Source organism: Kogia breviceps, chromosome 4 (assembly GCF_026419965.1).
Source record: "Kogia breviceps isolate mKogBre1 chromosome 4, mKogBre1 haplotype 1, whole genome shotgun sequence".
Classification (NCBI taxonomy): domain Eukaryota; kingdom Metazoa; phylum Chordata; class Mammalia; order Artiodactyla; family Physeteridae; genus Kogia; species Kogia breviceps.
The window spans coordinates 134,077,536-134,199,431 of record NC_081313.1 but is presented as its reverse complement, the minus strand read 5'-3'; the positions used below and the strand labels follow the sequence as shown (position 1 = coordinate 134,199,431).

General features: G+C 47.6%; 4 protein-coding genes, 1 long non-coding RNA gene and 2 other non-coding genes across 29 annotated transcripts; 2 read left to right on the top strand and 5 right to left on the bottom strand.

Moving 5' to 3' along the window:
* Window positions 1–315: 315 nt before the first annotated feature.
* RMND5B (required for meiotic nuclear division 5 homolog B) lies at window positions 316–16,027 on the bottom strand. 8 transcript variants are annotated; one of them, XM_067031980.1, is made up of 12 exons: window positions 15,621–15,993; window positions 14,533–14,860; window positions 14,264–14,385; window positions 9,970–10,132; window positions 6,829–6,974; window positions 6,560–6,700; window positions 4,001–4,101; window positions 3,652–3,818; window positions 2,515–2,680; window positions 1,214–1,316; window positions 968–1,122; window positions 316–880 (listed from the first exon to the last, which is right to left on the bottom strand). In XM_067031980.1, exons 4-12 carry the CDS (start codon window positions 10,106–10,108, stop codon window positions 817–819), a joined length of 1,182 nt encoding a protein of 393 aa, XP_066888081.1. In that variant the 5' UTR covers window positions 10,109–10,132; window positions 14,264–14,385; window positions 14,533–14,860; window positions 15,621–15,993; the 3' UTR covers window positions 316–816. The 8 variants fall into 8 exon arrangements, with proteins under 8 accessions (XP_066888081.1, XP_066888082.1, XP_066888083.1 ...); XM_067031981.1 differs by having other exon boundaries at window positions 14,533–15,179; window positions 15,621–15,952; XM_067031982.1 differs by lacking the exon at window positions 14,533–14,860 and having other exon boundaries at window positions 15,621–16,027.
* A 1,625-nt stretch (window positions 16,028–17,652) lies between these two features.
* Window positions 17,653–30,076, bottom strand: N4BP3 (NEDD4 binding protein 3). 4 transcript variants are annotated; one of them, XM_059061658.2, is made up of 5 exons: window positions 29,468–30,076; window positions 24,058–24,563; window positions 23,024–23,539; window positions 22,353–22,580; window positions 17,653–22,227 (listed from the first exon to the last, which is right to left on the bottom strand). In XM_059061658.2, the coding sequence occupies exons 2-5, from the start codon at window positions 24,376–24,378 to the stop codon at window positions 21,700–21,702; spliced, it is 1,593 nt and encodes a 530-aa protein (XP_058917641.1). In that variant the 5' UTR covers window positions 24,379–24,563; window positions 29,468–30,076; the 3' UTR covers window positions 17,653–21,699. The 4 variants fall into 4 exon arrangements, with proteins under 4 accessions (XP_058917641.1, XP_058917639.1, XP_058917642.1 ...); XM_059061656.2 differs by having other exon boundaries at window positions 24,058–24,408; window positions 29,468–29,943; XM_059061659.2 differs by having other exon boundaries at window positions 24,058–24,405; window positions 29,468–29,739.
* LOC131755267 (uncharacterized) lies at window positions 29,698–82,406 on the top strand. The gene is made up of 5 exons (XR_010840288.1): window positions 29,698–30,091; window positions 49,729–49,895; window positions 52,942–53,121; window positions 76,789–76,836; window positions 77,215–82,406. It is a non-coding gene; the product is annotated as an uncharacterized lncRNA (long non-coding RNA).
* Window positions 59,589–59,661, top strand: TRNAE-UUC (transfer RNA glutamic acid (anticodon UUC)). The gene has a single exon. It is a non-coding gene; the product is annotated as a tRNA-Glu (tRNA).
* Window positions 71,397–71,461, bottom strand: LOC131756493 (small nucleolar RNA SNORD58). The gene has a single exon (XR_009335667.1). It is a non-coding gene; the product is annotated as a small nucleolar RNA SNORD58 (small nucleolar RNA).
* A 1,645-nt stretch (window positions 82,407–84,051) lies between the features above and the next one.
* On the bottom strand, window positions 84,052–94,181 carry B4GALT7 (beta-1,4-galactosyltransferase 7). 13 transcript variants are annotated; one of them, XM_067031976.1, is made up of 8 exons: window positions 93,813–94,163; window positions 92,444–92,784; window positions 92,185–92,340; window positions 89,975–90,337; window positions 86,873–87,098; window positions 85,700–85,783; window positions 85,347–85,451; window positions 84,052–84,815 (listed from the first exon to the last, which is right to left on the bottom strand). In XM_067031976.1, the coding sequence occupies exons 4-8, from the start codon at window positions 90,217–90,219 to the stop codon at window positions 84,660–84,662; spliced, it is 816 nt and encodes a 271-aa protein (XP_066888077.1). In that variant the 5' UTR covers window positions 90,220–90,337; window positions 92,185–92,340; window positions 92,444–92,784; window positions 93,813–94,163; the 3' UTR covers window positions 84,052–84,659. The 13 variants fall into 13 exon arrangements, with proteins under 13 accessions (XP_066888077.1, XP_066888073.1, XP_058917650.1 ...); XM_067031972.1 differs by lacking the exon at window positions 92,444–92,784 and having other exon boundaries at window positions 86,873–87,116; window positions 93,903–94,175; XM_059061667.2 differs by lacking the exon at window positions 92,444–92,784 and having other exon boundaries at window positions 86,873–87,116; window positions 94,022–94,175.
* A 2,537-nt stretch (window positions 94,182–96,718) lies between these two features.
* LOC131755257 (transmembrane emp24 domain-containing protein 9) lies at window positions 96,719–100,432 on the bottom strand. The gene is made up of 5 exons (XM_059061682.2): window positions 100,173–100,432; window positions 99,905–100,005; window positions 99,015–99,140; window positions 98,508–98,654; window positions 96,719–97,532 (listed from the first exon to the last, which is right to left on the bottom strand). The coding sequence occupies exons 1-5, from the start codon at window positions 100,354–100,356 to the stop codon at window positions 97,383–97,385; spliced, it is 708 nt and encodes a 235-aa protein (XP_058917665.1). The 5' UTR covers window positions 100,357–100,432; the 3' UTR covers window positions 96,719–97,382.
* Window positions 100,433–121,896: the final 21,464 nt, after the last annotated feature.

Here is a 121,896-nt window from a genome sequence, read left to right as displayed (position 1 = left end):
TCTGGTTTAAACTCCAAGCTCTCTTCTTGATAAGCTGTGAGCCTTTTGGGGCAAGTCATTTCATCTTCCTACATCCCTTCACACTCATTTCTAATAAGGAGGTAATAGGATTTTATATGTGTATATGTAAAAGCACCTTGCCCAGGGTCTGTCATCAACTAGCTTTTTCTCCCAATCAGATGCAGGTTGGGTTCTTACAGCTGGGCTCTGTGGCTGCCATGCTCCCAACCAGCAGCAATGGTTAGGCCATGCCCAGTATGTGTGCGCAGTGGACACATGGTAATGCCTTGCTAGTGAAGCTAAAGGTGGGCAAAGTAAGGAGAAAGCCTGTGAATATATTTGCTCAAAGTTATAAAACAACAGCATTCAGTTCTATCCCAGACTATTTACAGTGGGAAATTGATGCATACAGTTGTGAGGCTGTACAGTGGGAGGAGTGGACACAAGCCTTGGTGTGGCAGTAAGAGACCTGGCTGAGGGCAGGATGGAAGACATCTGCTGTGCCCGCCAAGTCCTCTGCTTCTCTGTCAGTTGCTACTAAGTCAACAGCAAATATAATGAAGGGGAGACAGAGCAGGAGTACAGAGGCCAGAGTCTCCCTGCCCTTAGAGCCAAGGAGCCAGCTGCCGGATGTAGGCTGCTTCATCTCCCTCCTTGGCCTCTGCCAGAGGGCCACTCCAGCCCCTGCCTGTGGTGGCACTCCTCAGCCAGTTGCTCTGAAATGAACCACAGTCCACAGAAGCCAACCACCCCCACAGAGACAGACCAAGGCTCACGGGTGAAAAACCTCTCAGCAAAGTTCCTCCCAGGCAGGAATCAGAATATGATGCGTTTCCCATCTGCTGGGTTCTGCTCCATGGGACAGTAGGGACACTTCAGCCTACAAAGGGAGGAGAACCAAGAATGTCTCAGGGGGCCAGCCAGCAGAAGGATCAAGCCAAGGTGGAGCAGAGCACATGGAACTTACTTTCCTCCGTTAATGAGTTTGTTGAGTGCATCGCGGGAGATGACATGGCCACAAATGAGCTTGATGGGAGGGTTGGAATCCGACGTCTGCTGCCGGAGGATGGGGCACGCGAACACTGAGTGGTACCAGCACTTCATACCTAGTTCGATCTCAATCTGGAGAGGCCGGCAGAGGGGTGAGTCCCCCTTCCCATGGCGGCTGTCCTCCCCAGCGCCCCCAGCTCTACCTCCCCCTGCCAGGCCTCACCGGTAACTCATCCTTGTGACTCCAGACCCCAGTGCACTGCCTCTGCTCGATCACAGCTTTAATGTTCATCAGCACTGGCAGCGCCACACAGCCAGAAGCAAAGCTGCAGAACAAAGAGCAGGGGCTGGAGTGACCCTGACCAAGAACCCAGCAGACAGACAGAAGGACCAGCACATTGTTGGAATGTGACTTGGGACAAGGTTTCAAAGTGGCACTTGATCAAACCGGTCCTTAAGAATCTCTCAGGTCACGCATAAAGCCACATATGTAGTTATGCGTCCAACTCTAAAGAGTCATTCTAATGCACCCCCAAATTTGAGAACCTATAATAAACACAAAAGGAACATCCAGGGGACAGATAATGTTCATCCCAAGCACTGATAAGTCCTTGGTGTGACAGGGACAGTGATGTTTGGAAGGGCCCCATCCTGCCTGTCTACCCCATTCCGTTGTCACAGTGCACCTCTGTAACTGCAATCAACCAGGGCACTTAGATATGGGAAAAAGCAGATTCAGTTCTCACGAGGATTGGGTGGGGGGTGGGGAGCCGACTGGCTGGAGAGTTGGGTACCAAATGCCTACAACACGCAGGGCAGTTGTGCGCAATAGAACCGTCCTAAGGCACCGGTGTTCCCACTGGGAAAGACTGTTCTATAACCAGAGTCTGTGGTAACGAATTGGAGGGTGAAGCCTATCACAGTGGGCCAAGCCATGAGATTCCACAGCCAGCCTAAATAAAATACACCACTGTGGTACGGTATGTGGTGGGGTCAGGTCCAGGTGACCTTTATTCCCTGTGAGGCCCTAGAAGCCTGTTTTCTCAAGTAAAATTAGGATAACAGTACCTCTAACTCCTTGGTTTGTTGTGAAGCCATGAGAAGACTATTAACTATAAAAGAGTCTTCCGAGTGAAAGCTCTCAGCACGTGTGACTCAGCCACTCAAGTCTCCCTGAAGGGAAGTCATGTTTGAGAGATGAGGTGGCAAGAAGGCCAGGCTGTCAGAGGGTCCTGTGATAATCCAGGGGTGAGGTGCAGGAGACACAGACCTCACTCAAGAGACCTTACAAAATGGGAACCTTGACCCTGCCATTGACCTTGTGGTGATCCCAGGCCACAACTCTTTCTAAATCTGTTTCTCCAACTGTAGAAAGAAAGGTAATTCCTATCTGGAAGAATGACTAAGACAGCCAGTTTAGGTCTGTGAAGGCACCAAGCACCATCCCTTGACGTGGCAGGGCCTTGGCAAATTGGGTTTCCCTCAACCCTCCCACTTGTGCTGCCCCCACAGGGCTGGCTGTACCTGACACTGAGGGGTGACTCCACAGAAAGGCCCAACAGGGAACAAGCATCACGCGTAAAGGTCTCACAGATCTCGGCCCAATGGCTGTTGTCCAGGAGGTGGCAGTAGGGTGACTTCTCCAAGCCCAGCCGCAGGTATACCAGACTGCCCATCATCACCTGGATCTCTACAAGGCAAGGGGGAATCAGGGTACAAGGAGGCAGCCTTTTCCCAGGACTCTGCGTCCAGCCCTACGGTGGCAGGGCTGCAGAGGCAGTTATGAGGAGCAGACTGAGCCCCATGGCTCCCAGGCCCAAGACTTGACCAAATAGGGGTTAAAATGCCCTTTAGCAAAAGCCAGTTTTCCCTAAAATCCAGTGAGGAAGTGGGGTCTCAGGCCTGCTTCTGTGGCAATCATGACCCCACAGCATGAGGGAGGGAGGAGTTTCAGCTTCCTTCCCATCCTTTCAGCTGCATCAAGGAGCGAGCTCAGGCCAGCGCTCATGTCTCTATTCTCCAACACTAGCTAATCCCCCCTGCCTTTTTTTTTTTTTTGGCCATGACTTGTGGCACGCGGGATCTTAGTTCCCTGACCAGGGATCAAACCCATGCCCCATGCAATGAAAGTGTGAAGTCCTAACCACTGGACTCCAAGGGAATTCCCTAATCTCCCTTTTTAAAAAGCTTTCAGGAGGCAGCAGTATCTAGCTAAGATTTCATAACATTGCTGGGTTTTCATGTTGTGTATCTCTAGATAAAATGTGAAGTAATAAATGTGAGTGGAGCTAAAGAAAAAAGTTACTAGTAATCGAGTGGTTACTAATTGTGAACATCTGGAAGGTGAGGCTCAAACAACTGAGCTTTGGAATTCCTACTGTGAGGCAGAGCAGCGTGAGGGCATGCGTGTCGTGGGCAGGCCTGGTGAGCTCTGGGTGGGGGTGTGGCACGTGGCTGGGGACCAGAGGTGGTGTGAAATGAAGCTAGGAGGGTATGGCAGAGGCAGTGAGGAAGGGCCTTGAGTTTGGAGTTCACCTGGGCGACAGTGGGGGAGGGGTTCAGATAACACGCAGCCCCACGTGGGGCAGGGATGGGCAATCCCAGACGTGCTGATGTCGGCCAGAGCCCAGCAGTGCCCACCCTGGCACTTGGGGCACGTACCCCGCTGGTGAAGCCGAGCAAAGGGCTGGAAGTGCCGGGCGTAGCTGAGGGCCTCCAGCTGCTTCTCAGGGCCACCTGCCAGGAGGCGGATGAAGTGCAGTCGGTGCAGCTTGAACTCCAGGGAGCTGTTGAGCTCGAGCAGGCGCTGCCTGTGTGAGACGGCCCATCTGGGAAGAAAGGGGCCAGCTGAGTGTGGAGCTGGTGGGGCGAGAGAAGGGACCCTGGCAGACCCTCCAAGAGCCTAAGTGAGGCCCGTGAGACAGAGCTGGAGACGTGTCAAGTACGCTGAGTGAGGTGAAGAGCACAGACAAGCCCTGTCCCCCGCAGGCCCACCCAAGGGCCAACGTACTCCAATGCTGGCCCCAGGTCTTGTTCATGCAGAGCTTCCAGGATTCGATTCAACTCCAGGAAAGGCTGCTTGAAATCCAAATCCACATTCAGTGTTGATTCCTAGAAGGAGAGAGAACAATTCACCACTGGAGGACAGTGTTTCCAAAATTCTCTGCTCTACACCTAATAAAACCTCATCCACCAAAGACAAGCTAGAAGAGGGCCGGGTTTTGCATGAGGAGCCATGGTCTCTTGCCAGACACCTGGACCTCTCTTATTCCCAGTTCAGTTCTGGGAGGCTGAGTACTACATGCTGGCCTCCCAGAGAGCAGACTGCAAACCCCACCCTACATGCTGGGGTACTGGAGACCCACACTGAGTAGCATGGAGAGAAAATTATTCCTTTTCAATCCCCCTAATTACATTAAGGGAAAGTATCCTTTACTTTCACTTCTAGTGTGTCTTTAACACCTAACAAGTGCTACTTCGTCATTTTACTAATCTTCCTTTTTAAGAAAGGGATTACCAGGCACTCAGACCTCTGGCTGGCAACCAACTCTAGCTAGAAATTAATAACTTCACTTTTCATTGTATATATATATATTTTTTATATTTTAAAATTTATTTTATTTTATTTGTGGCTGCGTTGGGTCTTTGTTGCTGCGCGCGGGCTCTTCTCTACTTGAGGCAAGCAGGGGCTACTCTTGGTTGTGGTGCACGGGCTTCTCATTGCAGCTTCTCTTGTTGCAGAGCACAGGCTCTAGGTGTGCGGGCTTCAGTAGTTGTGCCTCGCAGACTCTAGAGCACAGGCTCAGTAGTTGTGGCACACGGGCTTAGTTGCTCTGCAGCATGTGGGATCTTCCCGGACCAGGGCTTGAACCCCTGTCCCCTGCATTGGCAGGTGGATTCTTAACCACTGCGCCACCAGGGAAGCTCCCATTGTATATATTTTTATAGCTACTCTCTTTTTATATCAGGGGCACTGATTTCTAAAATTTATTTAAAGAAGCAACAAAAGCAAAAAATAAAAAGCAGGACTACATCAAACTAAATTAAAAGCTTCTGCACAGCAAAGGAAACCATCAACAAAATGAAAAGGCAACCTACCAAACGGGAGAAAATATTTGCAAATCGTGTATCTGATAAGGGGCTAATATCCAAAATATATAAAAACTCATATAACTCAATAGCAAAAAAAAAAAAAAATTTAAAAAAGGAGAGAAGATCTGAATAGACATTTTTCCAAAGGAGACATCAAAATGGCCAACAAGCACATGAAAAGATTCTCTACTTCAATCATCAGGGTAGGGCAATGCAAATCACCACCACAGTGAGCCATCCTCTTGCACTTATTAGAATGGTTATTATCAAAAAGATAAGAAATAACAAGCGTTGGCAAGGATGTGGAGAATAAGGAACCCTCGTGCAACTTTGGTGAGAATGTAGATTGGTGCAGCCACTATGGATAACAGTATGGAAGTTCCTCAAAAGATTAAAAATAGGGCTTCCCTGGTGGCGCAGTGGTTGAGAATCCGCCTGCCGATGCAGGGGTCACGGGTTCGTGCCCTGGTCCGGGAAGATCCCACGTGCCGCGGAGCAACTAAGCCTGTGAGCCATGGCCGCTAGGCCTGCGCGTCCGGAGCCTGTGCTCCGCAACGGGAGAGGCCACAGCAGTGAGAGGCCCGCATACCACAAAAAAAAAAAAAAAAAAAAAAAAAAAAAAAAAAAAAAAGATTAAAAATAGAGCTACCATATGATCCAGCAATTCCACTTCTGGGTACTTATCCAAAGAAAATGAAAAGACTAACTTGAAAAGATATCTGCACCCCCATATTCATCGCAGCATTATTTACACTAGCCAAGATAAGGAAGCAACGTAAGTGTCCATCAATGAATGGATGAAGATGATGGTATGTGTGTGTGTGTGTGTGTGTGTGTGTGTGTGTGTGTGTGTAAAATGAAATATTATTCAGCCATTTAAAAAGCAGGAAAATCCTGTCATTTGTGATAACATGGATGGACCATTATGCTAAATGAAATATGTCTAACAAAGAAAGACAAGTACCATATGAACTCATATGTGGAATCTAAAAAAGTTTTTTTTTAAGAAAACCAAGCTCATAAATACAGAGAACAGATTGGTGGTTACCAGAGGTGCAGGGTAGGGTGTGGGAGAAATGGGTGAACTGTTTTTGTTTTTTTTTTTCATTTTAATAAATTAAATACAATTTTTAAAATAGCTATTAACCCGTTTAAGGAAAGAATGCATCAACAGAAAGGAGCTGGTCTACAATGGAAGCAAAGTTAAGGGGCGATCTTGGAGGAAACGTTGGACTTCCCATGTGCAGTCCAGAGGGGAGGGTGCCCTGCCAGGCCAACTGTCCACTGGAAACAGGTCTCTGGGAACAGGTATCCCTATCAGACAATCAGAGCTGATGACATACATATTTGAGTCATGTAAATAAACTGACCTGTCTGGATACAAGAAAAAAATAATAACGGGGTCCTAATATAAAGAAAACTACCAAGTAGAAAACAGAACAGGCAGGTACCAGTGCCTTCCCAGTGGGCTCGTTACCTGGCACAGCTCCTCAGCAACACTGAGCATGCCCTGCTGGTACAGGTGCTCCAAGATGGCCATCTGCAGGATCTGCTGCTGCTTCTCCCGAGAGTCCCACACTGCGTCGGAGACTACACCGCAAATCTCAGAGTCAAAGTTCTGACGAGGATGAGAGACAGGGCCCTGTGACTCAGGGTCTCACTTCTCACAATGGCTTCAGAAGAAGCCCTGCTACACACTAGCAGCAGGTGTTCCCGCCCCCAGTCCAGGGCCACCCACATGCTCACCCTGTCAATGGCTTTGCCCACTCGGGAGACACTGCTGTGAATGTCCTTGTGGTCTGAAGCCAGTTTCTGCACGGTGTCTTTTATCTTCCGGCAGCACTGAGACATCACCAGGGAGAGGGTGGCTGAGAGAGGGGTCCCCTGGAGGGCTGCAGAGAAACACTGGCAATGAGTCAGGACACAGAGGAGCAGACCTTGTCCCAGCCTCCTTATTCTAAATGCCAGCATGGAGGCCAGGAAGCAGCCCTGAACTCCAAAGTGAATGCTTCTACTACAGGTCCTGCCACTTTTTAACTATATGACTTGGAATTGGTCAAGTGGAACAAGCCGGTTCACCTCTCAGAGTCTTCATTTCCTCATCTGCAAAATGGGGGTGATAGCACTGGCCTTGTAGGTTGCTGTGAAATGAAGATGATTTGGCACTTACTGTGGGCAAGTACTTGGTTTTAGCTCATTTAATCCTCACCACCATTCTATGCAGTGGGCACTGTTAGTATCTTGTACTACAGCTGAGGAAGCTGAGGCAGTAACTTGCCAGATGTCACAGCAGTGATCTGAAGCCCAGGCGCCTCACTACCACACCAGATGGCTCCTTATTATCTTGAGAGAGATACCCTGTAGGAAGGCTTTGAACCATAAAGTATTATCCCCATGTTAATGCCTCTAATTAACCTAGAGGACACCAGGCAGGCCAGGGTCCTCCAGGGAAATACAAGGACATTTCTGGCTCACGATGCCAGGTTTACAGTGGTCTCCACTCCCAATGGCTGGATGAGCCAGATGAACTACCAAGAGCACGTGGGGCTTGGAATAGAGAAGGGCAGACAGGGTACAGGTCCCTTCTTCCAGCCCAGCATCTATGCCCCTTCTTTAAATGGCAACACCTCAGTTCAGGGAAGAAAACACAACCCAGGGAAGGGAACGTGACCCAAGAGGGCCAGGGAGTGTCTCAAGCTCTAAGACCAGAAACCCTGGAAGAGAGAAGCATTCTGCCAGGTTGCTAAACAAACAAAAGTGAACTGGAGTTGCTGGAGCACCATGGCCACCTCAGGGGAGCACTGCTCTGAGAATGAAGCCAGTGTAGATTGAAGGTATCACATGAGCACTTAGATCCAACCGGGCTGGACCTTTCAGTTACCTGAATCTATAAATCCAGCAACCATACCCCTTTTGTTTGTTTAAGCTAGTCTGAACTAGGTTTCTGTCACCTGTAACTGAATGAGTCCTGACAAATACAAACAGGAGGTGGTGGCTGGGCCTACTCCTACTAGGATGGCTATAAACAAAAAGACAAGTGATAACAAGTGTTGGTGAGGATGTGGGGAAATTGGAACCCTCATACATTGCTGGTGGGAATATAAAATGTTGCAGCTACTTTGGAAAACAGTTGTGCCAAACAGTGTGCCAACATTTTCTTCAAAAAGTTTAACAGAGAGTTACCATACGACCCAGCACATAAAAAAAGAATGAAGTACATGGTACAATAGGGATGAACCTTGAAAACACGCTAAGTGAAAGAATATAAAAGGCCAAATATTATATGATTCCATTTATATGAACTGTCCAGAATAGGTAAGTCCATAGAGAGAAAGTAGATTAATGGTTGCCAGGGGCTGGGGGAGAAGGAGAAATGGAGTGATTATTAATGGGTGGGGGATTCTTTTTAGAGAGATGAAAATGTTCTGTAATTAGATAGTGGTAAAGACTGTACAATTCTGGAAATATACTAAAAACCCACTAAACTGTACACTTTAAAAGGGTGACTTTTAATGTGAATTATAGCTCAATCAAAAAAAAAAGGACATAGAACTAGGGGTTACCTCTGGTCAAATCTAAGACAATTTGATCATCAAAATAAATAATAATAGTAATGGATTATAATCCATTGAATAATATAAGAATTTATGAGTATGAACTTGGAAGGAAGGAAGGGAGGAAGGAAGGGAGGAAGGAAGGAAGAAAGAAGGAAGGGAAAGCTCCTTTCTTATAGTTAAATGCCAGCTAATAAGTGTATAGGGAATGACAGACCAGGAAAAATCACCCATGTTGCAACTAACTTTGTAATGATTGGTTCATGCAAGAATCATCAATGAATGCTAAAACCAGTGGGCAGAGTCTGATAAAGCACAGGAAATTTATATAGTCTCAAAGTACCTCCCCACAAATTACTTCTTGATTAACTCTAAAGAAAGAAATATTAACCTTAGGGTGTAGGAACCTGGCAGACACCATCTTAACCAAAGATCTTGATCAAAGTTAACATCACCCATAATGGAACAAGCTGATACCTTGTACCTCCTGATGTGATGCACTGAGAAACACATCAGTTCTGAAGTACTCTTGCCCAAAATGCAAGAAAATAATGAGGAAACAGCAAACAAATCCAAATCGAGAGACGTTCTGCAAAATCACTGGCTTTAATGTCTCCAAAATGTCAATGTCATGAAAGGCAAAGGCAGGTGGAGGAAATGTCCCAGATTTAAAAAACTAAAGATTAGACACAAGAAACTAAGTGCAATGCTTGATCTTGGATCGGATCCTGGATTGGAAAATTAAATTATAATGTTTTACAAAAATTATTGGGTAGTGGCAAATTGAAATATGAGCTATATTCATTAGGTCATAATATTAATGTCTAACTTTTTGATTTTAATAATTATACTGTACTTACGTAAGAGAATGCCCTTGATCTTAGGACATACACACCAAAGGCTTAGGTGTATGATATCTGCAGCTTACTTTCTAATGGTTTTAAAAGTAAGAATATGCAAGAAAACTGATAAAGCAAATATGGCAACATACTAGCAGTTGGTGAATCTTGGTGAAGGGTATATATGACCTCTTTATACTGTTCTTAGGACTTTTCTGTAAACTTGAAATTATCTTAAAGTGTCCTAAACATTCAAAATAGAAAAGCAAATTGAAAACAAAACGTAAATGAAAATAATCTCAGGTAAATTAATAATTTCTGTTGGGCTTTTTGAAATAGCTCAGAGACTTCCATTATTCCCCTTCGAAGAGGCCTAGGGATCCATGTATCAATGCTCTAACCATCATCCTTCCAGAACCCTATTATCAAGCAGCCTTGGGGTCTCCTAGGCCCCAAGGGAGGCAGGTGTGGGGCTCTAGTGGGGGGACACCCACCTGCGCTGGCCAGCTCAGCCCGCAGCTGGCCCACGTAGTGCAGCAGCTCCTCCAGGCTCTGCTCACAGTGCTGCCCATAGGTCAGGAACTTCTGCAGGACCTTGTCCACCTCTCTCTCCACACTCGCACACTGCTCCATGGCAGCCACTGTGTCAGGCCCCACCTGGGCCAGAGGGGCACAGTGAGGAGGGCTCCCAGATCCCACCTCACCATTCCCAGATCATATACCAATGCTTAGAAATTCCCAGCTTAACATATCTGTACACAGCTTCCATCACCCCCAGCCAGGGTGCCCACTGGAGAAGCAAGTAGGCGTGAGGACAGGTTTTCTGAATCATGGTGAGAAAATTACTCTGTTTTCAACTCTTTTCATTAGAATCCTTGTTCATCTCTTTTTAATTTTTTTTTGGCTGCGCCGCAGCACGCGGGGATCTTAGTTCCCCGACCAGGGATCGAACCCGTGACCCCTGCAGTGGAATTGCAGAGTCTTAACCACTGGACCACCAGGAAATTCCCCTCATCTCTTTTTTAACTGGAAAAGAGAGCAGGCCTTGCAGAGCCCTCAGCAGGCCATACTATCTATGCTATCTAAGTAGAAATCCATACATACATCACATATTCTAATGTTTCATGTATTTTCATATGTTCATTATGGCCACCTCTTCACTTAGTGGACTTGGTTTTCCATGTACTATAGCGATAGAAGCCATGAAGGCAGTCCTTGAATGGCTGATGCTTGAAAGTACAGCCTATGGAACAAATGCTGACCACAACGGCCTGAGAGGCCTTGCCCACCACTCCTACCTCAGCCTCCCTGTCGCTTGCCCACAGACAGGCAGCTCATATTCCCTTGTTCCCTCACAGCTCCATGCCTTGGTATGCTCTCCATCACCCCTCACTTCCTCAACTACTTGAGAAGAATGGCCCATCCTTTCCAAGGCAGCTCAGAGGTCATCTCCTTCTGCAGCCATCCCTAGCCTGCTCTCACCTGGCTCCCTCCACTCTCACTTGGCATCCTTCTATTTCAGTTTTGATCACTGGGTAACAATCTGTTTGAGGGCTTGCCTCCCCCACTAGACTAGAACATCTCTGGTAAAACTCTTCCTTCTCATGGTACCATTGAAGAAAGTTGACTCTTCTTGTCCCACCTTTCCTACCACTAAGGTCCCACTCCTAAGTCCCTTCAACAGTGGGCCACTGCTCCCCTCCATTTCAGAGCAGCCTTTGACACTGAACACATGGAACGATCCTTAAAATGTTGGTGATAGAGTTGACTTCGCTCCTCATCTTTCCATCTATGGGATTTGAAGTGAGAGGGCTCTGTCAAATGCACCTCTCAAACGTTCAAATCTAGCCAGTTGTTCATTCTCTCAAAGAAGGGTACAGAGTAACATCACAAAGAGAATTCTGTGTCCAAAGTGACCACTGGGATTCTCCCAGTCTCACCAGACTCTCTTCCCATTCCCACCAGTACTGTTGGTGCTGGCCCCATCATCTTGGCCCAACCTGTAGCCACTATCTCCTTATCAGACAGAGGATGAGTGATGGAGAAATGGTACCCAGGGCCTTGAGATGTATTTATGCCCTCCCTCCTTATGGTTGACACTATCACACTAGAATTTGTTAATCACTGTGTCTAGAAGACATGCCCCCCTCTTCATGCCCCCTGAGGAAATACCCTATAACTGGAATATGAACCATTACAGGCAAAATATAACAGGGATACCTGTTGGAAATAATATAATAATAATTATTGCTATGAATAGTTAATATTTCATAGGGGCTTATGTGACAGGTGCTGTTCTAATGACTTGGCATGCATTAACTAATTCACTTAATTCTTACAAAAGCACTATGAGGTAGGTACAATTATTAGACCTACTTTACATATGAGAAAATGAAACTCAGATTAAATAAATTGCTCAAGGTCACGTAGCTCGGAAGTAGAGGACCTGGAACCAAAGCTGGGCAGTCTGGCTCCAGGCTCCAGAGCCCTTCTCTGAAGCACAGTCCTCTCTGGACCAGCTTAACAGACCACCATCTCACCAGGAAAGGAAAGCAGCCAATATTTGTGGTTGGAATGAGTGTACAGCAATGATTAATGATGACAAGAAACAAGAAAGTAACCACAGAGCCTGTGAGATGATCAACTAGGAAAGATGGCAGTACAGAAGAATGTTTGCCAAGAGTAGGAAGCAGAATCACAATTTACTGAAAATAAACACAGCTCAAGAAAGGTTACAACCTCACCAAGGTCAAACAGTATGGCCTTGTCAGACATCAACTAATACTAGGATTATCAAAGGGAAGCCCAAGTCAGCATCTTGAAATTGTATTAAAAAGCTGAGGGAGGAGATGGGTACAAGAATTTTCATCCCAGTGCTGTGTTGTGGCAGGGAGTTTGAGACAACCCAGCGGCCTACAGAAAGTGATAAGTCAAGTAAAATGTGGTAGATTGCATCTATGGAAACCTGGGTAGCACTGAGAAACCACGTTCCGGATATACCCACGGCAACATCAGTAAGATCCCAAAACATGGTACTGAAGGGGAAAAAAAGAAACAAAATGAAGTCCAGGCACAATACCACTTATGTTTTTTAAAAATATATGCATACAACCAAGGACACACGCAAATAAAAGGATATGTACCAAACACATCAGAGTGGTTTGCTGCAGTTGGGTGGGGTGGGGAGGGAATGGGGAGAATGGGGATAAAAGGGAATATGTAAATAAATGCAAAGGAGAAAAAGGGCCTGTGTGCACCAGTTAAATGTTCACTGAAATGATAAACGTGATTACCTCAATAAAATTTTTTTTAATAAAATAAACGAGATGGGAAAACAGAACTGCTTGCAGGTATTCCATCCGAAAAGCCCAAGAGGCCAATTCGGCCTGTCCAGGGTTAGCCACTCTCCCTTAATCACAGCCAGTCATCTTCACCAGGCACAAGGATGGATGAGTGTGAGTCTGTCTTCAGGATTAATCCAGGGAATTTCATTTCCTTTATCCTAAGCCCTCCTCCCCAAGGTCTCACATGGACAAAAATTATCTACCAGGGTGATCACCCCAATACAACACATCAGATCCTGTCACCCCTTTATGCATCACTGCCATGGTTTGACATACATGCCCTTTGCAATTGTATATTCACTTCCTTTGCACAAGCTATTACTGTGTTTAGAGTGCCCTCCATGCTTCTCTGCACGGAGAACATAAGATGCCGTTTAATGATGAAGCCCATGAAGCTCTCAATGAAATCTCCCTGCCTCCTCCTCTGCTTCACAAACCAAACCTCTGTCAAGGGTGCCTATACCACACACATCTGAGTGCTCAGCACTGCGGCACAGTAAACTGCCTATTCACACGTCTGTCTCCCCGCACTAGAATGAGCTGCTCAGGGCTGGAGTCCAATCTCATCCTCTGTCCCCTCAGTGCCCAGCCCAGGGCCTGGTCCACATGGGGTACATTCATTTCCTAACTAGGGGGCCTTGAGCTCAAACTTGTCACGGTTGGGCAGGAAGAGACATGAGTGAAATACTGAAATCCCCACCAAGGCATGCATAGGGGTTTTGTCCCCAGTCTTCAGCATCCTAACACAAGAGGGCCCCTCCCGGGGCCAGGGGAGAAGAAGGGAAGTTTGCGCAAATCACAGAAAGGTCCCCTTTGCCTGACACAGAACTGGACAGCCTCCACTGACCCAACACTTTTCACCTCCCATCTCTATCCAGTCTTCACCTTACACATCTCTCCTTTGCTTAAAACCCAATAGATTTCCACATACTCAGAATAAGTATGGGAGATGGGTCTACAAGGCTCTATGTGAGTCAACTCCAAACCACCTCTCCAACTTCGTCTCCTACCACTCTCTTCCTCAATGGGTATATTCCAACCACACTAGTTTTCTTTCTATTTCTTGAACATCAGTTTATTTCTACCTCAGGGCTTTTTCCCTCTGCCTGGAACACTCTTTCAGATCTCCCTATGACTGGGTCCTTATTGGGGTTTCAAACGCATTTCTTCAGAGATGCTCTCCTAGACCACAGTATCTAATGCTGCCCCCTCTGCCCCACCCTGTTCCTTTTCTTCATTGCACATCTTTATTTCAAGTTTCAAATCTTTCTTCTGTCATTAATCAAACCTGGAAGGAGGAAAAGGCCCACCAATCTTCTTGGACTACAGCCCCTGCTGGGAGTTTCACCTGCATTAGCATGCAAATTACTGGCAAACTCCTACTCATCCTTAAAAAGACCTCAGTCGAATGCCCTGCCTGGCTCCCACGTCCGCAACGGGTTACCTCCGGCTCCGCAGGGTCGCAATAGGATGGGACGTGTGAGTTCGAGCTACTCCCCAGGTAGGGGCGGCTCCCCGAAGGGCCTCTGAGAATGTGGGGGTCCAACTCCCGGCCCTGGCCGACGTCTGAGGAGAAAACAAACCCAAGGGCGGACGGGTGAGAGGGCTTAGTCCCGAGGCTTTGCAGAAGACCCGGGGCCTGGGAGCCTGCGTAGCCGACCAGCCGCCCCCCGCGCTCCGCACCTCCCAGCAGGGATGCCAGCCGGCTCTCACCTGGTCCCACAGCCCGGGCCCTGGTTTCCGGCGCCGCTGTCAACGGAACCGGAACCTGCGACAGTTGCTCCGAGGCTCCGGATTCGCCCACTCGCGGCTCCGCGGAGGGGTGGCCGAGCCTCCCCCTCCCGCGCACTAGTGGAGTCGCCCGCAGGGTCAGAGGGGCAGCTGGAAACCGCACCTCCGACCGTCGGGGGGCTGCTCCGGGGTTCCCCCGGGAGCCCGAGGCCGCCGGCCCGGCCCCGACTCTGCACGTCTGATGGAAGGTATCGGAGCGACCCACTCGCTGGCCAGCGGGGGTGCGCGCGGCGGTCCGCGTTCAGAAACCCTAGACCAGAAATAACTGTGCCTCCCCCGGTCCGCGCCCTCCCACCCTCATTCAAAGTAAAGTCAGTACCGAACAACACAATGCATGTAAGGTCCAACAGGCTTTCCCGCGATGGCTCCTTGATGCAATTTTTGAAACATCAAATGATGTTTAAAAGAGAAGTCCCCTTTTTCCTGCCCCAGCCCTGCTGCTCTCCTAAGCCCGTACTTAACACACTGGGCAATTAAATTCTGCTGCGAGGGACTCAGCCCTGCCCTGCTTCCCTAAATTGGTCGCTCTCCTTCCAGAATGGAGCGGAGACAGGGGTTGCACAACCGCCCTAAGGAGGAAGGGTAAGAGTTAGGAAGGAGGAGATGGTGACCCCAAGCCCAGGCCAGGGCTGAGTTCACGACCCTGCAAGGCCCCTATGCTCTGCAGGGAAGGGGCGGAGAAGCCTCCCGCCTCCGCCTCGCCTGAGGCGAGGAGCTTCAGGAACCTGGACTAGAAACAGCCCAAGAAAAAAGACGGTCTCTTTTTCCCTGACTTCAGCTTCCTTTTAGGGCCAGTCTCATTCCAGGGCATCTTACCCTCCAACCCTCCATACCTCCTCCCCACCCCCACAAAACACCCTTGCACAATTCAGCCCTGTTTTCCTTATAATATTTGACTTTAAATTATCTTGAGCGTTTATTTGTTTATTCAGTTTTCTTGCCCCTAACCTCCCCCTCTCCCCCCACCTTTTAGTATAAAAGCTCCATTGGGGCCAAGGGTTTGTACTCACCGCTGCTGTATCCCCAACACTATGTGCTTGGAACACAGGAGCTGCGCAGAAATAGTCTGAAGTAACCGATATCCTCCGTTTATGAATGGGGAAACCCCGGTTTCAAACCTGATGAAACACGCAAGGAAGAGGGCGGTCCACAGCCAGTCCAGCAGCCCGCGGGGGCGAAGAGGCCTGTCCGTGCGCCGTGAGCCTGGGTGGTCCTGGCCCAGGCGGGAGTTGTGGGTGTCGGAGAGTTGAGTGAACCGTGCCTGGGGCCACAGTCCGAGCCTGCAGCTGCGTCCAAGCCAGCAGGACCTCACAGGGTTTCGTGAACGCCCCAGGCTTCCCCCACTTCCTCTGGGGAAGCATGCCTCTCAGCTACACTGGGTGTGAGCAAAGCCTAGCTTCTGCCAGAACTTAAGAATGTCCAACTCATAGTCAGGCTCCTTCACCTCTGTCTGTCATTGTTTTCCCCAGTATGTGGCTCTTCTTACATCATAGTTTCGTTACTTTTCAGGTTGCACCATGTTTTCTTACATGGCTGATTTTGTCAATCTTTCCTTGTTGGGATTGTGTGGTTTTGTTTTGTTTTATTTTGTTGCAGGGTGGCTGCTTCAAAGCAGAAAAACTTAGCTGTTCTCCACTAACTCAGTAACAGTCTTTTTACCTTTTGCTAGTTTCCTAGGATTTGATTTTTAAAATTTAATTCCCAATGCATGTCCATTTTATTTTGCAGGGGGTGGTGCAAAATATTACTTATTTTTTTCCCATATTTTTGTCCAGTTATCCCAGAACTGCTTAAAAAATAATCTTCCTTACCCTCTCATTTGGAAGCCCGTTACCATAATATTAAGATTTTTCTACAAAATGAAATCTATTTCTTGCTCTTCATTCTTCCCATTGAAGTATAGTTTTATTTTTATACAAATGTCATATTGTTTTACTCACTACTTTGTAATATGTTCTAATATGTGGTGGGATTAAACACTGCTCACAAAAAAAAGGCAAAAAAGAAAAACACTAGGTTATTGAGAAAGCAGATCACTGGTTGCCTGAGGGTGGGGTAGAATGGCTGACTACAGAGGTACATGGGGATTTGGGGGGGATGATGGAACTATTCTGTATCTTGGCTATTCTGTAGGGCTGGTTGTACAATTCTCTGTACTATCAAAGCAGTGAATTTTCCTGTATGTAAATTATACCTTTAAAATGGCAGGGGGTAGGGAGGCTAGTACACAAAGAGCATACTAGATTACAAAGAAGGAAGGGAGGGAGGGAAGAAAGAAAGAAAGGTTCTTGATAGAGGACAAGCCCTGGAGTGCTCTCCTGAAAAACAGCCTTCCTTGCCTCCCAGAGTGTGTCCTGGAAGGCCAGGCTAGGAAAAGATGAACCTCCCCTGATAGCTGGGGGGATGGGGGGCAACGGCAGGTAGTGCAGCCACCACCTGCCTTCTGCAGAACCTGGGACCATCAGGGCTCGTCAGTTCAAGTTGCCCGCTCAGGCTCTGCTCTTTCTTCCACCCTCCAGGTGGCTCCCAACCAGTCTCCTGTTTCTCCCTACCCCTGCCACTCCTTGCAAAGCTTTGGCTCAGGCCAGGAGCAGCTACGTCATTTGGTCATTTGCAGGCCCCAGAGCAAAATGAAAATGCGAGGCCCCTTGTTCAAACATCATTAACTTCCAGATGATGACAGCAGAGCACTGCACCAAGTCTAAGGCCCTTCTGAGTGTGAGGCCCTTGGTGACTACACAGGTCACAGACACACAAAGCCGGTCCTGGTTCTGGCCCTTCCCCTTGGCTGCCTGAGGGACCCACCCACAGTCACAGGAGGTGAAGTCCTTCTGTGCCAGCTTGCCAGGCTATCCAGCTTGCCTCCTTTCACCCTTTCCAAACAAGACCCTCCCATAGACCCGCCCCACGCTTCCCTGTGACCAAATCCAGGCCCATCCTGGAATGCCTTCATCTCACCCTACTCCAGAGGAAATACCCCCCAACTTCCCCTCCTCTAAGAAGGTTACCCCTGTTAAAGAGAAAAATTACTCATGACACGTGTTAAAGAATGGGAAGGAAGACTTTATTCAAGGGGGGCTACTGGAATGGGGTTTTGTGGTAGGGGCCAGAGAGCGGCCTCAACTCCAAATATAACCAGGAAACGTTGAATTCATAGCCAAGGAGCAGGGTGGAGATCAGCAGATGATAAATTACTAAGAGGAAACCTCAAGGTGCAGGGGGAACTGGCTAAACGACCTCAGAGGATTCTCAATGAAGGCAGGCCAGAGTGACCAGACATAACCTGGGAGATGGTGGAGGCTGAGGAACCAGATTAGATATGGAAGGTGATCAGATATGGAGGATGGGAGAACTCTGTCTAACCTAACTTAGGAGGATTCTCACTAGAACTGGACTGCACAAGGAAGGACACAGGAAGGCACAGTCAAAAAGAAAGCTCGGAAGTGGCCGACCAAAGTTTGGTCAACATCCGTCCCTCCGCCCCCCTATGACCTGGAGTGATGAGTGAGCTAGCTCTCCTCTGAACTCCCATGGCACTCAAACTTCACCTCTCATGACCTATTCCACTTTTGTTTTTGTTTCAAGAAACAGCACATTCTTTTTCTTTCCTGAATCCAATACAGAGGGCTAAAGCCCCCACCTACTAGGGTGGTGGGTTATGCAATCTGAATTGTCACCTGCACCCTCTTTGGAAAAAGTTTCCCTAATACCTGCAGCTCCCCCAGTCTCAAAGAAATTGACTCTCAATCCCCCAGATGGGCCCCCTCTGCCTTCTCCGTGACCTGCTGACTTGCTCACCACCGTGGAGGTGCCTCTGTTGTCCCCACCTCTGTATGTTTGCACTCTTCTGGCCCAGTCACTACTGTGGACCTGTGTGTGTATTGTCTCTCTCCCCCACCCTCCGGGAAGGGCCATGGGGGCAGAGGCTTTGACCACCTTGGCTTCCTCCCCGAGGGAGGCACTCAGTACATCACTGTGCAGTGAATGGCAGTGCTTGGCACAGACCTGGTTCAGACCAGGTGGCACGAAAGGTGAATGAACGCTCTGAGCTGGAACCTTTGCCATCTTCCCCCCGCCCCACCAGCTTGAACCCATATACTAGTCAGAGGAGAGGTGTGGTCTCTCTTGACTCCAAAGCCCCCCAGTGCCTGCTGGGCTGGAACCAGAGCAGGCTCTGGGGATGAAAACAGAAGAGCCGGCCCTGCCCCAACCATGCCCACAGCCCCGAGGAAACAGAGGCAAACTGACAATTCCAACAGCACAGAAAAAGCTGATGGAGAGACGGAGGGGCTGCAGACATAGGGAGTGAGGAATTGCCTAGGCAGGGTGTCAGTGCAGGGAAGGCTTTCCTAAGGAGGCAAGATCTGAGCACCGTGAGGGGACATCTGGAGAATGAGGGCCCAGAGGGCTGCTGGCATCAGGAGAGGCACCACTATCAGTGACCCTGGAGGGAGACTGTCAGAGGCCTCAAGTGACAGGTTAAGGGGCCCAGGGAGCCACTGGAGGGTGTGAAGCTATCTGAGCTGAGAATAAGAGGGACCAAGGGCTGGGAGCCCAGTGTAGGGAGCTAGTCTCAGTCTGGAGAGAATTAGCTCTTGGGCCTAGTCTGCTGGGGGTGGGGGTCTGAGGACAGCTGGGGAGCTAAGGGGTCCACCAGGGGCAGGACAGAGGGGCTGCCCCAAGCAGTAGACACTACAGTGGCACCTGTGATCGGCTGGCCCCAGAGCCGCCCAGCCGGCTTGGGGACAGGGAACTGGTTTTCCCAGCAGGGATGAGCTCACAGGGATCTGGCTCCCTCTGAGCCACCCCAGCTTCGGCTCTCTTGTGCCCTCCCCCTACATCTGGGCCTGGCTTTGGTTTCTGGCACAGATGCCAAGTTTTGGTACCGCCCGCCCACTCCCCGCTGGCTATACTGGCCAGCCCAGCTCCCTAATTGCTGGGTGGGGAGCTGTTCTGCAGAGCTGGGACACCAAAAGGTGGACCCAGCCACTGTGGGGCACGTGGGCACCCAGCCTGACCAGCTCCAGGCCCTGGGGGTGACCCAGGCTTCAGGCTAGCACTGAACTCTGGAGGGCCCTTTGGAGGAACCATTGACCCACAAACCTCAATTAGGGTGTGTGAAATGGGTATCAAGGCCTGTCATGGACAGGCCAGCCTAACCCAAGTGTCCTTGCTTTCCCTCCCCAGGCAGAGGACCTGGGCTCAGGGGTGAACCCAGATGGGTCTCACCTAGGCCCAGGGCTCTGCCCTGGCCACAGGCTCTAGCCAAGCCTGGCCAGTGCTAAAAGAGGCTGAGACTGGTGGGAAAGAATGCAACAGAGGGAGGGACCAGGAAGCAGCCCTCCAGGCCTCCAACCCAGGAATCCCAAACACACCCCCTTAGACACACCCGCCACCCACAGCACTACACACCTGACACTCACACAGACATAAACACACCACCCCCACAGCAGACAACACACACCCTGCTCTCTGCCCTAAAAAGGTGGGGTACACAGGCTCACACTCCACAGCTGCATCCAAACCCCTGCACAGCGACTCCACTCCACCACCAGGACCCACTTGTTGGGGCCTGAGGGGGCCGCCAGGCGTGTCCAGGGAAGGAGCTGATCACAGCCATAGGGAACAAACTGAGGGTCTCTGCAGAGATCTCAGAGGTGGCCACTGCCCCACCATGACAGGGCCTGGAAGGGAGACGTCTGTGTGCTGGCTCCCCTGTGGCAGGAAGCACATCTAATTCAACCCTGACCCCCCATTCCCTGAAAGCCTAACACAGCACCAGGCAGGCAGGAAACGCTCCATGCATGGCAGCAGTTACACGGATGCATCTGTAAGGACACCAAACTTCAGAGCAAGGGCTAGGGAGATGCTTCTTGCACAGCCAGTCTGGTTCTGTGCTCCAGATCACCCACCCAGGAGGGAGCAAGGGGCCAGAGGGGAAGCCAGATGTCTGAGAGGGCAAGGATGGGAGTGGGTTTTAGGGGCCAAGGACCAGCCTTGGCTAAGAGCAAGGGTCAGGGAGCCTAATGCAGGGCCAGGGATGGGGGTGCTTCCTCCCAGGAAAGAATTTTCCAGAATACAAATCAGATCATATCTCACTCCTGCTCAAGAATACCCCAATGGCCCCCCATGCCTACAGGAAAATGTCCACATTCCCTGTAGTTCTGTGGTTCTATGGTAAAGGGCTGTGGTTCTGACCCTTTACCAAGCTTTCTCTGCCTCATCTCCCACACCTTCCTAGGGCCCTCATCCCAATGGAGGGAGGGGTGCACAAGCCAGAGAGAAAGGTGGGAGGTATGTTCTGGGAGGGGCAGGGCCCCTCCTGGAGGCTTAAGGTTCTCCAGCAGAAGCTGTCTTAGGCCGGCCCCACATCCAGCTGGGCCTGGGAACCTGGGGCCCAGACTTTCCAAAAAGAGGATGTCGTTTCATGTTATAGCAATACCTTGGCTGACTTGCCTTCTGAAAATCCCACTGATGCTAAAGAAAGGAATGTCATCCCACATGGCAGCTAAGAAACTCTGTGGTGCCAGGGCAAGGATTCCTCCAGTCCCCAACGGCATGTCCAGCAGCTGCACACAGAGGCACAAGGCATACCCTCCCCACTGACCATAAACATGGTGGAGCTACAGCCTGGGACAACAGCCCTAACCCTGACCATCCACGATCCTCTGGACTCAGGTCAGGGACAGGCCCAACATCATCACCTGGTGCCTCCTCGTAGAAAATGTGATTTTATTCTGGGGAGGCCAATGTTCCCACTCCAGCCTCCCTCCCTCACACTGGCCCTTTTGCATCACAGGGCTCTTCACTCCCAAACCTCCTTTCCTGGGCCATCTACATCAGGGAGCAGGGCTGGGCTCTGCCTGGGTATTCCTCAGCCACTAGGGCCTTGCCCTGGCTCCTGCTGCTGGCACCCCATCCAGCCCACAGCCCCACTGGATCCCTCCTCTCAGCGAGCCTCTCCATCTTTGGCTGGTCACAGCAGATTCTGCCCCAGACCAATATTAAGGAAGGAGCTGGCTGTCTCAGAGTGGGCTTGTCCAAGCCATCTTCTGACAGTGCTTCTGCTGTCAGCTCACTCAGCTGGCCTCAGATCTTGGAGGACTCAAGCCGAGGGCTCCAGGGTGCGAGGGGCTCCTGCAGTGCCCGCAGCTCCTGTTCCAGTGCTTGGTTGCGGCGGTACATGTCCATGTAGCCCCCCTGGATCTCCCGCTGGTAGCGCAGCACCCGTTCCTTCTCCTCCTGCCATATCCGCCGCTCCTGCTCAAAGCGCAATGCCTGCTCCTGGCCCCGGAGCCGCTCCTTCAGCAGCTCAGCCCGCAGCTGCTCGGCACCATCTCCGGCCTCGCTGCCTCCTGCCTCCCCCAGCAGCCCCCTGCTCTTGCAGTCATCAGTCTCACAGCTGCCTGGGGCCTCCTCCCGAGGGGTCTGCTCCTGCAGGCTCCGCACAGCCTCTCGCAGCTGGGCCAGCTCTGCGTCCTGGGCCTGGGCTTGCACCCGGCTGCCCCGAAGTTGCGTCTTCAGGCTGAAGATCTCAGCAAGCTTCTGTGCCAGCTCAGCCTGGGCCTCCCGCAGCTGCTGCTTCAGAAGGCTAATCTCTGCTGTCTTCTGGCACACCTGAAGGGGGACAGGGATGGGCAAGAGCCAAGCAAAGCAGGGTAAGGGGGGAACCAGTTGGAAGGCAGCTAGAGGATGGGACGACAGTAATGAGGGCAGGAGTTTCTGAATGCCTAGTCTCTCACCTCCCATCGGGATTCTTCCTCTGGTCGGGCACTGGGGTCGGCCTCTGGGCCCAGGCCCTGCTGTGCCTGCAGCTCCCTGCGTAGGCGCCGCTGCTCCTGCTGGGCCATGAACAGCTGGAGCTGGAGGTTGCGCTCACTACGCTCGGCCTTCTGGGTCACTTCGTGCAACTGCTCCACGTATAGGCGCTTCAGCTCAGACAGCCACAACCGCTGGCGCTCCTCCAGCACCTGCCAAGAGGAAGAGGCACCTGCCATGCCCCGATATCCACACACGGCCCTGCGCCCCGGATACCGACTGCCTGCACTCCCATGGCTGGTCCACAGATCCAACACTCCAGCTGCTTCTAACATCCTGTGCCTCATCACCCCAGGTCCAGAGTCCAATGCTCTGGCCACACATGTGCCCTAAACCACGATGTCCTCCAGAGGTGAAGTGTCCTCAACACGTGGCCCTCCCAGGGAGTCTCCCTCCCACCCAACTCCCAGCAAGGACCACCAATGCCATGACATCCCCACCATGTGGGGCTTGGGGAGAGGAGCCAAATCACCTCTCTCTTCCTTATTCTCTTGTGCCCAGAGCCATGTGGGAGAGCTGGCTGGTGACCCTCTGTCTGCCCTGTACTCTAATGCCAAGTGACAGAACAGCACACCAAGGCAGGGGCTGCTCTCACCTGTGTGAAGGGGTTGGCACCATCCTCATCACTGAGGTTCCTCTTGAGCTCCTCGCAGGTGTCGGGCAGCATGGCCACCATGTCCTCGGCAGTGGGGCAGGAGAACTCATAGGGGGGCGGTGGTTCGGGCAGGCAGCTCAGCACAGCCTCCTTGGGACCCCGTGAGGCCCGGTCCAGGGAGCCCCCGAGGTGGTTAATGTGGCCCAGGGAGGAGCAAAAGGGGCCGGGGCCGGTGCTGGGACTGCGGCCAAAGCTGCCTCCGCTGGAGGAGTCGGACAGACTGGGCTCAGGATCAGGGCCACCCTCATCCAGGCTGAGGGCGTGCAACAGCTGGGCACGGGCCTGGGCCTGGCTGGCCTGGGGCCCTGGGCTCAGGGGTGGGTGGCAGGCCAGCGTGTGCAGGCTGCCATTGCTGCGCCACAGCTTCTGACCCTTGTGGGCCGCCAGGCTCTGCATGGACAGGAAGCCTTTCCCGGTGCCCACTGCCGGCTTGAATACTGATGGGCGAATGTGGCACTGCCAGGAAGAGAGGGCAGGAATGAGACCCTAGGCCGACTGCTCTGCTCTGCCCTCCGATGCTCCCTCCCACAGCCCCTGGGAATCCTCTTTGAGAACATGGGGGACATGTCACCAGGAGGCTGTGACCAAGTCTCAAGCAAGCCCATAGCAACACTTTCATCGGACTTCCCTGGTGGCGCAGTGGTTAAGACTCCACGCTCCGATGCAAGGGGCCCCAGTTCAATCCCTGGTCAGGGAACTAGATCCCACATGCATGCTGCAACTAAGAGTTCATGTGCTGCAACTAAGGAGGCCACCTGCCATAACTAAGGAGCCCATGTGCCGCAACTAAGGAGCCCGCTTGCCACAATTAAGACCCAGTGCAACCAAATAAATAAATTAAATATTAAAAAAAAATTTCCACGTTATTAAAAAAAAAAAAAAAAGACTTTCACATCACATCCCAGTATCAGGGTCTCCAGGGAAGCCCCCATCCCCACACTACCACAGTAGGGAGGGGCACGGCAGAGGCACACCTTGTCAAAACGACCCCGCTCAGGCAGCGAAGTCTTGCTGAAGTCACTAGCCCGAGGATGTTCCTGGTAGTAGAGGGTGGCATAGTCGGCAGGCTCGTTCCGAGGGGCCCGCTTGGTGGTCTTGCTGTCCTTCTTGGGGAGGTGCAGGTAGCTGAAGAGCTCGCGCTGGCCCAAGCCTTTCCGGAACAGCCCATCAGGCTGGCGGGAGCCCCGAGACCCTGCGAGTGCTGCCCGTAGTTCTTCAGGGGAAAAGTCCTGTCGTTCCAACAGGCTGCCCACGTTGCCCATGGCAATGCCAGCAGGGCCTGGGGCTGTGGCCATGAAGTTTCACCAGGGCACAGGCGGCTGCTTCTGGGGGTCAGGAGGCTCCATCAGAGCAGATAGGTGCTTGCTGCCCAACTCCCCTGATGCCCTAAAACCAGGTGCTTGCTCTCTGTGTCAGCTCCCCACCTGGCCCACCCAGGAGTGGCAGATGTGGGTTCCAGAGAGAATCCAGGACAGGATTCCTAGAGAAAGAAGTAGAGGTCCCAAGGCCACCTGTCTAGTGCTCCAGCTCCGACTAGGGGCCAGTGTGTGACTGGGGTCATGGGGGACCGGGACCTGAAGCAGCAGGATAGGGGCCCCTCCCAGGACTGGGCCAGCTGTGGACTCCATCGCTGTCTGACTCTAACTTTGCTCATTCTCCTGCCAGGCACCAGGGAACCAGGGCTGGTGGCCTCAGAATTTCCATTCCTTCTTCCTTTGGGAGGGGGAAAACCCCATGCAACCCCTCTTCCTGCAAAGGGTCAGAGTTTTCCCAAGGGAAGCACCTGGCATGGGTGGGGTTGGGGACTACCGTAGGAGGGATACAAACAGGAAGGGCCCGAGGGGAAGAAGAATGGTGGGAACAATGGCCACAAGTTCCGGAACAGGTGTCCATGTTGGGGCAGTGGCGTGAGGCAGGGGGAAGGGGCAGCCAGAGCCCCTGCCAGCCCCTGTATATGCTGCCCCTCCGAAGCCCACCACCAGGCAGCGAGGCCCAAATCCTGACCCAATGTGTGGAACCAATCAGTGTGTGGGCCCTGGCTTCCTCATCTGGACAATGGCCATGACAACTCTTATCACTCAGGGATGCTGGGAGGACTGGCTAAGATTAGAGGACAACACGCTCAGTCCAGGGCCTGGCCTACAGCCAGGATCAACAGAGGCTGGCTGAAGCTGAGCTTAGCTGGTAGACACGTGAACGCCGCCAGCAAGTTCCTGAGTGACCAGGTCTCCCACCTGTGCTGGGACCACACTGTGGAGGGCAGGGCCTGTCCCTAGTGCCCTGCTGGATCCCCTGTGTCCAGCCCAGCACCTGGCACACAGTAGGTGCTCAGAAAGGACTTGTCAAATGAACGAATGCCACCTTCTCTGCCTCCCACCCAGCTGTTCCCATTCACAGACAGACACCCCCCCACTGGCACAATGCAGCTGTCAGTCCACCCCCCAACCCCTGCTCTGCAAACCAATATGCGCTTCCGGGACACTGACTCCCACTCCAAACAATGGTTAGGAGGTTCCATCTTCCTCAACCATTTCCAGGTTTTGTGTTTGTAGAACACAAAATTCACAGGGAGTGGGAAGGAGGGAGGGGGGTGGAAGGGCACGGCCCTGCCCCCACACCCTGTGGCCCTCAATCTCACCCAGGGCCAAAGTCAACCTTCCCAACCCTCCGCTACCAGCCCCCAGACAGCTCAACCCCTCTGGGGGTGTCACAAGCCACACAGGGTTAAGGGAGTCATCCAGATAAGGAATGACAGGTGCTGGGCACCTACAGTGACATGGCCCTGTGTAGGGGTCTCACGGAGTCCTGGCACATGGTTAACTATCTGGTTTTTTAGGTAAGGGCACTGGGGGCTCCGAAAGGTGAAGTGGCTTGCCCAAGGTCACAGAGCTGGTCAGAGTAAGGATGCCTGTGATTCTAGTACCACGACTGCCAAATGTCTAGTGGGGACCCAGGATGTCACCCACAGCCCAAGAGTTGGAATTGAAGCATCTTTCCCCCCAATCTGACACCCCTTCACCATGACAAGCCCACCCAGCAACAGACACCGCTGTGTCGGAGAGCCCACTGAACTCCTGTCACTGCTTCTTGGGGAGGTAGACAGCAGAGAATCTGGTCTCCAGCGCACTCTCACACCATCTCTCCACGGGGCACCTCCCTTCGCCATGCCTCAGTTTCCCCACCTTTCCCCAAAGTGGGAAAGACTCTACCTGCCCTGCCATTTCTTATAGGGTTGCTGTGACAGTCACAGAGATGGGGAGGTGAAAGGGCTTGTGAACTGCAAGCCTGGTGAGAGCATGGGGGCTGGGATGGTGGCAGTGGTGACAAATACGCCCACTTTATCGCAACACACAGTGCCTCACGTTCTGCTGGCCAGAGCCTCATTTCCTATCTCAGGGAGCAATAACCGACACTCCATAATCCCCACAAAGAGTATCAGGTCCAGGGGAGAGGCAGCCATGGGCCAAAACAGAACATACACCACACGCATACGGCAGTCCAGTCAGTGCCACCAGCGGCACAGAAGTTCCTCCGTTAGAGGACACAGAGAGGATCCAACAGCAGACACAGTCACGCTCAAGGTCATCCACTGATCACCTTCCAGACCGGCTTTTCCGCACAAGTGAGTTGAGCAATTTGAAATAACTATGGAGCTAGATGGAGGGGCAAAAACAGCCCTTTCCCTTTGTCTTTCCCTAAGGCCCCCACCCTCCACCCTCCACCCCTCCTAGATAACTTCTCTGGCTATATTATTAGCTCCTCCAGTAGGGCCAAGGCCCCTGGCTTATGGTAGGCTCCACCCTGCCCAAGTCTCAGTCTGGGGACAGTCCTTTTTCCTAAAGGAGTCCATCCACCTCCCCTGCCTCCCCCACACCCCCAATACACACATTCCTTCCCACTGCTTGGAAGCCCAGGGACTGGTCCACTCAGGCCAGGGCAGCTGTGCAGGAGAGGATGTGGCGGGGGAGGAGGGAGGGAGAGACAGCAAGTGCCTTGCAGCCTCACTGGGACCACCAGAGAGAAAAACAGGGCCTCCTCCTCCAAGTGCCTGGGCTTCCCTGCTCAGAACCCATTACATGCCTGGGGCCCAGAGCTCTGCACAGAGCTGAACCTCACCACCACCACCCCACTGCCCTGCCAGCAAGGTTTCGGCTGGGCCACATAGGTCCTATTCTGCACAGGTCCCGGTTGGTCCCAACAGGGCCCCTTTACTCCTGCTTCCACCTCCCCCTCCACCCGCTCCAAGATTAGCCAGAAATACGGAGAGCATGGACACTGGGAGCATCTCCTTTGGACCAAACCTTGGTGGAGACAGGAGAACAGCGCTGGGGGACCACCCTGGCCATGAAACAGAAAAAGAGAGGATACTCAGGGAGGCATCCCAGTGTCCCTTGGTGGGTGCCTTGTTGAGTCAGCCTGATGCTGGACCTACCACGTGCTCACAACACACATGGGAAGGGAATATTGTCATCCCCCACTTCAGAAGAGAAAACTGAGGCTCAGGAGGTAAAACATGCCTAAGGTCATGTTCAGCTGAATAGGAAAAAGTACACAGGCTCCCCACGTTTCGAAGTCTGCCCTGACCCCACTGTGCATCTCCTCTGGGGTGCACCCAGAGTACTTGGGTAGGAAGCTCCCAGTCTGGCCTTGGCTGCCTTTAGCCCCTCTTGAGCCCTGGCCCCAGGGGAGGGTCCCACCACCTGCTGCGAGATCAGCTTTGCTGAGGGGCATGACTGCAGCTGCCCCTGAGGAATGGGACTGGAATGTCCCAGCTCCAAAAGAGGGGGCAGTCAGTAAGAGGGGCCCAAGGAGGGAATGGGAGAGGCTGGCATTCCCTAGTCCCACTTCGACCTGTGAAAAGGCAGAGTCCAGTGTCTAAATGCTGCAGGAGTGATTCTTAGTATCACTATATGGTCACTTACAGTTGCACGGCACTCTACAGTTTTTATCAGCCCTTTCATTTCATCATCTCGTCTCCACGACAGCCTCATGGAGGCGGGGAAGACAGTAGTTACCCTTACCCCATCTTACAGCTAGGGAAACTGAGGCCCAGAAAGAGGTGAGCTGCCTAAGATCCCACACGATGAGCAATCCCAACTCCCCAGGCAACGCCCTCTCTTCTGCTCCAGGCTGTCCCAGCCAGGGGTTACCAGCTGCCCTCCATGGGCACACATTGCTGTGTATTATATCTGCTCAGCTCCCCACACTTGCAAGGGCACCTGCAACCAAGTTGGTTTGGATCCCAGTCCCCTCAGCCTGGAATCCCCCCTGCTTGCCCCTGGGTCAGGAAGAAATGGTGGAAGCACGGCTGCATTTGGACTCTGAGCCCTGGAAGCTGCTAGCTCTATAGGCGGTGGCGGGAGCAGGCTGGCTGCATTCATTCAGTCTCGCACATACACACCCACATACAGCCAGCCAGTAGAGAGAGAAGCCCTGCCTAAGAGGGCTCTGGGAGGAGGCTGATCACCGGGCCCAGGATAGCCTCCTGCCTCTCTCCCTCCCTAGGCCGGGCAGGGCACACCGAGGCCGGGGGACAGGCTGAGCTCCTGGTGCAAGCGAGGAGAGCCCCGATCTGCTCGTGGAGGCGGGGAGATTGCCGGGTGGGAGACGACAGGTCCCAGTCCTTTTTCTGGACGCAGTCAGGGCCCCGATTTCCGCCCAGCCCCAGGCGGGCCCTCACTTTGGCCAAAGGTTGTGGCCAGACTGGGATAGTGCTCAAGACCTGGGAGCGTCCCCTATTCATGGGACCCCTGGCAGCAGGCTGGCAGCTGCCGCTCGTACAGGGTAGGGGGTTAGTGGAGGAAAGGGTTATCCCGGAGGGGGCGGGAGAGGGCAGGAGAGGGGTCTCGTGGGTAAGGTGGAGGGGCAGACGAGGTTGGCATCTCCATGGAATTTCCCCGGGGAAGGCTGTGGCCGAGGCGAGGGCTCCCCCAGAACTGCTGGGAGGTCCTCCAGCTACCTGAGGGGCGGAAGGGCATGTCTCTTCTAGGCTCCTCTCTAAGGCTTGCCCCGAGCAGATAAGCTGGGGGCGCGGAAGCCGAGGTCAGACTCCAGCGCCAAGGGCACCTGCTCCACCCCAGCGGTGGTGCAGGGGTCCCAAGAGCTGCCCCAAGGAAAGCGCGTTTGCAGCGTAACCTGCCGCCCGCCCTCCCAGCAGAGCGTCCCTGCTCGCGTACGGTCCCCGATCCCGCACCTTGTGCTTCGGTATCTGGAAGCAAGGGGTACCTGGGCGCACACCGCACCTTGCCACCCTCGCTCACTTCTCAGAGGTGAACCTCGGCCGGCGTAGGGCTCCGGCTTGGCCAAGGTCGCCGGGTAAGCTAGACCTCGGCGGTCGGCCCCACCCCACGAGTCCGGCCGCAGGCCGCTGCGCGCCCCACTCACCATGCCGGCTCCGCTCCGCACCCCTCGCGCGCTGCAGCTCCCTTGCGCGGATTTGAACCCTCCCTCCAAGGCGCCGGTGCGAACCAGGCTGGAGCTGCCAGGAGGCAGGAGCCGGAAAAACGCGGGCGGGCGGGCGCCGAAGCCGGATTGGCGAGGGAGGGACGCCAATTCTTTCGGCAGCGCTCCCTGGCCTGCCCCAGAGGCGGAGGGAAAACCCGGCCTGACTCACTGGCGCGCGGCCGGCCCACAGCCGGGCCCAGGCCCCCGGATGTGGGGGGCGGGGACAGGGGCCACCCCCGCCCACTGCGTGCCAACCTGAGCCCCGCCTGGGCTCTCGGCTCCAGCCTAACCCAGCCCGCCGAGATGTAGCGCGGCGGTGGCGCCTGAGCTCCCTGCAGGTTGCGCTCTGCGCCGCGGCCACCAGGTGTGAGCCAGCGCGGACCCGGGCCAGTCCGCAGCACGAAGCGTGGCGGATGCTCCCAGAGGGCGCCCAGCCCGTCCCGCTCCTCCGCCGCCGTCTCCTCTCCTCCTGCCTCGCCCGCCCGTCTCGGTTTCCAGAACCCGACAGCTTCGGAAGAGGCGCGTTCCGTCCATCACCTCCTGATTCTCGCCGCCTCCTCTTAGGTAAGCAGTATTATTCCCTTTTGAAGGCTGAGCAAAACAGTACTCCCAGAGGTGTGGAGACATTTACCCAAGGTTAATGGGTAACCATAGAGTTGATGTGGTTACAATAATAAATAATAAATGCCAGCAGCCTCAGTGAAACTTAAAACAAAACAAAACAAAAAAAGAAGGTGTGCTGGGCAGGAACCAGGCCTCTGTCCCCCTCTACATGCTTGCCTGGACAGCGTGGGAGAGGCCAGAGTGGGCGGGGATGAGGGTTGTATGCAGTGAACTTTGCTCACCTTCCTGGGCTCACAGGGCAGATACCTCTGCTTGGGCCACCTGCCCTCAGACTGTGGAGTTGGCTCAGGAGCCACACTGCCCAGATGTCAAGGGGCAAGGCACTTAAGGCCTGGGGCCGGGGAAGGGAAAGAAGCTCCCTGGGTGCACCCACTTCCTGAATCGGCTGGGCTTGGACAACTTCATTTCTTTCTCTGCACCTTGGTTTTCTCATCTCAAAAAGGGGATCATAATTTGGCTGGGAGGATTAAATGAAGTATCATCTGTGATGCACATGCGCGCAGCACAGTATCTTGGCAGATAGTAGGCATCTGTAAATGTCAGTTTGTCGTTCTCCTCCTTATGGGGAAGGTTGATCAGAAGTTCAGAATGCTTGCCACAGAGCCTGACTTAAAGTGGCTGGGAAGGCTGTTAACCCCCACCCAGCACGCAGTCACGTTGTGTTGGGTCAGTTTCCCTGGGTTGGGTAGTATGTGCATCCATGCTACTTGTGAGTGGCCAAGACTATAAAACCCTGGAGCCACCCATGGAGGCTTGGAATTGTCCTCTTTTCTCCCCACTCTGCCCTGGAGGGCACTTTCCAGCCTATGCATTATGTCTCCACTCTCCTCTGCTTGAGAGGTGGCGTCCCATCTTCAGGACTGGTCCCACAGCTCCTTCAGGCCCAGGTCTGGCCCCTGCCTCACAGACCTCTGTGCTGGGGACTGCCTCAGTGTCCTCATCTGTAAGTGCTTGTTGTTGGGAAAATCCATTAAGGGCATCCACTGTGCCCAGGGCCCCTCCTCCCACCGCCAAGGCAAAACCACTCCCCCATCCTCTGTCACTGGGACAGTGCTTGATGCAGTGCATCGGCACTTGTGGGTCATCTGGCTGTCACCCCCAGGAGACAATGAGTTCTGAGCCTCCAGTCCACGTCCCCCAGTGCCTCTCCAAACCTGACGGTTGACCATACTCAGCTCCAACCCACCATCTGCAAAAAAGCCACTTCATGACTGCTTTCTAACCAGGAGGAGGAAGATGAAGCAAGGCGGCCCTAGCTGTAATCCTGAGTCTGTAACTTCCTGGTGACCTCTCTGAGCCTCAGTTTCTTCACTTGTAAACAGGCAGAACCAGGTCATAAATGAAATGGCTTAACCCTTGGGAAAGAACTGGCATTTACAGAGGCTTCACAGCTGTGTGTCCCCCCCCAACCCGCTCTTCACTCCTTGCCCTCCTTTGTCCTCTCTTGTCTCCTGGGGCTAGGCCCTAGCCCAAGGGAGGAGGAAGGAGGGAGGAGAGCTGGCTGTTCCTGGAGAGGCAGCAACTGAGGATTTCAGACCACGGCAAGAGCAGGCTAACAGGTAATTCTTGGTGCCCGCTGTAGCTTCTGCCAGGTCCAAGATTGTTCTAAACCTGAGAGCTGTGTCACGACTGGGGCATTGTGGCTGTAGGGGTGGAGGGAGTAGGACCCTGCTCACCTGCCTGCACCCCACGCCCTGGGCTGAAAGTGGACTCCTGGGACCCGGACTCCCCTCCTTGAGTCACTCGTGCTGGGGAGGAGCCTGAGTTCACCTCTCTTGCCCTCCCTGCCCACCCTCCCCTGGTGACCTGGGGCAGCCTCAGGCCAACAGGTGGAGGTGGAAGCTGAGAGCTGCCTGGACTTGCTCAGGTGCCTGCCCTGGGACAGAGAGTTCAGATCTGCAGGAGCCAGCAGGACTGCAGTGTGAAAGCTGCCCAGAAGTCCAGGCTGCCTGGCCAGCCCACTGGGCCCACAGCCAGGCCCAGGCCCAGCTGCCACCCAGGGTGGTAGCAGGGAATCTTGCCCTGGAACTTGTGACACCTGGGCTCCAGTCCCTTGGGTGGCAGGCAGTGGAGAAGTATGGGAGGGAGGGGGAAGGATTGAGAGAAGTCTGGGGAAGTCCATGGCAAGATGAAAGGGTTGTGGAGATCAGTGGCCCAATATAAATGTACCTCATACTGAACTGCACACTTGAAGATAGTTAAGATGGTAAATTGTGTGACATTTATTTTACCACAATTAGAATTTTTTTAAAGAAAAAAACTACACTGAAGTGAACTTAGATTTTCATATTCCAGTGTTCACTGAAAGGTGCTATCAGTAGAGCTTTTTTTTTTTTTTTTTTTTTTTTGGTACGCGGGCCTCTCACCTCTGTGGCCTCTCACGTTGCGGAGCACAGGCTCGGGACCTGCAGGCTCAGCGGCCATGACTCACAGGCTCAACCGCTCCGCGGCATGTGGGATCCTCCGGGACCGGGGCACGAACCCGTGTCCCCTGCATCAGCAAGTGGACTCTCAACCACTGCGCCACCAGGGAAGCCCTAGAGCACTTTTTTTTTAACAAAGACTTTACCTAGATTACTTTTAAAGCTTAATTATGGACATTTCCAAACATGCACAGAGGTAAAGAGAAGAGAATAAAATACCTCCAGGTATCCATCACCCCATCATCTGATTTTATTCATCTCCATATAAACCCTCCCCCATGCCCCCAGCCCCTCCACCACTCCAGGTTACTTTATCTTATTTATTTTTGGGCACACCACTCAGCATGTGGGATCTTAGTTCCCTGACCAGGGATTGAACCTGTGCCCCCCGCATTGGAAGCACGGAGTCTTAACCATTGGACTGCCAGGGAAGTCCACTCCGGGTTATTTTAAAGCAAAAACCAGACATTATGATATTTCATCCATCAATATTTCAGTGTAGACAAGCATTTTAAATTGTAATATGCATTTATTTTAGGCCGGGTGATTTCATAGGTATGAAGGGTTCAGACTCCTCAGGGTCTGCCAGGTAGGGCCACCTGGTGGTCTCTGCTTTGCCCTCCACCAGCAGCAGGGTCACTGTTCTCCTGAGAGGGAACAAGGAAGCTCATTCCTCTCTCTTGCCCTCAAGGGAGGGCCAGGAGGAATGACCTTGGGGTCACCTGTAGGACTCCTGCATGTGTGGAAAAGATTGCTAATGTGCTGAAGTGCAGGCTTCAGTGCCAAGACAGGAATGCTTCCCACGATGGGTGGGAGCCACAGGCCTGACCAGTTAGGTCGTGGTCTTGGGGATCTCAGCTACTTGACCACCCACGCACCCCCTTACTCACATGTCCACCCAGCAGGCACCTCATCTGCCCTTCCATTTATCCATGCCCTGCCCTGGGCCCTAATATATGAAACACCACAGACCTTGGAAGTCTGCAAATCAGCCCTCTCCCCTGTGTCTTCTGCCCAGGCAGAGGTTTCCCCAGGCCCCTGCTTTGTTCCCCTTCCTCAGCCCACTGAGTAGATATGCCTGACACAGACTGCCTATCTGGCTTCCATCCCCAACCCACAGAGGCTCGACTCAGACTAAGAGACTGGTGACGGCTGCGGCCTGTATGCAGACATTCATTTGGCCCTACACAGGAGAGCCAGACAGGCTGGCACATACCCTCACCTGCCTGGCATGCCCCCACCCCACCCTCTGACCAAACCTCCTCGGGCAGCCGTTCCCCCTCCCACTGCTCCACCTCCTCTGACATCCTGACCACACACAGGTCCTCACTTGGTCCTCAAGGTCCTCCAAGTGAGAGTTGGTCCATAGCTCTGGTAGGTCTGTTGGCAGGATGGGCACAGGATTGTGTATGTGGTGTGGACATCAGGGAGGTCAGGCCCTGGACCAGTCTCTTACTCTGAACACAGCTTTTAGCCTCAGGGGGCTTACCAGGCTGACAGGGACAAAGACCACCCCACCCATTGTCCCTGGGTTAGTTTACCCACAGGAGCCAGTGGGAAGGTCCGCAAATCTACTGAACAGTTGCAGGTCCATCCTCTGGGCAGCAGATGCTGAGATGGAGTTACGAAAGGGAGAGTTTATTGGGGGAACATCTATGAAAGGAAAGGGAAGGGAGCAGGATTGGGCAGAGGACACCACCAGCAGATACAGACCCTAACAACTGTGCCCAGCGAGGGGCTCCAGATCTAACTGCCTATTGGAGGGTCCCTCATCGAATAGGTATAAGGTCCTTATGCTACTGCCTTGCTGACTTCCAGAGAAGAGTGAAGTGTGACCAGAGAAGAGTGTGACCTCCATCTGAAAGCTGAGATGGACCCAGAATATGCAGTTAGCTGGGCACTGTCATCCAGCCACACTCCTTGCAGCTGGGCAATGAGTCCTTTATTGCAGGGGCACATCACCTTGTCCTACCCAGTCACACCAGGCAGGCTGTGTGGCTGGGGGCCCTGGGCTGCAGTGTAAAACCGTTAGCATGGAAGCAGGTTAATGGTGGGATCATGGTCTCCTAGACTGTCTCCCCGCAGCAGGTGTGGGGTATGGTCGAGTGCATACGTGAACAAGTGGATGAACTTACTCTTCAAAAATTGGGTTAGTGCAATTCTGGAATTTAGTGTCAGGGGACCTGCACTCACCTTGAGTCTGGGCCTTTATTAACTGTATGACCTTTAACCTGCTCTAGACCTTAATTTCCTTATTTGTAAAATGAGGGTGATGATGCCTGTTGTAATATTTAAACATGGTAACATCTCCGAAAGCCTGGTTTAGAATAAAACCACGTGTCTGACATGATCTTACTTATGTGGAGCGTAGAACATCACCCCGTGCAAGATAAGGAACAGGCAGAAAATTCACCAGAAATGTTAACAGTCAGTGTTTTTGGGTGATTTGTGTTTAGACTTAATTTTGAAATAGTTTTGGTCTTAGAGAAAAGTTACAAAAATAGTGGAGTTTGCTTATACCCTTGACTCAGCCTCCACTCATGTTAATGTCAGACATAACCAGGTACAGTGTTGACAACTGAGAAGTTAACAGCGGTTTGGTACTGTAAATTGTGGACTTCATTTGCATTCAACCAGTTTTTCTACTAATGCCCCCTTTCTGGTTCAGGATCCAGCCCAGCACCCCACAAGGCGTTTAGTTGTCATGTCTTCTTAGTCTCCTCCAGGCTCTGGCGTTTCCTTAATCCTTCCTCATCTTTTGTGACCTCACTTTTTGAAGAGCACTGACCAGGTGTGTTGTAGAATATCCTCAGCTTGTGTTTATCTGAGGCTAAGCAGCATGGGGAAGGGTACCACAGAGATGTGTGCCTTCTCAGCGCGTATCAGGGGCTATAAAATATCAGTGTATCTCCTTACTGGTGACTGTGCGAAGACCTTAGAACACTTAAATTCCAGTCACTACCCTTTGATTTCCGAGCTACTGTTCTCTGTATAACTCTGCAGGCTTTTTTTTTTTTTTAACATTTATTTATTTATTTATTTATTTATTTATTTATTTTGGCTGTGCCGGGTCTTAGTTGCAGCATGTGGACTTCTTAGTTGCAGCATGTGGACTCTTAGTTGTGGCATGCATGCGGGATCTAGTTCCCCAATCAGGGATCAAACCCGGGCCCCCTGCATTGGGAACATGGAGTCTGACCCACTGGACCATGAGGGAAGTCCCTCCACAGACTTTATTATTTTTCTTTCACTCAGCCAATTTTCAATTCGATTGACCCACGTATTTACCGTGGTCTTTGTCCTTCATTCCTTCCAGCATCCGTGATATGCCATCTCAGATAATTTTCCTTCTCTCTGCAGAACAGCCTTTAGAATTCCTTCAATGTATAATGGTCTCCTGGTGGCATGCTCTCTCAGTTTTTTATGACAATGTGTTTATTTAATGTTTCTTCTTAAAGGATAGTGTCTCTGTGTATAGAATTCTAAGTTGGCACTAGTTTTCTTTTTAGTACATTGAAGCTATTGTTCAGCCATCTGCTGGCTTCCATTTTTGCTGTTGAGGAGCCAGATGTAGTCGAATATTGTCAATCAGTCAGGTTTTGCTAGAGTATGATGCAGTAACAAACAGCCCCTGAATCTCCTTGGTTTGCAACAACAGAGATTTGTTTCTAGCTTCATTTCCATTTTCTGCAAGTGTTGGCTGCAGCTCCTACCTGGGACATGCTAGTCTCCTAGCAGAGGGAAAAGAACCATGGCAAAATCATGTGATGGTTTGTAAAGCTTTTGCTGAGAAGTGGTGGCAGATGTTGTTTATCCACACATGTTATTGGCCAATGCCTGACTTCAGCAGGGTGGAAAAATACTAGCCTCCCATGGGGATTGGTGGCAAATACAGTTGACCTTCCATATCCAGGGGTTTTGCATCTGTGGATTCAACCAACCATAGATCAAAAATATTTGGAAAAAACTCCAGGAACTTCCATAAGTAAAACTTGAATTTGCTCTGTGCCTGCCTACTATTTACTTAGCATTTACAATGTATTAAGTACTGTAAGTAATCTAAAGATGATTTAAAGTATATGGGAGGATGTGTGTAGGTTGTGTGCAAATTCTACACCATTTTATATAAGGGACTTGAGCATCTTAGAACCAATCCCCTGTGGATACTGAGGGATGACTGTAATTGGGGACAGTAATGCTGTCTACCACACTGTGGCTTCTTTCAAGAGTTCTGTAGCGCTTAGGGTACACCCAGGAAAATATAAACTATGTTTGTTTTTTCAAACAAAGGGGATATAATACAAAAGATGGATTGTTTACACAGATTTTTGAAGGCTGCAAGAGCAAAAGAGGATGCTGAGTTTACCCAGATATTAGTAATTACAGGAAGCAGCTGCCACCCCTTGGCCTGGGAGGATAAAAGGGAAGAGGCAGGGTTAGCAGGACCTACGGGCTTGGAGGAGGACCTGCAGCTGGGACTCTGACCATAAGAAGGGCCCTGCTGGCTTGGGCTATTACCTGGGAAGGGGTTTGGTGTGACTGGTACTGGGAGCGTTGAAAGGAGCTGAGACTGCTGAAGCAAAGCTTCAGGAAGGAATCCCCTTCTCCCACCTGTTGATCTCCCTTTAGTGCCTCCCATTGGCCAAATGGAACAGAAAGTCAGCTGGTAAGGGGGGCTGGGAAATACGGTTTTCAGACCCTTGCCCCAACATCACAGAGAAGGTTATGGAAGGGTGGGCTGAGACCTGAGAGACAAGAGGTAAATGACCAGCATTATAACCTGTTTTCCTCTGGATGCTTTTACCATTTTTCTATTTGTCTTTGATTTTCTACATTTTCACTATGTTGGGTCAAGACATGGATTTCTTTTTATTTATTCTGGTTGGGATCCATTTGAGTTCTCAGATCTGTAGATTAATATCTTCCATCCATTCTGGGATATTCTCAACCCATCTTTTTAAAAAAATTTATTTATTTTATTTTTGGCTGCATTGGGTCTTCATTGCTATGCACGGGCTTTCTCTAGTTGTGGTGAGTGGGGGCTATTCTTCATTGCGGTGCCGGCCTTCTCATTGAGGTGGCTTCTCTTGTTGTGGAGCACGGGCTCTAGGCATGTGGGCTTCAGTAGTTGTGGCTCACAGCCTCTAGAGCACAGGCTCAGTAGTTGTGGCATACGGGCTGAGTTGCTCCGCAGCATGTAGGATCCTCCCAGACCCGGGATCAAACCCGTGTCCCCTGCATTGGCAGGCAGATTCTGAACCACTGAGCTACCTTAACCCATCTTTTGAATGTTGCCTCTGTTCTGGTCTCTCTTTTTTCTTTCCTTCTGGAACTGCAATTAGAAATATGTCAGATCTTGTAACTTCCATAGCTTCTGTATTTTCCATCTTTTTGCCTTCCCATACTTCTTTCTGGTTCATTTCTTCTGAGAAGCTTTCCTGTTCTCTAATTCATTCTTCAACTGTGTCAAATCTGCTGTTAAACTCATCCATTCAGTTTAAATTTGAGTTTTGAGTTTCTATTTATTCTGTTTTTGCATATGATATATAATTTTATGGAGTTCCCAGTTCCCTGCTGAAATTTTCAATTTTAGTATTTAATTTCTTAAACATAGTAAGTATAATTTGTTTTATAGTCTGGAGTTCCTCCAGCTCTATTTCTGTTGATTACGATTTCCAAAGGTTTTTGCTCAAGGAATCTTGCTTCCTCCTGTGTCTGGTTATTTTTGTATGTTGAATATTGTGTTTGTGAAATTATTTGTAGAGATAATTTGAAATGGGGTGATTTTGTCATTCAAGGAGAATTTTCTATTGCTTTTGCCAGGTGCCTGGAGGGATTAGCAAACTGAGATCATGTTAGTTCATACTTAGGGCATGATGTTTTCTGGGGCACCTGGATGAGTCAGAGCTTGACTGCCATTCAGGGCAGGGCTGGTTTGCTTTCAGTTAACCCTACTTCTGGGATGTAGTCCTCTGGGGCTGAATCCAGTGTCAGGCTGGTTTGTCAGTCCCCCCCACCCCCTGGCCTTGGCAGGCCCTTGACTCTGATTTTTGTCTCTAGCCATGCAAGGCCACTAGAGGTGAGCTTGACCTCTCAGCCACTTCTTTCCAATTGGCAAAATTTGCTGGGGGCAACCACAGCATCAAGTATTAGGGTCACCTCTTTGGAATCCTGTCCTCCCTGGGACCTCGGCACAGCAGTTCCTCAATATCTTGTTAGCTCTTTGATGCTTTTAAGAGTGAGTAAGTGAGTGTGTGTGGGGGGGGGGAGAGAGAATTCCCTGGCTGTCCAGTGGTTAGGATTCCAGGCTTTCACTGCCCGGAGCTCAGGTTTGATCCCTGGTCAGGGAACTAAGATCCTGCAAGCTGTGCTGCGGCGCCCCCCCCCCCCAAAAAAAACGTGTGTGTGTGTGTGTGTGTGTGTGTGTGTGTGTGTGTGTGTGTGTGTGTAAGAATTGTATGAGCATTTGTCCAGCTCCTTTAGCTGTCTTCAGCAGGAGGTTTTGTCCAAAATATCTAGACTGCCTTTACTGGAAGAAAGGTCCTGATTTCCCTTTTTTTTTTTTTGGCCGTGCTGCAGGGCTTGCAGGGCTTGCAGGATCTTAGTTCCCCGACCAGGGATCGAACCTGGTCCCGGCAGTGAAAGCGCCGAGTCCTAACCACTGGATCTTCTGGTTTTCCTTTTAAACTATTAAACTATCAGTGTGGAGGATGGATCAGAAAGTACAAGAGTGGTTTTGGGGAGACAAGTTATGTTAATCCATGTGGAAGATGCTGTAAGCTTGGATGAGGGCATTGGAGGCAGAACTGGAAAGAGGACAGATTTTGAGAGCTACTCTGGATGTTGAGATGATGGGCTTGGTTTTTTGTTGTGTTTGGCATGAGTAACTGAATGTAATAGTCCCAGTCTCAGAGACAGGTATCTGAGAGGAAGAACAATTTGGGAAGAGAAGATCAACAGTTTGGCTTTGGGTATGTATATTTGATGAGGCTTTGGGATGTCCAAGAGAGAATGTTCCATGGACAGTTGCATATTTGGGTCTGGAGTTCAGGCAGTGATATATAACATTGTGAGTCTTCAGTAGGAAGGGGGCACTTTGACCCTGTGGTTTTCTTGAATGGAAATATTTTAATTAGAATTTTTGCCAACACTGATGATATTTTCTTGGGTCAATAGAGCATTTTTTGGGGCTTCCCTGGTGGCGCAGTGGTTGAGAATCTGCCTGCCGATGCAGGGGACACGGGTTCGCGCCCCGGTCCGGGAAGATCCCACGTGCCGCGGAGCGGCTGGGCCTGTGAGCCATGGCCGCTGAGCCTGCGCGTCCGGAGCCTGTGCTCCGTGACGGGAGAGGCCACAACAGTGAGAGGCCCGCGTACCGCAAAAAAAAAAAAAAAGAAAGAAAGAAATGGGGGAGATCAAAACCAAGCAGGACCCTACAGGGCCCTCCTGGATACAAAAGCCCCTCTTTGTCTCCAATTTCTCATTTATGGAAAAAGACTTTAGTCTCCTAGACCTTCCCTGAGTTCCCAAGAGGAGACTCAAACAGTTACTAATTAGGGAAGTGAGGGAATGTAGAAACAAAGGAAAAGCTGTCAAACAAGGAAAGTAAAGATAGCTAAAACAATAGTTCAGCCATAAAGCAGAGTCCTAGCTCCTTCTCAAGGGATACACATAACAATCTGACACATATCTTTGAGCTCTTCTGCAGAAACTAAGGCCCACCCCCATCAGCCAGGTGGAGGATGGTGACCACAAGCACTACACCCTAGACTGGTTAGAACCTGAAGGGTGATGATTAAGATTACAGAAACATCACCCTATTACTTTACCATGAACCAGTCAGAAGAAAGTCCATGAGCTGCCACCCTCACCCCAAATATTGGGTGCCCCTTCCCTTGGGCATTCCCTAGCTGTCCAGTGATTGGGACTCCGTGCTGTCACTGCCATGGGCCTGGGTGCAATCCCTGGTCAGGGAACTAAGATCCCACAAGCTGTGGTGGAAAAAAAAAAAAAAAAGAAAAGAGATTTATTTGAGCCAAACTGAGGACTATAAACCAGAAGCCAGCCTTCCAGATAACTCTGAGAAACTGCTCCAGAGAAGCATGGTTTTCAGCATAGCTTTATGTCTTGTCAGAACAGAGAACATTAAACAAGTCAGGGATATATTTCTTGAAGGTTTCAAAAAAAACCAGACCAGCACGTACACAGTGAGTCAGTATGGCCTTAGCACCTGGGAGGGGAGTCTTATCATTGAAGGAGTACCAGCATTGGCGTCCCAGGGATGGAGGCATTTAATCTTTATTTTTAACATGAACATTCTTTACTTCTGGTCATTGTGCCCTTTTCTTTAATAATTAAAGCAGATGTACAATGTATGTTTCATAGGCCACAAACAGGTTATTCTAGTTAGCATAAAATTCAAGTTAACTTATGTATAAGCCAGAATGACTTCCCCATACCTCAATATGTGAACATTTCTCTTATCAATTGCTTGGTGATGTGGGAGAAAAACCCACACATTGGAACTGGGGTGCAGAATTGGAAGAGCATATACTTTCCTGAGTTCATCTTTTTGTTGCAGAAAGGGGGACCCCTTCCAGGGCCCTAGAGTGGGCTCTTGTCTAGCACTTGGAAATGAATTGTCTGAGGAGACACATGTGCTGACAAAGCAAGAGACTTTATTGGAAAGGGGACCAGAGTAGAGAGCAGCAGGGTAAGGGAATCCAGGAGAATTGCTCTGCCACGTTGCTCGCAGTCTCAGGTTTTATGGTAATGGGGTTAGTTTCCAGGTTCTCTCTGGCCAGTCATTCTGACTCAGGGTCCTTTCTGGTGGGGCATGCATCACTCAGCCAAGATGGATTCCAGCAAGAAGGATTCTGGGAGATTGGTAGGACACATGGATTGGCATCTCCTCTCTCCTTTTGACCTTTCCCAAATTCTTCCAGTTGGTGGTACCTTGTTAGTTCTGTGTTCTTTACCAGGACCTCCTGTTGTAAGAACTCATGCAGGTGGTTACTATCGGCCTGGCCAGGGCAGGCAGTTTCGGTTAGTGGTTCCCCTGACTCCCTGCTAAGAGACTTCATACTCAAGATACTTCTTGGGAATTGGGGCGGAGGTCTCTTTCTTCTGTGACTACTTCCTGCTGAGAGTGGACATAGTCCTGCCTAGTAGAGTAGAAGTCTCTCTCCACCTGATCTAAATCGAGGTATTCTGTGTCCAAAACTGGCATTCACCCTTGTAATAACAGCAGTTTAGCCTGAAACTGTTGGACCCTGTTGGACATGCACCTTGTAAGCAGTTGAAATAGACAGGGGCCAAACAGGAGGCCTAACAGAATGGTCATTGCTGGGCCCAGAAAAGGAAGGCAAAATTTGGGGTGAGGGCTGCAGGGTATGTGACTTTCCTCTGATTGGTTGGTGGTGAGGTAACAGAGTGGTGCTCCAGGAACCTTGAATTCAGCCTTAAGTTACCATCCTCCACCTGGGTGAGGGCCCCAGCTCTGTGGAAGAGCTCAGAGATATTCTTATGCATACTCCTTGAGGAGGAACCAGGACCCTGCCACAAGGGTGCACCACCATTTGATTGTTCCTCCCCTGTTTCTGCATCCCCTCCCGTCCATGATTAGCAACTGTTTGAATCTGCCCTTTGGAACTCAGGGACTGGACAGTCAAAGAGGCTGAATGAAGCCTACATCCTACAAACAAGAAACAGAGGACACAGAAAGGATTTGTACTCCGGACCCCCACAGAGTCCCGCTCAGTTTCAATTCAGGGAACTAGATGACAACGGCTCTGGCCACTTTCTGCTAAAATGGGGCATAGTCCTGCCTCAATTTGGAGAATAGACACTGAATTGGAAATACTTCTCAGTTCTAAGTCCTGGAGAGTCTTGTATGATCAAAATCTCAATACCTTGGCCTGCCATTTTGGTATAACAGACCCTATTAAAAGTAGTTGGAGGAGTGACAACTAGAATTTTAATAGACAAAATAAATCTCGGGCTTCCCTGGTGGCGCAGTGGTTGAGAGTCCGCCTACCGATGCAGGGGACACGGGTTCGTGCCCTGGTCCAGGAAGATCCCACATGCCACGGAGCAGCTAGGCCCGTGAGCCATGGCCGCTGAGACTGCATGTCCGGAGACTGTGCTCCGCAACGGGAGAGGCCACAACAGTGAGAGGCCCGCGTACTACAAATAATAATAATAAAAATAAATAAATAAATAAATAAATCTCATTCCCTGAGGAATTCAGAAGAATAAGTCTGAAACCCAGTCTGGACCTCACACCTTGAGGAGACTTGTAGCCAGGTAGCTAGTTGTTTGCTTTTATCTAAGTAGGTTTAACTTCCAATGTGGTATTAATATATACATAACAGGAGCTGTTGGCCACTACACATCTCCCTTTTCTACTATCTGAGCTAAAGCAATTTCATTTTCTGAAAATTTAACAGTTACAAGATGATATCTTGAAACCATAAGGTTGCAGCTACCGGCTGCCAGCAGACATTGTTTTGAGAATGGCTGGTGGCATCCCAAGTCTGACACAGCTCAGAAAACTCAAGCTCTTAGCAATACAAGGACTTCTCTGAAATCACGTCCATAATGCCACCTAGTATTACCTGGGATGTCTGAACCACAGCTACTGCATTTTGACTTTCAATTGCATTTCTGTCCTTAATGGCCAAAGCAGATGTCACCATTAATGATTTTAGTGATTTTCTAGATATGAGAAGATGCAAGAATTTGGACTCATAAAGTCTTTTCTTGAAAGTATGTAACTATCTGAAGGCCTGTTCTGCCAGTTTTTCCAGAGCACAGAGTGCTTCATTCCCGATCTCCACCCTGAACTCCTTTCAGGGTGTGTTGAAGGTCAGTGGCTGCAGTGGACATTGACCTAATCCTTTCAGAGGCAGATGGCAAGTGCCAATTTTCAGTTGGCAGGGCCCCTTCAGGGTCATAAATTTGACCATGGTTTAGGGGGCATTTCATGACCATTTCATCTCATGGTGCTAGGAATGTTCATTCCTAGGTCTGGCAAAGATTTTGCTGATAGGCCACTCAGTGTGCTGTTACTGGACTAGGCCTTATTAACAGTAGCCAAAATTCTCTGGACCACCTGTCTTACTAGTCTCTTATGGTCCGGGAAAATATTCCCTCTTGTTGCTTCTTTCCATATCTAGAGTTACACTGTTACAATCATTGATCTCATATGGAACTATATATCATCATTTTATCAGGGGCTCAGTCACACATTTGGTAATGCAAGAAACAGCAATTTTGTAAAACAGGCAATATAAATATAGTACTGTTAGCAGTATTAGTAAGGTCATAAGCAAGAATATAAGTCAAGAACTTCCATTAGGTGAAGCCCAGTATATCCCAGGTCATCTGACTTAGTCTGTTCTGTACCAATCCTTATCTTTAAGGGAAGTTTTATATTGGTATTGTCCATGAGGCACCCAGCCCAATTTCCTAGTGTTACCACGCTGTTTATCCCTAGTATGGTTTAATTGTCCCCAACCTAAGGGAGCCTTTAAATTTAAATGACCATAGCCTGGTATTAACTTCCTGGTTGCAAATCATGGACCATTTGATCTTCAGCCAAAGACAGATTACTGAGTTAAGTTTCAAAAACAAACTTAGAGGGCTTCCCTGGTGGTGCAGTGGTTGAGAGTCCGCCTGCCGATGCAGGGGACACGGGTTCATGCCCCGGTCCGGGAAGATCCCACATGCCACGGAGCGGCTGGGCCCGTGAGCCATGGCCGCTGAGCCTGCGCGTCCGGAGCCTGTGCTCCGCAATGGGAGAGGCCACAACAGTGAGAGGCCCATGTACCAAAAAAAAAACAAAAAACCTTAGAGTGTCCTATTAATAATTCAATTAAACTTTGCAACAATATAACATAATAGCAAGGAATTATCTGAGAAGTGAGTCTTAGTGAATATAGACCTCAATAAACATAATTAGAATTTGATATCCATTGAAATATCTCTTTCTCTCTAAAATTACCCTCATTTTTGTCAAATATAGCCAAATCAAGATTAATTTGTTTCTAAAGTAAATCTGGTCCATCAACCACATAGGCTCTTCCACACTGACTCTGGTGTAATTTCTCAGGAGTCTCAGACTGAATTCCCCAAAAGGCCTCTCTAGGCCAGGAAATCCATGCCAAAAGTGCGTCATCAAATTTTGCCTTGGTGTATTTCTCGCTTTTAGAGGTCCCCAAAATATCAGGATTCCTACACCTGTTAGGAGGTGGCCTTCCTAATTTATCTGATAAAGCTGCTGGGAACCTAAAAGTTTCCAGTTTCTGGAGGGAGCAGATAGAGAGCAAAGATAAATTTCAATTCTGCTTACAAAGGTATAATTTACCAAATTACTGTAAGTCATAATTAGTTTGAAGGGAAGGGTTTTCCTTACAGCTGGAAAACACAGATTTAAACCAGTAATTTTTCAGATAGAAACCATAAAAATTATATCAGTGTTCACCAGTTCACTCAATCCTTTCGTTAACAGTTTTATGAAGCCATCAGGTTTTTCCTTAGGATTCTTTCATATCTTACCCAGGGCTTCCCTGGTGGCACCGTGGTTGGGAATCTGACTGCCAATGCAGGGTAGGGTACACGGGTTTGAGCCCTGGTCCGGGAGGATCCCACATGCCGCGGAGCAACTAAGCCCTTGCGCCACAACTACTGAGCCTGCGCTCTAGAGTCCGCGAGCCACAACTACCGAAGCCCACGTGCCACAAGTACGGAAGCCCATGTGCCTAGAGCCCATGCTCCGCAACAAGAGAAGCCACCGCAATGAGAAGCCCGCGCACCACAAGAAAGAGTAGCCCCCGCTCGCAGCAACTAGGGAAAGCCTGCGCGCAGCAGCAGAGACCCAATGCAGCCAAAAACAAACAAATAAATAAAATTTAAAAAATCTTACCCAGGGGCTTCCCTGGTGGCGCAGTTGTTGAGAGTCCGCCTGCCGATGCAGGGGACGCGGGTTCGTGCCCCGGTCCGGGAAGATCCCACATGCCGCGGAGCGGCTGGGCCCGTGAGCCGTGGCCGCTGAGCCTGCGCGTCCGGAGCCTGCGCTCCGCAGCCGGAGAGGCCACAGCGGTGAGAGGCCCGCGTACCGCAAAAAAAAAAAAAAAAAATCTTACCCAGTTCCCCAGTACAACCTGAGATTTATCAAAGTACAACAATAACTGTCTATAAATGACAGAAAGACTTAAAAAGTCATGGTTATTAAATGTCGGATCACAATGCAATTGACAAAAGAAACTTACTGCTGTGACATGCAACATTTTTAAATAGCTAGAATTTTGACTGATAACATTTTACTAGTGCGTACTAGATTTTTAAGAATTCCATGTAATTTATAGAATACCTATATTAATAACATTTGTCCATACAGTATATTTTTAAAAGGTTTATCACTCATGTAATAATGCTCTCCATGTAATTTAACATACTTATTAAATATTTCTCTCTAAGATGCCTCATGGGCCTTCTAAAGCATCTCAGAGTAAGCTGGATGTCAAAGGAACTGTTATTAATTTTTGATATTTGGGAAGTTTGTCAAAAAGTTTCAAAGCACTTGGACAAAGAAGATCATAGGTCACTGTAAGACAATAGTTATTCACTTAGCCAAAGTGACAATAAAATATTTCAAAGGCAAATGTAGAACAGATCACTTAAAAGGTAAAGAAACTTAATATCTGTTATCAGAGTCAGCTCAACATTTTAAGAAAACTTGCCTTCTTAACAGAGATAAAAGCCATATTCAAGTTTTGTACCAGCTTACTTTTAAAATTCATTTATTCAGTTAACTTCAATCTAAACCTAGCCAATCCTGACCATCCACAAACCCTCCATCCCTTTCTGTATCCATATTAATCTGTCCCCCATTCTCTTCTCCATCCAGAAACAACCAGTTCTATGGCAGACTCATTTTCGTTTCCCTTATTAAAATGCAATTCCATCCCTCATACCTTCTTCACTGAAAACACACATCCTACTTCCCTACTGTATACTGAAATGTTTCCTTTATTATTTTTGTTAGCTTTAATTACCTGCTTAAATTAGAGTCTTCAACTCTTAAAAACTGTAATTTCTAGTGAAAACTAAGTAGTAAGCAATTATGTACTGTTTTTTACATTAGCATTCCATAGATTGGTAAACATAAATACCAGTGATAATTTCTAAAAACATTGCTTTCTTACAGAAAACATTTCAGGGTGGCACCAAACATATTCATTAGTAGTCCTAAATACCTTTAGTTTTTCTGTTTAGTAATTGCTGTCTCAGTATCTTATTTTACTTCGGAATGACCCAGCTATTCAACAAACTTTCATCATTTAACAATTTAACGTAACTCTAAAATTTTATGTTACCAAATATCTGGAGAGATCACCGTCAAGTAGGCATTCCAAAAACAGAATTATTCCCATAGAGTTTACCTAAAAGTTCTTATCTGATTTACATTTACTTTCCTCAAAAGTTTTTTTTGAGTTAACTTTTCTTGTTGACAGATTTGTAACAGATAAAATAAGGTTTTACTTGACTTCTATTAAACCTAGTTACAATAAAGGTATTATACTTAATGTTGATGACCCTAAAGATGTGTCTATATTAATTAAATTAACAAACTTTATAAGTTTAATACCAGATATTAATTTAATACACAGTATTTCCCAGTTCATGTGAACCTGAAATTAATTCTGGCCAGTTAACTTCTATATTTTTGAGAATTTATATAAGCACTTAACTTCCTTTAAGCCAATTAAGTAGAGCTCATTGAATTAATTTTGATAATACCGTCCAAAGGACATATATACAATGCACACAGACATATAGACAAATACAACCAGAGCTCTCATAGCTTCATTTTCTAAACTTAGTCATGAATCAGGTATTACAATATAAAACTCACTAGCTTATAAATAACAGTTGAAATAAGCAAAATTTTAAAAGGCTTCTCTTACCCATTTTTTTTTCCTCCAGTCTCAGAAATTAGAGATGGTCTAGATAAGATAAGTGATCCTGAGAGCCCTGGTCTCAAGGCATGGAGCGGGAAAAGCAAGTTCTCCTAGAAGGACTTATTCCCTCAGGGTCAGAATTCTGAAAAGACGTTTTATCAAGCTTGCCTTTTGTAACTGTATATGCAAAAAGAACCAGTTTTGGAATTTTCAAGAGTTTTACCTACACCAATTTTCTCTGGAGTCTAAACAATATGGTGGCCATACAATGTTATAATAAAATATCATCTCTTTCTTAGTCCTCGGCTCATAGCTAAAATGTTTCCAGTCAGTCAGAATTTGCCCAAGAGGGATTCACAGTGGAACAGAACCAGAATTTCCCATTTCACAAGACAGGATGTGAGTCATAACAAAGAAGAGGTCCCACCAGCATCGCTGGTTGGAGGAAGGGGCCTAGAGTGGGCTCTTGTCTAACACTTGGAAATGAATTGTCTGAGGAGACACATGTGCTCACAAAGCAAGAGACTTTATTGGAAAGGGGCGCCAGGATAGAGAACAACAGGGTATAAGGGAACCCAGGAGAACTGCTCTGCCACATTGCTCGCAGTCTGGGCTTTATGGTAATGGGGTTAGTTTCCAGGTTCTCTCTGGCCAATCGTTCTGACTCAGGGTCCTTCCTGGTGGTGTGCACATAGCTCAGCCAAGATGGATTCCAGCAAGAAGGATTCTGGGGGTTTGGTAGGACATATGGACTGTTGTCTCCTCTCTCCTTTTGACCTTTCCCAAATTCTTCCAGTTGGTGGTGGTAGCTTGTTAGTTCTGGGTTCCTTACTAGGACCTCCTGTTGTAAGATAACTCATGCATTTGGTTACCATTGGGCCTGGCCAGGGCAGGTAGTTTGGGTCAGTGGCTCCCCTAACATTTTTATATAGTTTTGACTTCTGAATCATGAAAATGTTTTAGATATTCAAAAAGTAAAGTTAAACTGAAAAGATTTTAAAAAGCAAACCTGAAACAATACAAATAAAAATTACACCCAATTATGTATCAAATGAATAACATAACCAACCACACACACTTAAGCAACTTTGAAGCCAATAACAGGACATTTTCTAAGCCTAAAAAGAAGTGACCAGAAACTCTCACCTTTGCTTGGGAGGCTTGTTGAAGGAGTGATTTGGGGGTGTATTTCTGAAAGGGTTCTGTGTGTGTGCAGGATACATGTATTATCTTGTGATTTTAAAGGAGTGTTATTTGCTTGAGCTCTCTGGGACTGTTTATAGCAAAGCAAACATTTTAATAAGTAGATACACACCAAATAACGTAGCACTTGGGTTGCCTCAGTGTGTGAAAACGGCATACCCCACCCTCACCCCACCCTCACCCCACCCCCACCCCCCGCAAGACGGTTGCATGTCCCTGAGTGGACAGCGCCCCCTGCGGGACGATGTTTGCTGAGCTCCTGCCTCCCCCCACCCTCTCATTACAGTTCTTGTGTATTTATTACAAATTACAGTTTTTCTAACACCAAAACTCGGATCCTCCTTCTTCCCTCAGATTTTATGGGAGAAGATATCTGTACTCATAAAGTCTTTGTCTTTCTCACGATTCAGTTATGGGTCAATGGAAAGGACAGTTTCCACAGTGGGACAGAACGAGGTTAGAGGGCTAGAGTTGCCTCTTAATAGTCTACAGACAGATGTCTTAACCTGAGAGAGTCCCACCTTCATCCTGTGGAGATAATGGAAAAGTAGCTCTCCAGATGGTGGTGAGGATGAAATCAGATATGGGAAGAGGCTGTCTCAACACGAATTGGGTTATAAAACCAAGGTGGGAGGGCATGGGGGCCACAAATCTGGTGTACCCAGGATGAGCCAGGTGGCAGCTCTTTGTTGAGTGTCCTGGTTAATCATTGGGTCAATGGTTGTGATAATCAGACAAGGTGTATCTAATCCCCATGTGCCAGTGCAGACCTCCACGGCAGAGCAGTCAGTGACTGGCCTGGTCATTATGATGGGCAAGGCAGGGCCATGTGGGTGCCCAGGTCTGCCTGACTCCAGATCTTGAGTTCCTACACCTGCTGGATGCTGGGGGTTAGCAAAGAGGTAGCCTACTCTCCAGGGACTTCTAGCTGGATTGGGCAGAAGGGAGGTCTTCCTCTGCTCTGAACCTTTCTCTGCCTTTTCTTTAGATTTCAGCTTCCCACCTGGGAAGGAAGACTTGAGCGACCACCCAGAATGGCTGGCAGCCTCCCAGCCCACTCACCATGGACCCTCCACCTTTATCTCATAGTGCCTGAAGCCACAGTGATGTCCTTGAGCAGTTAGACGACAGAACAGGCATTGGAGCTGGCATGTGGTAGGTACACAGTTCATATCTGGAGAGAAAGGCTTTCCTTATGAGCCTTATTTTGTTAGCCCAGCAGCAGCAACTCTGCACCAAGTTCCTAAATGCCTGCAATGGCATTTGAGCCTCAGAGCCAGGCTTGGACTGAGGTGCATGCATGTGAGATGTGTCTGCTTGACGCTGTCCTTTATTTACTACTTTTTACTTGTCACTCACTGCAGGAAGCACTTTACAGGTGTAATGGGGACAAGAGTTTTGAATTGTATCATTGTGATTTTTTTTTCTCTCTTGCATTCCCTTGGATATGAACTGCCAAAGACATTTTTTGCCTTGGTCCTGCTGCTGGAATGCAAAGCTTTAAGTCCAGCCCGGAGCTGAGAGCCAGCAGGTAGAAAGGAAAAAGGATTTTGTAAATTTCTTTAGTTCCCAGGCCAGGTCGAGAAGTTCAGAAGTCTTCAAACAAGGTGCACAAAACTCCTGGGGTGCACAAAGTCTTTCCAGGAGGGGGTGTGGGCAGGGAAACCAGAAAATAGTTTTCACTACTTTGACTAATACATGGAATCTGAAAAAAATCTTGTAAAAGATATATCCATGAGTTTTTAGTCACTGTATCTTGAAAATTTGAGTAGTGCCAGAAAATGTTCCAATCACATCGTATTTTATGTAACTAAATTGTATCCCAGGTACATAGATAGTTTCAAGGGAGTCAGTTTTCAGAATCTCAGCTTCCATATGATTTCTTTCCTAAAGTTGATCTGCCTGTAAAAGCATCTGAGGTGACAACTACTCCTCTCACATGTGGCACCCACCCCAGATCTCCCTCTGTGGGGTTGCTCCTCTGATGATTACTCAAGGGTTCTGCAGGGCTTCTTGTCTTACACACACCTCTCTTAAATATAAGGTAAGGAATTTTGGTCATATTGGGAAGTTCTGAAGAAAGATGTATGCGAGCTTGGGGTTCAGAGAGTTGTGGCGATTTTTAATCTCTTTGCTTTTTCCACCTCTCTCTCTTTTTTTAAAACTATATTTATTTTATTTATTTATTTATTTATTGGCTGCATTGGGTCTTCCGTTGCTGTGCACGGGCTTTCTCTAGTTGCCGCGAATGGGGGCTTCTCTTCGTTGCAGTAGGAGGGCTTCTCATTGCGGTGGCTTCTCGTTGCGGAACACAGGCTCTAGGCGCGCAGGCTTCAGTAGTTATGGCACACGGGCTTCAGTACTTATGGCTCGCGGGCTCTAGAGCGCAGGCTCAGTAGTTGTGGCACACTGGCTTAGTTGCTCCGCTGCATGTGGGATCTTCCCGGACCAGGGCTTGAACCCGTATCCCCTGCATTGGCAGGCGAATTCTTTTTTTTTTTTTTTTTTTAATATATTTATTTATTTATTTATTTTTGGCTGTGTTTGGGTCTTCGTTGCTGCGCGCTGGCTTTCTCTAGTTGCAGTCACCAGGGGCTACTCTTCATTGCGGTGTGTGGGCTTCTCATTGCGGTGGCTTCTCTGGCTGCAGAGCATGGGCTTTAGGTGCGCCGGCTTCAGTACTTGTGGCTCACGGGCTCCAGAGCACAGGCTCAGTAGTTATGGCTCACGGGCTTAGTTGCTCTGCGGCATGTGGGATCTTCCTGGACCAGGGCTCCAAGCCGTGTACCCTGCATTGGCAGGCGAATTCTTAATCACTGCACCAGCAGGGAAGCCCCTCTCTCTCTTTTTTTTTAATTGAAATATGATTGACATAACATTATATTAGTTTCAGGTGTCAATATTTATATATATTACAAAATGATCACAACAAGTCTAGTTAACATCTGTCACTATACATAGTTACAATTTCTTTTTTCTTGTGATGAGAACATTTAAGATCTCTCCATCTCTTATCCACCTCTCCTTTTGCCTAAAAATGCTTTGCACTTGAAGGAATCCCCCAGGAGCAAAACAAAGAGAGCACAGTAGGAGTTACACCTCCCTGGGAAGCAGCTCCTGTGTTCTCAGTACTCATACTTAGAAGCATCCTCAGCTGGTGGACAAGCCTCTGAACAGCAGGCACAGCAGAGGGTAGTGATGCTGAGCCATGCTCATGTTCTCCGGGAATACCAACATTTTCAGGACATATTGGCTGAAACTCACAGATGATATTTCTATGATACTTCTTTCAGATTCTTTGTGTTATTAAAAAATGGAGTCAGCCTGTTTTTATCAAATCGTATAGAATAGCCTTATTACAGTCTTCATCTTATAAAATGTTTGGTATTTTCTATTTCTGTTATAAGAAAGAATTTTAGCACCAGGTCAATTAGTTTTCTGCAGTGTAGTCAGCCCTCTGTATTCAAGGGTTGCACATCTGTAGATTCACCCAGCTACTGATCAAAAATATTTAGGGGAAAAAAAAATCCAGAAAGTTCCAGAAAGCAAAACTTGAATTTGCTGCATTGGCAACTATTTACATAACCTTTACATTGTATTAGGTATTATAAGTAATCTAGAGATGATTTAAAGTATATGGGAGGGAGGATAGAGGATGTGCGTAGGTTGTATGCAAATACATTTCATATAAGGGACTTGAGCACCCTCAGGTTTTGGTATCTGTGGGCATCCTAGAACCAATTTCCCACAGATACTGAGGGATGACTGTATATACATCAATAAAAGATGCTTTCTTTTTTTTTAATAGAGGTATAGTTGATTTACAATATTATATAAGTTTCAGGTGTACAACATAGTGATTCAAAAATTTTAAAGATTATACTCCGTTTATGGTTATTATAAAACATTGACTATATTCCCTGTGCTGTACCATATGTCCTTGTAGCTTATTTAGTTTACACATAGTAGTTTGTACCTCTTAATCCCCTCCATCTGTCTTGCCCCTCCCTGCTAAAAGATGCTTTCTATATTTAAGAATTACTCATCAAAACTTATATTTATATTATTTTGGTCAATTTTGTATTAATTCTATTTGTAATAATAGTTCAATTCAGAAGATATGTTTAACACTTAGGATTTATGGTTGACAGGGAATAACGTAAACTTCAGAATTTCAATTTATATGCCTTTTTTGTTATAGCTAAGTTTGATAAGGTGGTGGATAAAAGACTTTAAAGCCTAAAACTATATTGCCTTATGGTGAAGATATACAGAGGATGTGGAATGGAAACATGAATTCAAGGAGAAGAAGGAAAAAATGTAAAATTTCCAAATGTTGAAGAAGAGCTTGTTCATGGATTTAAACAACTGATGATAGTGGGTAAGAAAGTGTTTCAATATTTAGATTCCATTGGATATTTTAGAAGGCTGATGTAACAGTTTTTATTTAAAATATTAGTATTTACAATAGATGGAAATTATATCCCTTGCAACCATTTAAATGTTTAGTGAAATTTTTAGATGTCATCTTAAAAGTGTGCAAGAGGGTACACACCATTTTTAAAAACTTCTTTTAGGAGCTATGTAAGTGTATCAGTCAGGATCATCTAGGCTATGCTGTAATAACAATCCCAATGACTTAGTGGCTTGTAACAAAGGTTTCTCACTCACACTTCACATCCATTATGGGTTGGTGGGTGGTTCTGAGTTGTGAGGGGAAGTGGCACATGTTTGGTCTTGCTGCTGCCAGAATAGTCACATGGCCTACTCAGCACAGAGGGCAGGAAGTGTGGTCCTGGAAGGCAGAGGGCTGGGTATACTTAGTGAACAGTCTCAGTTTAGAAGACAGTGGGCCAGATCATAGAGGTTCTTCCATGGTGCACAGAGATTCCACTAAGACTCCTGGGCAGAAGGGACTATAACCAGGGAGGTCCAGGATGTCCTTTCCTCCTGCCCCCACAGAATGAGGGAGGAAGAGGGGCAGAGAGAGGGCAGGGACTTAAGAGGCATATGTTCTTTTTAATTGATTTTCAGGGTGAAACCACAATAGGGGAGGCTGATAGTCAGCAAAGTGGGTCAGCAAAGGTCTGGGGTGAGGACAGAAGGGCTGCAAGATGCATGGCCTTCATTGTCACAGGCAAAGGACTGGACACAGAGACTTCAGTAGTGGCCCAAAGATCAGATGGGACCAGTCACCCTATAGTGGTCACTTGTTCACTGCCAGACCAGACCAGACTGACTCTCTACTGCAGGAGTCAGCATGGACCCGGGAACCTCCAATGGATCCCTGGCCCTTCTCCCACCTTCATGTGTACCCAGGTACCATTTTGGAGAGGTGCACAAGGATGGGATACAGTATCATATCCATCCAAGTAACAGAAAATTCATTTGAAACAGACTGTTGTTCAAAAGAGACTGTTAAACAATTCTTGATTCAAAGTTGCACTTGGAAAACAAACAAACAAACAAACAAAAAAACCCAAAGTTGTACTTGGAAAGGAACTTGGAAGAGAAGGTTTGGACCAGAGGAGATTGAAATGCCAAACTATAGTCTTAGCACCCCAACCCCCGTGACTTGTGTAGAAGATGACTTGACCACATTTTCTCTGCATGTCTAAGCAGGGGTGTGAGCAGATCTCAGCCATCCTCACGTGTATCACCCCAGCACTCCTTGGGGTGGGTGCTGGTGTCCTCTCTCGTTTAGAGATGATGAAAGAGCCTTCTGAGGTTAAATTGCTTTCCCAAGGTTAAATTGCTTTCCCATGAATCTGGGACTCTCCAGCTGCCCAGCCTGAGTGTTTCCACTTTACTGGGCTCCCTCCCGAGACTCCAGTCTAGCTTGGTCCCTTCAAGATTGCTGTGGCAGCAAGAGTCAGAAAGGCAAGCTTTCCTCCAAGTCATGGATAAGCACTGCTTACACGCAACACAGTGTTCATAGTGAATATCAGAAGCTTAGAGAGAAGTCACCTTTGGGCAAAGCTATTGTTTTGTGCAGGTCTCTGCTTCCTATCCTTAATGTGGCTGGACCAGCCCTTGTGGTTCTTATTATGAGTGCAAGACACCCTCAGCAATAACCATCAAGAAACTATGAAACAAGTAAACCAACTTTATTACTTACAAGTTCTGGAGTACGGGTACACAGCATGCCTGAGGCCACAGAAGGTCTGGGGGGAGAGAGAGAGAGAGAAAGAGAGAGAGAAAGGGCTTGTTCTGCTTTTATTGGGGTTGAAGGTGGGGGTGCCTAGTAGTGAACGTAAAACATAAGAGCAGAAATTAAAACTCAGGGAGAGAAAAGCAAGTGGCCAAACCAAAGGTCTTTAAAACAGAGGAACGGGCTTCCCTGGTGGCGCAGTGGTTGAGAATCCGCCTGCCAATGCAGGGAACACGGGTTCGTGCCCCGGTCCAGGAAGATCCCACATGCCGCGGAGCAGCTGGGCCCGTGAGCCATGGCCGCTGAGCCTGCGCGTCCGGGGCCTGTGCTCCGCAACGGAAGAGGCCACAACAGTGAGAGGCCCACGTACCACACACACACACACACACACACAAAAAAAAAAAAAAAAAAAAAAAACAGAGGAACTTATTGGGGTCAGCCTAGATCTTTTTTTTTTTTTTTTTTTTTTTTTTTTTTTTTTTTTTTTTTTTCATCATTTTTTATTGTAAGAAAATACACAGTTTGAAAGTGTGAATAATGCAATATTTATGACCAAGATATGGGACTTAGGGAGGGGCAGGGAAATAAAGAAAAAAGATCAAGATGATCTGATTGAGAGACAGTGTTGAACTCCAAATACTGAATTGGAAAAGGAGGGAGGTGGGGAGGACTGGGAGGAGGGAGTAAAAAAATTTGATCAGAGAAACAGTTAAAATACAATATGAAAATAAGTAATACCTCTCCTTAAATTCCTTCTATACACAAAATACACGATTTGCCAAAGCCCAATTTGTGCTACTGGGATTCTGTGAGCTCCTTAAGTGTATTCACATCCTCTGCAACAGCAGAAAATGATTATGATACAATCAGAATATGCTCAAGACAAGTTAAACTCTTGCCAGCAGGTTCTTAAAAATCACAAGATCTCTTCACCCCACCCACCCCCCATTCCCCAAAAAAGTATTAATATGTCACCACTGATATGTACATCACAATTAGTTTCTGTAAAATGTATCAAATTTTCAACAGCCTAGATCTTTATCTAATCGTGTGGCTGGCATTATGTTTGTTCACATGGCAGCCTTTGGAGTGGATGCAATGAAGAGCTTAAGTCAGGCACTTGCATTACAACTTAAAAAGAACCCAACTGTCAGACACTTAAACTTACGGTTATGAAGAAGATGGATGTGTTTCTAGTTGAGGGCCTCTGGGTGTAAATTGGAATAATTCACAATGTTCTGGCACTATCTGCTCAGGCGTAAGACATATGGAATGGTCGGGGATAGTCCTGCTCTTTGGTGTTCTGAGAACCAGCCCACACAGGACAGAAAGCAGCAAGCCATAAACAGGTTTCATCAAATCAATTGTCTGTATCCTCAACCTGGGGTCTAAAACTGAAACCATGTAACTCAGATTGGGACTTGAACCCACGGTCTTTTAACTGAGATCACACACCTGGTCTCAGGACTTAATGAAGCTCAGGTTCTCCATGTCTTGTCAGAAAGAATTCAGTGAGAGACAAAGTGATGGGTAAGAAGTAAATTTATTTAGAGAGAAACACACTCCACAGACAGAGTGTGGGCCATCTCAGAAGGTGAGAGTGGCCCCAGGGTATGGGGTTGTCAGTTTTTATAAGTGTGGGTAATTTCATATGCTAATAATTGGGAGGAGTATTCCAGCTATTTGGGGGAAGAGGTGGGGATTTCCAGAAATTAGGCCACTGCCTACTTTTTTTAAAAAATTAATTAATTAATTTTTGGCTATGTTGGGTCTTTGTTGCTGGGTGCGGGCTTTCGTTGCGGTGCGTGGGCTTCTCTCTTTGCAGAGCACGGGCTTCAGTAGTTGTGATTCGCAGACTCTAGAGCGTAGACTCAATAGTTGTGGTGCACGGACTTAGTTGCTCCGCACCATGTGGGATCCTCCTGGACCAGGGCTCGAACCCGTGTCCCCTGCATTGGCAGGCGGATTCTTAACCACTGTGCCACCAGGGATGTCCCCACTGTCTACTTTTTGACCTTTATGGTTGGCCTTGGAACTGTCATGATGCCTGTGGGTGTGTCATTTAGCTTGCTGATGTGTTACAATGAGCGTATCCTGAGGCTTAAAGTCTAGTGGAAGTTGACTTGTCCGCCATCTTGGACCTATTTGGTTCTAATCAGTTTATGTCATGTCCTCGGGCTATATTATTCTTTTAAAGGTTGTGCCCTGCTCCCTTCCCTCCTGTTTCAGAACCTCACCCCCTGATAGATAGCTTTGAAGTGGATGCAGTAGTCATAGCCACATCACAGAGAAGCAGGAAGGTTAAGTGGCTTGCCTAAGCTGGGATGAGACTTTTGCCTCTGGTTCATGCTGTCTGTGCCTCCAAATGCTATTCTTCTATGACCAGGGGTAAATTCACTGAGAATGATCAGGGCTCAGAAAATGACTCTTGGGAGTTGTGTTACCAAACTGAACTTGGGTCTGCTCACCCTGTAACTGCACAACTCAGGCTGGGACTTGACTTGAACCCATTGTCCTTTTTAAAAAAATATTTATTTATTTATTTGACTGTTCCAGGTCTTAGTTGCAGCATGAGGGATCTTTGTTGTGGCATGTGGGATCTTTCGTTGCAGCATGTGGGATCTAGTTCCCTGACGAGGGATGGAACCTGGGGGTCTTCGTTGCTGCGCCCAGGCTCTCTCTAGTTGTGGCGAGCGGGGGCCACTCTTCGTTGCGGTGTACGGGCTTCTCATCGCAGTGGCCTCTCTTGTTGTGGAGCATGGGCTCCAGGCGTGCGGGCTTCAGCAGTTGTGGCATGTAGACTCAGCAGTTGTGGCTCGCGGGCTCTAGAGCGCAGGCTCAGCAGTTGTGGCGCATGGGTCTAGCTGCTCCGTGGCATGTGGGATCCTCCCGGACCAGGGCTCGAACCCGTGTCCTCTGCATTGGCAGCATTGGCAGGCAGACTCTTAACCACTGAGCCACCAGGGAAGCCTCATTGTCCCTTTTTTTTTTTTTTTTTTTAATTACCTTTATTCAAGTCAATTTGTGTGTGTGTATGTGTGTGTGTGTGTGTGGTACGCGGGCCTCTCACTGTTGTGGCCTCTCCCGTTGCGGAGCACAGGCTCCGGACGCACAGGCTCAGCGGCCATGGCTCACGGGCCCAGCTGCTCCGCGACATGTGGGATCTTCCCAGACCAGGGCAGGAACCCATGTCCCCTGCATCGGCAGGCGGATTCTCAACCACTGCGCCACCAGGGAAGCCCCCCATTGTCTTTTAATTGAGATTGCACACCTGGCCTCAGGACTTGCTGAAGTTCAGGTTCTTTATGTCTCATTGAAGGAAGAATTCAGTGAGATACAAGGTGATAGGTAAGAAGTGGATTTATTTAGAGAGATATACATTCCACAGAGTGTGGGCCATCTCAAAAGGCGAGAGGCCCCGAAACATGGGGTGGTTTGTTTTTATGGGCTGGGTAATTTCATAGGCTAATGAGCGGGAGAATTATTCCAACTATTTTGGAGAAGGTGTGGGGATTTCCAGGAATTGGGCCACCACCCACTTTTTGTCCTAGGAACTGTCATGGTGCATTGTGTGTCATTTAGCATGCTAATGTATTACAGTGAACTTATAATGAGGTTCAAGGTCTACTGGAAGTCAAATCTTCTGCCATCTTGGGCCTAATCAGTTCTAACCATTCTTTGTTGTATCCTCAATGGCTATGTCATTCTTTTAAAGGTTGTGTCCTGCCTCTTTCCCTCCTGTTTTAACCTGACGTGCACCAAAGACAATCACCAACACCCACTTGTAGTGAAGGGACAGTTCAGCATTTATTTGTAGGACACCAAGCAGGGAGAAGGGGAAGCTTGTGCTCAAAAGACCCAAACTCCCCAATGGCTTTCAAGGAAGGGTTTTTAAAGGCAACATTTGGGGTGAGGGCTATAGGGTGTATGACTTTCTTCTGATTGGTTGGTGATGAGGTAATAGGGTGATGTTTCTGGAATGTTAATCATCAACCTTCTGGTTCCAACCAGTCTGGGGTCTAGTGCTTGTGGTCAGCAAGTAGTCACTATCCTCGACCTGGGGGAGGGGGTCTTAGTTTCTACAGAACAGCTCAAAGGTGTGTGTCAGATTGTTATGTATATCCCTTGAGAAGAAGCTAGGACTCTGCTTTATCATTGAACTGTTGTCTCTTGACTGCTTTTCCTTTGTTTCTGCATTCCCTCACTTCCCTAATTAGTAACCGTTTGAGTCTGCTCTTTGGAACTCAGGGAAGGCATAGGGGACTGAAGCCTTTTTCTACAAACAAGAAACGGAGGATACAGAGGGCCTTTTGTACCTGGGAGGGTCCTGCTGGGTCCTGCTCAGTTTCAGTCTCCCCTTTTCTTTGATATTCTTCAGTCCTGAGAGGAACAGGGTCAGGACAAGAAAGGGAATACTGTTTTGGATAGAGAGGTTAATCATAAACTTGGCAGGGAAACTTGGTTTTAGGGGGACTCAGTTTAAGTTAGATCCAGCCACGACCCTGCCAGGAACAAGCACAGTGTCCAGAGGGGCATCATTTTTTACAGGAATTACAGAACTTCCTTCACCCATATAGAGGCAGGGAACATTTTCCTGATCCCCTTTCCCTATAGCCACCTCATGAGGTTTCTTTCTCCCCAAATTTTTGTTTTAAAAAATTCCAACCGTTAAGGTTTTTAAAAAGCAAAGAGGGAAATCCCTGGTGGTCCAGTGGTTAAGACTCGGCACTTTCATTGCCGTGAGCCCAGGTTCGATCCCTGGTCAGGGAACTAAGATCTCAGAAGCTGCAGGGCATGGCCCCCCCACCCCCGCAAAAACAAAAGCAAAGAAATTGTCTGGAAGATACTCATGTACTTACTTGCTTTGGAAGAAAGTTTTCTCACTACTGAGGGAAATGTCTGACCTTTAATGAAGACTGGCCCAATGCAAGGTTTGCAGGGGACCAACCGACTTGGCTTTGTGGGTGGGAAATCTGTAATGCAGGATTGGCTATAGGAAGCAAATGACCACAAGGGGGCAGTAAAAGCCAGTGGCTGAATGAGGAGCTCTTGCTGGGAGGGGGAATGAACAGCCCCCATTCAGCACCTGGAGCCTCCCTGAAAGTTTCCCTTTACTTATAACACAGGGACCCAAGGGCACTTAACTTATCCTGGCACATCTATAGTGAGACGTCTCCTTGTCTGTATTGGTTGGGGGAAGTAGAATAGGGGAGGAACAGGAATTATCAGGAAAGATTATCCCCACCCAGAGTCCACACCATGTCTTTCCCCTTCCCAGGAGGAGGCAGAGGCCTGGGGTTGGGTGTGGGGCGGCCAGGCTCTTGTTCTTAGCTCCGAACTCCTTCTCAAGGGCTGTCAGGCTGTGCCAGGAGTGGAATGAAAATGTTTGGTGTTTTCCAAGAGGAACTGAGGCAGGAGATAGATGGGCCCCAGGCTGAGCAACTGGAGTTTGTCCCCTGTGGACAGAGACTCCAAGGAGCAAAAGAGGAACTGAGCCCTGCCCAGAAAAAAGATAGAGAGACCACATATTTCTCATTCTTGAGGTTAAGGAGACCTTCCTGACTACACATGTGCAGAAAGGCTCCTCAGGGGGCCAAAAGGGAGGGGGCGCCACCCCATAGTAGGTGATGTCAGCCTACCCATAGCCCTCTTCGCTAGAATCCATCTTGGCTAAGGGATGTGTACGCAAACAGGGGAGGACCCTGAGATAAACCAAATGTGGACTCAGAACCAGGCAAAGCAAGGTGATCAGCCAGAGGAAACCCAGAAGAAATGCCCCCATATAAATAGTGATTCAAACTACCATGAGGGTGCGACTGTTTCTCTGAGCCTGCATGTGTGTCTATCCACATGTACTATTTGTCCTCCTAATAAACACTTTACTTGTTTCACTACTTTCCACCTCTTTGTGGGAATTCATTTCTACAAAGCTGATGGGCCAGGGCCTTGTCTCTGGCCACTGGCCCTGGTGGTCTGGCCAGGGAACCAAAATCCTGCTTCAAGCTGCTGCAGGTCTAGGCTACCCAAGATCAGAACTGGTTTGGTCTTTCAGGAGGTTTAAAAAGGAAAGTGGCCCCACTTCTGGCGCATGGTTTCCTGGGACTGAGAAAGGCCAGGGTTGTGAAACCCATGAGGGATGGATGCCTAGGCCTGCTCAGACCCTGCATTCTGATACAGCAGCCCTTTGGGTAAGTTTTGGCCCTAACAGAATGGTGAAATTGGCATAGTGTGTGAAACCACCCTCCTCTGAAGTTCTCATTGGCCAGTGACGTTATCTCCTGCAGGAAGGCAGCAGAAACCACTCGCAGAGCTGGACCCTTGCTCTGAGAGATACGAGGCATTGTTCCAAGGATCTTCCTTCCTTCCTGCTTCCCTCCCTCCATCCTCCTCTCCCATCTTTCCCTTCTCCCATGGAAAATTTCACACAGAATAAGAGTAGAGCAAAGAGAACAATGCACCCTTGTACCTACCAGTCAGCTACAGTGAGCATTTCAGGACCGCTCTTGTTCCATCTTTATCCCTCCCCTCCTCTCCCATCACTGGGTTTGTTTTTGTTTTTGTTTTTGCAGTACGCAGGCCTCTCACTGTTGTGGCCTCTCCCGTTGGGGAGCACAGGCTCCGGGCGCGCAGTCTCAGCGGCCATGGCTCACGGGCCCAGCCGCTCCACGGCATGTGGGATCTTCCTAGACTGGGGCACGAACCCCTGTCTCCTGCATCGGCAGGCGGACTCTCAAACACTGCGCCACCAGGGAAGCCCACCACTGGGTTATTTTAAAGCAAATTGTAGCTGTTACAACATTTATCCATACATTTTAGGCTTCATCTCTAAAGGATAAGAATTTTTTTAATCCAGTCACAATGCCATTATCACACCTTGGCATCTTTTAATACCCAATCCTTATTCATGTTTTCCTCATTTTCTCAAGAGTATATTTTTATAGTTGATTGGTTCAAATCAGGATCCACCTAAAATCCACACTTTACAATTGATGGATATGTGTCTTAGGTCTCTCTCTCTCTTTTTTAAAAAACATTTTAGAATTTTAATGTTTGATGAGAACAGTATTTCCAAAGATGTGTTCTTCTTTTTAAAAAAATAAATTTAGGGCTTCCCTGGTGGCGCAGTGGTTGAGAATCCGCCTGCCGATGCAGGAGACACGGGTTCGTGCCCTGGTCCGGGAAGATCCCACATGCCGCGGAGCAACTAAGCCCGTGAGCCATGGCCGCTAGGCCTGCGTGTCCGGAGCCTGTGCTCCGCAACGGGAGAGGCCACAACAGTGAGAGGCCCGCATACCGCAAAAAAAAAAAAAAAAAAAAATTTAGCTGGACAACTCAGCCAACTGGCACATTTAGCTAGCACTCCAGCTACCATGCAAGATACTTGGTTCAGGTCAAAGTGCAGATTTTCTTGATTATCTTTATGTAAGTATTTCCTGTCCATCTGGAGAGAAGGTGAATAAAGATTTATTTTGTTTACAATTAATCTGTGTTTTTTTTTTTTTTTTTTTTTTTTTTTTTTTTTGCGGTATGTGGGCCTCTCACTGTCGTGGACTCTCCCGTTGCGGAGCACAGGCTCCGGACGCGCAGGCCTAGCGGCCATGGCTCACGGGCTTAGTTGCTCCGCGGCATGTGGGATCTTCCCGGACCAGGGCACGAACCCATGTCTCCTGCATCGGCAGGCGGACTCCCAACCACTGCGCCACCAGGGAAGCCCTAATCTGTGTTTTAATAGTCACTCTTCAAATATCTGAATTCAGTTGATTTTGAATTCAAATAATTCAAATATTTTTATTCCTTTTAAGGAATAAAAAAATTGACTGATAGTGACCTATCTAAGCTTATCTTACATAGAACACATCATAATTTGAAGATACAGTTTACCACCACTTCTCCCATAATCCTCCCAACTTCCTATCCATCTTTCCTGCTTTTTCTTCTTATCATTTTCACTATCTGACTATAGTATAGTATATATAGTATATATACTATAGTATAGTATTTATTTTTCTCTTAGGTCTGTTTAAATCTCATTGCTCATAACTGTGTAAGCCTGGGACAGTCTTAGGATGATGTAGAAAGAGGGTGGGGCTCCCCTCCTCCCAGGGTATTAGCAGATTCCCACCAAATGCTGGAGCTCTTCTAATGTAATTTGAAAAAGATTTCCATTCCTTGCATAGTGAGCATAGATAATTTCATTTAATTCTCACATCAACCTAACAAGGTAACATTTATGCCCATTTTACAGATGATGAAAATAAGTTTGAGGGAGGCTTTCCAAATAAGTAGAAGTGACTATTTAATCGGAAGGTTTTACCTACCTGATTCCACAGGCCACGTTTGTTTTTCCTTAGCATTTGTGTTTATCTTGGGACAAGCAATGGTGACAGCAGCCATCACCAAGAGCACAGGGTCCTCTTACTAGTATATCCCATCTGCAGAACTTCTGAGAGTGAAAAGGGGGTGCATGTGAGGATGCTGAGACCACAGGCATAAACTGCATGTGTGCTTGCCCTGGCTCTCATGGAGCACTGACAAAAGCATCTTCATTGCTCATAACTACTACAGATATCAATAGTCTTCTTTCTGTTTCAATTTAATATTTTTATTAGGAGATTTTATATTTTGTCAATACAAATCATATGTATGTATAAATGTATACATTTATATATGTATAAATGTATATATAAGTGTGTATTGTTATGTGTATATAAAAATAACAAAATGAGCCCTTATGCGCCCAACATCCAGTCTTAAGAAATGGAACTCTAGGGCTTCCCTGGTGGCGCAGTGGTTGAGAGTCCACCTGCTGATGCAGGGGACACATGTTCGTGCCCCGGTCCGGGAGGATCCCACATGCTGCGGAGCGGCTGGGCCCGTGAGCCATGGCCGCTGAGCCTGCGCGTCCGGAGCCTGTGCTCCGCAACGGGAGTGCCCACAACAGTGAGAGGCCCGCGTACCGAAAAATAATTGCTTATTATGGAGAATTTTGGACATAGGAAAACATAGACTAATACAGCCCAGTGTACCCATCACCCAGACTTACCAAACTTTAACCCTTGGCTGATCCTGCCTCTTCCACACACATCCTTCACTTCCTGTGTTATTTTGAAACAAATCACAGCTATCATATATTTTCATATGTATATTTGTATATTTGAAAGGATGCACCCCCTGTCTGGATTCCTTCCCCACTTGCCTTGTACTCTAAGTTGCCTTGTGCTTGCCCATTCCAGGCTGCTGCCCCTGTACAGGTCCCCTGCTTACGCTGTTCAGGCTCTGATACATCTCCTGTGCAGATGCCTCCATGCTGCTTGGACTCTGATGCCCCCTCTGCGCCACCATTGTTCTCCCTTCACCCTCCAATGTGATAAACTACCTGACTTGTCCTCACCTAACATTTTAGTACTGAATGTTTCAGGAAGGGAAGAGGAGGGAAAGGAAGGAAGTGGAAAGAAAGAGAAAAGGAATAAAATGAAGAAGAACACATATGGCATCTTTTGATGAATTAGATATTTCTAATTTTAATATAGCCAAATTTATCAAACTTTTTCATTTGCAGTTTTTACTTTTTGTATCTTGTTTAGTGAATTATTTCCTACCCTAAGATCTTAAATCTATTTCTCCATATTGGCTTTTAAAGTTTTGCCTTTCACTTTAAATCTTTAAGCTATCTGCAATTTTTTTTTTATATAGTATGTGAGATACAGATCCACTTTCATTTATTCCATATGAAAACCAGTTGTTCCAATACTTTTTATTGAATTTTCTTTCTTCATTGAACTGCAGTGCCCTTTCTGTCAAATATCATATTTCCATTTATGAGTCTGTTTCTGGGTTTTCTCTTTGGTTCCATCAGTCTGTTTGTCTATCCCTGTGCCAATACTACACTGTAATACCATGGCTTATAATAAGTCTTGATATCTGGTAAGCAAACTCCCCACTCTGTACTTTCTCAGGAGTACCTTGAATATTATTTGCCTTTGTTTTACCATGTAAATTTAAGAATTAGCTTATCAAGTTCTGTGAAAAGCCCTTTTGGAAATTTGCCTGGAATTGCAGAACCTAATTCATTATCCTGCCGAGTTGTTAACATGGTATTATTTGAGTCGTTAACATAGTTTTATCTGTCCATTGATTTAGGTTTTCTTAATGTTTACAATGAAGTTATGTAATTTTTGCTTGTTAGATTTATTTATTTTTTTAAAAATTTATTTTATTTATTTATTTTTGGCTGAGTTGGGTCTTCGTTGCTGTGCACGGGCTTTCTCTAAGTTGCGGTGAGCGGGGGCTACTCATCGTTGCGGTGCACAGTCTTCTCATTGCTGTGGCTTCTCTTGTTGCGGAGCATGGGCTCTAGACACGTGGGCTTCAGTTGTTGTGGCTCACAGGCTCTAGAGCGTAGGCTCCGTAGTTGTGGCGAACGGGTTTAGTTGCTCCGCGGCATGTGGGATCTTCCAGGACCAGGGATCGAACCCATGTCCCCTGCATTGGCAGGCAGATTCTTAACCACTGCGCCACCAGGGAAGTCCCAACACAAATATGTTTAAAAGAATAAAAGACAAGCTTGAGAATATCTGTAGGGAACAAAAAACTATTAAAATGTCCTGAGAGCCTCATAACAACACTGAGATGGTTATCATCCCAGTTTTAGATATGAGAAACTCAGGCTCAGAGGGGTTAAGTAACTTGCCCAAGGTTGTGCTGTAGTCAGTGGGTGGAGCCAGATTCAAACCCAGGTCTTTCTGACTTCCAAACCCTATTTTCTTTCTGCTGTACCACAGGTAAATAATTATTTTACTTAAGGAGTGGCTAATAAACCTATTAGAAAACACTAAGGGAGCATTTCATCTTCCTCATTGTTTTTTACCATGCTTAAGCTAATATACATCTTGTGATAATCATAAAGTTTATGAAAAATTTTACCCAAGTCAAGGTCAAAGTGAGCATGTTATCAGTTATGGGAGGGTCTGGGCTTTATGAACAGGGGATTTGAGGTCACCACAGCAGAGATTTCAAAAGCATCCCCACATAGCAACCTACATGCCCATCGACAACTGGTGAATGGATAAAGATGTGGTAGGATATATATACAATGGAATATTACTCAGCCATATAAAAGAGTAAAATCTTTCCATTCGCAGCAACATGGATGGGCCTGGAGTGTATTATACTAAGTGAAATAAGTCAGACAGAGAAAGACAAATACTGTATGTTTTTGCTTATTTGTGGAATCTAAAAAACAAAACAAACAAATACAACAAAATAGACTTACAGATACAGAGAACAAACTAGTGGTTACCAGAGGGGAAGGAGGGAGGGGCAAAATAGGTGAAGAGGTTTAAGAGGTACAAACTGCCAATTATAAAATAGATAAGTTACAGGGCTGTGATGTACAGCACAAGGAATATAGTCAATATTTTATAATAACATTGTATGGTGTATAATCTACAAAAATATCAAATTACTATGTTGTACAGCTGAAATTAATATAATATTGTAAGTCAACTATACTTCAGTTTTAAAAGAAAGCATCCCAGGACTTCCCTGGTGGTCCAGTGGTTAAGAATCCACCTTCCAATGCAGGGAACATGGGTTTGATCCCTGGGCAGGGAACTAAGATCCCACATGCCGCAGGACAACTAAGTCCTCACGCTCTAGAGCCCGCGCACCACAACTAGAGAGCCCGCGTGCTGCAACTACGAGCCCTCACGTTCTGGAGCCCACGCACCACAATGAAAGATCCCCTATGCTGCAACGAAGATCCCACGTGCCACAACTAAGACCTGATGCAGCTAAATAAATAAATAAACAAATATATATTTAAAAATAAAAGAAAGCATCCCAACATAAATCATCTGATACATAGATTCATCATCAGTTATTGATTATTATTATTATTATTTTTGTTAATTCTATCTGCAACATCAATTAAATTGTTTGTAGAAACTAATTGAATGTGGCTTAATCACACATCTTAATAGCTTTCCATGCTCTGAACTCGTTGTTAATTCCAGTAATAAAACGAGATGAGCACTATGGCTGGGTAATTAGCGAGGAGGCTGGGGAAGAAATTGCTGTTTGACGGTGGGTAATAAAGGCAGCCGTGGTGACCGCTCTCCTGGGCAGCCGCTCTCACCGCCACTGCCGAGCCCCCCGTTCTGCTGACGGAGGGAGACGCTGTTGCTCTGCCCCGGACGCCCCGTCCCTGCTGCTGCCTTTTGAGCTCCTGGCCGCACTCTCCTTGGGGCCGGGCTCCGCCTCTGGGCCCGGGCCTGCAGCGGGCCGGGTGCTGGCCTGCTCTCCACACCCCGCAAGCAACCAGCGCCCGACCGAGGTGGTCGGAGATGCTGAGGGCCGGTGCTTTCCCCTTGCGTTGGTTGCTGGCTCCTTGGCCCCGAACAGAGTCCCTCCGTGTGGCTCTTTTTCTTGGCCTGGGGTCAGCTTCTCCCGCCGTGTCCCAGCCTGCTTATCCCAGCGCTGTTGTGGGGCCTGAAGACTGTGGCAGCTGCTGTGGCCTCCTTGTGAACTAGAGCAGCCCAAGCCCCTCCCGCAGGAAAGGGTCTGCAGCTGTGCCTTCGGCCCAGCCAGTTGTTGACAATTGTCTGGGGCCGCCGAGCTAACACGTGACTGCGCGCAGGCTCCTGGGTGCGTGCGGAAGCCGAGTCGGTGGGCTGTCGGGCCTGGAGTGAGGAGAGCCAGGAGGGTGGAGTCACACGCCGGGTGCTGGGCCGAGAGCAAGACCGAAGGGCCAGCGGCCACCGGGTGGGGCGGGCCGAGTTGGCTGGAGAAGAGACCAGGGGGACGGAGCCCTGGCGGCGCTCAGCAGAGCGGAGGTGAGAGGTCTTTGGAGGGGAGGGGGTCCTCCCGTGGGTGGAGCCCGCCCTCACCGACTTCTCTGTGACGTTGTTCTGTGCTTCTGGGACGTGAAGCACACCCCCCTCGGAGCGGAGGGTGCCTGAGGGCAGGCGCCCGGCACCGTCCCTCACTCCGGACTAGGTGGTGGCAGGAGGGCACGGACGCAGCGCAAAGCTGCAGGGAAAGGAGCTCCTCCCCTCCGGCTGGCTGTGCCCTCGTTGTCTTTCTGAAGGGCCATCTGCCTGTGAAGGTGGCAGAGCCGCTTGGAGAATATAGAGTGAGTACGGGCCTGGCCGGGCCTCCGGGAGCCGGGTTTGACTGGTGAGACCGGCGCGCTAGCATCGGTGGTGCCCCATCCCCCCCTCGGTCCTTCGGCCAGTCCTGCCACTGGCCCTCTCGCGGGTCCCTGATGACCCGCCCTGCGGTGAATTCCAGCCCGAAGCAGACGTGCGGGAGCAGGGCTGCTGCCAGGAGCTCTCTGTCTCGTTGTTCTTGCTTCTCTTCATGACGGGACACTCCCACGTTCTCTTGGCTCCTTAGGGCCGGGTGACGCCTTTCTCCTTGACGTCCTCTTGCTCATTCACAGAGTGAGGGCAGCCCCCGAGCACCTCGCCAGCCCGCCCTGGCCCTGCTTCCCAACAGGCAGCACTCCCCATAGGCTCTTTTAAGCAGAGGACATTGTCCCTGTTCCCTGAAGCTAAAAGTTGAGAAGGTAGGAGAACACCTGGGCGACCAGGAGTGATGCCCCAGGTGGGTAGGGTGAGAGGGTTGCGGCCTGGAAGGACGCGAAGACTCCTCGAGCCAGACGCTCAGGGAAGCGCCCTGGATGCAGAACATCCCAGAGGCTCTCTTGCGCGGGGGAGAGGCGCCCGTCCCGAGTCTGACCGGTGGAGTTCTGTCCAAAGTTAAGTCGGTGCCCCTGGCCCAGCTTCTGCCCCCGGGAGGGAGCTTTTGCCACATTTTATGGAGGACGTTTGCTGGGAACGGCCCCGGAACTCGCTGGTGCCAGGGGCAGGGAAGCTGGAGTCAGCAGCCTGGAAGGAGAAATGAGCAGCAGCAGGGAGAGCGGGGCCCAGGCCAGGCGGGGTTTACGGCAGGCAGGCAGGCAGGCCGGCGGCCAGAGGGCGGGCGGGGCTGTGCTCTGCATCAGCCGCCTCCCGCGCCCCCGGCCCCGCCCCGGCCCCGCCCCCTGGCGTGGGCGGTCCCAGGCAGAGGCCGAGGCCGAGACAGCCGACAGTGGGGCCCAGCACCCAGCGGCTCCCAGTCTCAGGGTCCCTCCCCACTCATCCACTTCCAGGGCCCTCTCGGTACTGACTTGAAGGCAGGGTCTGCTCCCGGGCCGAGGAGGAAGTTTGCCTTCCACGCAGAGCCTTGGGGACCCAAAAAGCCTGGGCTTGAATCTGGCTCTGTCACCTGCCGATCGTGTGACCTGGGGCAGGTTAACCTTTGGAAGCCTCAGTTCCTTCACCCGCAAAGCTGGCGTCGTCAACACCGTCCTTCTAGTTGTCGTGATGACCCCGTGAGGCGGTGCGTGAAATGCAGGCGCGACATACGGCTGTGGTTCAGTGGACGCCTGGCACATGGCTGGGTGGGCGACGTGGTGTGGCCAGTGGTTGTTACTGTTCCTGCGGTTGGGACACTCACTGGTATCCGTGGAACCGTGGACTCGTCTCAGTATCCCTCCGCGGCCCTCTCGACGCCCTCGCGAGCTTCGCGCGGTCGGTCTCGCCCAGGCCCCGCCCCTGCCGCCTCGCACCCTCTCAGCCCCGCCATTTGCCGCCTCGCTCCCAGCGGCTGGTGGGAAACTTGTGAACTCCGGCCAGTTATTGATTATTGAACATGGACAACAGAGTGTGTTAGAGGCTTTCTCAAATACACTTTCACATTTAACCTCAAAGCAACACTGCCAGGTACATGTCATTAACCTCAATTCACAGATGAGGAAACTGAGGCTCAGAGGGCCAAAGTAACCTGCCTATCCAGGCCTCCTCACTTCCTTTCTGCTGTACCAGTGTCACCTTTCAAAAAATGTCTCAAAGGACTAAAATCTGAATGAAAGCCACTTTCCCACAGTAGGCACTTTTAGATTTCAGACCCAGACTAATGAATTTAGGGCAGAAAAGTTGAGGTCAGATAAGAGCTGGGAAGGACACAGACAACCACCTGTCAAATTGTGGTTTGTGTCCTTTGTTCACCTACACTCAGGCCACTGAATTTGAGAAGTCATTTGTGGTGGCTGCTCCTGGTACTTCGGGACATACGCTTCCAGGGAGAGGTAAGACCCTCATGAGGAAGAGATGTGTCCCTGCATTGAGATAGGGCCTAAACATTATCTCAGCCATGGTAGGTCCCCTCAAACAAGGAAATGAGTCAGAGTTCCTTATCATTTATCAGGAGCTGACTCCCGGCCCAGCATGGCCTTGTCTTCCTCACAACAGCCCTCAGAAGGCACTGCCATTACTGTCCCCATCTTTTTATTTTATTTTATTTTATTATTTATTTATTTATTTTTTGCGGTACGCGGGCCTCTCACTGTTGTGGCCTCTCCCGTTGCGGAGCACAGGCTCCGGACGCGCAGGCTCAGCGGCCATGGCTCACGGGCCCAGCCGCTCCGTGGCATGTGGGATCTTCCCGGACCGGGATACGAACCCATGTATCCCGCGTCCTGCATTGGCAGGCAGACTTTCAACCACTGCACCACCAGGGAAGCCCTACTGTCCCCATCTTACAGGCGAAGAAGTTGAGGTTGCTTGCTCCAGGTAACACAGACAGTACATGGAAGAGCCAGTGTGCAAATCCAGGGAGTCTAATCCCAGAGAATGTCATCGCTCACAAAGTAACCTGGCACAATGCCTGGCATTTACATGCTCAGTAAGCCCTTGTGACGGTGGTGATGATGACGACAGCATTAAACTTGCGAACAAGAAAATGGATTATGGGTCTTAGTGTTGACCTGTACTGTCTAATATGGTAGCCACTAGCTGCAGGTGGCTATTGAGTACTTGAAATGCGGCTAGTATGACTGAAGGACTGAAATTTTTTAAAATTTTTATTTGCATTTATTTTTTGTGGAATTTATTCCTGGGCCATAAGTTTTTGTTTCTGCAGTTTCTTCTGGGATATCTTCTTCTTCTGTGCAACCTCCTCTCTGGTTTAGGAACAGTCTCCTTTTCAGTGAGGATCATCTCAATGTGGCAGGGAGAGCTCATGTATGGGTTGATCTGACCGTGAGGTCTGTAAGTCCTGTGCCACATCTTGGGGGCTTTGTTCACCTGGATGTGCTCAGTGACGAGAGAATCTTCATCTAAGCCCTTAAATTCATCATTACTCTGCATTTTTGAGCATGTCGAGTAAAAATTCAGCACTTTTTTTGTGCCACCAACGCTGTGTCCAGTGCCACTGTTTGGCCTGGGCCCACCTACCAGTGCTACCATTGTAATGGCAGAATGGCACACATTGCTTCTGTAAAGTGACATCCTTCAGATACTTGGTGGCTTTTTGGAGATGCATACCCTAATGGCCTGGGCAGTTTCATGAGTGTTCTTGATTTGTATGCTAGGTTCTCAAGCAGTTCTCTGGTAGTTTTACCCAATTCCACAAATCCTAAATCAGAGTGTTCATTGTATACTGATGATCACTGACCAAATGTGGCTGCTCAGAATCGATTTATTTTCACAGAAAATCCAAAGGTGTCCTAAGAAATGCATCACTGCAGTGAATTTTTAATTTTAATATAAAAACTGAAGGAATGTACAGTTTTGGCAGGACTACATTTCACCTTAACATTACATCCTGTGAGGTACTGTTGTATTGTGGTGCATGTGCTGGGCACGTGTGTTATTTCCAATACTGCATTAATGAAATGTATATATTGATAGTATATTGAAATGCTGTATTTTGGGTATATTGAGTTATGTAAAACATATTATTGAAATAACTTCAACTGTGCCTTTATATATTTTTCAATGTGGCTACTAAATTTTTTTTTTAATTACATAAGTGGCTCACACCATATTTCTCTGAGAGCACACTGGCATACATTTTAAGAATTCAATTCAGAATGTTTGAGATTTTCTAAGCAATAGAAGCAATTTGTTACTTTAAAAAAAAGTGTAGTGATCATTGTAATGATCATTCTGTCCATAATCATTTCCCCCAGAATGGTTGATAACCTCAATAGAAGCTTCCACAGGAAGTAAACACAAACCAAACACTACGATGAAAATTTCTTCTCATAGAAGAAATTTCTTCTCATTGTTCTAACCTCATTCCTTGAATTTTTTTCCTTTTCTGTAACCAATCAGCATCATTGGTCATAGAGGATTCTGAAAGAGATACTGGAACACCGGAGAAGAGCTCCTTGGACTTCCAACACCCTAGCCAAGTGATTTTCCAAGGTTTAAACCAACACCCCGACAACTTCTGCCAGACAACTTGGCTTTCAAAGTCCAACCCAACCTTCCCTCCTTCCCTTGCCCTGCCAGCTCCTGTGGAACCCCCAGACTTGGTGAGGGGAGTGATCCCATCCCCCACAAAGACCCTAAAGTGTCCAAGGGAGAGGGAAGCCCAGGACTGGAGCTTTTCTGAGACCAAGGCAAGAAGGCAGTCCAGCAGAGCATGCTGCCCAGTGCCCCTCTGACCTATTCACTTCCTCCCTGGGATTCCCTTCTCCAGGACACCCTCTGGGACATACGGCAGGGCATGAAAGCCACTAAGCGATGGCAGGGCCCTCCCCAATTGCTACCAGTCTTGCCCTCGCTGTTTAGGCTTTTTGTCTGGAGCTGTGACATTCCGCACTTTAACTGAACTTGGTAAAGTTCAGTTCACATTCCTGGTAAAGACTGGCTCTTACGACTACAACTAACTTCCTGTCTTCTGAAATGTGCACTATTTCCACAGAGGAGGAAGCTTGTTCTTTCCCTGTCCAACCTTCTGCCGTCCTTTGTAAGTTTATTCCGGGGCCAAAGAAACCGAGGCCAAGGACATTCTGGACCTGGGGTTCTCAACCATGGCTGCTCACTGGAATTACCTGGGGAGCTTTTAAAAACTGGCGGCCCAGGCACTATGCCAAACCACCTCAGTCAGAACCTCTGGAGGTGGAACCAGGCACTATCATTTTTAGTGCTCCATAGGTGATTCTAGTGGGTGGCCAGGGTGAGAACCACTGCTGTAGTTTGGGAATCTAGAACTTGTCCCGCTAGGCCTCCAGCTCCCCTGTGATGATCTCTCTCGGACATTAGTCTCATGTGATTTCTCCACTTTGTGTGCTTTTGACTCTAAATTTTCATACTTCCCAGAAGAACCAACAGGGCCACTGACTAGGCCTTCAGAGCTCAGGCTCTGACAGGAGGAGCTGGGAAGCAGGTGGGCACACTGACCCTCCAGGAGTGGTAGTTCTCAACTTCTACAACATAAAGATACTCAGAGTTTACCCCCGACTAATTTACCTGGCTGGGGAAGAATGCAGGAAATCACTATTTTTTAGAGTTCTCCAGTAGTTTCAGATGCACAGCCAAGGTTAAGAAACATTGGCTGGTGAACTGGTAAAGCCCAGGTCATATTTGAATTGGTTCTCAGACAGAGCTTATTTTCTTAATGCATTATTTAATTCTAAGCCCTAGATTCTGCTTTTGTTCAAACCTTGCCATCAACTTTCCTTTGCACCAGAAAGCCACCCCCATATCCACCCCCATATAGACTACCTAGGAGGAGACAGACCCTGGAATCTGTATGGTTGGAACCCAGCCCCTATTCTCTGTACCACACTTGCAGAGCCCAGAAAATACCCATTTCGTTTTTTGTTGTTGTGGGTAGTTTGCTTTTGTTTTGCTTTTTAATCTAGACCACTACAAATGTTATAGGGAACACAGTCTAGCTAATAGCAATTAGTTTTTTGTTTTGTTTTGTTTGTTTGTTTGTTTTGCAGTACGCGGGCCTCTCACTGCTGTGGCCTCTCCCGTTGCTGAGCGCAGGCTCAGTGGCCACGGCTCACGGGCCCAGTCGCTCCGCGGCATATGGGATCTTCCCGGACCGGGGCACGAACCCGTGTCCCCTGCATCAGCAGGCGGACTCTCAACCACTGTGCCACCAGGGAAGCCCTAGCAATTAGTTTTAAAAGTCAGTGAGTTCAAGGTCTGAGGCCAAGTCCCTCATGTGTAGTTATGGAAATGGCCTGCATCTCTCTGCAAGGCATATCTGTGAGGCCCTCCAAATCCTCAGCAAGCTCCAGTGGACTTTTAGGTTAGAATTGTTGACATGATGAGGTAATGTGACGCTCTCTGAAATAAGATAAAGGTGGCCTCATTCATTGTTTTGAAGCCTTCCAGTGGTAATAAAAGCTACTATTTATTGGGTACTCCTTATGTATCAAATATCAATACCATATACTATACCAGATACTGACATTATCTTGTTTATTCTCAGCAGCCATGTAAGGCAGGCAGGTATTAAAAGTTCTACCTTAGAGATGTGCAAACCAAGGCTCAGAGAGGTTCAATGACTTGCCAGTGGTCACAGTGAATTATTAGTGGTGGAGGTGGGACTCACACCTCATGTGGCTGAGGCCAAAGTTCCAGTCCTGTCACCCTGGCTGACCTAGCCCCAGCAATTTCTCCTCTTCCGGGTGGAGGAAATGGGCCTCTCCTGGGCCCTTTTGTTTCTGCCTCCCCCACTTCCCACCTTGGCTTCATTTCCATGAAATGCAAGATGAATTAATTGTATGCTAATAAGTCTTCTGCAGCAGAAAGTGAGAGGGGGAAATGATAATGTGCTATGACAGTCTGGTCTCCCTGATCTTGGAGAGGCAGCAGTGAGAAGTGGCGTGAAGCGAGATCTTAATTCCCTGCCCAGGAACTGAACCTGGGTAGCCTGGATGAAAACCAGGAATCCTAGCCACCAGACCCCCTGGCTCTTGCCCCCATTGAAAAATACATTTCTTATGGAGGCAAAAACTGTAAAAGCAGGTACAAACTTTATTATTAGAGACAGCACAACAAGTGGGAGAGCACACAGAAACAGTTTGTTTAGTGAAGATAGAAGCAAGGCAGAGATACACACCTGCAGAGAAAGGGTGTGGGCATCCTCACTAGTGAGGGGGAGCTCAGTAAAGAGGCGGTGAAGTCATTTACATAGGGCAGTTCTTCCAGGTCTTTGTTTACCTTTGGCCAATTATCTCGTTTCCTTTTCCACACCTGCCCTGCCCTGCCCTAGGGCCCTCCCCAACATGCCTGGGCAACTTTTTTCCAAGATGGATTCCAGCCCAGAGGTCTGTGGGGCAGCATCACATATTCTGGGGTGGTGCCCCCTCTTTCTGACCCACAAGGAGCCTTTCTGCGCATGTGCAGTGTCTCCCTTTCCCCAAGGATGGGAAATATATGACCTCTTGATCCTTTCCTCAAACAAGGGTTTAGCCCCTCTCTGTTCCTGCCATAAAAGTGTCCCATGTCCAGTTATCTACCCTATTACTGTTGTATCTTATATCGAAGTGCAGATCCTGAAATATAGGAGTCCGGTCATAAATACCATTTGTCTCTTGCCTCAGGAAATGTAAAGGGGGCTGGTAATGAATGTCTGGCCTGGAGCCCATCTTCTTCTCACCCCAGGAAGTGTGAACTGGAGGCCAGTTGTAAATGTCTAGCTTGGGGCCCACCCATCTCCTGCCTCATCCCATGCTGAGGTGAGATTCTAGAACATTACACAGAAAGGGTAGTTCTGGTTGGGCAAAAATTTATGTCAGTGAGGCCTTCTGGTTTTGCCAGCTGTCAGGGTGAAAGGAAAATATTCCCTGGGACAGGGACACTGTTCCCGAACCTCCTTCTCACTCCAATTTCCCAAGCGTAGAACTGACCCTCCTCCTGTGTTGTAGCCCCCAGGACTGTCTGAGGTCTAAAGCCCCTGCAGTGAGTACATAGGGTGGGTCATAACTGAGGAAGGAAAAGTCACCTCAGGAGGCAGGTCAGCCCCCAAAGCACTTTGGACTTCCCGTCTCCTTACATTCAGAATTTTCACAGAATGTTCCACCAACTGCAAGCCTGGTAGGAATTGAGCATCTCTGAGTCTCTCTAGGCTTCCTCCTGTCCTGGCAGAGGGGCTTCCCAGGAATCCCCCCAAATTCATATATTGAAATCCTAACCCCCAGTGTGATGGTATTAGGAGATGAGGGCTTTGGGGAGGTGAATAGGTCATGAGGGTGGAACCCTGAATAATGGGATTAGTGACCTTATAAAAGAGGCACCAGAGAGCTCCCTTGCCCCTTCTTACGTGTGAGGACCCAGCAAGAAGATAGCCATCTATGAACCAGGAAGAGGGCCCTCACCAGACACCAAATCTGCTGGCACCTTGATCTTGATCCTCCCAGCTTCTAGAACTGTGAGAAATAAATGTTTGTTGGTTAAGCTACCTAGTTTATGATGCTTTTGTTAAAGCAGCCGAAACAGACTAAGATACTAAATTCCTGAAAGAAATTTGGATTTCATGTTACTTATCTTTTAATATGTTATCTAATCATCCAACAACTCTGGCCAAACTGAAGTTCAGAGACATTGTGACTTGAATAAGATGATACAGCAAGTAAGTGGGGGAAATTCAGGTTGCAGTCCAGGTCTGTCTGACTCTGAAATGTGTGCTCTCTAGATGATGCTGTCTCTTTGAAGGAGGAGGTCGGTGTGTTAGTCTAGGTCCTTGGAGAACTGGACGCCAAGACGTGATTAACCACGTGATTAAACATGCGATTATTTTACTGGGGGAAATGCCTGAAATAGGGAGGGAGCCAGAAGAGGTAGGGAGAGTTGTCAGATTTCCATGAGAGTCTGACCCTGAGTGAGAGGGAGAAAGATGTTTGGGTGCCAACAAAGGAGTCCTTTCTGAGTGGATGACTAGAGCAACCTGTGGGAGGTGGGCTCTCAGTAAACCATGTGATGGATTTTAAGTGTGGCAGCTGGAGCCCTCAGCCAGTTAAGGATTCTGGTAGTAGGAGTTTGAGCAAAGTACTGTTTAATAGCTGCCACAGTCAGAAATGCAGAGAAATTTTGTATTTCCTTTCAGATCCGCTCATGGAGGAGATTGCTGATCAGAAGGGTGAGGTCCAAGGAGGTGAGCAAATGAAGGATCCTTGCCCTACTGGATCCACCAGCTCCCTGGCAGAGTTGGTAGCTCAGGAATCCCGAAATGATGGTTAATTTTATGTGTCAACCTGACCTAGGCCACAGGGACCCTAGACATTCTGGTCAAACATTATTCTGGGTGTGTCTGTGATAGTGTTTTTAGATGAGATTAACAGTTGTACTGGTAGACTGAGTCAAGCAGATTGCCCTCCCTAATATGGGTGGGCCACATGCAATCAGTTGAAGGCCTGAATCTAACAAAAATTCTCCCCCTAGTAAGAGAATTCCTCCTGCTTGGTTGCTTTTGAATTGGGACACCTGCTTTTTCCTGCCTGCAGACTCGAACTGAAACATTGGCTCTTTCTAGGTCTTGAGCCTGCCAGCCTTTGGACTGGAACTCCAACATTGGCTTTGCTGGTTCTCAGGCCTTCAAACTCAGAATGAAACAAAAGAATTGGCTCTCCTGGGTCTCCAACTTGCTGACTTACCTTTCAGATCTTGGGACTTGCCTGCTTCCATAATTACATGAGTCAATTTCACATATATATATCTCCTATTGGTTCTGTTTCTCTGGATTAACCCAGATATTACATCTGGTTATTACACCTGATTTACTCACTGTCAAGGGTGACCACAGTATCTCATAGGGTTCCTTTTCCTCTTCTGCCATTAAACTCCACTACACACTTGAACTGTAGGCTGGATGGAGAAATGTACCCAGAAGAAGAGCATGGGAAGTCCAGAAGAACCAATTCAGTCCAGAGCTAAGCCTCCAATTTACCTCTGGGTGTGTAGGAGAACTTCTCTCACACAGCCACGGGATGAGGTGACGGGACCTGTGACATGGCATCAGGGAGTCCCTCTAGCTGGCAGCTGGCTCTCTAGTGAAAGTAACAAACCCAACCAATACTCAAGAATAGACCCACCATCTCATCTCTGTATGGTTTGTGGGTTCTGGGGGATTCTGCCATCTCAAACTTGCCTGGCTGCTCTTCCTAAAGATTCCTTAACTTCTGGGAGGACTGGTACTGGCCCTGCTCCAGACCCAGTAACAAGATTTCTTCCCAAAGTGGAGTAGGCCTGTCCTGTAGCTGGGGAGCCCTTGGATAACCTGTCAGTGTCCGCAGGGCAGCCATTCCTACTGGCCCCCAGTACTCCTTGCTTTGTATCTTGTCTGAAGCTTCTGGGCTCTCCAGCAGCTTCTTTCTAGAAGCCTCCTGTGCTTGGCCCTGAAATTCTGGAGCCAAACATTCACCCACATGAGTAATCCAATTAGATAGTTCTTGACTTAGCCACCTTCCCTTCCATCCTCAACCCAGGGAGGACCTTTCTGATTCAGAAGTACCTGCACTGAGGGAGCCCAGCATCCCCAGGCACCTGCTAAGTAAAGGCCTCCTCACACTCGTCCCTCCTCCACTGCCTTGCCTGCATCCCAGCATCCTCAGAAGCGCTTTCCTCAACCCAGGGTTTTCAACAGTGGCATTATTGAACGTAAGGTTGGATAATTATTTGTTGTGGGGAGTTGTCCTATGACAACATTGCTGGCCTCTTACCAACTAGATTCCAGTTGTAACCTCAGTTGTGATGACAAAAGAGGTCTTCAGACACTGCCAAACACCCCCTGCACTAAAGTCTCTCTGATTGAACTCTAGAGCCACAGTAAAACCTGGGCTGGGGTTGGGGGCTGGGCAGACACGTAGAGGAAACCAGTGGGAGGAAAGCGTGTGCCTTTGAGACCACCCCTTCCCCCACCTCCATGAAACAGGGCTACTTGGACTTTTCAAGAGTTGCCTCCTCTTGGTTCCCACCACACAGTTTTGTTTCCCCTTTTTAAAAAAATAGACTATTTTTGGGACTTCCCTGGTGGTCCAGTGGTTAAGACTCCACGCTCCCAATGCAGGGGGACCGGGTTTGATCCCTGGTCAGGGAACTAGATCCCGCATGCCACAACTAAGAGCCTGCATGCTGCAAGTAAAAAAGATCCTGCATGCTGCAACTAAAGATCCTGCATGCTGCAAGGAAGGTATTTCATGCAGCAGCGAAGATCCCATGTGCTGCAACTAAGACCCAGTGCAGCCAAATAAATAAATAAATATTTTTTTAAAAAATTGACTGTTTTTAAGAACATTTTTAGATTTACAGAAAAATTGCAAAGATATTAATCAGAGTGCCCATCTACCTGCACCTATTATCAACAACTTCAGTAAGGTACATTTACTACAATTAATGAACCAATACTAACACAGTATTTTTAACTAAAATAAAACTATATTTTATTCAGATTTCATGTTTTTAGCTAATGTCCTTTTTCTGCTCCCAGATCGCACTGAAGATACCATATTATATTTATTGTCATGTCTCTAAGGCTCCCCTTGGCTTTGACAGTTTCTCTGACTTCCCTTGTATGTGAGGACCTCAACAGTTTTGAGAAGCACTGGTCAGATGTTTTGTAAGATGCCCTCTATAGGAATTTGGCTGCTGTTTTTCATATGATTAGACTGGGGTTATGGATTTGGGGGAAGAAGACCACAGACATAAAGTATCATTTTCATCACAACATATCAAGGGTACATATTATCAAGATGATTTATCACTGTTGATGTTGTCCTTGATCACCTGGCTGGGGTAGTGTTTGTCACGTTTTCCCATTGTACAGTTACTCTCCCCACCTCACCCCCTTTCCACACTCCTCTTTGGAAGGAAGTCACTATACGCAGTTGACAGGTAAGGAATGGGGAGTTATGCTCCCCTTCCTTGAGGGCAGAGTATCGACATAAATTATCTGGAATAATTCTGCATAAGACATTTGTCTCTTCTCCCCCACTTATTTATTGATGTTTATCAGTATGGATGCATGTATTTTTATTTTATGCATTGGGTTATAACCCAGTATTACTTTATTTTTTCTTTCTTTTTTTTTTTTTTTGCTCAAATTATTCCAGTTTTGGTCATTGAGAGCTCTTCAAGTTGGCTCCTGTGTTCCTTTGACAATACCCCCATCAATTTTTTAAAAACATTTCTTTACTTTCTGGAACTAAAAGATGCTCCAGACTCATCTTGTATATTTTCCACCCTAGTCCTTGACTCAACCATTTGTCTAAGGAGCCGTGGTTCCTTTCATTGGAGAATATGGTGTTTGAAACCAAGACCTGGGCACTAGTTGTGCTCATTGCCCCTGGAGTGTCATTGCTGCTAGGTCCTCTCAGCTGACAGAACAAGGAAATATATGTGTGTGTGATACCTGTGTATACACACATATCTAAATATTTCTCTGGGTAATTAAGCTTAATGTAAACTCATACTGGTTTATCCAACTCTAATCCATCATCACAGGCCTCATTCTAGCCTTCTGCCCTTTGCTTATTCATAAATTCCCACTCCAACAGTAAGAAACCTGGCTGCCACCGTCCATTCACTTAATTGCTCAATCCTAATATACAGAATTGTTATACCACACCCCTTATCCCCATGGGAAACAACTAGAGGATAATGCATATGTGCACTTCCTTTTGACTTTAGTCTTACAGATTCCACTTGTTGCTAGTGTTACTTAGGTCAGCACCTAATCACCCATCCCCGTCAGTGAGGCAGTTTTGTACATTGTAATGTAGTTCAATTTTCTTGTCATAGTCTGAATTAATTCCTGGGATCCCCTTACCTACTAAATGACTTTTTAAAATTTGCATACATTGACTCACTTTTTTTTTTTTTTTTTTTCGGTTGCGCCTTGTGGCTTGCGAGATCTTAGTTCCCCCACCAGGGGTCAAACCCATGCCCTCTGCAGTGGAAGTGCAGAGCCCTAACCACTGGACCGCCAGCGAATTCCCAAGGCTGATTCTTTATGCTAAAAGTTTGGTGGGTTTTGACAAATGCATAATGTCATGCACATCAACTACTCTGTGTGCACCATTACACACAGAGTAGTTTCACCACCCTAAATATCTCTTGTGCTTCATCTATTCAACATTCCTTCCCTCTCCCCAAACCTTTGGCAACCACTGTCTCTATAGTTTTACTATCTCTATAGTTTTGCCTTTTCCAGAATGCCCTATAATTGGAATAATATATTATACAGTTTTTAAAATTTGTTTTAAATTTTCTTGGCCATGTCACACATCTTATGGGATTTAAGTTCCCTGACTAGGGATTGAACCCGGACCCTTGGCAGTGAGAGCAGAGTCCTAACCACTGGACCACCAGGGATTTCCCTATATAGCTTTTTTAGACTGGCTTCTTTCACTCAGCAACATGTATTTAAGGTTCTTCCATGTCTTTTTATGACTTGGTAGCTCATTTCTTCTTAGTGCTGAATAATGTTCAATTGTATAAATGTACCACTAGTTTGTTTATCCATTCACCTATTGAAGGTAATCTTGGTCACTTCTTGTACTTAGTGATTATGAATAAATCTGCTATAAACATTCACATGCAGGTTTTTGTGAGGACAAATTTTCAAATCGATTGGGTAAATACCTAGGAATGAGATTGCTGAATCATATGGCATGATTATGTTCAGCTTTGTATGAAACTACCATACCATCTTCCAAAGTGGATGTATCATTTTGCATTCTCACCAATGGTGAGAATGCTTCCCTTTGCTCCATATCCTCACCAGCATTTGGTATTGTCAGTTTTTCAGATTTTAGCCATTCTAGCAGGCAGGTATGTAGTGGTGTGTCATTGTTGTTTTAATTTGCAATTCCCTAGTGACAAATCATGTTGAGCATCTTTTCATATGCTTATTTGCCATCTGTATATCTTCATTGTTGAAGTGTCTGTTCAGATCTTTTGTGCATTTTTTCACTTGGATTTTTGTTGTCTTGTTGAATTTTAAGATTCTTTGTATATTTTGGGTACAAGTCCTTTATCAGATATATGTTTTACAAAGTTGTTTTTTCTAGTCTGTGGCTTGTCTTTTCATTCTCTTAACAGTTGCTTTCACAGAGTAGAAGTTTTAAGTTTTAATAAAGTCTAACATCAATTATTTCTTTCATGGATCTTATTTTTGGTATTGTATCTAAACACTTACTGCCAAACCAAACATCACCTAGATTTTCTCCTATGTTTTCTTCTGCTCAGAAGGCAGATTCTGGGGGTCCAAATCCCAAGCTCCACTACTTATCAGCTTTGTGTCCTTGGGCAAGTTTCTTACCTTTCTGTGCTTCACCGTCTTCATCTATAAAACAGGTTAATAGGACTTCCCTGGTGGCACAGTGGTTAAGAATCCGCCTGCCAATGCAGGGGACACGGGTTCGAGCCCTGGTCCAGGAAGATCCCACATGCCATGGAGTAACTAAGCCTATGCACCACAACTACTGAGCCTGTGCTCTAGAGCCTGCGAGCCACAACTGCTGAGCTCACGTGCCTAGAGCCCGTGCTCCACAACAAGAGAAGCCACTGCAATGAGAAGCATGTGCACCACAACGAAGAATAGCCCCCACTTGCCGCAGCTAGAGAAAGCTCGCGCCCAGCAACAAAGACCCAACGCAGCCAAAAATAATAAATTTAAAAAACAGGTCAATAAATAAGGCCTAGCTCTTAGGTGAAGGCCTACATGAAATGAAGCAATGTATTAAATTTTGTATATGTGAATCATCAAGTGCTGGCTGTTATCATTACAACCACACTGGCCAAGCGTGTGCCAGGTGCTCCTATATCCTGGGTTCATGTCATCCACACGCTGACCAGCAAGGCAGGGACATTTGTTCCATGCCACAGAGAAGCAGCCAAGGTGCTGAGAAGGCAGAAGAGCTGTCTCCTTCTTCCCATTACTGACCACCTCTCAGCCTTCTCCCACTCTCCCAGAGTGGCTCGGGGGAGGCCCACGCTGGGGAGTGATGGGAGCTGAAGATTCAAGCTGCATCAGGCCTGGCCTGGGGTGCCTTCTGGTGTTTGGATGATGGAGGTGGTGGCAGCAGCCGTGGGGGAGTGTGGGAGCGTAGGGTTAGAAATGCATCCCAGCCCAGGCTGAGTTGGCTGATCCTGCTTTTCTCCTGCTCATCCCAATTCCCAGTGCAGATGGAAAGGAAGGAATCCCCCATCTTTTTGGTCTTCATACCTACCAGGTGAGTACAGAGCTGGAGGCGTTGTCACATCTACTCTCACCAACTCCAAAAGGCTTCATGTTTTCTAAGTCGAAGATGACAGTCAGGGTTGTCCAGGAGACCAGCATACAGAAAATGCACCATTCCCCTCTCCTGGGCCTCAAGTTGAGAAAGTCCCTTGAATACCCTTGCACTGTAATCAAGGTCTGTTTGCCCTTCACCGTAGAGAGTAAAACTGAACTGCTGGGCGAGGTCAATGTAGGATCCCAAGGACCCTCTCTTTTAAGTTTGAATAGTTACATGGAATCTGAAGCTCTTCACTCCCTCCACTCATCTTTGCTTAAACCTCTTGGTTTATGCTCAGGTTGCACAGTACACAACCCACACAACTGCACACAGCAGCCCTAAGATCATCCTTGGAGGAGTCTTTTTGGGGCAGAGCTGCTGAATTCTACCCTCCTGAAATCGGGGAACTCAGTCCTTCCTCTTGCACTTCAGTTGTCCTATTTATTGTTAAACTAACCGTAACTGGTCCCAGTCTCCTCTGACTTCTGCCCCAAATCTTTGGCAGTCAAATGCCCTGAAAGAGTGAGTGATTTACCTTTCAGGACCCATCACACTTTCCTCTCTCATTGGCCCTGGGCTTACCTCCAGATGGTTCCTCCAAGATGACTCCCCAGTTCCACCAGCTCCCTTGGCTCCCCTCCCTCACCTCTCCGTGGCATTTGGCGACCACTGGTAATCTCCCCTCGTGCTGTGGGAATACTCGAGGGGTTCTCCTACTTCTCATCTTCCTCCCACCTCAGAAACATGGTCTTCCCTCCCTGAACCATGACCCAGTGAGTCTTTGCAAATGCAGCCTGCCTACCCTCAATCCAGTCCTGTGATCTATTTCTGTCCATCTCAGTGAGGCAGGATGAAGCACCCCTTCCAGTCGGAGCCCACCAGAGCCTGGCAGTGGTCAGACTGTCCAGAAGGGCAGCGAAGCCTGGAGTGCTGAGGGAGGAAATAGGGACCTTGTGCCTTGGGGTTCTCTCCCACCTGAGCTTCCCCTGGCCTCGTCTTCCCTAGCCTGGCCCCAACTCCTTGCCAGCTTATAACTAAGAGAAGCGTCATCTTTTGCCCCATCCCCTTCCCCTCAGCCACAGGTGACAAACTGGTTGTTCAAAACACATTTGGTTTGGCTTGCCATACTTATTAAAAGTTTGAATTAGTTGCTATCATTTAAAAATTAACCAATTTCACTCAAGAATCCAGAATTCTACTTTCTTTTGAAAAAATCAGAAGATCTGGCAACACCAGGCCCACACTCCTTCAGGGTGACAACCAGCTAGAGCTGGTCTCTAGCTTCCTTTCTGTGGAGCTTGTACACTGGTCTCTGCAGTTTTAACTCTCCTGATGGCCCTGGCCACCCACATCAGTGGCCTGGCAGTCCAGGAGAAGGAACAAGATCTTGCAGATCTCAGCACACAAAGGAGGGTAGGGCAGGGCAAGCAGGAAGGCAGAGTGGAGAGTCTCAGTTGGAAGCCATGTCCCAGGCTCTCTCCATCACTGTTTATTGCTGGCAGCGTCCCAGGCACCCTGCGTGTGTCCTCTCCTGGCTCAAGCCTGCCTCTGGGGGCCGGGCTGCTGCAAACACGTGGCTTGCTGTCCACTGCTTCAGGCCACTCCACGTCCCATTGGAGCTGGGCTCAGGGCCTGAGGCTTTGCCCTGGGCTTGAGTAGCAGTATGGCCTGTAGGCACAGGCTTCCTTGCTGTCCAGCCAACTCAGCTGAATGTGCACCAGGGGGTGGCAGCCTTGTCACAGTCCAACATGATGTTGAGAACAGTGCAGGGGGCCCCGCCCACAGACAGGGCTGTACGGGAATCCACGCGGTACTTCACGGTGCTCAGGCCTCCCTCCCGGTCCACCCTGAACTGCTCCTGGGAAGGAAAAGGGGAGAGCATGTACTCAGGGCTTTGTGGGTGCCAGCTGTCCACTGATCCCCCATGACCTTGTCATTAGAGGTCCTATGATCCCCACAGAAGAGAGGGAAAAGGGAAGCTCAGAGATGGGAAGTCTCGCCCATGGCTACACATCCTTGTCAGCAGGACAGCAGGGGTTTTCCAGCTGAACTAATCTGGCTCCTAGAGAAGAGGCTATTTGAGGGATGGGGACTCCTGTATCCCAGGTCTGCCTAGGATTCTGGCACCTTCAGCTGAGTCCCATCCCCACTCCCCCCACCCAACACACAGCCTGTGTGGACCCTGAGGTCTCTGCTGACCCACAGAGCCCAGGAGCCATGGCAGCCACCAGAGGAGGGCATGGTGCCCAAGCAGAATGCCGACGACTGACCAGGGCCAAGCAAGGGAGGAGGGGACCACTCGGGCCCAAGGAGAACTTGGTGAAATGCTTGGGCCTGCTGGTTCCCCATATACCACCTATCCATCCCCGATCAAGGGACCAGCCAGTACCTGTTTTTGAGCCGCGATGCGCTTCTGGTCCCTCTTCCTCCAGGCTGGGTCATGCAGGTGGCGAAATGTCTTGTACCCAGTTGTGATTCCCGAGGGGCGGAAAAGCTAAGGAGACCAAAGGAAGTTGGATCAGGCTGCCTCTCCTGGAGCCCTGGCCCTCACCGTTAGTCCCCCGGGGCCCCACTGCCTGCTGCAGCCCACAGGCAGAGGCCTGCATTCCCATTCTTCAGGAGAGGTGTGCTAGTCGGGGGCAGGGCTGGGAGCAGAACCAGGGGTGCCATCTCCCAGCCCCAGGAACTTCATCTCAGGGCAGCCATGATGGCTGAAGAGGTGGGGCGGTGGGGGAGCATTACCTGGAGCCCGGCTCCTTTGATGCGCCGGTAGAACTCGTCGTCCTCACGGCCCCAGCCCCAGAAGCGGTTGGACATCCCGTTGCACTGACACAAAGACAAGCAATGTCACTTGCCCCATCCTCCCAGGGTGCTCTTTAGTCTCCTACCACTTGGGAGTCCCTAGCCCAAGCTGGGCCAGGCCAGGCCCCCTTTCCTCCTCCTCCCCAGCAGTTCTGAATGTACACTCAGATGCTTTCAGTTCCCACAACCTCTGAGGTACTGGGGGAATAGTCAGCACATCCCAGTCCCTCTGCCTGTTCTAATGGGGCCTTGGATTTGTGCGAGATGATTCGTTTCTCAAAAATGTCTGACTGGTGGGAGGAGACCTCTGGAGAGCTAATGATGGGAACAAGTGCCAATTGCTGCTCTATTTCTGCCTGGCCCCATACTCCCATTTCTCCTGGGGGGCTCTGCCCTGCTCTCTTCCTCTGTGCGGGAGAGGGACGGTGGGGTCTATGGCAGACATTAATTTTTGCCATCCACTTCAGGCTTTATTTACATTAAGCTGGCTTCAGCCACAGCTTGAAGAGAGGAGCAAGAGCCGGTGGTCTAAGCCACTCAGTTCTTCCCACCCCACCACCCACTCCCACCCACCCCGTACCACAGTGACTGATTCAGGGATAGACCTGTAACTCAAGCCAGGCCAATCAAGAGCCAGCATGGGGCAGCTATGTGTCTCCTGTCTGGGCTGTTGGAAACAGGCGGCTCCATTTTCCACTGGACTTGGGCCTAGACGGATGCAGGTTGCAGCTACAACCACCACCTTGCATCTGAACATCTGAAAATAAAGCCAGTCTAGAGAAGGCAGAGCTGAGAGATGGAAGGTGAAATGGTGTCCTGGTGATATCATCTGAGAGGCTGGGCAAGACAGCCCCACCCAGACTTTTCCACTTTGAGAGGCAACGAACCCCGGGGCTTCTGAAGCCAGTTTGCACAGGGGTTCTGTTACTGTGGCAGAATCCTCCCTAACTGGCTTGCTTGGTCCTGCTCCTCTCTCATGCCTCTGGCTGCTCCTGGGCTCCCCAAGCAGGATCCTCCATCTGCTGGGCCCTAGAAATGCTGCTCCTCTTGCCACTGCCCCCATCCAGGTGGGTGCTCCCTGGCTCTCAGCAGAGCAGGTGCACCAGGACTCACCAGCTGGTAGTGCTGCTTGGAAAGCAGCAGGATGCCACCGACGTAGGTCTTGTAGTGGTAGAGCGGGTGGAGCTCCGGGGAGGCCACGTGGAAGGGCCCGGTCTCTGGGAAGCCATAGTCCAGCTCCTCATTGAGAGGGAGCAGGTCCACGTCGTGCATGGCGATGTAGTCTGTGCTGTTGCTGCTCTCCAGAAAGCCCGCGTTGATGAGTGCTGCCCGGTTGAACCTGTGCAGGGCACCGAGGCTGGGCCAGGGGCAGTGAGCTTGCTCTCCCCCAATCTCTGCATGAGAGCCCATCCTCCACAGCACCCACCCCCAGTACCCATGCTGCCCTCCAGCCTGACACCGACTTCATTGTGGGGCTGCCCAGCTGCACATCTGCCCCTCCACGTATCTCACAAATGTTTACTGAGCACCTATTATGTGCCAGAAACTATTCAGAGCACTGGAGATACAGCAGTGAGAAATCAAAGCCCTCAAGGAGCTGACATTCTAATAAGAAGAGACAAAAATACACAAATAAGTAAATATGTAACAAGCCAGGGAGTGGTTAAGTGCTGAGAAGAATAGTAAAGCAGGGTGACGAGGATAAAGCATGCTGTGGGGTGGGGGTTGCCCTTTTAGATGACGTGGTCAGGGAGGGCCAGCGTGACAGGGTGACGTGTGAGCAGAACCTGAAGGCCTGAGGGAATGAGCCCTGTGGAAATCAGGGGAATGGGGCTCCGAGCAGAGGGAAGAGCAACTCCCAGGGCCCGAGGCAGGAGCAGATAGCAATGGGGTGAAGCAGAGTGAGTGAGAGATCTCAGGGAATGGGGTCAGAGGGTGACAGGTTCCTGAAGGACTTGCGCTTTGACCCTGGATGAGATGGGGAGCCACTGAAGGGCTTAGAGCAGAAGCATTATGTGCTGTGACTCAGCGTTTAACAGGATCACTCTAGTTGGGGTGTTGAGAAGAGACTGGAAGGTGAGGGGCGGAAGCAGGGAGACAGGTTGGGAGGCTGTTACAATAATTTAGGCATGAGATGATGATGCCTTAACTCAGGGAGGTGGCAGTAGAGATGGTGAGAAGAGGGCAGATTCTAGATGCATTCTGCTGACGGACTAGACGTGTTGTGTGAGGGAGCAGGAGTTGAGGATGACCCGAAGGCTTTCTGGCCTGAGCAGCCGGGAGTGTGGAGTTTCCATTTCCTGAAATGAGGAAGGGGGCAGGAGAAGGTCAGGGACAGGTAGGAAATCAGGAATTCAGTTTTAATCATGTTAAGCTTGAGATGCCTCTTGAGACCACCAAACAGAGGGCTGCACAGGCAGCTGGCTGGATATATGGGTCTGGAGTTCAGGAAAGAGGTCTGGGCTGGGAATACAGACTTGGGATTCATCAGCGTAGAAATGAGATTTGATGTCTTGGCACTAGATGAGATCCCCTGGGGAACAACTGGAGCCAGAAAAGACGGTGCCCAAGCACTGACACCCAAGGAACACCAAGGCTGAGATCAGGGGCATGAGGCAGAACCAGCAAAGGAGGTGGGGAGAGGTGGCCAGAGAGGAAAGAGAAGCAGAGCGCTGTCCCAAAGGTCAAACTTTTGGTGTTTTAAGAAGGAAGAAGTAATCCACTTGGCAAATGCTGCCAGGAAGTCAATAGGATGAAGGTTGGGAACTGGGCTTTGGATTATCAAGGTGGGCTCATTGGTGATGTCAACAACAGCTGTTTCAATGTCATGATGAGGGTAAATGTCTGAGTGGAATAGGTTCAAGAGAGAGGCGGGGGGAGAAAGGGAAGGAGTTTTGCTAGAAAGGGGAGCAAAGAAAAGAGGCAATAGATGTGGGCGATACGGGATCAAGCGGGGGTCTCTTTTTTCTTTTTAGATGGGGGCTATTTCAGTATGTTTGTTGATCTGAATACTCCAGGAGGCGGGAAAATTGATCATGCAGGAGAGAAGAGAGCCAATGGCTGGAGTGATGTCCTTGAGTAGAAGAGCAGAAAAGGGACCCAGTGCCCAAGTAGGAGAGCTGGCCCTGGAGGGGTATCCTCGGGACAGGTGGTGGGAAGCTGAGGACACCTGCACAGAAGCTGTGAAAGGAGTCCAGGTGTGGGGACCTGGGTTAGTTCTCTTCCAATTGATTCTGTTTTCTCAAATAGGAAGCAAAGTAATTGGCTGAAGATGAAGATAGGGAGGAGTGAGGAGAGGAGCGGGTGTGCAAGGCTGCCGAGGAGGGGAGAGGCAGCAAACGAGAGGAATGAGAGCCCTCCTGGGCCAGGGCTCATTGTCAGGGAGATAAGCAGTGTCTCCAGCTACATCCAGCTGTCAGGTGCAGGTGTATAGCAGGCAGAGTCGAGTTTCATCCAGTGGGAGTTGTGCCAGGGAGAAAGTGGAAGGGAGTAGAGGTGCATGTGAGGGAGTGACTTTCACCAAGGACCATGGAATCCAAGCTAGGTCAGGAGAAAGTAAGGACAAGGAGGATGGAGAACACTGGGAGGATCGTGGACTAAAGGGCCTGGCAGGGCCCAAGAATTGTTGGGTCCACGTCTCCCAGTGGGAGCAAGTTGGAGGGAAAGGAGGTGGGGGTGGAGTGTGAGATGCTTGGATTGTGATCATGCAGGTGAGCAGTTTTGGGTGAGGGCAAGGATTTTAGTATAATACCAGACTGTGAACAAGTTAAGCCATGGCTTTGACTCTCCCTTTCCCTGATCTCCGCAGCCAATTCACCAGCAAGCCCTGTCTGCGCTTCCTCCACATCACTTCTCTCCACCCCTTCTGCCACGCTGCCCGAGCCCCCATGAGCTCAGGTGACTGCAATGACTGCCCAACAGGTCTCCCTGCTGCCCCTCTTGTCCTGGTATGGCCCAGGCACATACAGCAGCCACAGGGACCTTTGTGAAATGGAAACCAGATCAGGGGCCTCCCCAGCCCTAAACCCTCCCCCCAAATTCCTGTCACACCCAGTGAGAGGGGTCTAGCACCTCCCACCCTCTCACTGCTGCCCTGGGTGGCCTTTCATGGGCCTGGGCCACCTGGTACTGGATTGCTGTCAGGAAAGGGAGCAGGCCCCAAGAGACCAGGGAAGGCCCAGGTGAGTGGGTGCTGGCTCAGGAGGTGGTCCTTACCTGAAATGATCCACCTGGTTGAGCACATAGATGTGGTGCTGGATCTTCTTCCTGCTCAGGAAGCGGTGCATGTGGGGCACAAAGACCAGGAGCTCCTCGAAGCGTTCTCGAAAGGGCACCAGCACTGCCAGGCGGTGGGGGCCCCATGATTCATCTTCTTCCCAGTGCTCAGGGGGTGGCTCTGGCGGGCAGGCCCGGGATGGGCCCGGGGTCTCCTGTCCTTGTCCCCTGGCTGCCCGGGTCATGTCCCCAGAGCAGCTAAGCTGCAGCCAGAGCAGGGAGAGGAAGCCCAGTAAGAGACAGGCAACAAAGAGGTGGAAGACGGAGCATTTCCGGGGGAGGCCGCTGGGGATCAACCTGGACCTGGGACAAGAACAGGGAGCAGGTCAGAGGGCAGGCTGAGCCGAGGCCTGTGACAGACCCTTCTCTGGCTTCCCACAAGTGAGGCGCACGTGGCTGGTCTGCCCCAAGCGCCCGGGAATTAGTGCAGAAGCAACTTTAGTGCTTTTGTTCGTGCTGCCACCATGCATCAGAATCCTGCTTAGAGCTCTAGGCTCAGCCTGAGCCCCCCTACCTCCAGGAGGACCTCCAAACACTCCCAGGTCTCGGAGCTGCCCCACTTCCTCAATGCTCTCTTACCTTCTGTGCCTGAGTCCCAGCCAGACCAAGAGCTGCTGAAGGGCAGAGAAAAGACTCCTTGTCTTTTGCACTTGCCCCTCCCCAAGACAATGGCTCATGTCCAGAGCTGATGGCAGAAGCCCGCCTTAGAGACCCCACCCACTGCCTTCCACCTGCTCCCATGCAGGTTCACCCTCATCAGAAAGCTTGGCTTCATCCTGTTTCTCAGACCAGAAAGCTCCCCAAACAGGGGCATGTGCCTGTTTCAGCCCCCGTGAAAACACCACTCTTTACTCTGAGAAGATCAGGCCTGCCCCCAAACTAATGTGAGGCCCAAACCAACAAAGGCAGTTCACTGAATGCATGTCAAAGCTTCAGTCCAGGGCAGCCCATGTGACAAGGGATGAGAGACAGAGAGGGAAGGAAAGATGAGGGCTGGGAACAGCACCCAGGCTCATTTCAGAAGCTGGAAAAACAGCGGAATATCTTAGACTTTGGGATAGTGCTGGGAGAGACTGCCTTTCAGGTTATGAAATACAAAGAAATGGGTGGAATTCACCTGGTTTCTTTGCTCCTCTCTCTGGAAGTTCCTTAGGGCAGTGAAGGAGGAACTAAGGAATCCAAGAAAAGGGAAGCTTCCTCTATTCTAGAATAATCAGCAAAGCAATCTACTTTATAACCTCTGAGAGTCACCAATTAGCTATCAGGTCATATAGATTCTACCTCCTAAGTGCCCTTTGATCCTTCCTCACCCACTGCCTGTCTTTTAGCCCAAGTCTCATCTGGTCCTTGCCCTGCTCAGACCCCTTCAATCTCATGGATGATTCTCCTGTTTATAATGGCCAAATTCCTTGGCCTGACAATCAAACCCCTCTGTGACCTGGTCCCATCTCCAGTTGCTCCCTGCTACTCACCCAGTGCTACACATTGGGCAACTCAGAGTTTCTCCACTCACCATATTCCTTCTTGCTATTCCTTGGCCTGACAATCAAACCCCTCTGTGACCTGGTCCCATCTCCAGTTGCTCCCTGCTACTCACCCAGTGCTACACATTGGGCAACTCAGAGTTTCTCCACTCACCATATTCCTTCTTGCTCTAGCCCTCACACAGTCCACTGCTTCTGCCTAAAATGCCTTTCCTTATTTTATCTGCCTGGAAGCACCCCACTGATCCTTCAAGGCCAAACGCCAATGTCATGGCTAGCACCGCCAACCCCCACCCCCACGTGCACACAAACGGAGATACATACTCCCTCCCTCCTTTGTGTTCCTATGGTATCTGGTACTGCCGTTTTTGAAGCACTTAAGAGTTTTGTAATCACCTGTGTCCGTGCTTGTCTTCTTCACAGGTAATCAGATTCACAACTGTGGCTCTAGCACAAGTCATACAGCAGAGGGCTTGCTAAGTGAGTTAAAGGAAGGGTTCAAGCATTCAGGGCATGCTTGTCACACACTAAAGCCAGACCAACTCCTGACTCTCTCTAGAGGCACAACTGCCAATCTGGTAGTCAGCAGCCCTGAAGCCAGGCTCAGGCCCCACACACAGCAGAGAGGTAGACTGATAGGACACCCTTGTAGGGCTTCTGACTTACCCCTCCTTGTCCTGTGGTGGGGGTTTCCACAGGGGAGGAGCAGAGGCCAATCCTCCTAGTGGCCTGGGAAGGCTGGAACCTCTACAGATTCTCCCTCTGGGCTCTTTCTTGGGGTAGGGTAGAGACCAGGGAGATGGACATGGGGAAACATCCCACCTTCAGGGGAAGAAGCAGTGACCATTATCCAGGGGTATGGCATGGATTGGGCACTCCATGCACTTTCACGTGCTGTTCCCTCAGTCCAGCTTTCCCTTCCTACCAGGATCACGTCCCCATGGGCACTCTCTTCCTGTGCTGCAAGGGCCCAAATCACTGAACAACTGAATTCAGAGCTGAAATCCCAATTCCTCAGGACAGCGGACACTGAGAACAGTTGCTTCTGGTGCCACATGCTGGCAAACTCCAGATCTGCAGCCTCAGCTGCTACCAGGACCAGGCCATCGTTGTTTCTGGGGTGGGGAGGCAGACCAGATGAGGTTTTCTCTCATTCATCAATCTGTGCCCAAGGCTAGTAAGATTCAAACCCAGACAGGCTGTTTCCAGAGCCAGCACTCTTTAATTGCTACATTACCTGCATCTGTTGCATGGATCTTTGTACCCCTGTGTCAAAAGCATGAAATGATACAAGTTTTGTGGGATCATGATTGTGTTCCAAAAGTTTATGGAAAGGAATAAGGAGACGGAAATTCTCCATAACCTTCCCTTTCTTCCCTCACACAAAGCTTAGTGATACGGGTTTGAATACTATATATGTGATCTCCTTTAATCCTCATATAGACCTGCAGAGTAGATATTACGATCCCTGTTTCAGAGATGGAAAAGCTGAGGAGAAAGATTAAGTATGCTTCTGGTCACATGGCTATTAAAGAGGATTCCTGTCCAGGCCTAAATCCACAGTACAGGCTTTCTACTATATTCCTGTCTTCTTACTTCAGCACCAAGTCTGAAAAATTCCCAACGATAAAGAATTGTGCCCACTATATTCCAAAGTCTTTTGGCACCTGGCAAACTTAACAGAGAAAAGGGAAAGAGGTGTCATTCACCAGGTGTAGATCCACTATCATGTGTTCTGGGTGAGAAGAGTTTTGGGGGTACATCTCAAGACTGAAGTGTGGGAGTCCTTCCCAATCTAAATGGCCAAATAGCTCTCCCCCACCCGCCAACCCCATTCTGCTCTAGTGGTAATCACTAGCTAAGGTCTGGGTCAACCTCACACCTAACACATTGGGCAGGCCACATTCAAGTACAGCTGTACCGTAAATGAACTAACGTTACGCCAGGAGTACTTAGTCCCGGCAAGGCAGAGGCCAGCCAGGCAGAGCATAGAGCTTCTGTCTGGTGTATTCTTCTGGGCGATCAGCAGAGAAAGGGGAAGCACGAGGGAGGGAGGGAGGGTAGGTAGCGTCTGAGGCTACAGGGATGTGATGGGGGAGGCAGAGATCAGAGAGACGGAATACAGACCCTCTGAAACCAGGGACAGACAGAAAGAGATACATTGAGAGAGGTCAACGGAGTCAGAGACCCGCATGAAAATAGAGGCCAGTGGAAAAATACAGAGACCCATAATGAGAGAGACTCGCATAGAGGGACAGAAACTCACAAAGGGAAGTCAACGGAAAAATACAGACCTGCTGAGTGACGGAGACTGGTAGAGACGGAGACCCACATAGAAACAGAGACCCAAACACAGAGAGAGACCCACAAGGAGAACTACAGACCCTCAGAGAGCCCCGCAGAGACGGAGACGCGACGGCCTCGGGCTCCTAGATTCCGCGGGGCGGCCCGGAAAGGATCGGCACCCCGGAGGACGGGGCCCGGGCCAGCCGCCGTCGCTCACCTGCCGTCCTCCCAGGGCAGCTGTGCCGTTTTCCTCCGGGAGGGGAACATCGTGGGGGTAGGCGGCGGCTCATGGGGCTCAAGCTCCCAGCCGGGCCGGCCCGGCCTCCCCGGCCTACGCGGCGCCTCCACCTCCCACCCCGCCCAAGCCCGTCCGCCCCGCCCCTCGGTCCGCAGGGTCCGCCGCTCCGACCGCGCCGTCTGCTCCCCGGCGCTACAGCGTCAAAGGTTCCGCATCCAGAGGAACACGTGAGCGCTCCAACCGCCTGAACTGCTAACTGCTTTCCGGGGGCCGCTGGACAGCCCGAGAAATTGAGGCCCCGGAGAAGGCTCAAGTCAATGGGCTTGGACTGGACTTAGACTCCAGACTTCCAAACCAGCGCTCTTGGATACTCTGCATCTTCCTCCTCTTCCCAAGGGAAGGCGTCTAAGTAGTCCTGCTGTCAGCCCAAGTGCATTCTTTCTCTGCAGCAAGCTTGGAGGGCGGCAGGGCCAAGCTCAGGTTTCAGTCTTGCGTTCAACCTGATACCTCAAGTGACACCCCAAGTAGTAGTTAGGAGACAGGCACTAAAGGCAGATTGGCTGGATTTGAAACCTGACTCTGCCAGTTCGGCTGTGTTTTGGGGCACAGCCTGCTTCTGTTTCCTCATCTAAGTATATAAATTGTTCCTGATTTATATGGTTGCTGTGAGGATTAAAGGAGAAAATGCAAAAACTTGGTACAGTGATGGGCACGATAGTCAACGCTATATAAATGGCAGCTATAATCCAGGAGAGGAGTACTTTGGTGGAGCTGAGAACTGAAGAAGGGAATAAGATTGACTTCCCATATCTCCCCTGTCACCGTGAGAACTCAGGCCCCAGAGGAGCCAGCTTCCCACCTGGGAAAAGAGAGTGGCAAAGTTATTAGACTTGATCTCCTCTGTTCTTCCAGGCAAATTTTGTTTCCTAATAAATATTAATAGCTAACATCCATTGAGTTCTTACTATGTGCCAGTCATTTTTCTAAATTCTTTACTACTGTTATCTCAATCTGTCCTTACAAGTATTGTACTTATTAAGCCCACTTTAAAGATGAGGAAACTGAAGCACAGAGAGGTAATTCAGAATGTAAGTCCAGGTAGTTTGGTTGCACAATCTATGGTCTCAACCACTGTGCTTCTGAGAGGACTTCACTATAGTAGGTAGGAAATTAATCATTCCCAGGAGCCCCCCTTTCACCCAGCATACAACCCACTAGTCCCCTTCCTGCTGAGCTCTCCCAGGGCAGCGTACCTTATACCAGAACCCCGACAAATCCAGCCTAGATCTGGCTGATGACAAAGGCAAGGCTGACCCCTGCAGAGACAGTCAGGTAAGGCCAAAGATGGAAACTGGGAGATAGGCCTGACCTGGAAGGCACAAGCCCATCTTAAGGGGATAACTACCATTCAGTCCAGCTAATTGTTGTCGCATCAGGATGAAGCCCCACTAGTATCAGATCTAAGTCAGGTTTCATGTAAAAATCCAAAGTGACTTATTTTAAACTGTGACATCCACAATCATGTTGCTAATTAGTACCCTTAATATGATGGGATGAGAATGGCACTTTCCTTATGTGGTCTTTCGAAAACCCAGGACCCCAGTCTAATCATGAGAAAAACATCAGACCAATTACAACTCAGGGAAATCTACAAAATGCCTGACCAGTATCCCTGAAAACTGTCAAGGTAATAAAGGAGGAAAGTCTGAGAAACTGTCACAGCCAAGAGGAGCCCAAGGAGACAACTAAATGTAACAATGGTATCTCCTAGATGGGCTCCTGGAACAAAAAAGACACTATGTAAAAACTAAGGAAATCTGCATAAAGCATGGACTATCACTACTTGTTCATTCATTTTAACAAATGTACCATACTACTGCATGATGTAAACTATCTTCAATTTTTCTGCAATTCTAAAGCTGTTCTTAAAAGTTTTTTTTCCCTAAATGTAGAGGTCTAAGTGGCAATATGAGCTCAGACTACATTCTCCTGACAGTTCAAGTAGTCCCCAAACGTGCCTCCCCACCCCGTCTCCTTCTCACACACTGTTGTGATTAACCTTCCTCAAGTTTATATTCAGGGTGTTCTAATACTCAAAACTTTGTTGAACACTGGGTAATATCCAAATCTCTTACCTGGCATTCAAAGCTCTTCTAATTCTAACCAACTTTCCTTTCCAGCTTTCTCACAACCCTGCCCCCTCAACTCCAGCTAAAACAATGCCCATCTATCTGCATACCAGCTGTTTGCCTGTTCTCAACCATCCCTGTCCTGCCTTCTTTCATCAGAATCCTTCCTCTCCTTCAAGGTCACTGCTGAGATCCCATGCTATTGGTTAAGTCCATCAGTATCCCCCTCTTGCCCCCAACTCAGGGATTCCTGTCCTTTCCACACCTGCAGCATTCCTCTGTTCAATGTACAGTACCTTCACTAACTAGGCACTTCCTTGAAGCACCACAATTCTGTCCACCTACTTTTCACTTGTTGGATGGTCTTGGGAAAAACCATCACCCACTGTCACTGGAGGGTATGGAGAGGATGAAAAGTATGAAGTTCACAGGTGGGTACTCATCTTAGAATGTGAAGTGCTTTGCCCATTGGAAAAACTGACACTCCCTCAAGCACTTGCAGTGCTATGCCCACTGACAGTAGAGTAACTTTACACTGGACAAGAAGTTAATTTTTTTTTTTATTGGGAAACCAATGTAACAAACCTAAACTTATTGAAAATGAAATCAGTAACTAAGACTCTGCAGGCCCCATCCCCAACCAGCACCAAGGCCTCTATTTGGCCTAACCCCAGTTTCTCTAGTCCCCAAAAGAACAACCATGTGAAGAACCCGGGGTCCACCTCAGGGCTACCGTCCCACACTGCAACTCCCTCTACCCCACCCTCAATTGACACACACACCCCGGATCAGCAGGCTGGGTCTAGGCCCAAGGAGGGAATAGTGAGGTTTCCTGGGTGGCAGGGAATCACGCTCCAACCTGGTCAAAATTCCAAGTTAGGAAAGGAAGACAGAAGGAAGACTTGGCTTGCCCACCCACTCCCCTCCCCCCAGTCATCCCAGACAATGGGCTCACATCCCTGATCAGTAACACTGTGATTCTGAGGTGTCAGTAGGGCTCCCAGTGGCTTCAGATTACTACAAAGGGCCCAGGGGACTACCACCTGCTCAGTATTAGTCAGCCAAGCTGCTACCCTCAGCTTGTGCTGTGGCCCCTCTCCCCTGCAGACACCCATGGCTGGGGACCAGGCCTCCTGCCAGTGAGAAGACAGTCCAGGAGGCCCTTGCTTCCCCAGCCAGGAAGGAAGGATGGCCTGGGAAGCCTGGGACGGCTACACCAGCTTCTTGGCTTCAAAGAAGCTCTTGAGGTGTCGCATCTGCCAGACGCCGATGGCTACGAGAATGAGGGTCTGTAGGATAGACCACCACAGCACCCTCTGGTTGGTGCTCTCGCTGGTCTGCCGGAAGCGTTCCTCTCGCCACTGTGGGAGGGGAGAAAGGAAGATGAGCCCGAGTTGGCTGGGCCCCAGCTGGGGCCACTAGAACTGCTGGGTTCCCTCCCCGGAGGATGTCCCAGGGCCAACTAACTTTGCCCAGGTTCCAGTCAAGTGCCCGAAAAAAAGCCACCCCACCTGGGAACTGTCTTCACCCTTACCAGCCAGATGACCTCAGGCAACCCACTCATTTCTCCTAGGTCTATCTGCTCATCTGTAAGGTACAGCCTTACCTGGTCCTACCCTGATGCCTGTGGGAGTGGTAAAGTGGCTGTGGTATCACCCTATCAGACAGAGCTGTCCTGGAACGCTCAGAAGTGGACTTGCTCTGAGCCCTCTGCCTGGGCTCTGAGCCCTCTTGCTCTGAGTCCTCAAACTGCTCCTTGAATATTGTGTGCACAGGTGGCAAATTGGTGGTCCAGGGGCTGGATGGAGCCCATACATGTTTTTGTTGGCTCACACAGTGTTTTGACAACATTTAAAACCCAGAATTTTTTAAATAAAGAACCGGGACCTCTAAGTGCCTCTTAAAACCCTGGGCTAGCAATTCTGCAATGCTGCCCTCAGCTGACCACAGTAGCTGTTTCCATTTAGATAGATCACTATTCTACCCGTCATTATGGTCACAGATCCATTCATGGTACCTGCCTGCCTCCTGGACACAAGTGAGATTGAAACCCCTGATCCTGGGAGCACTGAGAACCATGGAAATAACACCCAAGGTGTTGGTATCAATTCCTGCTCTGTCATTTTGTGTGTCTCCTAATACGACAATGACAGCCCCTCAAGAGACTGTCTCCTCAATTAAAAGTAGTTAGTAATACCCATCCCACCTTTTAGACTTGCAATGCAGCACAGACATGTAAATCCCTTGGGTTCATAATAAATCTGTCATGTGACTCCTGGCTAAGTCAGTGTGCAGCTTCTGGGAGGAAGCCCACTGCTCCTGGCTCAGCCACTCACCCGCTGGTAGTTCTGCTCTTTCTGGATCTGCTCTACTTGCTCCACCAGCTGTCGCACTCGTAGCTGCAACTCACTCAACTTGTCTTTCGCAGCAATTTCTGCATAGTCGTTGGCATGTTCACCTACCTGGATGTCCAGATGAACTCTCTGGAGACAAGACAGACAGGGAAGATAGGAGAATCAGGTAGCCCTGCTCTGTCTTCCTGCCAGGGTCTAACAGCTGGTCCTCCCACCTTTCTTCATTTGTTCATTTAGCCAACACTGACTGAGGCCTCCCCAGTGTTTGGCCCTATGGGGCTCTAGGCCCAAGGGCAAGAATAAGCCTTGGCTGATACTCTGACCAAAGCATATACAAAGAGCTCCGTAACCACACCCTGAATGTTCACTGGAAACCCAGCTGTACTGAGACACAAAATCTGACATAGTCATCTCACACCTACAATAGCACCAGTCCCCAGTCTTGACCAGGGGCTAGAGGCTGAAAGAGTCCAACATGGATCCACTTACCAGCATGCCTCCAGCAAAAAGGGAGAACTTGGTGGAATTGGAGTGAAGACAGATCTGGTGCTCACCAGGGGTATGGGAGGTAAAGGTGAACCTCCCTTCAGAGCCATACTGCCGGGCCAGGATGACCTGGGGAGAAGGGACTTCAGTGAGTATTATGGTAGGAATAGGGCTGAATGGTGCGTAAGGCTCTAAGTGCCTCAAAAGTTGACAAGCAGAGCCCTAGGCATCCCACAAAATTAAAAGCTCCAATGCTGCTTAGCAGCAGTTGCCAAAAACTTGCCTTTGAACCATCTGGAGAAGGGGTGAAGAGTCTGACATTAGGTTGGCATGTGACCACTCTTGGAAAGGGCTTTACTTTATTCATAGCTCATGCCCTTTCAACTCTTTTGCTGCCATTCTTTCCAATGAAAGGTGACAGTTGAACGGTTTTGAAGTTTTTTTGTTTTTTGTTTTGTTTGTTTTAATATCCTTATTTGTCAAATTAAAAGCTGCTCATTCTTTTTGGAAAGTACCCTGTTCCGTGAAATCCTAAAGTCTATATGTCATAGCTTTAGAGTCGACTAAACTCTTTGGTTTCTAGCACCACAATTAATCCACTCATCACATCTATAACACAGATGAATTTCTATTTCACAGACCAAGGAAATGGCTCAGAGAAGACAGCTGACCTGGCGCGTTTCATGCAGCGGTCAGTAACAAGTTAAGAGAAGCAGCCAGCAGTGAAAAAGCCCAAGGTTAGCCCGGAGTGAAAACCCAGGATATTCCCACAACACCAACTGTTTTTACCAGTTTAGCAGATGCGGAAACTACGAGGGGAAGTACCGGCGCCTGCTTGGTCTGGCGCTCACGTTCAGAGCGGAGGGCTCAGCGGGACTAAGGCGCCGACTCACCTTGTCCTCTGGGTCCTTAACCTCCACGAACATGCCAAGCCCGGGGGTGGCCGGTTGGTACTCCTCTCGCTGCTTGTCATACAACTGCGTCCGGTAGTTTCCTGGAGGCAAGCAGGGCGAGACCAGTCAGAGGAACGCGAGGTGGCGCTGAGTCCGCGGTCGCCAGGGCACGCCGACGCCGCCTGCTCCCAGCTCGGAGGAGATGACCCTCCCGCAACCCCGCCCCAAGACCGCGGTCTTGTTGAAAACTCTCTCCCTTCCTTCGTACCTATAACCATGGTCTCATCCGGAATCTCCTCAATAAAGCACTTCTTTTCGGTCTCCCCGATGTGGAAGTAAAGCGCGCCTCCGCGAGCCGCAAACCACAGCAGTAGCAAGAGGGCCCGAACGACCCTACCCAACCGGGCTCCGGGGCAGAGCCCAACAACCCGCACGCCCCGCTGCGCAGCCATCTTACCCCACTTGCCCGCGCAGCAGCAGCCGGCCCCGCCACGTAGCCCTGCCGCCGCCGCGCAGCCTGCCGGGACAGCGAGTTCCGCCGGGCGGACTACAAGTCCCAGATGCCCCGAGGCCGTGGCGCGGCGGTACCTGATTGGGGCGCCGCTTCTACCTAGGAGCGAATTGGGGCCGCAGAATTGAGAAATTCTTTTCGATGACCCGCGTCGCGGCCCAGTGACTGGCGTTGATTGTCAATTTTTTACAGATCGTGAAACTAACGCAGTTTGAGTCGCGAAGCGAATTATGATCAGGGACAGGATTCGAACCTAGGATCCTTGACTTCCCTCGGCATAGCATCTGCCACTCGGTTTGCTTCTGTTTTTCAAAATAGAATTTTGAAAAAAATGACACAAACAATCCATGAATTTATCTTCGAAAATGTTTCAAATACTAAAAAAGAAGAAGAAAAAAAAAACAAGAAACAGCAGCGGTAGCAGCCGCCGCCACGGTACCCCTTTGCCATGTCTTTGTCCCCCAAACGCTGTCCACTAGTCTGTGTGCTTCCAGGCATCCTACCTACCCCCTCGCCGTCCCCTCCACCCCACCCCTACTCCCCCCCGCTACTCATCCACGCTGGCTTTGCTGCTAGATACTAGCCTTGATGGCTCGTCTCTGAACCGGGGTTCAGTTCCCCAGTGGCAGGCTGGTAAAGGAGTATTGGTGGGGGTCTTGGGGTGGAACTGCGCGTTTTGGAGAGCTCAGGGTCAGATCGGCAGAGATCTGCCTTTCGTGAATTGTATTCAAATTTCCTTGTATTTTGGCAGCTCTTCTTCGGAGTTAGCAGTTTATGATTGTGCTACCTCAAGACTTCATAGAAGCTTCAGTTTTCTCTTTATTTTGAGTTCTCTTTGTTGTTTCATTTGTCCCTAGGGAGGGGGGTTTAGTGGGAATGTGTTTAGCTTTCTCCCTCATTAGAAAGTCTTTACCTTATTTTTCTTAACAGTAATAAAATTCCATAAATGAATGTACCTTATTTTTGTAACCATAACTCTGATGAAAGTGGTTAAGCTTTCTATCCCCCTAATTATTTGCTCTTATAAATAATGCTGCAGTAAAAAATTCTTGTTCATTTTCTAAAAACCATTGCTGTGGGACATAGTTTTGTTGATAAGAGATCACAAAATTGTCCTCCCCAAAACTTTGTACCATATTACAACCTCACCAACAGTGTGTTGGAGTGCTTACTTCCTCACACCCTGGTCAAATGTTCTTAACCTTTTAAATATGTGCAATATCAGTGGATGAAATATAGTATTTCACTGTCCTTTAATTTCTATTTCCTTGAGGACTGAACATTTTTTTATTGGTCATTTGTTTTCTTCTATGAATTGCTGGTTGTGTTTTTCTTTGTGCGATTATAACTACATACTATATTACTGCTGTAGTAACCACCACTCAGAATTCACAAATAATTACAGAATTAATAAATGATAACATTTTATGATAATACTTTCAGGTATTTTTAAAATTAAACTTTTTATACTGAGAAAATTGTCGTGGTCCAAACGCGGATGGGAAAAGAATTTCCAGACACAAGGCAGAATGTAAAGAAGATAGAATTTATTAGAGGGAAGCGTCACTGCCAGAAGAGCGGGCCGACTTCCTAGTAGTCTGGGAGAGTTGAGCCTGAACATGTGCTATTGATCAGTTTTTATAGCCAGAAAACAAAGGAATGGTCCGAGGTGAAAATTTCATTTACTGATTGGTCGAGGCACATATACCTTCCTTCTATAGAGTGGGAGTGGGACAGGGCATATGCCTTTCCTTATTTGGGACAGGTCCCATTGCCCAGGTGGGTGTCGCCCAGGTGGGCTCAGGAATTGCGTAACCATCGCAACATGGTGGGGAAGGCAATTAAGAGTCTGGTAGAGGGTGTAACCCTGAAACTTTTTCAGGCAGGGTCGTCCTTTGTCCTTGAAGCACCATTGTCCTTGGAGCACCACAATAATTATAGATTAACATGAAGCTGTAAGAAATAACTAAAGGAGATCCACAGTGCTCATTACTCAGTTTCCCCCAATGGTACCATCTTGCCCAAGTATAGTAAAATATCACAACCAGAATATTGCCATTGATACAGTTAAGACACAGAACACTTCCATCACCACAAGGATACTTCATGTTGTCCTATTATAGCCACACCCACTTCCCTACTCCCTTACCCCCTCTGTAACCCCAGACAACCACTAATCTGTGTTTTCCCTTTCTATAACTTTGTCATTTCAAGAATGTTATATAAATGGAATCATACTGTATGTAACCTTCTGCAATTGGCTTTTTTCACTCAGCATAATTCTCTGGAGATTTATTCATTTTATTGCATGTTCCAACTGTTAGTTTCTTTTTATAGTAAAAAAATAACCATTACACACAATATATAAAGATATAATTTTGTAACATCAACAATTGAAAGGGGTGAGAACAGATCTGTTAAAGGAGCAGAGTTTTTATGTGTTATTGAAGGTAAACCGATATAAATTCAAATTAGAGTGTTTTAACTTTAGGATGTTAAATGTAATCTCCATGGTAACCACAAAAAAAATAGCTAAAGAATATACACAAGGGACTACCCTGGCGGTCCAGTGGTTAAGACTCTGTGCTGCCACTGTAGGGGGCATGGGTTTGATCCCTGGTTGGGGAATTAAGATCCTGCATGCTGTGAGGCATGGCTAATAATAATAATAATAATAATAATAATAATAATAATAATATACACAAAAGGAAATGAGAAAGGAATTTAAATGTTTCACTACAAAAACTAACGCAAAAGAAATAAATGCAGGAAATGAGGGACATAAACCTATAAGGGAAATGGAAAAAAATAGCAAAATAACAGAAGTAAGTTCCTCCTTATAAGTAATTACTTTAAATGTAATTTATTAAATGTAAATAGATTAAATTCTCCAATCAAAAGACAAAGATTGGCAAAATGGGTGAAAAACACAATCCAACTATATGCTATCTGCAAGAGACTCATTTTACTTTATTTTATTTTACTTTTTAATTTTATTGGAAAAATATTATATTTGGGGGGCTTCCCTGGTGGCGCAGTGGTTGAGAGTCCGCCTGCCGATGCAGGGGACGCAGGTTCGTGCCCCGGTCTGGGAAGATCCCACATGCCGTGGAGTGGCTGGGCCCGTGAGCTATGGCTGCTGAGCCTGCGCGTCCGGAGCCTGTGCTCCGCAATGGGAGAGGCCACAACAGTGAGAGGCCCGTGTACCGCAAAAAAAAAAAAAAGAAAAAAAGAAACAAAAGAAAAAATAGACAAATTGGACTTTATGAATAAATTTTAAAAATGTGAGTCAAAGGAAACGGTCAACAAAGTAAAAAGGCAACCCACGGAATGGGAGAAAATATTTGCAAATCATATATTAGACAGGGGATTAATATCTAGAATACATAGAGAACCCCTAAAACTTAACAACAACAAAAAGCAACTCAATTTGAAAATAGTAAAGGACTTGAATAGACATTTCTCCAAAAAGATATATAAATAGTCAATAAGCATATGAAAAGATTCTCAACATAACTAATTATTAAGGAAATGCAAATCAAAACTACAGTGAGATAGTACCTCACATCCATTAGAATGGCTAGTATCAAAAAACCCAAAGAGCAGAAAACGAGTGTTGAAAGGATGTACAGAAATTGGAACCCTTGTGCACTGCTGATGGGAATGTAAAATGGTACAGCTGTTGTGGAGAACAGTATGGTGGTTACTCAAAAAACTAAAAACCAGAAGTACCATATGATCCAGCAATTCCACTTCTGGGTATATACTCAAAAGAATTGAAAGCTGGGTCTTAAAAAGATATTTTTACACTCATGTTCATAACAGCAATAGCTATAATGTGGAAATTCAAGTATCCATTGATAGATGGATAAGCAAAATGTGGTATATACATACAATGAAATATCCAGCCTTCAAGAGGAAGGAAATTCTGACATATGCTGCAACATGGACAGACCTTGAGGATGGTATGCTAAGTGAAATAAGCCCATCACAAAAGACAGTTACTGTATTACCTCATTCACATAAGATTCTTAGAGTAGTCAAATTCATAGAGACGGAAAGTAAAATGGAAACCCTGAAGGGTTATGGGGGGCAGGGAATGGAAAGCTGTTATTTAATGGACATAAGGTTTCAGTTTTGCAAGATGAAAAGAGTTCTGGAGATAGTGGTTATAGTTTCATAACAATATGAATGTACTTAAACACTACTAAACTGTACACTTTGAAATGGTTGATAGTAACTTTTTTTTTTTTTTTTTTTGCAGTACGTGGGCCTCTCACTGTTGTGGCCTCTCCCATTGTGGAGCATAGGCTCCAGACGTGCAGGCTCAGTGGCCATGGCTCACGGGCCCAGCCGCTCCATGGCACGTGGGATCTTCCTGGACCGGGGCACAAACCCGTGTCCCCTGCATCAGCAGGCGGACTCTCAACCACTGCACCACCAGGGAAGCCCGATAGTAACTTTTATGTTATGTGTATTTTACCACAATATATTGGGGGAAAAGGGGGCTGCCACTGTCCTTGTCCTCATGGTTAGCCACAGCCACCCTCGCCTCTGCAGGAGACCCTCCAACACTAGCAGAAGAAATAAATCTTGGATTTTAAAAATCAATGCTGAGCAGTAGCAAGAAGAACTACAATCCTGCAGCCTGTGGAACAAAAACCACATTCACAGAAAGATAGACAAGATGAAAAGGCAGAGGGCTACGTACCAAATGAAGGAACAAGATAAAACCCAAGAAAAACAACTAAGTGAAGTGGAGATAGGCAACCTTCCAGAAAAAGAATTCAAATAATGATAGTGAAGATGATCCAGGGCCTCGGAAAAAGAATGGAGGCAAAGATCGAGCAGACACAGAAATGTTTTAAAAAGACCTAGAAGAATAAAAGAACAAACAAACAGAGATGAACAATACAATAACTGAAATTAAAACTACACTAGAAGGAATCAATAACAAAATAACTGAGGCAGGAGAACGGATAAGTGACCTGGAAGACAGAATGGTGGAATTCACTGCTGCGGAACAGAATAAAGAAAAAAGAATGAAAAGAAATGAAGACAGCCTAAGAGACCTCTGGGACAACATTAAACGCAACAAATTTCACATTATAGAGGTCCCAGAAGGAGAAGAGAGAGAGGAAGGACCCAAGAAAATATTGGAAGAGATTATAATCAAAAACTTCCCTAACATGGGAAAGGAAATAGCCACCCAAGTCCAGGAAGCACAGAGAGTGCCATACAGGATAAACCCAAGGAGAAACATGCTGAGACACATAGTAATCAACTTGGCAAAAATTATAGACACAGAAAAATTATTGAAAGCAGCAAGGGAAAAATGACAAATAACATACAAGGGAACTACCATAAGGTTAACAGCTGATTTCTCAGAAGAAACTCTACAAGCCAGAAGGGAGTGGCATGATATACCTAAAGTGCTGAAAGGGAAGAACCTACAACCAAGATTACTCTACCTGGCAAGGATCTCATTCAGATTCAATGGAGAAATCAAAAGCTTTACAGACAAGCAAAAGCTAAGAGAATTCAGCACCACCAAACCAGCTCTACAACAAATGCTAAAGGAACTTCTCTAAGTGGCAAACCTAAGAGAAGAAAAAGACCTACAAAAACAAACCCCAAACAATTAAGAAAATGGTCAAAGGAACATACATATCAATAATTACCTTAAACGTGAATGGATTAAATGCTCCAACCAAAAGACGCAGGCTTGCTGAATGGATACAAAACAAGACCCATATACATGCTGTCTACAAGAGACCCACTTCAGACCTAGAGACACATGCAGACTGAAAGTGAGGGGATGGAAAAAGATATTCCATGCAAATGGAAATCAAAAGAAAGCTGGAGTAGCAATACTCATATCAGATAAAATAGACTTTAAAATAAAGAATGGTATAAGAGACAGGAAGGACACTACATAATGATAAAGGGATCAACCAAGAAGAAGATATAACAATTATAAATATATATGCACCAAACATAGGAGCACCTCAATACATAAGGCAACTGCTAACAGCTATAAAACAGGAAATTGACAGTAACACAATAATACCGGGGGACGTTAACACCTCAGTTACACCAATGGACAGATCATCCAAAATGAAAATAAATAAGGAAACAGAAGCTTTAAATGACACAAGAGACCAGATAGATTTAATTGGTATTTATAGGACATTCCATCCAAAAGCTAAAGAATACACTTTCTTCTCAAGTGCGCATGGAACATTCTCCAGTATAGATCACATCTTGGGTCACAAATCAAGCCTCAGTAAATTTCAGAAAATTGAAATCATATGAAGCATGTTTTCTGACCACAACGCTATGAGATTAGAAATGAATTACAGGGAAAAAAATGTAAAAAACACAAACACATGGAGGCTAAACAATACGTTACTAAATAACTAAGAGATCACTGAAGAAATCAAAGGGGAAATTAAAAAATACCTAGAGACAATTGACAATGAAAACACAATGATCCCAAACCTATGGGATGCAGCAAAAACATCTCTAAGAGGGAAGTTTATAGCTATACAAGCCTACCTCAAGAAACAAGAAAAATCTAAAATAAACAATGTAACCTTACACCTAAAGGAACTAGAGGAAGAAGAACAAACAAAACCCAAATTTAGCAGAAGGAAAGAAAACATAAAGATCAGAGCAGAAATAAATGAAATAGAAACAAAAAAACAATAGCAAAGATCAGTAAAACTAAAACCTGGTTCTCTGAGAAGATAAACAAAATTGATAAACCATTAGCCAGCTCATCAAGAAAAAGAGGGAGAGGACTCAAATCAAAATTAGAAATGAAAAAGAAGTAACAGCAAACACTGCAGAAATACAAAGCATCCTAAGAGACTACTACAAGCAACTCTATGCCAATAAAATGGACAACCTGGAAGAAATGGACTAATTCTTAGAAAGGTATAACCTTCCAAGACTGAACCAGGAAGAAACAGAAAATATGAACAGACCAAGCACTAGTAATGAAAATGAAACTGTGATTAAAAATCTTCCAACAAACAGAAGTCCAGGACCAGAGGGGTTCACAGGTGAATTCTATCAAACGTTTAGAGAAGAGCTAACACCCATCCTTCTCAAACTCTTCCAAAAAATTGCAGAGGAAGGAACACTCCAAAACTCATTCTATGAGGCCACCATCACCCTGATACCAAAACCAGACAAAGATACTACAAAAAAAGAAAATTACAGACCAATATCACTGATGAATATAGATGCAAAAGTCCTCAACAAAATACTAGCAAGCAGAATCCAACAACACATTAAAAGGATCATACACCATGATCAAGTGGGATTTATCCCAGGGATGCAAGGATTCTTCAATATACGCAAATCAATCAATGTGATACACCATATTAACATATTGAAGAAGAAAAACCATATGATCATGTCAACAGATGCAGAAAAAGCTTTTGACAAAATTCAACACCATTTATGATAAAAACTCTCCAGAAAGTGGGCATAGAAGGAACCTACCTCAACATAATAAAGGCCGTATATGAAGAAACCCACAGCAAACATCATTCTCAATGGTGAAAAACTGAAAGCATTTCCTCTAAGACCAGGAACAAGACAAGGATGTCCACTCTCACCACTATTATTCAGCATAGTTTTGGAAGACCTAACCATGGCAATCAGAGAAGAAAGAGAAATAAAAGGAATACAAATTGGAAAAGAAGTAAAACTGTCACTGTTTGCAGATGACATGATACTATACATAGAGAATCCTAAAGATGCCACCAGGAAACGACTAGAGCTAATCAATGAATTTGATAAAGTTGCAGGATACAAAATTAATGCACAGAAATCTCTTGCCTTCCTATACACTAATGATGAAAAATCTGAAAGAGAAATTCAGGAAACACTCCCATTTACCATTGCAACAAAAAGAATTAAATACCTAGGAATAAACCTACCTAGGGTGAAAAAAGACCTGTATGCAGAAAACTATAAGACACTGATGAAAGAAATTAAAGATGATACCAACAGATGGAGCGATATACCATGTTCTTGGATTGGAAGAATCAATATTGTGAAAATGACTATACTACCCAAAGCAATCTACAGATTCAGTGCAATCTCTATCAAATTACCAATGGCATTCTTCATGGGACTAGAACAAAAAAATCTTAAAATTTGTATGGAGACACAAAAGACCCCAAATAGCCAAAGCAGTCTTGAGGGAAAAAAACGGAGCTGGAGGAATCAGACTTCCTGACTTCAGACTATATCACAAAGCTACAGTAGTCAAGACAATATGGTACTGGCACAAAAACAGAAACACAGATCAATGGAACAAGATAGAAACCCATAGATAAACCCACGCACCTATGGTCAACTAATCTATGACAAAGGAGGCAAGGATATACAATGGAGAAAAGACAGTCTCTTCAATAAGTGGTGCTGGGAAAACTGGACAGCTACATGTAAAAGTATGATATTAGAACACTCCCTAACACCACACACAAAACTAAACTCAAAATGGGTTAAAGACCTAAATGTAAGGCCAGACACTATCAAACTCTTAGAGGAAAACATAGGCAGAACACTCTATGACATAAATCACAGCAAGATCCTTTTTGACCCATCCCCTAGAGAAATGGAAATAAAAACAAAAATAAACAAATGGGACCTCATGAAACTTAAAAGCTCTTGCACAGCAAAGGAAACCATAAACCAGACCAAAAGACAACCCTCAGAATGGGAGAAAATATTTGCAAATGAAGCAACTGACAAAGGATTAATCTCCAAAATTTATAAGCAACTCATGCAGCTCAATAACAAAAAAACAAACAACCCAATCCAAAAATGGGCAGAAGACCTAAATAGACATTTCTCCAAAGAAGACATACAGACGGCCAAGAAGCACATGAGAAGCTGCTCAACATCACTAATTATTAGAGAAATGCAAATCAAAACTACAGTGAGGTATCATCTCACACCAGTTAGAATGGGCATCATCAGAAAGTCTACAAACAACAAATGCTGGAGAAGATGTGGAGAAAAGGGAACCCTCTTTCACTGTTGGTGGGAATGTAAGCTGATACAGCCACTATGGAGAACAGTATGGAGGTTCGTTAAAAAACTAAAAATAGAATTACCATATGATCCAGCAATCCCACTACTGGGCATATACCCAGAGAAAACCATAATTCAAAAAGACACATGCACCCCAATGTTCATTGCAGCACTATTTACAATAGCCAGGTCATGGAAGCAACCTAAATGCCCATCGACAGACAAATGGATAAAGAAGATGTGGTACATATATACAATGGAATATTACTCAGCCATAAAAAGGGACAAAATTGGGTCATTTGTTGAGACGTAGATGGATCTAGAGACTGTCATACACAGTGAAGTAACTCAGAAAGAGAAGAACAAATATCATATATTAATGCATACATGTGGAACCTAGAAAAATGGTACAGAGGAACCAGTTTGCAGGGCAGAAATTGAGACACAGATGTAGAGAACAAACGTATGGACACCAAGGGGGGAAAGCGGCAGGGGGGTTGGGGTGGTGGTGTGATTAATTGTGCGATTGGGATTGACATGTATACACTGATGTGTATAAAATTGATGACTAATAAGAACCTGCTGTATAAAAAAAATTCAAAAATTAAAAAAAGAAGAATGAAAAAACAAAATCAATGCTGCTTTTTTAAATTTTTGTTTTTGCATTTATTATTTTGGTTGTTATCTTTATTTTTTCCTTTCTCCTTTTAAAAGGATATTTTATCCTTATTCTAACTTCTTGAATTGAATCAATAATGCAATTATTTTCATTCTTTCTTCAGCAATGAGGAAATTTAAAAGTTATCAATTTTTGAATTGGCTTCATCCAATTTCCTAACTTTGATACACAATGTAGGTTGTCTCCCTTCTGGAATGTTCTTTTCCCAGATCCTGAGGTGGTGAATTCTTCCTGATGTTCAAAGCTCAGCTTAAATTCCACCTCAGAGAGGCTTTCCCAACCCAGAGTACTATAACCCCCCATGCCAGTCACTCTCAGTCACAACATTCTGTTTTACTTTTACTAAAGCAAGTATTGCCCACTGATATTTTCCTATTTTATTCATGTACTGGTTTATCAGTTATCTTCCCCCACTCTAGCGGTAAAATATCAGTCCATGGGAACAGAGTTTGTCTTCTTAGTGCTGTGTATCCTGCTATGAAACAATGTCTAGTATCTAACAGATGATCAATAAGTATTTATTACATGAATGTATGAAAAGTATTCTCTTTTCATCATTTTAAAAATAGCATAATGTCATATTATATATCAATTATACCCCAATTTGACTTTTAATTAAAAACAATAAATTTTAAACAAAAATGGAAGGAGAAAGTAACCATTAAGTAGTAGCCATCCTCTGATGCTCTGCAGTTTAGCCACTGACGACCATTTGGGTTGTTTCCAGCTTATTTTTATTTCCATTACAAATAAGTATGCAATAAACATTTATGTACAGTTTTTTTTCTAACTTTATTTGTTTATATTTTATTTTTGGCTGTGTTGGGATTTCATTGCTGCAGGCGGGTTTCTCTAGTTGGGCAAGCGGGGGCTACTCTTTGTTGTGGTGAATGGGCTAGTCAGTGCAGCAGCTCCTCTTATTGCAGAGCACAGGCTCTAGGCCACAAGGGCTTCAGTAGTTGCAGCACATGGCCTCAATAGTTGTGGCTCATGGGCTCCAGAACGCAGGCTCAGTAGTTGTGGCACACTGGCTTTGTTGCTCCATGGCATGTGGAATCTTCCCAGACCAGGGCTGAAACCCATGTCCCCTGCATTGGCAGGTGGATTCTTAACCACTGCACCACCAGGGAAATCTGATGTACAGGTTTTTGTATGAACGTAAGTCTTCATTTCTCTGGAACAAATGCCTAGGTGAGCAATTGCTGGGTCATATGGTAGTTGAATACTAAGTTTTTAAAGAAACTGATAAACTCTTTTCCAGAGTGACTACTGTTTTACATTCCCACCAGCAATGTATAAGTGATCCAGTTTTTCCACATTGTCACCAGCATTTGTTGTTGTCACTATTTTTTACTTTAGCCATTCTGATATGTTTGTCATGATACTTTGATAAGGATAGAGTAGGATAATTAAATAGTTTAGAAATTCCACTGGGGGATTAAAGACAGAAAAGGAATTTTAAGGGAGTTTGGGAGACTGTTGTAAGCTAATGAGCACTCAAGAAAAGAATCAAGTAACCTAGTAATAATCTACTCTACCTTGAAGGAAGATGTGCATTCAAGCCCCAGACCCACTCAAGCCATAAATACTCATAGTTAAATACAAGACAATAGTTATGGAGTCTGAATCTTGTTACGTGAAGTCAGGGAGTTAATGGTCCTTGAAGAGTAGCATTTCTGCACATAGCTACTACAGCAATATAGGTGAGAGGTGAAAAAATTAAGGGAAAGAGAATGTTATGCCGAAACCTGAGATGAATTATCATATTTTAGTACTTCACCACCCTTTTGCTAATATACATATGATTTAAATAGCACAATGACAGTCCCAGTTAGACAATACAGGGTTAAAGGAGGAACTAATGATGTAAGCCTTGACGTCTACCCAGAAATGAGGAAGAAAGTGGTCTTCTCCCTCCCCACTTTTTCTTTCATTATAAAAATGTAGCCCTCTTTGTTCTCAGGGCTGCCCTCCCTTGCCTGCCGGCTTGTAGCTCTCACAAGCATCCTATGCTAATAAACTCACTCTTTGCCTGTTTCTTTGCCTCCTGCTGAATTCTTTCTGTGCCGAGACAAAACAACCTGAGCTTCAATAAGTCCGGAGACTAGATGTGTGGTTTCATTTAAAAGACAATGAGTTTGAGTCCCCTCCTAAGTCAGTGATTGTGGGTTCAAGTCCCAATCTGAGGCGAAGCTGGGTTTGAGTCTCATCTGAGGAATGTGGTTTCAACTTCATTGTGGTTTTAATTTGCATTTCCCTAACGGCTGATGTTGAAAATCTTTCCATGCATTCATTTGCATCTTTATATCCTCTTTAATTAGATGTCTCTTCATGTCTTTTGCCCATTTTCTATTTGAATTTTTACTTTTGAGTGATGGAAGTTCTTTACATATTCTATATAGTAGACTTTTGTCAAATATGTGGTTTGCAAATATCTTCTGCCAGTTTGTAGCTTGTCTTTTCATTCTGTTAACAAGGTTTTTTTTTTTTTTTGCGGTATGCGGGCCTCTCACTGTTGTGGCCTCTCCCGTTGCGGAGCACAGGCTCCGGACGCGCAGGCCCAGCGGCCATGGCTCACGGGCTTAGTCGCTCCGCGGCATGTGGGATCTTCCCGGACCAGGGCACGAACCCGTGTCTCCTGCGTCGGCAGGCGGATTCTCAACCACTGCGCCACCAGAGAAGCCCTGTTAACAAGGTTTTTTACAGAGCAAAATTTCAAAATTTTGATGAAGTTCAAGTTATCAGTTTTTTTTTTTTATGGGTTTGGTGTCAAGTCTAAGAACTCTTTACCCCTAACACTAGACCCCAAAGATTTTCTCCTTTTTTTTTTTTTCTAAAAAGTGTACGGTTTTACATTTTATATTTAAATCTGTGGTCTATTTTAAGTTAATTTTGAAAATAAATTTATTCATTTATTTGTTTTTAGTTTTGGCTGTGTTGGGTCTTTGTTGCTGTGCGCGGGCTTTCTCTAGTTGCAGCGAGCACGTTGTAGTGCGCGGGCTTCTCATTGCGGTGGTTTCTCTTGTTGCGGAGCATGGGCTCTAGGTGTGCAGGCTTCAGTAGTTGTGGCTCTTGGGCTCTAGAGTGCAGGCTCAATATTTGTAGCACACGGGCTCAGTTGCTCCGCTGCATGTGGGATCTTCCTGGGCCAGGGATCGAACCCATGTCCCTTGCATTGGCAGGTGGATTCTTAACCACTGCGCCAACAGGGAAGTCCTATTTTAAGTTAATTTTTGTATAAGGTGTGAGACAGGTCAAGGCTTTTTTATTTTATTTTATTTTATTTTATTTTTATTTTTATTTTTATTTTCTGTCTATGGGTGGAAAATTGCTGTAGCATCACTTGTTGAACAGGCTATCTTCAAGAGAATGAGAAGTCAAGCCACATATTGGGAGAAAATCTTTGCCAAAGATATCTGAGAAAGGGCTGTTATCCAAAATAAACACAAAACTCTTGAAATCCAACAATAAGAAAATGAACCACCCAATTTAAAAATGGGCAAAACACCTGGACAGACACTTTGACAAAGAAGATATACAGATGGCAAATAAGTGCATGAAAACATACTCATTGTCATAAGTCATTAGGGAATTTCAAATTAAAACAGCAATGAAATACCACCACACACCTATTAGAATGGCCAAAATCTAGAACACTGACAACACCAAACGCAGATGAGGATGTTGTGCAACAGGAACTCTCATTCACTGCTGATAGGAATGCAAAGTGGTACAGCCACTTTGGAATACAGCTTGGCAGTACCTTACAAAACTAAGCATACTCTTACCATATGATCCAGCAATCATGTTCCTTGGTATTTACCCAAAGGAGGTGAAAACTTATGTCCACACAAAACATGCACACAGATGTTTATAGTGGCTTTATTCATAATTGCCCAAACTTGAAAGCAAACAAGTTGTCCTCCTTTAGTAGATAAATGGATAAAGTGTGGTACATGCAGACAATAGAATATTATTCAGCACTAAAAGAAAATGAGCTATCAAGCCATGAAAAGACATGAAGGAACTTAAATGCATATTACTAAGTGAAAGAAGCCAAACTGAAAAGGCCACACACTGTATGATGCTAACTATTTGCTATTCTGGAAAAGGGAAAACTGTGGAGACAATGAAAAGATTAATGGTTGCTAAGAGTGAGGTTGGGGGAGTGGGGGAGGGAGGGATAAACAGGCAAAGCACAGAGGATTCTTGGGGCATTGAAACTATTCTGCATGATAGTATAATGGTGGATACATGTCATCGTACATTTGTCCAAAACTATAGAATGTATAACACCAATAGTGATGCATAATGTAAACTATGGACTGTAGGTGATAGTGGTGTATCAATGTAGGTTAGTTGATTGTACAAATGTACTACTTTTGTGCAGGATGTTGATAGTAGGGAGACTGTGCATGTGCTGGGCAAGGGGTAAACAGGAACTCTCTGTTCTTCCAGTTCAATTTTGCTGTGAACCTAAAACTGCTCTAAAAATAATGTCCTTTTTAAAAAAAAGATATCTTTCTTCCATCGAATTGCTTTGCATCTTTGTCAAAAATAAGATTGGCTTGTGTTGGTCTATTTCTGGGTTCTCTATTCTGCACCACTGAGCTATTTGTCTATCCTTTTACCAATACTACACAGCCTTGATTACTATAATCTTCATTACTTGATTACTTCAATCTTGATTACTTGATTACTATGTACAATCTCTTGAAATTGGGTAGACTGATTTCTGCCACTTTAGTCTTCTTCTTCAAAGCAACCTAAGCAACCTAAGTGTCCATCAACAGATGAATGGATAAAGAAGATGTGGCACATATATACAATGGAATATTACTCAGCCATAAAAAGAAATGAAACTGTTATTTGTGCTGAGGTGGATGGACCTGGAGTCTGTCATACAGAGTGAAGTAAGTCAGAAGGAGAAAAACAAATACCGTATGCTAACACATATATATGGAATCGAAGGAAATAAAATGTCATGAAGAGACTAGGGGTAGGACGGGAATAAAACACAGACCTACTAGAGCATGGACTTGAGGATATGGGGAGGGGGAAGGGTAAGTTGTGACGAAGTGAGAGAGTGGCATGGACATATATACACTAACAAACATAGGGTGGATAGCTAGTGGGAAGCAGCCGCATGGCACAGGGAGATCAGCTCGGTGCTTTGTGACCACCTAGAGGGGTGGGATAGGGAGGGTAGGAGGGAGGGAGACGCAAGAGGGAAGAGATATGGGAACATATGTATATGTATAACTGATTCACTTTGTTGTAAAGCAGAAACTAACACACCATTGTAAAGCAATTATACTCCAATAAAGATGTTAAAAAATGTTTTAGTTATGCTACTTCCTTTGCCTCTCCGTGTAAGTTTTAGAATAATCTTGCCTATATTTATAAAAATTCTTGCTGGGATATTGATAGGAATTGTGTTAAACCTGAATATTAATTTGGAGAGAATTGCCATCTTTACTATGTTGAGTGTTCCAATACATAAACACAGTATGTCCCTACATTTATTTGGGTCATCTTTGATTTCTTTCATCAGGATTTGTAGTTTTTGGCAAACAGATTCTGTACATGCTTTGTTTAGATCTTACCTGAGTAATTCGTTTTCTTTGGCATGACTGTAAATGGTATTACTTTTTTTTTTTTTTCGGTACGCGGGCCTCTCACTGCTGTGGCCTCTCCCATTGCGGAGCACAGGCTCCGGACGCGCAGGCTCAGCAGCCATGGCTCACGGGCCCAGCCGCTCCGCGGCATGTGGGATCTTCTCGGACTGGGGCACGAACCTGTGTCCCCTGCATCGGCAGGCGGACTCTCAACCACTGCGCCACCAGGGAAGCCCTAAAATTTTTGTTTCTTTATGTTTATTATTAATACATAGAATTGTGCTTGATTTGTATGTGTTGCTCATGTATCCTGCAAATTGTTAAACTCATTTATTAGTTCTAGGAAGTTTTTGTAGATTCCTTGAGATTTTCTATATAGACAATCATGTCATCTACAAATAGGGAAAGTTTTACTTTTTTGCTTGCCAATCTGCATGCTTTTTATTTCTTCTTCCAGACTTATTGCAGTTGTTACATCTTCTGGTATGCTGTTGAATAGGAGTGGTGAGAGTAGACAAAACAAGGTTTTGCCTCGTTCTTGATTTTTTAAAAAATATTTATTTATTTGGCTGCATTGGGTCTTAGCTGTGGCATGCAGGATCTTTGTTGCTGCGTGTGGGATCTTTTCGTTGCTGCATGCGAACTCTTAGTTGCAGCATGTGAACTCTTACTTGCGGCATGTGGGATCTAGTTCCCTGACCAGGGGTCAAACCGGGGCCCCCTGCATTGGGAGCACAGAGTCTTAGCCACTGGATCACCAGGGAAGTCCCGTTCCTGATTTTAGAAAGAAAGCTTTCAGTCTTTTTCCACGGTTAGATGTTTTTAAACGGTGTCATTGCCTTAAAATTTGGGTTTTGCTAAAGCACTTTTACAGGAAGTTCCTTGATTTCCTATATCTTGTGAGATGAGGAAAGGGATATCTCTACATCTCACACATGTCATATTTCCCAAGCTATGCTGACACCAGGCTGTGTACTTTTTGTCTGACACACTGTCTTGTCTGTTCCATTGGTTTCCTCTGAGTTCTTTAAGTCAGAATCTCCACATTGAGAACTGGACTGGTAAGAAGTAGACAGCCCTTGACCCATTCGGTTTCTGTGGTGCTGGAGAAAAAGAGAATAATTTCTATCCAGACCTTTACCAGTCTTGTTGGAAATCTCCCCCACTGAGCATTGGACATAGTCAAAGCAGAAGATGGGCTCTATGTCCCAAACAGTTTTCCTAAATCCAGGGCCACAGCTTTGAGAACACTCAGAGATGGGAGTCTGAACAGTAACAGGGGAAAAGTTCATGAGGGATTAAATAATACAGGGAAAGTAAAGAAGGCAGCAGTAGGAGACTTTGAATGTATACCCAATGTGTGTGTGTGTGTGTGTGTGTGTGTGTGTGTAATTTGGGACACAGGTATGGAGTTTATTATTTTTTTAATTAATTTTTTTATTTTTATTTTTGGCTGTGTTGGGTCTTCTTTTCTGTGCGAGGGCTTTCTCTAGCTGTGGCAAGCGGGGGCCACTCTTCATCGCAGTGCACGGGGCTCTCATTATCGCGGCCTCTCTCGTTGCGGAGCACAGGCTCCAGAAGTGCAGGCTCAGTAGTTGTGGCTCATGGGCCTAGTTGCTCCGCGGCATGTGGGATCTTCCCAGACCAGGGCTCGAACCCGTGTCCCCTGCATTGGCAGGCAGATTCTCAACCATCGCGCCACCAGGGAAGCCCTGGAGTTTATTCCTTATTTTTATTATTATTATTTTTATTTTTTATGGTACGCGGGCCTCTCACTGTTGTGGCCTCTCCCGTTGCGGAGCACAGGCTCCGGACGCGCAGGCTCAGCGGCCATGGCTCGCGGGCCCAGCCGCTCTGCGGCATGTGGGATCTTCCTGGACCGGGGCACGAACCCGTGTCCCCTGCATCGGCAGGCGGGCTCTCAACCACTGTGCCACCAGGGAAGCCCTGGAGTTTATTCTTGACATACATTCAGGGCAAAAGGGAAATTGGAGATCAAATAACATCACAGTGTTGATGGTAACTGAAGAACTTATGTCACTTTGATTCCATCCACATATCGTTAAGAAGCTCCCTCATGAAGAGACTCCAATCTCAGGAAGCAAACACCAGCGCCATCTCTCCCACAGTCAGGGAGCAGTCCTGGTGTTCTCTTCCACCTCTCCAGTGGTGGCAGTGCCCATTTAACCAACAAGTATTCACACAGTTGGCACCTGTAAGCTGGAGTGATTGACACAACCCCCTGACAGGCAGAGAGTTCAGCAACATGGACCAGCAGCAAGGGGGCTGAGACCTCGTCTGGAGCTGCTATAGGGGCAGGAAAACATGAGGACTGGAGAAGGGAAGTAAGGTACAAGGTCATACAGTCAACTAATGACAGAGCACGTACAGAATCCTGAATCTTAGTTTTGGGGATGGGGATGGGGAAGGATGGAGACCAGGACACACCTTAGGTCATTTGAACCTGTTCTTCAAAGCCAGAAACATGGCTGGGACTTGCCAGATTGGGTGCAGCAGTATCCTGGCAGTGGCAGCAGTAGAAACCCAATTGTCTTACTTTCCTCTTAACCTTGGCCTCAATCTGCTCCGCCCCAGTCCAAGAGAAGGCAGGGCTGTGACCCACCTTTCTCCTCACCCGCTCTACCCTGTTCCCCATCTCCTGACTTGTAAAGCCCTCAGTGTAGGTGGAATGAGAATGCTGCCATGATCTTTTGGAGACCCAGTGGTGCAGACTCTGGTTGAGGAGTGTATTAATTATATTTTCTTATATTCTGTGTTGTTCCTGATGCTCTGGCATCTGGGGCCTCACTACCCCTCCCAGGGTTAGTTCTTAGAGATAGCAAAGGACTCACGTGAGAGGGTACCTTTCATATGTAAACCAACCAATCCAAAGTTCATACCCCCCTGCCCCCAACCACCATCTTTATTGAATTCTCACGCACCAAATTCCTCCTGCCCTAATCACCTCAGGGTCAGGTACCAAATAACCCATGACAGCCCTGACACCACAGAGCCTGCTGAAATTATTCAAACTAACCAATCACCCACTCTTTCCCATGAACACCATAATAAACGCTTTTATCCATGCTTTCCCCTCACTCCTCTGCCTCCTGACCAACCCTGGTGTTTCCCCATGTGGCCCTGCATGACTTGGTGTACCCAGTCTGCTTGGTAACTGTGAGGAACAAACTATCTTTTCCTTCTTTCTTTCTTTTTTGGCCATGCCCTGCAGCATGTGGGATCTTAGTTCCCCAACCAGGGATCAAACTTGTACCCCCTGCGGTGGAAGTGCAGAGTATTAACCACTGGACCACTGGGGAAGTCCCCAAACTATCTTTTCAGTAGTAATCATCTCCTGATCTGTTGGCCTCACCATGCTTGAGTAATAGTAAAACTTACCTTTTAAAAACAGAGAGGGGCTTCCCTGGTGGTGCAGTGGTTGAGAGTATGCCTGCCAAAGCAGGGGACGCAGGTTCGTGCCCCAGTCCGGGAAGATTCCACATGCAGTGGAGCGGCTGGGCCCGTGAGCCATGGCCACTGAGCCTGCGCGTCCGGAGCCTGTGCTCCACAACAGTGAGAGGCCCGCGTACCGCAGAAAACAAAAACAAAAACAAAAACAAAAACAAACACCGGGGAATTCCCACTGCAGGGAGCACAGGTTTGATCCCTGGTCAGGGACCTAAGATCCCCCGCAAGCTGAGGCACAGCCAAAAATAAATAAATAAATAAATAAATAAATAAGAAGAACTTAAAAAATAAAAAAAATAAAAACAGAGAGAAAAAAGGGAGGAGGGAGGTGCTATGGAAATGAAGGGAGGAAATAGTGGAGAGGAAAGGGGAAGAAAGGGGAAGTAAGGAAGTGTCACTGTCTAGATTTGCCAACTTCCTCTTCTCTCTTCCCTCCACCTTGGTCTCCCCATCATGTCCCCTACCCTCCTTTTCCCCTGGGTTCTATCTCATTCTAGACAATGAATGATCTTTGAACCAAAAGAATGAGGTTTCCCATTTGCATGGAAGACTGGAGAGAAAGTCTTCATTCAAGGGCAGAAGTGGTTACCAGTTCGGGAACTTGATGGAAAGGGTGATAATAAGTAGACGATGTCTGAGAAAGGTGCATCCCTTGTCCAGGTTCATCTATACAACCTCAGGCATGAGGGGAGAGGATTCGCCTTTGGTGAAAACTGAGCCCAGAGAGGAGTCCTGGTGCCTCAACCAAGTCTGTGCATTTCTTTACTCATCCAGAAAAGATGTTTGGAAGATAGTGAAGACCTTTGAGGATGCTGCAAACATTTTACTGTGGGAAAGTATAACAGTATTTTGGCTGGAGTAGAGCTGAGGCTTAAGTGCACTTCTAGGGGTAATGTTGCATTTGGCCACATTACCCCTAGAAGTCCTCTGAGTCCTGGGATCAATGGCTTCCTGATTCTCAGGGACTGAGGAACAGCCCAGCCACTCCCTCTGATTTGCCCTCCTTATGGGAACCCCTGCAGTGCAGGAGGGTTGGAGGACCAAACCAGGCACAGACCTGTGGGATGGACTGTCTGAAGCCCTGAAGAGCGATGGACTAGAAAGGGAGACAGTGAGGAAACTCTGAGAAAACTCACCAGGAGTGGAAGAATTTTGTCAGAGGGATAAGTGTGAGCCTGTGTCGGGTGGGGTGGTGGTGGTGCATGAAGCAGGAACAGTGGTTGGTTCCAGGTCCAGCGTGATACTGTTCTTGATATCCCTGGATTCAGCACATACACACCCTTCAGTGCCTAGGTGTTCTGGGAAAGAAAGCACAGGGAAAAGAACTTTCATAGGAAATTCCTTTGTGGAGATGGTCACAAGGAATATTTTTCTACATGCCAGGGAGGAAGAAGAATGCAGAGACCAGTGGACCAGAGGAAGGAACAGTGGCATGGTGGTGTCCTGGGGATGATGTGGAGGTCACCAGCAAACCAACAGAATCCACCCAGAACCAGAGCAGAATTGCACATGGAAGCTCTGATTTTATGTGCAAGAACATTCTAACCCTGATGTATCTCCACCCCCACCATCCCTAGCTTGAGATGCCTAATGGGAATAATGAGGAGGGGACATCATAAGAAAGGTCAGGCATAAGGTATGGAGATTTTGGCTTATGACTCACCATTACTCTTCTTTCTTCTTTCTCTCCAACCTCCTTCATCCTTGTTTTCTTCTTTCTCTCTCTTTCTTCTTCCAACTCCTCTTTCTTTCTCCTCTCTCTATCCCCCGCTTTCCCTCCATACTCCCCTTCTACTTTCTCTCTTTCCTCTCTCTTCCCTTTCTCTAACCAAACATCCACTGCACAATCATGCTGTTCCTAGATTTTCGCTAGGCTTTGGGGAGCACAGAGATAATATGTGGCAGAAACCTGTCTTAATCTCTTCCAGCTATCAGCCCCAAGGGACTTGCATGTGAATGGACAATTATAATTCAACATGATTAATGCAAGGTCCCAAGGAGCCCAGGGCAGGAAACACCTAAAAGAGTGATGCTGCACTTGAGTCTTGAAAGGGTGAATAGGAATTAGGCAAGTGGAAAAGAGGGCAGCAATGGGGGCTCAGGACAACCCTTAGAAAGGGAACAGCATGTAGTAGAGGCCTGCCAGCGTCTTCAATCTTAGGGAAACTACAGACAGGGCAAGTAGATGCAGTTCCCTAATGTCTCCTTTAAATCTCACAAATGGCACCCAGGTTCAGTGGTCTTGGCAGACAGTGTGGAATGAGATCACTGTCAAGTGCGAGAATCCCAGAATGGTGGGAGCTCTGCTTTTATATTCTCAGCCCTGTCATCACTCAGAAACAAGTTTTATCATCAACACAGTACTTTTTCTACTTGGGAACCGTCTCATCCTTCCCAACATCTGGGTTCTTGGCTTTGAAATCTTGCTGTAAAGTCACTGGTGCACTATCTCCTTACATGCATGTCACTGCAGGCCCTAATAATTTTCCACTTTTGTCCCTTTAGGGGATTTCTGTGGGCAGTCTGATCACTGGCTATGAAACAGTGCTACTCACTGTGGGCCAGTGCTGGTCCATGAGTGTTTGTTATAGGTCTGCAATGAGATAAGCACAGAAATTGAGTGCTTAGAAACTTTTATAGAAACTTAACATTGATGTGACAT

What these genes read in the sequence shown, in the direction of transcription:
- RMND5B (XM_067031982.1), bottom strand. Translation starts at nt 10,108, where the DNA reads ATGGAGCAGTGTGCGAGTGTGGAGAGAGAGGTGGACAAGGTCCTGCAG. An exon ending in TGGGCAAAGCCATTGACAGG is followed by an intron (nt 6,701 to 6,828) that starts GTGAGCATGTGG and finishes CATCCTCGTCAG; the next exon opens with AACTTTGACTCTGAGATTTG. An exon ending in GACCTGGGGCCAGCATTGGA is followed by an intron (nt 3,819 to 4,000) that starts GTACGTTGGCCC and finishes CTTTCTTCCCAG; the next exon opens with ATGGGCCGTCTCACACAGGC.
- N4BP3 (XM_059061658.2), bottom strand. Translation starts at nt 24,378, where the DNA reads ATGGCCACAGCCCCAGGCCCTGCTGGCATTGCCATGGGCAACGTGGGC. An exon ending in AGCGGGGTCGTTTTGACAAG is followed by an intron (nt 23,540 to 24,057) that starts GTGTGCCTCTGC and finishes TCTTCCTGGCAG; the next exon opens with TGCCACATTCGCCCATCAGT. An exon ending in GTGCCAACCCCTTCACACAG is followed by an intron (nt 22,581 to 23,023) that starts GTGAGAGCAGCC and finishes TCCTCTTGGCAG; the next exon opens with GTGCTGGAGGAGCGCCAGCG.
- B4GALT7 (XM_059061667.2), bottom strand. Translation starts at nt 94,071, where the DNA reads ATGTTCCCCTCCCGGAGGAAAACGGCACAGCTGCCCTGGGAGGACGGC. An exon ending in CCAAGCAGCACTACCAGCTG is followed by an intron (nt 85,784 to 86,872) that starts GTGAGTCCTGGT and finishes TCTTTGTGTCAG; the next exon opens with TGCAACGGGATGTCCAACCG. An exon ending in GCATCGCGGCTCAAAAACAG is followed by an intron (nt 84,816 to 85,346) that starts GTACTGGCTGGT and finishes TTTCCTTCCCAG; the next exon opens with GAGCAGTTCAGGGTGGACCG.
- LOC131755257 (XM_059061682.2), bottom strand. Translation starts at nt 100,356, where the DNA reads ATGGCTGCGCAGCGGGGCGTGCGGGTTGTTGGGCTCTGCCCCGGAGCC. An exon ending in GGATGAGACCATGGTTATAG is followed by an intron (nt 100,006 to 100,172) that starts GTACGAAGGAAG and finishes GCTTGCCTCCAG; the next exon opens with GAAACTACCGGACGCAGTTG. An exon ending in TTTTTGCTGGAGGCATGCTG is followed by an intron (nt 98,655 to 99,014) that starts GTAAGTGGATCC and finishes TCTTGTCTCCAG; the next exon opens with AGAGTTCATCTGGACATCCA.